Raw genomic sequence first — 102,481 nt, forward strand, 5'->3', positions numbered from 1 at the left:
AGTCTGTGTGCTGATGTAGGAAGTACACATAAAGCAGTTCTACCATGTGGAAAACAGGAGGGTTTTCTCAGGGAGAAGAACTTATGAGCTAAACTAGCCACTTTTTTCATGGCATGCCAGAAGATCTGACAGATAAACAGTGGCTATTTAGATCTAGATATTCTAAGACATTTTCTTTAAAATGAAAAATGTAAGCCCATCTATTTAAGTGAAAGAACTGATGGTATTTGTTGATGATGAAAATTTGAGCTTTAAGTGAAAATTATTTTTTTGAAAACTTGTTTCTGTTATTCTGCGTTTAACAGCCTCCCAATTTTCTGAGAACATCAATGGTGACATTATTATGACTTTTAATATTGTATAATTATGTGCATCAACATTGGGAAGACCTTTATAACTCAATTAAAATATTTCACTAATATTTTTGAAATGATAAATGCATGATGTCACAAACTCATGATTGAGTAAAAAATCCATTCAAGGACAATGTTGATGTGCATTTTAATGTAAAAGAGTTCCAAAAATTCATTGATAAAGTTTTAGTTCCATATTGCAGCCTTTAAGAAATTACAATTAGCTGAAAAGGCTGAATACTGAAAAAATACTATTCCCTTTCCAATTACATATCTGTGTGATGCTGGATTTTTTTCATATATTTCAACTCAAATAACATGTCACAGAAGATTGCATGCAGAAACAAATAGAAGAATCCAGCTTGATCCCACAAGCCAGACATTAAAAAGTTTTTCAAAAAATATAAACCAAAGCCACTATCACTAAACTCCTCTTACAAAATATTATTATAAAATATATTTATATTAGCATGTGTGATGAGTTTTGGAATTTTTAATCAATGAACTTTGAGTAAAGCAGATTACTCTTCATAATGTGGGTGGGCCTTATCTAATCAGCTGAAAGCTTGAACAAAAATCTAGCCTCCCCAAGCAAGATGTGATTCTCTTGCAGACTGCCTTCAGAATTCATCTGTACCATCAGTTCTCTTGGGTTTCCAGCCTGCTGGTTTTTGAACTGGAACATCAGCTTTCCTAGAACTCCAGCCTGCTAGCCCACATTGCAGATTTTGGACTTGATAGCCTCCATGAGTGTGTGAGCTAATTCCTTATTCTTAACTTTCTCTCTTCATATATGTACATCCTATTGGCCCTGTTTCTCTGGAAAAAGCTAATACAACATATAATGAGTTTATTATTTTTTACACACAGAGACACACAGAGTGAGTGAGAGAAAAGAGCACGAGCAGGATGAGGGGCAGATGGAGAAGCAGACTCCCCACTGAGCAGGGAGCCCAATGCAGGGCTGAATCCAGGGACTCTGGGATCATGACCTGAGCTGAGGGCAGATGCTTAACTGACTGAGTCACTCAGGCATCCCTTATTTTTATTTTTAAATGAGTAAATATTTTAAACATTCCTTAGTTTTAATTTCTAATATAGTAAATATCCATATGTAATCCATATAAACAAGAAGTTTTGGGGTTCTCAAAGTATAGAATATTTTTTTAAGAGTACAGAGTTTTTGAGAGTATAGAGTGGTCCTGAGACCAAAAAGTTTGAGAACCACTGGTAAAAACTATATTTGAAACAAAATAGCTCTTCCTTAAAAAAATTAAGTAATTTTGACTTTTGGCTCTCTGAAACAAGTCTTCCCTCAGTCTGAATTTATGAAGTTTTGTCATGTGTTTAAAAATAATCAGAGATCACAGCCTAGTTAATTGATTATCAGAGTTGGGTATTCATTTTATCCTATTCTAGCACTAAGGAAAATAAATTTTGGATAAAACACAATACTTTAATATTAAATTTTTTCGCAAAAGTTTTTAGGAACTGCTTAAATAAGGCAAACAGCACCTTTAAACTACACCCATACCTGTTCTACCCAGAGACCCAAGTACTATTGACAATTTAACATGCTGTTTAGAGAAAGCCCTCAGGAGCTGATTAAATGCAAGTTAGATCTGTACAGTAGTGATTCTCAAAGGGATGGGCATGAGGAGTGAGGGTGGGTTCACCTACCCTCTTTGAGGGGAGCATCAGAATCTCATGTGGGTGAAACTGGAGAAGTTTTTTTCCATCCCAGCAGAGCTATTCACTGCTCTTCTATTACAGACTCACTGTTTAAATGATTGCTACAAATTTCTCTGGCATATTGAAGCAAAGAAATAAGCAAAGAAATGATTGAAGATAATTACCCTGTGCTTTTACATTCTACTAGGGAGACAGTTTATAATAAAGTGCTTGGTAAGTATAACTCAAAAGACAAAAAAGCAAATAAACAGAAACAAAGCTTTTAGGAGTTTGTGCTTTTTTTTTTTTTTTTTTTGTGCTTATTTTGAATGTCACTCAGGGCTCCTCTGCTCTATCATTATTACAAAAGCAAAACCATTATACTTTATTACATATTTAGTGATTACGTCAATATTACTTGCTTTACTTAGAATTTCATTATTTTTCTTTTTTGTGAATATGGATTTTTCAGCTTTAAATACTACAAAATCTGATTTTGTTGTGAATCATTATAATTGTATGCAATGAATCACACTTTTCTTTCTCTCTACCCATTTGCAATGTGATATTGTTCTTCCCATCAAGATATGTAGTCTGTTCCATCACTCTCTTGAATCTGGGCTGGCCTTATGACTTGCTTTGACCAACACAATGTGACAGAAGTGATCTTGTACATTTTGGAGCCTAGAACATAGGCTTAGGCTTCCACTCTCATGCTCTTGAAATGTTAAGACCATCCCACGAAAAAGCACAACTGAGGATAAGAAGTCATGTAGAGAACTGAGGCTTCCCAGGCAACAGCCAGCAACCACCTGCCAGACATGTGATGGGGCCATATTGGATCCTCCAACTCCAGTTCAGCTGTCAGTTGTCTGTAGCTACATGAGTGATCTAGGGGAAACCATGAGAACACCAGATTACCAACCCACAGAATTGCAGTAATATTTTCATTTTTAGCCACTAAGCTTTTTAGCCACTAAGTTTTGAGGTGGTTTGTTTCATAACAAAGGCTAACTGAAACAAGTGTTTGTATATGGGGTTTAGGCTGGTAACTGTGAGTAACTGGGTGTTAACTTTGATGGATGCTATAATCAATTGAAGGGATATTATATATGCCACACTATGGTAGAATTTCAAAATCTGTTATATGTAAATGTAGGCTGAGGCAATGAACACACAAGGTGAATTTTTGGATGAAGCCATTCACTCATTCAACAGACTGCACACCTTCTATACACCAAGTACTATTTTAGGAATTGGGGCTACCATGGTCACTAAGACAAACTCTACACCTGTCATTGTATAGTTTACAGTTGGAGGAAGAAAGGCAATTAAGCCAAAAAGTTTGATAAGGAAGTACAGGTTGCTACCGAGTAAATGATTTTCGAGAGTTAGGGAATGCTTTCCAGAGGAAGTGATAATTATTATTTTTAAAATATTGTATTTATTTATTCCTGAGAGACACACACACACACACACACAGAGGCAGAGACACAGGCAGAGGGAGAAGCAGGCTTCATACAGGGAGCCCTATGTGGGACTTGATCCTGGGATTCCAGGATCTTGTCCTGAGCCAAAGGCAGACGATAAACTGCTAAGCCACCCAGGCTCCCAGAGGAAGAGATATTTAATCTGATAGATGAAAGAATAAGTAGATCAGAAAGGGGATAATGAAACTGTGGGGGTGGGGTAAGGAGAGTAAACATACATATTCCAGACAGAGGAAACATCTGTGAAGGCTCAGAGATGAGAGAAAGCATGGTGCATTAAAGTCATCAAAAAACTCTTTGTGTAGTACATGGAGAAACCTAACAGATGGTGCTTGGGAGTAGGATGGGTTTTAGACAAAGCAATCTGACAATGGAGCTTAATGGGGCTTGAAGGGGGTAAGAACTGAGCTATCACAATTCAGGGGAGAAAAAAAAACAATTCAGGGGAGAAATTAGGATCATGATAATGAAGATGAAGAAGCAATGGAGAATTTAACATCTTTAGGTGACATAATCTCTAGACTTGACATCTGATTGTACATAGTAAGGGAGGAGTTAAGGATTAATATCTAGATCTCTGGCTCAGGCAACTGAGTAGGTGGATGAAATCATTCATGGAAACTGGGAACACTGTAATAACTGTGGGTCATTTTTTTTTTTTAATTTTATTTATTTATGGTAGTCACACACACACACACACACACAGAGGCAGAGACAGACAGAGGGAGAAGCAGGCTCCATGCACCGGGAGCCCGACGTGGGATTCGATTCCGGGTCTCCAGGATCGCGCCCTGGGCCAAAGGCAGGCGCCAAACCGCTGCGCCACCCAGGGATCCCCCAACTGTGGGTACTTTAATTAACTAAGTGGGCTTATCTAGTAGGTAGCTACATGTACTGTTTGTTTTTTAAGATTTTATGTATTTATTTGACAGAGAGAGGGGAGTGCACAAGGGCGAGTTATAGAGGGAGAAGCAGGTTACCCGCTGATCTGATCGGGATCCTGGCGCAGGGCTCGATCTCAGGACCCTAGGGTCATGACCTCAGCCAAAGGCACTTGTTCAACTGATTGAGCCATCCAGGCGGCCCTAGATGTACTGGTTTGTAATGCAAAAGAAAAATCTTGGCTGGAAATACAGTTTTGGGAGTCATCAACCATAGTTGGCAATAGGTCCTGGGGTAGCTGTTGCACAGGGAGTCCGAGAAAAAGCCCTGGAAAGAAGCCTTCCTTCCAACTATCTAATGCTGGAACTACCTTTTCACGGTTTCTTCTTTAGTTCTTTCTACGTTATTGCCCACAATTTGAAGTAAGGGGAGAAGTACCTTGGCTTAAACATTTTTGACAAGCAGGATCAGACGGGTGCCACAGCTTTTACAGCGTATTGAGAAAGGTTTAGGGAGCGTGTTAGCAGAGTAAAGTGCTCGCTGTTGAGATGACTCGGGTCAATGCTGGAACAGCAAGGTCAGGAGCGGTTGCTTCCACGTGCACAAAAAACAATTCCTGGGCCGTGGCTGAGGCCGGCGGCAGGATTTGGGGGACAGATACGACCCGAACCTGTCGTCATGGAGACGAGGCAGCTAGAAAGCGGCCGAGGGAGTGTTCGGAAGGGATACACAAGACTGAAGAAAGAGATGCCGAAAAAGCTAGTTACGTAGAAAAAGGCAGATGCGAAGGTTAAAACCAGCCGTGATACCCGGACAGGGAGACAGCACCGCCCAGGGCTGGCCGAGTTTGTTTTCGTGTCGTTCACACACAAAAGGGAACAGAGCCCTCCTCACCGGAAGCAGAACCTCTGCCCTCTGGAGCCTTACACATTCCTCCGCGCCGGAAGAGCGCGGCCCCCGAGCCTCGGAGGCTTCGCCCTCAGCGTTAGCTTCCCTGAAAGAGAGCCCGTGGGCGCTGGGGGGCGGGCCGCCCGAAGCTGCGGAACAGCGCGGACCCTCGCAGAGCAGCGGGCCGGGAACCGTCCCCGGCTGCCGGCAAACCCAGGAAGAGGAAGGCCCTGCGCCGAGGCAGCGCGTCCGGCGGAGGGATTCTGTTTCTGTGGTGGCGGAGGGATTTGAAGTCCTTTAACTTCCGGAGAAGTCCTGACCCAGAGACGAAAAACCCCGAAGGAAACAATAACAAACGAGAAGAGGAAGCGGCTGTGGGGTTGGGTTCCTGTGTGGAGCGGTTCTTGTCCGAGAAGATGAGCTTCGGCCCCTGTCAGGAGACGTGAGAGGGTTCGGTGGCCTTCAACCAACCTTTCTCCACCTGTTCTCCCCCCCCCCGCCCGTCGGAGGGCCCCCCCGGGTGTTGCCATGGCCGGCGTGGGGCCGGGGGGCTACGCGGCCGAGTTTGTGCCGCCGCCGGAGTGCCCAGTCTTTGAGCCCAGCTGGGAGGAGTTCACGGACCCGCTCAGCTTCATCGGCCGCATCCGGCCTCTGGCAGAGAAAACCGGCATCTGCAAAATCCGACCGCCCAAGGTACCGGAGTCCGGGGAGACGGAAGGGGGAGTGCTTTAGGTTTACTTTCTTTTCTTTTTTAAAAAGATTTTATTTATTTATGAGAGAGATACACACACACACGCACACACAGAGGCAGAGGGAGAAGCAGAAGCAGGCTCCACGCAGGGAGCCCGATGCGGGGCTGGATCCTGGGACTCCGGGATCACGCCCTGAGCCAGAGGCAGATGCTCAACCGCTGAGCCACCCAGGCGTCCCTAGCTTTACTTTCCCGGTCCTTCTTCCGTTTCGTATTTACTCTCTCGTTTCTCAACAATTAGAAGCTAAGTTTCTGGGTGTTCTTGCCTTGGTTTCTTTAGCAGGCTTCTGTGGTAGGCCTGTCTGAGCGCCAGAGCGTGTCCCACGGGCCTTCCTGCCCAGAACTTGGGAGCTGGTACTTCTATTCCCCTTTGATTGTAGGCAAGGGTAACAAAAGACTTCGGGCCTCGCGCTGGCCGAGGAGGTGCTCGAAGTGTTAGGACGTGTCGTACCCTCGTGTACTGTGCTTTCTCCTTAGGATGCTAGAGTAAAAACTGCCTTTACACTGACTTTCTGTTTTTCTAATCCGAGTCCTACTAATGGTTGATTGAGTAAATATTTGCAGGCCTCATTTCAAAGGAAAGATTTCTTAAACGGTAATCTGAGATCTAGTCGTCCCCTAGAATGGGATTACCAAACAAGAACCCTAGACTGTGTTGCTGCAATGAGAAAGTCTTCCCAGGGGACGAGAAGGTGCAGCATTTATTTTAGAATTTGGTGGTTTAAGAGGAACTCTTTTGACATAAGGAACCAAGGTTCAAAGATTTATGAATTGCAATTATTGCAAGTAACTGTTTGCCTGTAGATTTTTTTATAATCCTCAATCTTTAAGGAAAGCAGATACTACTCCTTTGGGGGCATTAGTGCCCCAAGAGGTTGAGTGATTTGCTCAAGGTCAAAAGATTTTTTTCTTTACCCATGAGACCAACGTTTTTCAAATGCTGTTCCTGGTCCACCTGCACAAGGCTCAACCAGCTGCTTGTTAAAATGCAGATCTCTAGGCCCCTTTTTCAGACTAGAATAAATTTCTGGATGTGGAAGTTCTAGAATGTGCTTTTTTTTAGTGAGTACTCTCAGATGATGCTTAATGCACATTAAAGTGTGTGAACTATTGCCTTCGGTGCTTCTTAAAGGGACACCTTGCTTTATGTTTTGTCTATTAGTTATAAGAATAAAGGATGAAGTACTGTTTTCGTGTTGCATTTTAAAAAGCGTCTGCTCTCACCACAAACTACCACAGTGGTGTGCACCATAGAGAATAAAAAGAGCTGAAGCTAGGAGGGAGGAGGAGAAGCTAATTTAGCACCTACAGATTATTTCACTTAATATTCTTTAAAGCCCTAGTGGGTAAATAACATCTCATTTTACAGATAAGACAACTCTGAATAAGTTATATAACTTATCAAATGAATGATCTTGGGTGTGTGGCAAAGTAGATTTTGAACCTAGATCAATCTGTTTTATTCTAAAACCCAAGCATGCTACTACACCTGTTTATGCTTAATGAATTTGATTAAGATTTATAAATATTAATTACAGATGAAAGATTAAAAGCTGATTTCTATGACGAATGATGGCATATGCATTGCCAAAAGCATCATTTAACTTCTAACATTTAATTAAAAGCTTCATTTAACTGTTGAACTATCAAAATTACCTAATACTGGGAAAACTTTAAGCTCTGAAGTTTTTCCTAAACCATATTTTCATTTACTCTGTTGCCTTTATGAATTACAAATTGTGTTCAGGATTCCTTTAGGTACAAAAAAAATAGTTCATTATTAAAAAAAGATGGAAATAATATACCTTCTCTTTGTATGTCTTATTATTATTAAAAATAAATCTTGTTTACAAGCAGAATTTAATTTCAAAGTTGATGTTCTTTGGTTTCTAAGGTAAGAAAAATTTTTTTGACTACTTCTCACATTTTTAAGTAGATTTACTATTATTTAGGCCAAATCAAAATATGTTTTCTAGAATCCTACTTGAATTGTGCTAGCCCATTTCAGTTATACCATAACTCCAATCTGGAAATTGCCCTTATTCTGTGAATTTGCTTACTTTTAAAAAAAATATTTGGATGTTGAGAAACCAGGCTTTGAACAAAACATTTATGTAACACAGACTGTAAAGTGCTGTGTCACATTACCCATGAAAACAAAAAGATATTAACCAATTATATAAGTACTTTAAAAATCACCTTTTAATCTTCAGTTTTACCCTTTTTAGTTTCTTTCAAATTCTGTTTTATTTTTCATTTAGTAAACTTGGGATGTTTATTAGACCCTGTTGTGATACACAAGTTCACTGCATTCCATTTGAGTAATTGGGGAAAGCATAATTGTGGGTTATAAAGGATGGGACTCCTGAAATTTGAAGAGGATTTATAGATAAAATACTTTTAATAAGAGAATATGAGAGAGAAGTGATTGGAGAGAATATTAAAAACATCTCATCTAAAAAGTATTACTTTTCCTGTTTATACAATGAAAAAGACTTAAAGTTGACTTGTCATCATTTATGGCTATTCATCCCTTAAATTTAAGGGAATGAATAATGCATTCTTACACATCAATATGTTTAAAAATATATATGTATTTTTATTTAGGATTGGCAACCGCCATTTGCATGTGAAGTAAAAAGCTTTCGTTTCACTCCCAGAGTCCAGCGCCTGAATGAACTTGAGGTGAGTGTTATATCGTGACTTCTGCTTCCTGATTCATTCTTTGTCAGGGCTCCTGTAGAGAACTTTGAGCAACTCACGTACCAGGGCTTAGAATTAATGTTAGCTGAGGGACGCCTGAGTGCCTCTGTCACTTAAGCAGTTGCCTTCAGCCCAGGCCCCACCTCAGACTCCCTGCTCATCAGGGAGTCGCTTCTCTCTCTGACCCTCCCCCTCTTATGCTCACATGCACACATGCGGGGTCAGGGTCTCTCTCTTTGAAATAAATAAACAACATTTAACAAAAAAAGTTTTATTTTTATTTTTTATTTTTTTATTTTTTTATTTTTTTTTTCAAAAAAAGTTTAAAAAAAAAAGAATGTTTGTTGGGATTGAATGGAAGGATGTTTCCTTTCCTTTCCTTTTCTTTTTTCTCTCTTCTTTTTTTTTTAAAGTAGGCTCCACTCAGCGTGGACCCCTATGTGGGGCTTGAATCCTCAACCAGGAGACCAAGACCTAGACTGAATCAAGAGTAGGCTGCTTAACTGACTGAGCCACTCAGGCACGCCTGAATGGAAGAAGTTTCTGGTTAAAAAGAAAAAAAAAAATGTAAAAAGTTCTTAACAGTTTTTCAACTTAACTGGGACTATGGGAAAGTATCTCCAGCTATGTTTTTTTTTCTTAGTGGAAATATTCAGTGCTCACCTGCAGAAACCTGGAATTCTTTTTTCTTTTTTCTTTTTTTATTTTGAGACCTGAAATTCTAAGTTCTGCTTCCTTACCATTCTACTAAAATTTTTGCTGATGTTGGAAGATTCTGTCTCTTGGGGTCTTTGGAAAGTAGATTTTAATATTTTATCAGAGGTTTTCAAAGATTATTTTTAGTTCTAACAGAACTTTTCCAGGACTGTAATCTGATTTATTAATAACTGTTTAAATATTAGTAGTTTCTTTTAAGTTTTCTAAATTGAAGTCTTTTTTTTTTTTTTAAGCTTTTATTTATTTATTCATGAGAGACACACACAAAGAGAGAGAGGCAGAGACACAGACAGAGGGAGAAGCAGGTGGGGAGCCCAATGTAGGACTTGATCCCGTGACTCTAGGATCACGCCCCGGGCGGAAGGCAGGCACCAAACCACTGAGCCACCCAGGGATCCCCTGAAGTCTGTTTAAATATCTCTGTTTTTTCTGTCTGCTCGTTTATCAGAAAGGTACTTCAGTATGGTAGAAAACTGTTTCAGAGTACAAAAGAGAAATCTTAGCTAGCTGAGGCTTAATGTGTCGCAATGAAATATTTTTTTCCCTTGATGCTCCTGAAACATTTATTTTCCGAGATTTTAATCTTTTTCCCTTTAGTGTCTTGTCATTAGATACATGAAGGATCTTAATATCGGTGGGGTAGAGAATTGGTGTACCTGAAGTAGGCATATTTTCTACAGACGAAATGATAGAATGCTTAGAAACAGAATAATCCAATTTACTAAATTTTCTCGTTAGTGGAAAGACAAGCCAACTTTTATCAAAAAATTGCTTTGGTTGATAAAATGTAAGAACATTTCTCATAGGGGATCCCTGGGTGGCGCAGCGGTTTGGCGCCTGCCTTTGGCCCAGGGCGCGATCCTGGAGACCCGGGATCGAATCCCACATCGGGCTCCCGGTGTATGGAGCCTGCTTCTCCCTCTGCCTATGTCTCTGCCTCTCTCTCTCTCTCACTGTGTGCCTATCATAAATAAATAAAATTAAAAAAAAAAAAAAAAAAAAAGCAGCACGTTTTTTAAAAAAAAAAAAAAAAAAAGAACATTTCTCATATATGAAAGTGACTTTTTTTTGCCATAGTGAATAAAGCTTATTAGAAGTATTTTGTCTTGGGGCACCTGGGTGGCTCAGTGGTGGAGTGTCTGCCTTTGTCTCAGGTTGTGATCCTGGGATCAAGTCCTGCATTGAGTCCTGCAGGAAGCCTGCTTCTCCTTCTGCCTATATCTCTGCCTCTCTCCCTGTGTCTCTTGTGAATCAATAAATAGAATATTTTTAAAAAAGTATTTTCTCTATTATTGCCTTATTTTACAGGGTTGGACTAAGCAATAACGTAGACTTTGAATTTCTTTAGAGAAATGAGTATCTTTGTTAAGTAAAACTCATTTATTTTCAATCATAACTTAATTCCTATTTCTTTTTTTTTTTTTTAATTCCTATTTCTGATTTCTGTTTTTTAATAATCTTAGGCAATGACCAGAGTGAGACTAGACTTCTTGGATCAATTAGCAAAATTTTGGGAACTCCAAGGATCTACTTTAAAAATTCCAGTGGTGGAGAGAAAAATCCTGGATCTGTATGCTTTGAGCAAGGTGAGGCTGTACTTGGTTTAGAAATTGGAGCAGAGACTAGTGAATCTATGAAATTAGGAATTTCCAATAAACTTGATGGAAAACATTGTTTGCTATGGAGGGTTTGACGTGTAATGTAAGCATGAATAAGTGTAAATGACAGATTTTGAAATTTTCTTTAAAATTATTTTATAGGGATCCCTGGGTGGCGCAGCGGTTTAGCGCCTGCCTTTGCCCCAGGGCGCGATCCTGGAGACCCAGGATCGAATCCCACGTCGGGCTCCCGGTGCATGGAGCCTGCTTCTCCCTCTGCCTATGTCTCTACCTCTCTCTCTCTCTCTGTGTGACTATCATAAATAAATAAAAATTAAAAAATAAATAAATAAAATTATTTTATAATTTAAGATTTAACATTTAATGACATAGATTAGTAGGCTCTGTGATAAATAATACACACAAAAATGACACCAATCTGTTAATATTATCTTGTGTTGAGTTTAAATGTTTTATGTTGATCTTGTCATCTTTTTTATACTTTTTTAATTTAATTGAAAATTTGTTTTATTAAAAGAGATTCATGGTGCTCACCATTCTCATATGCTGCGTATCACTTATGTTAATATTTGTAAGCATGCTAACTGAAGCCAGCATTATCCAGAGCTTGATAACTCAAGGGTGAAGAGTTTAGACTAATTTTTGCCTACACTTCCATTAACTTTGTAAAGTTATATTTCTAATTTTTTAATAAATTTAATAAATTTTTAATAAAGTTATATTTCTAATTTTTGCCTACACTTCCATTAACTTTGTAAAGTTATATTTCTTAATGTGAAAGAACTAACTGACCTGCGGCAGTGTTTAAATTACCTTGAAAACATTAATACAATACATAATGCAATAATAAAAATTTATAATCCTTTTGACTTGAGGGAAGACAGCTTGATTATCTGAGGAATTTTACAAAATATCTTTCTGTGTGGTCTTTCATATCCTCTGACACTGTTTTGAAATAAAATTATTTAAATTGTAGAGTTAGTTTTAGAGATATCACTTTCAAGGAAAAATGAGACAAACGTAAAATATTTTAAATTTAGTGTCACGTCAGAATGTTTTAAAAATTTTATACTAAATCTTAAAACAGAAGATTTATATTTGGCTGACAGCTGGTGAGTGTCTCTGGAATTAGTGTCATCAATGACATGACTTTGAAACACTTTGCTTTCCACTACTTTATAATGGGAAGCAATTTTCAGTCATCAGTCTGAGTGTTTAAATTGTTAATTTGATGGTTTCCTATGTTGACTAAACCATTTTGTCTTATTATTTTTAGTAATAAAAAGTGTTACATGGAATATCTATAACTTAATGGAGTTTTTTCTTTTTTTTTTTTGTAAAAGATTTTATTTATTCATGAGAGACACACAGAGAGAGAGAGAGAGAGAGAACACAGGCAGAGGGAGAAGCAGGCTCCATGCAGGGAGCCCGACATGGGACTCGATCCCGGGTCTCCAGGATCATGTCTTGGGCTGAAGGCAGAGCTAAACCGCTGAGCCACCGGGGCTGCCCCTTAATGGAGTTTTGTGTTAATAATTACTGTTTAAAATTAGTGCAGCAAAGAACATTCGTTCTAGCCCTTAAACCTTTTTTTTTGGTCTGTGTAATATTTTATTTATTTTTTATTTTTTTATTTTTATTTTTATTTTTTTATTTTTTTTGGTCTGTGTAATATTTTAAAATATAAGGCTTAAATTCTTCCTTTCCACCTCTCCACTCCCATCCCCAGTCTTCAGAACTAATCATTTTCAGTTCTTTTGGTCGTTTCTTTTTTTTTTTTTTTAACATTTTTTTAAAAAATTTTTATTTATTTATGATAGTCACACAGAGAGAGAGAGAGAGAGAGGCAGAGACATAGGCAGAGGGAGAAGCAGGCTCCATGCACCGGGAGCCCAATGTCTCGGGCTCTCCCGGGTCTCCAGGATCGCGCCCTGGGCCAAAGGCAGGCGCTAAACCGCTGCGCCACCCAGGGATCCCCTTTTGGTTTCTGATTTAGATACTTTTATTTCCAAATACTATGCTCATGTTAGTTCTTCACTTCAGTTTTAAATATTATACCCTGATTTTCTACTATTAGTGATGGAGAATGGGTATAAGAAACCTAAATCCTTACATAGTTCCCCTGTTCTGTTCTAGTATACTTAGATCAAATTTTTTTAAAAAAGATTTTTTTCTTTAAATATTTTATTTATTTATTCATGAGAGACACACAGAGAGAGGCAGAGACATAGGCAGAGGGAGAAGCAGGCTTCCTGTGGGGAGCCTGACGTGGGTGGGACTCGATCCCGGGTCTCCAGGATCACGCCCTGGGCCAAAGGCAGCGCTAAAACGTTGAGCCACCCAGGCTGCCCCCAAAAGATTTTAAGTAATCTCTATATCCAACATGGGACTTGAGTTTACAATTCCAAAATCAAGAGTCACATGTTCCACTGACTGAGGCAGCCAAGCATCCCAGATAAACTTTTTTATTAATGAAAACTTATTACTGTGGGGCACCTTAGTGGCTCAGTTGGTTGAGTGTCTGCCTTGGCCTCTGGTCATGATCCCAGGGTCCTGGGATCAAGCCCCAGGTTGAGCTCCCTGCTCACTGAGGAGCCTGCATCTCCCTCTCCCACTCCCCCTGCTTGTGCTCATTCTCTCTCAACCAAATAAACTCTTTAATAAAAAAATTATTACTGTGACTCTAAATACAAATATTATTTGTACCTGAGCCTTATAGTGTGGTATGATTGTTTTCCTTATATCAGTTTTTATTTTTCTTGGAATTAATCCCCCTTCCTGTTTTCATTTTCTCAGCTTTCTTTGTTACCCATCAAAAACTGATTTTTCAGATTTTCTACCAGCAGTATAAATCCATATGCTTTACCTATCAGGTAGTCTATCAGTTCCATTTTCCTCTTGGAGCCATTCCTCTGGAATTCTTTTTTCTACTCCAATCCAGACTCCTTGTTTTTTAAGATCAACTGTCAGCTTGGAACCTCCTTTTGCCTTATTACTCTGGGAATTCCCTTTGCCTCTCTTCTTATTTCACATCTTCCTATTTACATGGCTTACTCCTATTTTGGTGAGGCATTCTGTTAGTTTTATGAACAAGAAGATAAATGGAATGTAAATTTTTTGCTTATCTAAAAATGTCCTATTCTTATACTTTAGTGGTAGTTTGGTAGTGTTTAAAGTCTCAATTGTAAATTGTTTTCCTTTAGTATTTTGAAAACTTTACTCCATTTTCTTTTAGTTTCCAGTGTTGCTGTTGAGAATGATGCAATAGTAATCCTTGTTCCTTCCTATGTGGCTTTATTTTTCTTGAAGATGTAGAACCTTCAGCACTAATTTTAAAGTCCAACAGAACATTTAATAGTGAACAAAGCTGTTTAAATTTACCTTTTATTTTATTGATTGATTGATTGATTGATTGATTTTTTACCTTTTATTTTTATGTAAGTCTTCATGAAGTTTGTTTTAAGTAGGGTCATCATAAGGGAATTTGTGAATCATTCCAGTCAATGATTCTAAGACTTTTGATCTTTTTGCTGTCTTTCTCAATGGCACTGTCTTTCTCAGTGGCAGTGCAGGAGACGTCTCTAAGCAAAAGCAAAATTTTGGCAGCCTTCGATCTCAGATTCAATTTTAGCTCCTTGTAATGTGCCATATTGTCTTCTTCCAAACTTCTTTCTTCTTAGCCTTCCTGATACCCTTCTCCATGAAACTGCTTCTGCGGAGAGAATGTCCACTTCATCATTTAATATTTTTATTGCACTTGATAAATTTTCTTATCTGAGCTCATGTTTTTGAGGTCTTACAACTTTTCTTGTAGTTTTTCCATTCTTTGATAATTTCTTCCACTTACCTTTTTTTTCCTCTGAACTTTTACTAGTTGGATGTTAGACTGATCTTTAGTTAGCTTACCTATTTCTCTTAGGTTAGGTTCCCTTCTTTTCAAACTCCACTGAGAGTAATTCTCTAATCTGCTTGGGGTAGACAGCAATAGTTGCCTGGCTGTACTGACTGGAGGAGGTCTAATTGCCTTTTTTTTTTTTTTTTTAAGATTTTATTTGTTTATGAGAGACACAGAGAGAGAGAGAGGCAGACATAGAGGGAGAAGCAGGCTCCATGCAGGGAGCCCGACGTGGGACTCGATCCTGGATCTCCAGGATCAGGCCCTGGGCTGACGGCGGCGCTAAACTGCTGAGCCACCTGGGCGGCCCTCTAATTACTTTTATAAAAGTTTCAACCAGTCCTATTCTTTGTTTATTGTCCTCTCTGATTTTTTTTTTTTTTAGATGTTATTTATTCATGAGAGAGAGAGAGAGAGAGAGGCAGAGACATAGGTAGAGAGAGAAGCAGGCTCCCTGTAGGAACCTGATGTGGGACTCCATCCAGGACCCTAGGATCGCGAACTGAGCCAAAGGCAGATGCTCATCCACTGAGCCACCTAGACATCCCGTTATATCTGATTTTAAAGGGACTGTTGCTTCCATTTCTTAAGCCCTTCCAGGCCCTGTTTTGGAAAGGCTTCTCCTTGGCTTTCTTCTTTTGAAGGTATTCAGTTGGTTTTTGTTTTTTGCCTGCTACATTATTACTTGTGTATCTGCTTTCTCATCTGTGTCCTATGTCTTTTTGTTCCTTTACTGTCATTTCAGTGAAGGCTTGAGAGGGAGCTTTTAAGTAGAAGATTACTACTACTTAATGTCTGTTAAGATTGTCTCCTACTAGCCACACTTAGTTTTACATTGGATGGAAATTCTGACCTTGATTGACATTATTCTTTGGTCAAGTTTTGATTAAGGGCTTGTCTCTATTTTGTTCAGTTTATCTTTGCATATCATGTATCTTTTAGAAGGCTTGGTATAAGTGATATTTTTCTAGTGACAGTGGTGTGGTATATTTCATGGCAAAATGTAGTAAATCGTTTCTATTTTGAAATTATACATGATAATTTTTGAATCTGTCGGTTGAAGAAAAACAAGTGACAAGTTTTGTGTGTTTTATAGTATTGGGCCCTGTTAGAGTGTTGTATGCACAAAGCCAAAGTCATAGTGTTAGTTTCTTTGTGAGATAGTTTTATCTTATTTCTTAGCCATACTCTGCTGGCTGTCATTTTCACAGCTGTGTGCCAGTAAGCATCTTAGCTGGGTGGGACAGCATGACTCAATCCATGCAGATATATTATTACTAATGGAAATTTAGCTTAAAATGATTTGCATATGAAGTAGAGTAGTAGTATGTAATGCTGATAATTATATTGTATAATGAAGATTACTAAGAGAGCTTCTCTTTCATTTCAGACTCTTCCTCACTTGCTTCAGCCACATTGGCTTCCTTATTGTTGCTCAAACATTTGAGATAATCTTTCTAATGTGGGGCCCTTGCCCTGACTATTTCCTGTATATCTGCTTGGATATCTGCTTCACCTTGAATTTTACCTTTATAATGAAGTTTTTTGTGCTTGTTTAATACTTAAGCTATACCCTTACTCTGCTTCTTGTGAGATCTTTTAACTGCTTTTCAAAGTTTCTTCTTCACTTTAAAATTTACATACTATGTTTATAGACTGTTTTTCCTTCTAGAATGTAAGCACCATGAAGGCAAAGATCTTTGTTTTATTCACGGATGTATCTCAAGCACCTAGAACAGTACCTGACAGTATAGAAGCACTGGAAAGATGTGAATAAGAGGCATCCTGATTCATCCACTTGCTTCCAGAAAACCCTCTAAGACGCCCTCATTGTGTCTTCTTTTACACTACAAAATTGGAAAAATGAGCCTTTTTTTCTTTTTATAATTTTCTCCTGGCTAACCTTTTTTTTTTTTAATTTTTAAAAAATTTTTATTTATTTATGATAGTCACAGAGAGAGAGAGAGAGAGAGAGAGAGAGAGAGAGGGAGAGACACAAGGAGGCTCCATGCACCGGGAACCCGACGTGGGATTCGATCCCGGGTCTCCAGGATCGCGCCCTGGGCCAAAGGCAGGCGCCAAACTGCTGCGCCACCCAGGGATCCCTGGCTAACCTTTTTTAACAGAGAGGGGCTTCTCTGAGGATGTGATAAAAGAAGCTAAAGAATAGAGATGTGTTCTTTTTTTTTTTTTTCTTTAAAGATTTTATTTATTTATTCATGAGAGACAGAGAGGGGCAGAGACATAGGCAGAGAGAGAAGCAGGCTCCATGCAGGGAGCCTGATGTGGGACTCGATCCCGGGACTCCAGGATCACTCCCTGGGCCAAAGGCAGAGGCTTAACCACTGAGTCACCCAGGGGATCCCATGAATTAGAGACGTGTTCAACTCTTGTGCATGTGAACTTACATGTTTCCACCAAGCTTTCACATATTTCAGAAGAGGGAAATTTTGCTTTGCTATATAGATCTGTCTTTGTCTGTAATAACATTGTAGAGTACAAGAGCTGAAAATGTTTTTATTTATAGCTTGCACACCTCCCACTTGCCCACACAGAGACATCATAATACTGCTAACATTGAGATCATGTTTATTTTGTCCTGGTGCTTTTTGTGTTTTTTCATCTGTCTTCACAACGACTGTGCCAGCCAGGCACCCCCCTCTCAACTTTTTTGATACAGAAGAATAACAGTAGTGTATACTCTAAGAGGAAAATTTTTTTTGATTTTAAATAACGATCACAGTCCTTTTTATTCTATCATTAATCAACTGAAGACTGCCTATATTTTAGAGTGTGAGAGATGTGCAATATTAATTTCTGGAAGATAGGGAACTTTTTGATATGTGTATATTCTGTATAGTGCCTGGTTTGATGTGAGCATTCATCCAAATTGTCCAGTTTATCTTCTTCCTATGTCAGTACATTCTGTACTATATTTTCTAGTAAGTCTACCACTATGATCTGATCTTTGCCCATCATTCCTTCATAATCTTCACAAAAAACTGAAAAATTACAGCCTTTTCCAAAATATCCTCTGAAACCATTGTTAACTTTATTTTTTTTTTTTAGATTCTATAGTCTACTTTTCCTACTTTTAGGATTTATGTTTGTTTCATACTATATAATTTACATTTATGGTTTTGTTTATTTTTGTTCTGTTTTTAATTATTTATATTTAGAGTTCCTTGTGGATATCAAGTACATAAATCTGTTTAGTTTTCTCAAGGTGTATAATGCACAGAGTGAGTGTATTTATTAAATGTCTTTGAATGCTTCATTAAAAAATAGGCACAATAACATTAGTTAAATAATAGAGTTTAAAACTTCTAAAGATCATTGTCTTTCATACTTTAAATGTTGACACAGGTTTCAATTTTGTCAGGTATTTATGGGACGGAAATCAGAAATCTAGGTCAGAATAATTTTTGTACTTAGCAGGCAAGATATAGAATCAATATATGAATCTCCTTTCTTTCTTTAAACAATTTTTACTTTCTTTTCAGGTTGTTGCCAGCAAAGGTGGTTTTGAAATGGTCACGAAAGAGAAGAAATGGTCTAAAGTGGGTAGTCGCTTGGGATATCTGCCAGGAAAAGGAACTGGCTCTCTTTTGAAGTCACATTATGAAAGAATTCTCTACCCATATGAACTTTTCCAATCTGGTGTCAGCCTTATGGTGAGATGCATCATTTTTTTTAGGAGTGGGTAAATCCAGTCTGCCACATATGATTGTTAGACTGTGTTCACATAACAAGTTAGCAGTTCACTAATAAGTATAGCAAGTTATGCTTTTCCAGGTACCAAAATTTGGGGTATCAAGGTATGAGTTTTTTTTTTTTTTTTAAATTTTTATTTATTTATGATAGTCATACAGGGAGAGAGAAACAGGCAGAGACACAGGCAGAGGGAGAAGCAGGCTCCAGGCACCGGGAGCCTGATGTGGGATTCGATCCTGGGTCTCCAGGATCGCGCCCTGGGCCAAAGGCAGGCGCCAAACCGCTGCGCCACCCAGGGATCCCCAAGGTATGAGTTTTAAGTGAGTAATTTTTGGTGGTTTAAAGTAAAGGCTAATGGTAATGAAGGATGTTTTCTTTATTTAAGGTAGGTTCTCTTGACTTAAGCTTTTTGAAAAATTCCTCCTGTTGGTTTCATGTATTTTTTAACACCTTTATTGAGGTTATACTTTGCATGTGATAGAATTCAGTCATTGTAGCTATATAGTCAGAGGCTTTTAATAAATTATACATTTATGCAGTAATCACCACAGTACAATTTTAGAATATTTCCATCAGCCCAGAAAAGTCCTTTGTGTTGGGTTGTGGTTGGTTTGTGTTCTTACCACTAAACTCAGATAAACATCTGATCTGCCTTCTGGCTCTGTAGTTTTTATGCCTTTGTAGAAATTTCATGTAGATGGAATCATACAATATGATTTTGTGTCTGTCTTCTTTCACTTAGCTTAATGTTTTCAAGGTTCATCTGTGTTTAGACTCTATTACTATTTCGTTCCTTTTTACGGCTGAATAATAACCCATTGTATGGTTATACCATATTTGTTAATCCATTTACCAGTTGGTGGACAGTTGGATTGTTTCCAGTTTATGGCTATTATGAATAAATGCTATGAATATTCATGTCTAAGTCTTTGTGTGGACATATGTTTTCATTTCTCTTGGGTAGATACCTAGGAGTGGAATTGCTGGGTTATATGGTAAGTTTATGTTTAACTTTTTAAGAAACTGCCAAACTGTTTTGCAAAGTGGCTGAACCATTTTACATTCCCACCAGTAATGTAGAGGTTTCCAGTTTCTTCACGTCTTTGCCAACACTTGATATTGTCAGTTTTTTTTGCTTATAGCCATGCTAGTGGGTGTGTAGTGGTATCTCATTGTGGTCTTAATTTTCATTTCCCTGATGACCAATGGTGTTGTGCATCTTTTCATGTGCGTATTAGTCATTTGTATATCTTCCTTGATGAAGTGTCTGTTCTGATCTTTTTTTTATTGGATTGCTTGTCATCTTAAGAGTTTGCTATATAATCAGGATTTTATCTAAGTATATGATTTTACAAATACCTTCTGCTAGTCTGGTTTATCTTTTCATTTTTATAATGGTGTGTATTTGAAGAGTAGTTTATTGATTTCCTTCCCCTGCTTCTATGGATTGTGCTTTTGTGGTCATATTTAAGAAATCTTTTCTTAATCCAAGGCCCCAAAGATCCTTTTTTTTGTTTTGTTTTCATCTAGAAGTATTTTAGTTTTTGCTTTTATATTTAGGTCTGAGATCCATTTTGAGAGTTTTTTTGTATGGGTATAAAGTCTAAGTTCATTTTTGGTGGGGGAGGGGAAATGCATATGAATATTCAGTTGTACCAGTATCATATGTTTAAAAGACTACTACCCTTTTCCTGTTGATTTACCTTGGCATCATTGTTGAAAATCAGTTGAGTATAAATGTGGGTTTATTTCTGGTCTCTTTTTTGTTGTTGTTCTTTTTTTTTTTTTTTTTTTTTTTGTTGTTGTTGTTCTTTGATCAGTATATACCCTAACACCAATACTAATCTTGAGTATTGTAGCTTGATAGTAAGTTTTGATATCCAGTACTGTTAGTCTTCCAACTTGGTTCTTCTCTTTTCAGAATTTCCAAAGAATTTGCATTTCCACTTAAATTTTAGGATTGACTTCTCAATTTCTACAACAAAAGCCTGCTAGAATTTTGATAGGGATTGTTTTACATCTATAGATCAATTTGGTGTATAGGGTTGTCATCTGGTTTCATGTAGTTTTGGGGATTTATTGGAAATTTGCTATTTTTCCCCTGATTCTCAAATCTGATTTCTTACCAGTGAACCTGCTCTCTTTCTGTGCTCTGATTCTTTAGGGTGTACAGATGCCTAATTTAGATCTTAAGGAAAAAGTAGAGCCTGAAGTTCTTGGCACTGATGTTCAAACTTCCCCAGAGCCTGGCACAAGAATGAACATTCTGCCGAAGAGAACAAGACGTGTCAAGTCTCAGGTATCAACTTATGTGGATCGTTTTTAACAGGAGTTTTTTTTTTTTTTTTTTTTAAAGATTTATTTATTTATTTATTCGTGATAGAGAGAGAGGCAGAGACACAGGAGGAGGGAGAAGCAGGCTCCATGCCGGGAGCCCGACGCGGGACTCGGTCCCGGGACTCCAGGATCGCGCCCTGGGCCAAAGGCAGGCGCCAAACCGCTGAGCCACCCAGGGATCCCCTTTAACAGGAGTTTTAAGTTCATTGACTGTGCAGAACAGTTATGTGATTATTAGAGACATTCACATACTATTGTTCTTTAGAACTTGAAGAGACCTCTCTTTCATTTACCTTTAAGGTGAACCGGGAAGAAATTGCAAATTCAGTCTGATTTGATTTGGAAAACTTTTTGTTAATTTTGACCAGTTTTTGATGGGGAAGACAAACCAGTGGGTGACTCTGGGAACTTGTAGGGCCCGTGTTACAGACATGCTGCTGAACTATAGTATATTTTATTTTTGTGGTTAGTAGAAATGAGAGTAGTAGGAAAGTGTGGTTTTATTTTTTACTTATTCCTTTAAAAGCTAGAGTATAAGTTTTAGTGTCTGAACTGCTCCGCTGTTAACTTCTATAGTGTTCTTGTAGCTTAAAATAATTTCATCAGAAGAAAAATGCCCTAATTTCTTCTTCTCTGCGCTTGTTCTCCTTTCCCCATTCTCATTTGTGGTTCTCAAAATGTGTATTTAAAGTTGTTGTAAAGACAGGTCGGTAGGTTGGGACAGTTAAGATGCTACTCTCCTTGCTCTGAATTTATGCTCCTTAAATAATCTCCTGAATGATAATTTAGCTTCTTAGGAACTTTGATAACAAAGGTAGGTGTCTTGGATGGCAAATATGAATTTAATGGGAATTCATTGGAAAGTGAATTATAAACTTATGTTCATTTGTTAGTAAATTACTGGTATATAATAAAAATCATTTAGTGGTTTATAATCAAATTAGTGTTTTACTGCATTATATTAATTCTATCTTACATTTATCATAAGAATTTTTAATTATAAACCATTATAAATTAGTAACTCTAGTTTAGTCATTAAGTAATTTGTGTTACTGTGGTCGATCTCAAAAATTTTGATCATCTTTGGGTATACAGTGATGATTCTATTTCAAGACCTAAAACAGTTGAAAACTAGTCTCTGACCTGGGGACTCAGTTTTGAAGAGTTGCCCCAGGTGGCCCTGCTCCTCTAATTAGTTGACAGCTTGTGATGAAATTTCTTTTGATGTTCCTTCTGAAACCTTCTGCTACTCATTGCCTGTATGTATTATAAGAAAAGGACAACATCGAATGTTTTTACCCATTGTAATAATTGCCACCGTAGTCAGATTGGTTGATATCAGGTAGAAACTAGAACCATTTGTAGGATTTTCAGTGAAGAATTTGTTCAGTGCACGATTTATCCTTAATTACTATATTGCCAAGTCGGCCTCATTCCTTGTCTTCAATTTCAGAAAGAAAAGAGACTTTCTGGTAGAAATCCTTTAACTTTTTGCCCCATATCCAGAATTATTGATATTCATTCTTAATTTCTCCTAATCTCTGTGGGCAAAGGGTACCTTTGTCTCTAAGAATAAACGTCCTACATCTGTCCTTTCTGGGTTCTTTTGGGATTTTAATCTATCAGTTGTGAAATCTTTTTCTCCTGCCTCCTCTGTCTGCTGGATCTCCTCCTACCCCCAATTTAATCATGTTGAAAGTCTCATCTTAAAAACTCTCTTCCTAGATGATGCCTTACTGCTTGCCTCTTTTCATGAAGTTCCTGGAAAAAGAGTTTATGTTGTCTCAATTTCTTCAGTATCTAGCTTCCTTACTCTGTAATCTGACGTTGAACTAGATCATTTTATTGAAACACCACCCAAGTTACCACTGAGTTAATTGTCAAAAGCTGAGGACCTTTTTTTATTTCTTAGCCTTCATCATTTCTGGTCATGTATACATATGATATGGTTGTTGATTACTCTCCTTGAAATTCAGTAAGCTTGATTTTTCTTTCTTTTTTTTTTTTTAAGATTTTATTTATTTATTCATGATAGACATAGAGAGAGGCAGAGACACAGGAGAAGCAGGCTCCACGCCAGGAGCCGGACGCAGGACTCGATCTTGAGACCCCAGGGTCGTGCCCCGGGCTAAAGGCAGGCGCCAAACCGCTGAGCCACCCAGGGATCCCCCAAGCTTGATTTTTCTTTGGCTTCTGTATTGCCTCTTTCCTGGTTATCCTCTTCACTCTTTGACCTCTCCTCAGTCATCTTTGTTCTCTTTTCTAATTGTCTTTTACATGGTATTTTTAGTCGTTTCCTCTCTTTACTCTCTCTAGCTATTTCATCTACCCTGTGATTTTAGTTAACTACCTGTACACTCAAGATTCCTAAATATGTCTCATAGATGCCCATGTTTCTTTTCTGTTTACCAGGCATGTGTGTGTGTGCATGTAGTATATGTATACATGTGTATGCATATTGGTGGCCATTGGTGGCCACAGCAGGTATGCTGAATTCAGTATATCTCAAACATTATCATCTTCTCTAAATCTGTTTTTCTTTTGTTATTTTCTAGCTTAGTGTCCATGACAAGCACAGCTATCCAATAGTCTCTTAAACAAGAAACAGAAGTTATGAAAGTTATCCTGCTCCCTTTTATTATCTCTATCATATCACATCACTTGCTTTACTCTGCTGTGATTGTTTTCTTCTTTTTTTTAAGATTTTATTTTAGAGAGAGAGTGCATGGAAGTGGCATGGGGAAGGGAAGAGGGAGAGGGAATCTCAAGCAGCAGAGTCTGATGCAGGTGTCGATCTCACAACCCTGAGATTATGACCTGACTGAAGTCAAGAGTTGGACACTTAACCTACTGAGCCACCCAGGCACCCTGCTATGATTGTTTTTTCATCTCTGACCTCACTAATTAGCTTTTTGACAGCTGGGATCAGTTTGTCTGTATGAAGGGTTATACATTGGAATGAAGCCCTTAATGCCAGTATGTTTCATTATTGGTAACACTAAGTTTGAGCCAGATTTTTCCAATATACTTATTCTCTTTTTAATAAAAGTAATCAGAGTAAACTATAAGACAGTGTGAATAACCTGTCTTTCAGTTATGTTTTACCCAGCGGTTTTCACATTCATTGCTGATCCTTACCTGAATTAGTTGTTATGTTGGTGGTTACAAACCAAGTGATTTTCTAGCTCTGTCATTTTCTACATTTGTTAGCATTTTTCTTTCTTTCTTTCTTTCTTTCTTTCTTTCTTTCTTTCTTTCTTTCTTTCTTTCTTTCCTTTCTTTTTTTAAGATTTTATTTATTTATTCATGAGAGACACACACAGAGGCAGAGACACACAGGCAGAGGGAGAAGCAGGCTCCATGCAGGGAGCCCAGAGTGAGACTCAATCCTGGGATCACACCCTGAGCCGAAGGGCGTCCCAGCATTTTTCTTAAAAGGAGAACTATTCTCCCACGCTTTCTTTTTTTAAAGATTTTTATTATTTATTTATTCATGAGAGACAGAGAGAGAGAGAGAGACAGAGACCCAGGCAGAGGGAGAAGCAGGCTCCATGCAGGAAGCCTGACAGGGGACTTGATCCTGGGTCTCCAGGATCATGCCCTGGGCCAAAGGCAGGCGCTAAACCGCTGAGCCACCCAGGGATCCCCTACCATCTCTTACTCCTTTTCGATAATCTTGGTGTTCCTAATATGGCTAATGGGAACTCTTTCAAGCTGAGCACTTACTTAGCACAAAAAGGCTCACTGTCTTCTTGCCTTGCTTTAGAGCTGGCATCAGCCATTTCTGGTTCATTTTAGTGTGAAGTAATATTTAGAAACCAAGATCTGAGCACAAGGTGTGCTTGTTTCTGATGGGATACCATTGCTTTTGTAGGCCCTTTTAGTGGTTAGGTCTGCGAAATAAAATTTAAAACATTATGAGTTTATATTTTCAGAACTGGACTGATAATTCCAGTTCTAATCTAGCATCTCATAGTTCTTGTCGTTCATGTTGTAGTCTTTTCCTAGCTTTTTGAGTTAGAAACTTAATTCATTTATTTCTGTTCTTTCTGTCCTGATACTTTTAAGACTATAACATTTCCCGTGATCACTGCTTTATCTTATTCCTGAGATTCTGACTTACAAAATTTTTTGTTATCATTTTTAATAGGAAGTTAAAGATTTCTAACAAGTCTTTATTTTTTACTTATTTTTTTAAAGATTTATTTATTTGACAGAGAGACAGAGAGTAGTATGCATGTGCAAGCACAAGCAGGGGGCAGTGGCAGAGGGAGAGGGAGAAGCAAGCTCCACAATGAGTGGGGAGCCTGCCAGGGGCTTGATCTCAGAACTCTGGAATCATGACCTGAGCTAAAGGCAACTGGTTAGCCACCTGAGCCACCCAGATGCCCTGATTTTTTTTATTTTGTTATTTCTGGTTTTTATTCCATTAAGATCAGATAATGTTGTTTTATTATTTCTATTTTTTGGAACTTTTTTTTTTTTTTTTTTTTTTTATTTTTTGGAACTTTATTGCCCGGCTGACAAGGTTGCTGTAAGATTGATAAATTGATTAAAATACTTTTATATAATACAAAGTATCTACTCAGTGTATGTGAGGTTTTCTTATTTGCTATGCACTGTGATGAAGAATGTATAGTGTCATGTTTATCATTGGATTAACTGTAGAGGTTAATTAGAATAATGAAATCAGTCTACTAAAGTTTAAGTATATACCTAAAAATGCCATTTTGGTTGTTTGGTTCTTCTTTTTTTAATTTTTTAATTTATTTTTTGATTTTTTTAGTTTGTTTGGTTCTTATATAGCCATAGGTTTATAAAGCTTATATTTTATCTTGGTTTCTTTTTATTCTTATTGAGTATATTTTTAATAAGTTTTGGTTATTTACTTAGTGTACATTCAGAGTGTATGATCCATCTGAATTCACGATGTAACACTTGCATCTATCAGGATGGTCCCATCTTTAAGTACTAGAGTGCCAAATGATATCAGCTTTAACATTAACAACACAATTTTCATGTAAGGACACATTTTCCATGTAAGATTTCCAGAAATAGGTAGTTCTAGGATTGATTCGGCAACTGCACATTGCCATGAAGGGCCCAGGAGCTTTCTTTCTTTCTGCCTTGCTTTCTTCAGTGTGTGGATAATGTATCTCTTCCTAATTGCAGTGTGGCTGCTACACAGTCTAGCACCAGGTTTTTACCAGGCTGAATCTCCTAACAGTAGGAAAGAAAGTTGAAGCAAAAGGCTTATTACTTTTTGAGAAGCTTTCTCTTTTATTAGAAGGTTGAAAATCCTTCCCAGAGGCCTTTAGTAGATGTTCTCCATGTCTCATTGGCTAAACCAGGATAACATTTCTACCCCTAGCTAGGTCATCCCCAGCAAAAAGAAGTGGCATGCTTGGCTTAGGATAATCATTATTTGTCTCATGAGATGGGCATATTGCCTTCTGATCAAAGTGGGTGTTCATTAGCAAGTTAGAAGTGAGGATTTCTATTACCAATATTATACTGATTATTACCAGTGGTATTTGTCTCTGGACAGAACCTAATTGACAACTGTGCTTTTAATAAAGATTTTCTTCTGTGGAAAGGAAGCTGGGTGTTGCATAGTGCTTGGATGACTGTTCAACTATTGTAATGAGACAGTGAGTGGATTTAGAGAGAAGAAATCAAATAATTTTTTCTTCATTTTGAAGAGGATCTTGAAACTTTTCTCGGGTAAGAAAATAAATACATGCATCAGAATGATTAGATAATGTGAGTCTTGTTTATTTATTTATTTATTTTTAGTCAGAATCTGGAGAAGTGAACAGGAACACGGAACTGAAGAAACTTCGAATTTTTGGGGCTGGGCCTAAGGTCGTGGGCCTAGCAATGGGAGCAAAAGATAAAGAAGGTAAAATCTGTTATTCAGTCATGAAAAGAAATAAGGTACAGCCAAATGGTTCTGATAAGATTCAAATAATATTTGAATTGCAGTCGGCCTTGGGATTTTCTTATGAGTGTAAACTTGCAATGTGGTTCCTAGGCAGATTACCTTTTATGGTAGATAATCTTAAATTTAAGGTTTGGGGAAGCATATTATTGAATTTTTGAATTATTGAATTTTTATAATATTTGGAAGAGAGAAATTTTCCTTTTCCATGTCTAACATGTGACACAGAAATTTATAGTTTTCTAAAGGCTAGTTTATGAGAGGATGGTGAAATGAACCATCCTCACTTGGTGATCCAAAGCTTAAACTATTTATTTATTTATTTATTTATTTATTTATTTATTAATTCATTCATTCATTCATTTATTTATTTATTTTCAAAGCTTAAACTTTTAAATTCACAGACAGGATTCTCCAACATTTAATACCAAAATGTACTGTGGAGAGCTTCTGACTTAAATTCTAATTCTGGTTTTGTTATTTTTCCATAATTGCTTAGGTATATTATGCCACTTCTAAATAAACTGCTTGAAGAAAGCCTTGTACTTTCAGTTTAATATGTTTGAAACTTTTCATGAGTAAAATTGCAAATGCAAAGATGAAGTTCCACGATTCTCTCTACATATGTGTCAGTTTTAAAACTTAGTTTAACAATGATTGTGTTGGATTTGTTTTTAATATATATGAATTTAATGAAATGCTGTAATCACAAGTTGTATTAATTATTACTCATTTTGTGATAAGAGAAATTAAGTCACAGTTCAGATTGTGGATGAGAACTCTGGAGGGTCAGATGATAGTGTCCCATCACTCTAAAAACATTCAGTGTGATAGGACCTACTAAATACATTATATTTCTTATCACCCTTTTAAGAATTAAGTGCTTTAATTATCTTTTTCATACTTGTACTTACTGCATTGGCTGGCAGTGATCTTAAAACTAGTCTCAAATTTGTCACTTATAAGTACTACATCCAAGCAGTATAGAATTAGTAGTGAAGCTCTCTGGAGCGTGATTGCCTGGATTAGATACCCAAATCTGCCACTGACTGGCTGTGTGATTTTGGGCAAGTTACCTAACTTCTCTCTATATTAGATTCTTTATCTTCAATGGGGATAATAGCATATCTACCTCATAGTGTTTTGAGATTTAATTTAAATTATTTTAAATAGTGTCTGGTCCATAGTAGGCTCTCAACATTAGTTTTTACTATTATTATATAACTATTTTTATTTCAAGATGAGGTCTCCCGAAGACGAAAAGTTACCAACAGGTCAGACGCATTTAACATGCAAATGAGACAACGGAAAGGAACTCTCTCTGTTAACTTTGTAAGTGTTCTGAGATGTGTCAGGAGGGAAAGGATTTTTTTTTTTAGTTTTGCACTTTTTATCTTGCTATATATTGGTATGCCGTTTAGTTCATTTGGTTAGAAGACTAGATGGTAAATCTAAAATTGCAGCTCTTGTTTATGTAATGTGAACCTTGCTCTGTTTACATTGATTCTTCCCCTAAGTCATACTCACATAATACCTTGTGAGTGAGAGAATGAATATGAATCTGTAAATTCTTGAGCTGTATTGTAGACCATGTTCAGTATTCATGCTCTTCCAAAGAGTGTTGTGTATAGGAAGGATGACATGGTAAATTTTATTTATATAAGTTGACTTTCAAGTAACCTGGATTTGTGGTCTTTATTCTGATAACTTGATACACTTTTATTAACTTGCCTGTAGAAGCATTGAGGAAATTGAGGAAGTTTTATGAAAAGGAGTTTAAATTCATTTAAAAAATATTCAGGATTTAAGTTATGTGTACTCTTCAGCATCCATTATTTTGTTTGCTTCAATTAAGGAGTTCCTGGTAAAAATTTAAGTTACTTATTATAGAAAATAGACTTTTATTTTATTTTGTTTGTTTTCTAACAGGTTGATCTCTATGTTTGTATGTTTTGTGGTCGGGGAAATAATGAAGATAAATTGCTTTTGTGCGATGGATGTGATGACAGCTATCATACATTTTGTTTAATTCCCCCACTACCTGATGTGCCCAAAGGAGATTGGAGATGTCCTAAGTGTGTTGCTGAGGTACAAGCCTAACTTTTACAAATCTTGTCTTTAATTAGCAGCAATGATGCACACTTACACACACAGATTACTCTGTGTATGTAATTACTCTGTGTGTGTGTATAAGATTACTCATTCTCAAAAGCCCTCACTTTGTTCTTCAGTGTTTAAAATCTCTAGGATTTCTTTAAGAGCAATATTGAATGAAAATATAATTGTATTGTGGCAGCTTACCTTTCAAAAATTTGTTTTCTGACTGTTGGTTAGATAATTCTGTTAATTGTTGTAGATGAATGATAATTTTGTTCAGAACATTCTTATTCCTGGAAAATAATAAAAATGAAGAGGACTGTAGGTTTTTTTTTTTTAATTATAAAAATGTAAAAATCAGACATGAAAGTCTGGAACTTAGGATTTATGCATCCGGTTTTCACATTACCAGGTAAACTAATGATATCTGTTCGCTTATTTAAATTTTTAGTTAATTATACTGAATTTAAAAAAAATTATTTATTTTTAAATATTTTATTTATTTATTCATGAGAGACACTGAGAGAGAGAGGCAGACACACAGGCAGAGGGAGAAGCAGGCTCCTCTCAGGGAGCCCGATAAGGGACTTGGATCACACCCTGAGCCAAAGGCTCAAGCCTTTGTGCTCAAGCACTGAGCCACCCAGGCATCCCAATTATACTGAATTATTCTTACTGAAAGATTAGTGTCCTGAAATATCTAATCTGTTTACTTTTTTTAACAAAATATTGTGATAGAATGTGGAAGGGAAGGAGTTGGCTGGACTGTGTCTAGGTGTATTCAAAGGTTTCAGTTATTATTCTCAAGGTTAGATGATTCAGAAGCAGTTCTACTCTGCTAGTTTGTGTTAAGATACTGGTCAGGGTGATTGATGGTGTGAAACATCCATTCCTATAATTAAATATTCTTGGAATACATTGGTGTCTCTCTATCCATTATCTTTCCTTCATCCATGAACATTTATTTTGTCCTTAGCTACATCCACTGAGAAACTCAGAATCGTAGGCATCCCTGGGCTTGATTGCATGTTGGTAGCTCTGCAGGTGTTTGTCTTGGTGTCAGAGCTTAAATGCCAGTCTTAGGTTCTGAAGCTGTCTTGTTACCACCCTCCTACTGGAAGGCTCTGAAAATGCAGCTGAGGTTCTAGCACATTATTTCCTGATTGTACATTGCAAGTGATTAACACTTGTTTTGCTGTGTAAGGTTGATTGGATTTGCTTCACTTAGAGAAATGGTCAAAGAAGGTAATGCCTGTGAGCCTTAATATTTTGTTCAGTTCATTTTCAGTGAGTTAATCTTGGGTATTTCTTGTTCTTAGGAATGTAATAAACCTCGAGAGGCCTTTGGATTTGAACAAGCTGTACGAGAGTATACACTTCAGAGCTTTGGAGAGATGGCAGATAATTTTAAGTCTGATTATTTCAATATGCCAGTTCATGTGAGTATCTGTGTTTTAGGTCCATTTGGGGAGGTATGAAGATTTATTTGAGTCTAAAGCTTTTGGTTCGCTTTCATCATTTTTTGGGAAACAGCATGAAAAAGATGATAGAATATTAAATCTAAAGGTAAGGGGCCTGGCATCTGTTTCTTTCACTCGCTAATGTGGCAGTGTACTCGTTTTTGAAAAATCTTCTTTGATCTTTGAATTGTTTATTAGGCTTCTGTGAGTAATCTTTTATAGAAAAGCATGAAGTATGTGACAGTTGCTTTCTGTTTAGTTATTTGTAATATGAAGTTTGCTTCTTTTCCTAGAGGATCTTGGGCTTTTTTAAAATCCTTATCCAAAAAGTTTACCAAAGCTATTAAAATTCAGCCTTGATTTTTGCATTTTCTTTTTCCTCCTTGATGTCCTGGGTCATCTTTATAGTTCTTAACTGGGAATTAGCTTACAGAAAAAGGCAGTGAAAGTTTATTATGTTTTTTCTGACCATCTCATTTGTCTTTAGCTTTTCCCTATCCTCGGTGAAAAAACCTAGGACCCTGGTCTTTTCAGTTCTGGAAAATAAGATTTTTTTCACTTTATCATGAGTTTATGTTCACTTTACCTGCATATTATGTTTTAGAAGGTTATGGTTATAGTGAGTTAGTAATCTGTAATCTTTGTTTTCCCTGTGTAGATGGTTCCTACAGAACTGGTAGAAAAGGAATTCTGGCGGCTGGTGAGCAGCATTGAAGAAGATGTTATTGTAGAGTATGGAGCTGATATCTCCTCAAAAGACTTTGGAAGTGGATTTCCCGTAAAGGATGGTCGGAGAAAGATGCTGCCAGAAGAAGAGGTGCAGAGCAGATAGTAGTAATTCACACTTACCCCAAGTTGATTTACCTTTTGCACAGTAGAAGCTACCTTTCTCTATAATCTTGAGGGTTTATATTCATTTAATATATTAAATATGTAGGATTTGGACGTTATAAATGATCTGCTGTTTTAAAAACAATACAAGGTACCTTTAAGAATTTAACTTTGCATTATAAAACCAATTTAATTAGTTTAAAACTTTGACTCCAGATAAAAGAATTTTACCTAGCTCTTTCTGTTTGAGAATCTAGAAGATGATTTAAGAATTTAAAAAAATTACATTTCATTGATAGGTCTCAAATTAAGTTTCCTTCAATATCTGAGCAGGTAGGTTTTCAGGTATGTTTAAACATGAAATCCTGTAACTTTGGGGATGACCCCTGTATACAGAGCTGACTTAAGATAATCATTCATAAAAAAAAAAAAAATAATCATTCATTTCTTTTTCTCATTATTTTGATCCTTTTCACTTTTTCTTTCCCTCTATAATTGGCAGTGATTCAGAGTTTTATTTCCTATTAAAAGAGTTACACATGGTTAAAAAAAAAAGAAAAAAAAGGCGGCTACATAGTGTTATAGGATGTACAGCTAAAAATATAGCCACTCCAATTCTCTTAAGGTTACTGTTTGTAAGGTATATCTTTTCCCATTCTTTTTACTATGAAGCTCTTTTTTTTAAAAATTAATTAATTAATTAATTTATTCATGAGAGACACAGAGAGATAGAGAGAGGCAGAGACACAGGCAGAGGGAGAAGCAGGCTCCATGCAGGGAGCCCGATGTGGGACTCAATCCCCGGGACTCCAGGATCACGCCCTGGGTTGAAGACGGCACTGAACTGCGGAGCCACCCAGGGATCCCCTATGAAGCTCTTTGTATCTTAGAATCTAAAGTGTGTCTTTTATAGGCAATATATAATTGCTTTATTAAAATCTAGTCTGAGGGATGCCTTTTGATTAGAGTATTTAGTCCATTTATGTAATATAATTATTGTTATGATTGATCTATGTCTGTCATTTTGTGATCTTACATGTCTTGTGTGTTTTGTTCCTCTCTTTTTTGTAGCCTTTTTTTGGGTGTTAAACAGATATTTTTCATAATACCATCTTACTTTCTCCAGATTTTTTTGTTTGGCTGTATACTTTTTAGTATTTAATGGTTCTAAGAATTATAATATGCATCTTTTTAAAAATGGTTTTATTGACAATGTACAGCCTACTTCATGTTGATTCTGGTGAATATAGCAATTTTGAAAGTGTCTCTTCATTTTCTACTGTCTTTTTGTGTATTGTTATACATTATATCTACATGTTGTATACATACAGCAGCACAGCAAAATAATTATTACTTTAAGCCACCTTTTAAAAAAATTAAAAGAAAAAAGTCATGTATGCTTACACATTTACTTACAAATTTTCATTTTTGATGTTCTTCTTTAATTCTTGGGGGATCCATGTTACCTTTTGGGTTCATTTTCTTTCAGCCTGGAGGACTGCTTTTGTTTGTAGTGTGGGTCTGCTAAGCAATGAATTCTTTCAGTCCTTGCCTATCTGGGAAAGGTTTTTATTCAGGCTTCTTTTAGTCTTTCAGCAGTAAATGCTTCTCAATTTTTGTTTTCCTTTAGTTGATTTCTACTGCCTTGAAATGGTGGTTTTGGTAATTTTGTCCAGATTTATCTTTGTTTCCTGTGGATGGGAATTGCCCAACATCTTCATATTACCACTGCTGGAAATTCTTTGCAATTAAAAGTCTCCCTCTTACCCAGACCTTCAGTGTGACAGAGGAAGACCCTATTTTATCTTCTTGTGCATCCTTCTAGATATGTCTATATAAGAATTTATATATTACACATCCAAAATTACATATTTCCTTTTATTGACTTGTTTTTTATTTAAGACTTATTTATTTTAGAGAGTGCATGGTGTAGGGAGGAGGAACAGAGGGAGAGGGAGAGAATCTCAGACACCCCACCAAGCATGGAGCCTAAAGGGGGCTCAACCTCACAACCTTGACATCATGACTGAGCTGAAATCAAGCGTCACTTAACTGAACCACCCAAGCTCTGTCCCTTTTACATACTCCTTTTTTTTAAAAAAATATTTATTTATTCATGAGAGACAGAGAGAGAGAGGCAGAGACACAGGCAGAGGGAGAAGCAGGCGCCCCTTAGGGACCCCAGTGTGGGACTCGATCCCTGATCTCCAGAGTCATGTCCTGAGCTGAAAGCAGAGCTTAACTGCTGAGCCATCCTGGTGTCCCTTACATACTCCTTTTTGAACAGAAATGGAGTCTACCACTTACATTGTCTGTACCTGATTTGCCTTTTGTTTTTTGTTTTTGAGTCCCTTCAGGCCCTATCCAGTCCATCCTAATTTCTTATAGAATTACCTACCCAGTTTATTCATGGTACCGTCTCATTGTGTATTATGCCAACCTATATCTGAGCAGTTAATATGTGTTGAGTGAAGTTTTCATTTTGTTTTTATGATCAAAAGGTGTATATTTTGACTTTTTTTTTAAATTATTTTAGCCTTGTTAATTGATTTTTTTTCCTCCGTGAAGGTAGAGTATAGGTTACAATAATCAGGTTAGGATAATATAGATTAGAGAATACACGTTGGGTTTTACCAAGGGATAAAAAGAATGATTACAATAGATGGAGAACAATAAATTATATATGGGTGGTTTGTATAAATATAAAGAGATGCATCAATCTGAGTTTCTTTATACCCTCCTGTTGCCAAATGGTAAGCAATTATTAAATTACTGAAAAGAGTAATATAATAATAAATTATAATATATAATAATATATATTGAATAATATAATAAATTACTTCATTATATATAGCTCTTGCCTTTTTCTGAATTTTGCTTGTTTTGAATTTTTTAAGTTGTTTTTAAATGTATATTTATATCTTCTAATCTTAGAGACGATCATAGAATTTTTGATTATTTTGACTGTTAAACCTAATGATTAGTAATATACATATTAATCCTTTTCCATGTTTGAGTTTTGAATGGATATTCATTTATCTATTTCTACTTTTTTTTTTTTTTTTAAGATTTTATTTGTTTATTAGAGACACAGGCAGAGGGAGAAGCAGGCTCCATGCAGGGAGCCTGATGTGGGACTCGAATCTGGGTCTCAAGGATCACACCCTGGGCTGAAGGCGGCACTAAACCGCTGAGCCACCGGGGCTGCCCTCTATTTCTACTTTTGCTGTATTCACCTTATGTAAGAATGTGGAGAAATGCTGGGCTTTAACCAAGTGTAGTAAGCAGAGACAGGTGGTACAACTTTTTTTTGTAGACTGGGTCTACAAAAGACTGGTACAAAGACTGGGTCATTGATTTACCATTTATTTTCTAAGCAGTAATGTTTTTCTCAGGATCCTGATTTTGTGTTGAAAGATGGAATGAGAGAACCTATTTATTATAAAAGGATTTTAAGGACTCATTAGACTGTGTGTATAAAACGTTTGGACTTTTTAGGGGCATATGGGTGGCTCATTCAGTTGAGCAGCTAGCTGACTCTTGGTTTCAGCTCAGGTCATGATCTCCAGGTAGTGAGATTGAGTCCTGAGTTGGGCTCTGTGCTCAGCGAGGCATGTGCTTCAGAATTTTCTCTCTCTGCCCGTCCCCCCAAGCGTGTTTTCTCTCTCTCTCTCTCTCTCTCAAATCTAAAAAAAAAAAACAAAAACAATTGGAGTTCTTAGATTTAATATTAGTTTATTACTCTCTGAAAGTTACTATATTAGAATAGCATATAACTACTAGTTTTTCACCAGGAGTTATATATTTACGTTGAACTTCTGTATGAGTTACTCTTGATAGATATCTGCTAGCATATTTCTTTGGTATCATAGTTTACTAGGAAAGTACTTCTGAAGCTAATACATCAGTCTTATAAAAAAAAATCTGTCTTGGGGATCCCTGGGTGGCTCAGCGGTTTCGCGCCTGCGTTTGGCTCAGGGTACGATCCTGGAGTCCCGGGATCGAGTCCCAAGTTGGGTTCCTGTCATGGAGCCTGCTTCTCCCTCTGCCTGTGTCTCTGCCTCTCTCTCTCTCTCTCTCTCTCTGTCTATCATAAATAAATAAAAAGAAATCTTTAAAAAAAAATCTGTCTTATAAATATAGTGTGCTCTACCAACAAGGCTTCTGAGGAATAAAAATAGGCATAGAACTTGAAGCCTTGGAAACATTTTTTTCTTCTTGTTGTTGCTCCCATAATAAATCCTTGACTAAATCCTTTAATTCATTTTTCATTTTCTGTAGGATTGCCCTCTTTTTCATACTCACTGCTACCATCCTTGTCTAGGTCCTATCACATCATGTTGGGATGCTTGTCATAGTCTTACTTAATGACTACTTGTGTTGGGAGTCCCTAAGACCATCTCCAGGTTCCATGATTTTTTGGGGAGGACTCATGGCTATGATTTATTATAGTGAAATAATGCAAAGAAAAATCAACAAAGGGAAAGATGTATGGTCCAAGTCCAGAGATAACCAGGTAGAACCTTCCAAGGGTCCTCTCCCAGTGGAGTTACACAGGATATCCTAATATCAAATTGACAACATGTATGAAGTGTTGCCTACTAGGGAAGCTCATGAGAGGCTTAGTGCTCAAGGTTTTTATTAGAGGCTGATGACATAGGCACTCTCTGCTTAACACATACTAAAATCCCAGACTCCTGGTGGGAATGCAAGTGTACATAAACCACGTTATACAGTCTAGGCATCATGAATCACTGTATTAGTGTAGGGAACTGTTTATCATATACATTTGCAGATACCAGCTGATAGAATGTTTGAAGGCTTTTTAAGAATAGCAGTCTTAAGCCTGTTAATGTTAACCATTTTCTGCTTACTGCTTCTCTCTTTGCTTTTATTTAAAATTTTAGGGTTGGAAGGTCTTTGGGAATTTATTATGCAATTCTATTTTTGTTTATGTTTGAAATTTTTCTTAATCAAAGGTTTAAAAATCCTAAAGATACTATGTTTATATTGTTTCATTTTTCAAATTCTGTTTTATTTCCCTTGCGAATACAGGATAAAATCCAAGCTTCTTAGTTTGAATCTTAAGATTAAAGGTCTAAGATTCTTCTTTTCTAATCTTATTTCCTATATTTCTGAGTGTGACTATTCCACTCTTCCTCTTCACCAGCCAGAACAGTATATTTTCTCTCTGTCATTTACTACCAAAGCTTATCTGTTTTTCCAAACTGTACTCAGGTTCTTCTTTTTCTATGAAGTTTTCTTAATGATGCAAACCTATGCTGATTACTGTTGTTCTCTGAAGAACTAAGAAATTACTCTTTTTTTTTTTTTAATTTTTATTTATTTATGATAGTCACACACAGAGAGAGGCAGAGACACAGGCAGAGGGAGAAGCAGGCTCCATGCACCGGGAGCCCGATGTGGGATTCGATCCCGGGTCTCCAGGATTGCGCCCTGGGCCAAAGGCAGGCGCCAAACCGCTGTGCCACCCAGGGATCCCAAGAAATTACTCTTATCTGTATGTGGAGTTTAATATATACAGTCTTGTCTTGAAACTTTTGTATGTAGGCCTTGTTTCTTCAACTAGATTCATTATGTTTTCAGACAACTGACCAACCAACTAAAATATATGTTGAGTAGTATTTCTTGAAAGCCTTTTGGTTGTGTCTGACTTCAGATCAGGTCACGATTTTAGGGTCCTAGGATCGAGCCCTGGATCAGGTTCTGTGCATTCAGTGGGGTGTCTGCTTTTCCCTTTGCCCCTTCTGCTTGTGTGCTCACTCGCTTTCTCTCAAATAAATAGATAAAATCTTTAAAAAAAAATAAAACAACTGAAAATCTTTTTAAAAAAGCCTTTTGAGGTATGGATCATATGTCTTTACTAATTCTTTTTTTTTTTTCTAAGATTTTATTTTTATTTTTTTTTAATTTATTCATAGAGACAGAGAGAGAGAGGCAGAGACACAGGCAGAGGGAGAAGCAGGCTCCATGCAGGGAGCCTGACGTGGGACTTGATCCCGGGTCTCCAGGATCACACCCCAGGCTGCAGGCGGTGCTAAACTGCTGCACCACAGGGGCTGCCCATGTCTTTTTTAATTCTTAATGGAATTCCTACTTAAGCCTGTGCTGGACTTTCTTATTCTATCCTTTGTGACTCTTAACTATTCATAGAGTTTTCATTCTTTTGTGCTACGTTATGGATACTAGATACCCTCAAATCTGAGTTCTCGTTGACACATTCTCTCTTCAGCTTGGTCATTGGCTGTTAAACCTCTTACTTTGCAGGTTTTATTTTTTCATCTCTGTATTATGCAAAGTTTTATTTTTTTAAAAAATAATTTTATTTATTTATTCATGAAGGACACAGAGGAGAGAGACAGAGGCAGAGATATAGGCAGAGGAAGAAGCAGGCTCTATGCAGGAAGCCTGATGTGGGACTTGATCCCGGGTCTCCAGGATCATGCCCTGGGCTGAAGGCAGGTGTTAAAGCACTGAGCCACCCAGGGATTCCCTAAGCAAGGTTTTAAATGTATAAAAGTACACATAATGATGAACTTTCCTCCTTCCCTTAGTACCTGGCTTCAGTATTTAACAACTTTCTAAAGAAGGCAGTTGGATTCTCTTATCTGTTTCTGCATTCACTCTGTTGTCAGTCTGTTCTGATGTCATATTATCATGTATCCTCTGGAAAACTCACACTATGTTCCTGCGAGAACAAGAGCGAAAAAAGCAAATAATATCTTTCAATTATTATGAAAAAGTTTGACTTTGCAGATTCCCTGAAATAGTCTTAGGTTCCCTTAGATCCCACATTGAGAACTGCTCTCCACAAGGATGATAAGCACTTGAGGGCTTTACTTATATGGTTTCAGGGATAGGTTTTTGAAACTTGGTGTCCAGTCTTTATAACCAGTCAGAAACCTCAATGAAAACTCAGAGAAGAGCTTTCCTTTTTGATTTTGGCTTCCCTTCCTTTCTTTGTTTCTGGAAACTTGAAATTCTTTTTTCTTTTGAATTCATCTTGGAAACAAATGTTTTTGTTATTGTTAGAATTTAATATTTCTGGATGTGTTTGTAGTGGGGGTGATAATGGTTGACTTTCTGCATCATCTAAGTCTTTGGTGTTGGTGTAAATGGAGGATTATGTGTCTTATTTTTTGGTTTCATAGTATCTGACACCATTCTATAAATATAGTGGCAAACATTTTGAGAAGTTAGGCTACTGAGGGTAAAATGAAATATAATCTTGAAATGAGTCTCACATTATTTTACTAATGAGCCAGGGAGGAGTGGTTTAAAAAATTGCTCATATGCTTCAGAATAAACCAGAGGTATCTGAAATAGTTACTTCAGGGAAAGGGAAATCTAAATACCACCTAGACAGGAGATAGGATTAAATAGATATAAAAGTTACATGTTGCAGGGAACAAAGAGCACAGATTCTGTGGACTAGATTATTGTAAATATTATATATAATTTTTACCTTTTTTTTTTTTTTTTTAGATTCCCTTGACATTTGTGTTGGATATTTGTCATTTCTGATCTTGTATTTATTTACATCTTTTTTTTTTTTCTTTATAGGAATATGCACTTTCTGGTTGGAATTTGAATAATATGCCTGTCCTAGAGCAGTCTGTTCTTGCACATATTAATGTAGACATCTCTGGTATGAAGGTGCCATGGCTCTATGTAGGAATGTGTTTCTCTTCTTTCTGCTGGCACATTGAAGATCACTGGAGTTATTCTATCAACTACTTACACTGGTACGTATGATCTTTGTTATATGCTAAGTAACCTTTTTATTTTTTTTTTTTTTTGTTTTTTTTTTTTTGTTTTTTTTTTTTGTTTTTTTTTTTCTAAGTAACCTTTTTAAAGGTGTAATAATGCTAGGTATATATTAGTAAGTACTGAATTTAAAAGTATTTTCTACCCAAAATAGGATAATATATTGAGAAATGTAGAGGTCCTAAATATATATACATCTCAGATACCCTTCCCTTTAAAGTATGTGCATGCAGCAGAGCCTGGAGTTTTAAACCAAATGATACTTATTTGGAAATCATTAAATGATTTTTTTTTTTAAATAACATTTTCCCTAAAAATGCCTGTTATATGTGTGTTCATTAAACTCTTTGGGTGAATTCGTGTCTCCCCACACACTTGCCCAGTTCCTTGTCCATTATTATAATGTCAATTAAATGATATTTTTCTCCATTTGGAAGATACTACTCAAATCACACTGCATAGTACTGGAAAACTAAAGTGATTTTGTTTCTCTGCTTTGTCACCGTGCTATGTAATATAACTCTTAGCTACATATGGCTATTTAAATTAGTTAAGATAAAGTAAAGTGTGTGTGTTTTTTTTTTTAAGATTTTATTTATTCATGAGAGACACATAGAGGCAGAGACATAGGTAGAGGGAGAAGCAGGCTCCCTGCAGAAAGCCCGATGTGGGACTCGATCCCCGGACCCGGGGATCATGCCAAGCCACTGCCTTAGGCAGATGCTAACCACTGAGCCACCCAGGTGTCCCAAGATTAAATAAAATTAAAAATGTACTTTGTAAGTCATAGGAAACATTCAAGTGCTGTATGGTCACAGGTGACTAGGGCCCCTGTATATTGTCCAGTACAGATCTAGAACATTCTCATTATTGCAGTATAAGTTCTGTTGGAGATAGCACTGAATTGTATTAGGATTAGGAGATTCAGCTTTTTATAAATAGCATGACTCACTAAATCCATTTCCTAGGAGTACAACTTAGTATTATAAATGAACTCTAGTCCACTAAAGTCTAGTGCATTAATGATGGCAAGTTTTTGGTCTTTAAAATTTGTAAATGAGACTGGGGTGCCTGGGTGGTTCAGTGGTTGAGCGTCTGCCTTCAGCTCAGGCTGTGATCCTGGAGTCCTGGGATCAAGTCCCACATCGGGTGCTCTGCATGGAGTCTGGTTCTCCCTCTGTGTCTCTGCCTCTCTCCCTGTGTCTCTCATGAATAAATACATAAAATCTAAAAAAAAAAAAAAGATTTGTAAATAGAACTCTTTTCAATATTTCAACAATTTCTAGCCTTGCTTTAGTTTGTTGGATAGTAAAATTCAACTTAATGAAGTTATGTGAAGGTCTTCTACAGAGTGTTGACTTCAACTTTGATCATTGTGGGGATAATTGGAATGTCTAGTGGACTTGGGAATCAGGGTAGTATGTCAGTATTTTTTGGAACAATGTTTATTTTTTGCATAGTGTCTTTCCTATTTGAAGATACTATTTATTGATTCACCTTAAAGAGTTTATGTGCTTTGAATTACTTTTCTAATAGTAGTGATAAGTATATATCTACCTATTTATATACCTTTGCCTTACCTCCTATTATGAACAGATTTAAGAGTTAGTTTGCCAGAATTCAGGGTGTATAATCTGTGACCATGGAACAAGACAATATTAATCATAGTTTAGTGGTTTTGAATGAGAGATCCTGGCCTCATTAATACCATGCTCACCTAGCTAAACAGTTATTTCTTTTGCTAGGGGGGAGCCAAAGACATGGTATGGTGTGCCATCTCATGCTGCAGAACAGCTGGAGGAGGTGATGAGGGAGCTGGCTCCTGAGTTATTTGAATCCCAGCCTGATCTCCTGCATCAGTTAGTCACCATCATGAACCCTAATATACTGATGGAGCATGGTGTGCCTGTGAGTCTTTTTGTGTCTCTACTTCTGATATTTTAACTTGAAAGTTATGTTAGCTTTTCATTAGACAGAAGCACAACATACCTTGTTTTGTAACTGGAAGCAAAAGAACATGTCGTATAGCCAAATTAAAATTTATATTTCTTTAGTTAAGAAAGAGGTGTTTTAAAGTATTAATCATACTTTATATGTGGCTGTCTAATAAAATAGCCTTCTGTTTTCAATAAACCATTATATCCTGGTTTCGACAGAAATCTTGTATTCTTTACTGTTTTTGTTTTAGCTAAAGTATATTTTAAGTAATACTTATCTTTGAAGATCATATTTCATATAAAGATTTCACAGCTTTTTAAATATGCAATAATGAAATATACTATAAAAACCTTTACTTTTTTCAAAAAATATTTTATTTATTCATGAAAGACACAGAGAGAGAGAGAAGCAGAGACACAGTCAGAGAAGCAAGCTCTATGCAGGGAGCCCGATGTGGGACTTGATTGCAGGATTCCAGGATCACACCCTGGGCCGAACCACTGAGCCACCCAGGTGTCCCCTTTTTTATTTTTTTTTTTAAAGATTTAATTTATTTTAGAGAGAGAGAGAGAGAAGGTGAAGGGGGGGCAGAAGGAGAGAGAGAATCTCAAGCAGACTTCCCACTGAACATGGAGCTTGACAAGGGGCTTGATCCCACTGAGATCATGACCAAAGCCGAAACCAAGAGTTGAATGCTTAACTGAGCTGCGCTGGAGCCCTACCTTTTTTACTTTTCAAATTAGTTATGACAATGATCATTAAATTTAAGCCACTACTACTAAAGTTTATAAATTTAGTACATTTGGTGTATACGGTCAAATATTCATCACAACCTTAACAAGAAAGTAGTTTGAGTAAAAGTACTGTTAATTTGTCTTTATGTTTTTAGAAGATTTTCAGATTATTTATTCAGTTATTTATTTTTTAGAGGGGAGGGGAAGGGCAGAGAGAGAGAATCTTAGGCTACATGCCCAACGTGGAGCCTGACGTAGGGCTGGATCACATGACCCTGAGATCATGACCTGAGCCAAAATCAGGAGTCGGACACTTAACTACTTGAGCTACCCAGATGCCTAGTGTCAGATTGTCTTTAAAGATATTATTTAGGGATCCCTGGGTGGCGCAGCGGTTTGGCTCCTGCCTTTGGCCCAGGGCGCGATCCTGGAGACCCGGGATTGAATCCCACGTCGGGCTCTCGGTGCATGGAGCCTGCTTCTCCCTCTGCTTGTGTCTCTGCCTCTCTCTCTCTCTCTCTGTGTGACTATCATAAAAAAAAAAAAAAGATATTATTTATTAGAGAGTGGGCGGGTGTACAAGTGGGGTGGGGGGTGGTGAGGACAAAGTGAGAAGCAGACTCCCCATTGAGCAGAGACGTCGATGCGGGACTTAATGGGATCATGACCTGAGCCAAAAGTGGGGTGAATTTATACTAGCATCTGGGACTTTTCTAAAGACATATAGTTTTGGAGTGGCTGGGTGGCATGCATAAACACTCTAAATAAATAAAGACACAAAATATTACCATAAAAATAAGTGGGATTCAGGAAAACTGATTTTGGGGATATCTCCATAAAATGTGATCTAATTAATTAGTTAATTTCCAAAAAAAAATAATTATCCAAGAATAGGAGGAAATTCCATCTTTTTGTTATTGACAACAGGAGGATAAAAGGAATAAAAGAAAAATTCTCTTAATTGTAAAAATTGTATTAAGTTTCAGAAACTAGTAGCCCAGTGAGAGTAATGTTTTATCTTTGAGAATTTGTCTGCTACTTCTTGTTATGGATTATTATAATTTGTTATCAGTGACTATTTTAAGAAGGTAGAGTTTGGGCTGCTTCTTGAACCCTGGTACTGTTTTCTGAAATGTGTAGGTGAATGCTTTACTGTTTTAATTTTAGAGAATGCGTCTGAAAGTGACTGATAAAAATCTCTTCCTCTTTTTTGTTGTTTTATTTTGTTTTGTATCCCTGTTCCCACTTTGCGTTTAGGTGTACAGGACCAATCAGTGTGCTGGCGAGTTTGTTGTGACGTTTCCTCGTGCCTATCATTCTGGATTTAACCAGGGCTACAACTTTGCTGAAGCTGTGAACTTCTGTACTGCTGACTGGGTCTGTTCTATAGCAAGTAGCTGTTGTACGTCTACTAACACCCCTGGAAAATGCAACTTAGTTGCCTTATTTGTTTAGCTGGGGAGGGGAGGATTCATGAATATTTCAGTAGAGAGTGAAGTGACTGTTGTAATTTAGAAAGTTCAGTTTGAGTTTCCATTACAGTTTTTATTTGGAAGATTTTATAGTTCTTTACTTCCCATCCATTCATTATTTTCCCCATTCTGTTTGAATTTTAAGTGAGCAGTTGATAGGTTTTTGTTTTGTTTTGTTTTTGTTTTTTTTTTAAACAAACTCTATACTTTTTTTAAATTTTTTTTTTAATTTTTATTTATTTATGATAGTCACAGAGAGAGAGAGAGAGAGAGAGGCAGAGACACAGACAGAGGGAGAAGCAGGCTCCATGCACCGGGAGCCTGATGTGGGATTCGATCCCGGGTCTCCAGGATCGCGCCCTAGGCCAAAGGCAGGCGCCAAACAGCTGCGCCACCCAGGGATCCCAGTTGATAGGTTTTGAATCTTTCTTTTCTCAGAGACAGTGGTTCCTCTAGTCTTTGCTTCCTCTTAGCAACTTGAGATTTTTTTTTTTTTTTAAGATTTTATTTATCATGAGAAACACACACAGAGAGAGAGAGAGAGAGAGAGAGGCAGAGACACAAGCAGAGGGAGAAGCAGGTTCCATGCAGGGAGCCCGATGTGGGACTCAATCCCAGGTCTACAGGATCATGCCCCGGGCTGAAGGTGGCGCTAAACCGCTGAGCCACCTGGGCTGCCCGCAACTTGAGAATTTTATAATGAAACTAGATTTTTTTTCCTGACCAGATCTTTTTAAGAATTAATTTTACCCATATTTTCAAATATCTCAGATTATTATTTTAAAAAGTTAAAAGTTTTTTTAAAGATTTTTATTTTAAAGTTTTTATTTCTTTAATACTTTCCTTCCTATAAACAGGTTATTTTTCTCTTCCTACAATTTTGTGGCTTTTCAATTTCTTTTTAAAAACTTGTTTTAAAGATAACTATAATACTGAGATCTCTATATTTTTGTTTAAATGATAATGCCAATGCTATTTTGCTTTTTTGTATGAGGTGGTTATCAAAAATTAATTAGTTGTGATTATGTCATATTGGTTGGGAAAAGACTGCAAATTTATGATTCACTCTTTGACTTTATTTTTCCTTTAGTAATTTTTTTTTTTTTTATCTCCTCTCAACATTTGGGGAGTTGTTTTGTTTTGTTTTGTTTTGTTTTGTTTTTAAGAGAGAGAGTATGCAGAGGGAGAGAGAGAATCTTACTTAGCAGGCTCTGCCCTGAGTGCAGAGCCTGATTCGGGGCTCCATCTCATGACCCTGATGTTAGGACCTTGAGATCGCAACCTGAGCAAAATCAAGAATCAGACACACAACTGACTGAGCTTCCCAGGTGCCCCAAGGAGAAATATTTTTTAGTAATTGGGTCTTATGTTTTCTGTAGGTACATAAATTTATTAAATTTCATGATTTTTGTTTCCTTGGTTAACGAATGATATGATGAGTAATCTGATCTAGTAATTTAACACTTATTATTAGGCTTAGGAAGTAACAGAAGCAAGACTGAGCTTAGGACTTTCCCTTGGGTTTGAGCTCTGATTTTTAAAATTCAACTAACATTTATTAAAATGTTTATGATTTACTTGCTTCTTGGCTTGATGTAGGTAGGAAATAGAGATAATTCAGAAATGGATTAGAGATGGTTTCTGCCTTTAATGTGTTTACTGTTATTGATGTGTGGCTGTAGGCAGCTCTTTTAATTTCACTGGGCCTAAGTTTTTTACCTGGTAAATAAGTAAAGATACTTTAGAGATTCTCTTAATAACCTCAGACAAGTTAGATGATATATGTAGGAATCTTTGAAACTCTTTAGAAGAACAGTGTGGTAGAAATGAGTTATTGCAGCCTTAGATTGGAATAAAATGATATTACTAGGTTTTATAGGTCATAGTGGGCAATCAGTTCTATTTTATGTGGCTTCTTTAGATTATAATAGTTAAGATCTGCATATCTTCTTGCCATTATTAATAAGCCATATGAGAAATGTTTAACAAGTAGATATTTATGAATTAGGAAATGAAAGAGTTGTATATTGTTAATAAACAAGATAATTGCTAATCATAAGTATAATTATTTGTTTGGGAAAGATTGTTCCTTTAAAAGAATATGCAGGGGCACCTGGGTAGCTCAGTCAGTTAAGCATCTGACTCTCAATCTCAGCTCAGGTCTTGATCTCATGGTCATGAGGTCAAGCCCAGCATTGGGCTCCCCACTGGGTTTGGAGCCTACTTAAAAAAAAAAGAGCATGGAAACACTGCTTGATTCAGAGATAGTCTTATATTCTCAAAATGTGATTCTTGTGATTATCTTCTGCCTTTCTCAAAATGGAGGTGAATTCTAAAAATTTCTTAAAGATCCGTTTTCTTATTTTTTCTTTCATATTGTAGTTTTCTTTTCTTTTCTTTTTTTTCATATCGTAGTTTTCAAATATAAACTAAAACTCTGATTTAAACCACCCAGTTCGGGATCCCTGGGTGACACAGCAGTTTGGCGCCTGCCTTTGGCCCAGGGCGCGATCCTGGAGACCCGGGATCGAATCCCACGTCGGGCTCTCGGTGCATGGAGCCTGCTTCTCCCTCTGCCTGTGTCTCTGCCTCTCTCTCTCTCTCTGTATGACTATCATAAATAAATTAAAAAAATTAAAAAAAAATAAACCACCCAGTTCTTTCACTGGACATGAGGATATAAGTTGGGGAAAAGTGGAGAGAAACATTGAGGTGGGAGGGGGAGGAGGAGCAATGGAGGGAGTGTGTGTGTGTGTATATACAGGCACACCTTGTTTTGTTGCACTTTATTGTGCTCTACATATATTGCATCTTTTTTTTTTTTTTTTTACAGTTGAGGGCTTGTGGCAACCGTGTGTCAAGACAGCAGATCTGTTAGCACCATTTTATTTATAAAATGGCACCACCATAGCATTTATTCACTTCATGTTTCTGTGTCACATTTTGGCAATTCTGGCAATATTTCAAACCTTTTTGTTATTATTTGTTGTGGTGATCTGTGATTAGTAATTATAATTTGCTGAAAGCTCTGGTGATGGTTAGCATTTTTTAGCAAGAAAGTATTTTTGAATTAAGGTGTGTACATTTTTTTTTAGACATAATGCTATTGCATACAAAATAGACTACAATATAGTGTTGTTTTATATGCACTGGGAAACTAGAACATTCATTTGACTCACTTTATTGTAATAATTTATGGTGGTCTGGATCTGAACCCATAGGATCTTCAAGGTATGCCTATATAGTATAATGAGTGTCATGATTTGGTTAAAGAAATTTTTAGAATTTATCTTAATGAGCGTGTCTAATGATTTATGAAAAGTGATTATTTAGTGATTTATTTCACTTAAGGGAGAATAAAGTACATAATCTCGTGATTTCACTTTGAATTCTCTTTAGGCCAGACAGGTTTTTTTTTTAAGATTTATTTATTTATTCAGAGAGAGAGAGGCAGAGACATAGGCAGAGGGAGAAGTGGGCTCTTCACAAGAGCCTGATGTGGGACTTGATCCTGGATCCCTGGATCACAACCTCAGCTGAAGGCAGCAACCCAACCACTGAGCTACCCAGGTGTCCCCAGACAGATGTTTTTAAAAGAATTTCTAGATGCTAAAATGTAAACTGTCTTTTGCTTTTGGTTCTTAGAATAAATTAAGAGTGAGTTAATGTGAATTGCTGAAATAGTACTTTTTTTCTCCCCTTTTCTGTTTTCTTTTTTTAACTTTTAATAACATCTCTGCTTTTTGGTCTGTGGAAACTTTTGTGCTGAATATGTCCACTTAACCCTTTATTACCTGAATGTTTTTCTTTTTACTCTTTTTTTTTTTTTTTTTTAAGATTTTATTTATTTATTCAGAGAGAGAGAGGCAGAGACACAGGCAGAGGGAGAAGCAGGCTCCATGCAGGGAGCCCGATGTGGGACTTGATCAGCCTGATGTGGGACTTGATCCCGGGTCTCCAGATCACACCCCAGGCTGCAGGCAGCGCTAAACCGCTGCGCCACCAGAGCTGCCCCTTTTTCTTTTACTCTTAAGGCAGCTTATGTTAGATGGTTCTAAAGGAGTTTGCTTCCTCATTTAAATATCAAGGAACTTGTATTTCTTGTTCTCCATAATGAGTAGAAAACCTATATAGTAGCATAGGCTAGAAGCTTAGCATCTCAAATTGTGAAAATTTTCTGTGGGAAGGCCTTTGAAATTCCTGCTAGGCCATAAAAATTTAATACTTACAGTTACCTCTTATATTTAAATAGAATTTGTTATTCTCTGATAAAAGAGAAGATCTGTTTGTTATTCTGCCTCTTTTTATGATAAAAGGATAGTGGTTTTGTTCTGGAATATATTATAAGCAAGCGATTTAATTTGAAATTCTTGTTTATAGTTGCCCATTGGACGTCAGTGTGTCAATCATTACCGGCGGCTAAGGCGTCATTGTGTCTTTTCACATGAAGAACTCATTTTCAAGATGGCAGCAGATCCAGAATGTTTAGATGTGGGGCCTGGCTGCCATGGTGTGCAAAGAATTGACTCTCATGACTGAAGAAGAGACAAGATTAAGGGAGTCTGTTGTACAAATGGTGAGTTTGCAGGTCATATATTCTGTATTTGATACTGCTCAGAGAATATACTAAAAATTAAACTTGTAAAAAGAACCCATTTTCATCTTTCATCTTTGATTACTTTAGAAAGTGAACACAAAAATCACAGGTTTGGAGAAGGTATATGTGTGTATACATATGTTTACACACATACGTTTTTAAAGATTTATTTATCTCTCTAAAGAGAAAGAGCATAATAGGAAGGGGCAGAAGGAGAGAGAATCTCAAGCAGACTCTGCTGCTGAGCATGGAGCCTCACGTTCAGGCTTGATCTCACAAGATCAAGACCTGAGTTGAAACCAAGAGTTGGGGATCCCTGGGTGGCGCAGCGGTTTGGCGCCTGCCTTTGGCCCAGGGCGCGATCCTGGAGACCCGGGATCGAATCCCACATCAGGCTCCCGGTGCATGGAGCCTGCTTCTCCCTCCGCCTGTGTCTCTGCCTCTCTCTCTCTCTCTGTGTGACTATCATAAATAAATAAAGAAAAAAAAAATTTAAAAAAAAAAAAGAAACCAAGAGTTGGGTGCTTAACCAGTTGCCTGACCTAGGCATCTTGGAGGAGGTATATTTTTATACTTGTTATTTTGGGTTCTATAAATCGAAAAGTTTTAGGAATCTTCATGTCATCTCTAGATTTTAAAAAATGGAATCCTGTCACATTGAATTTCTTAGGTATATATTTATTTTTAAAAATCTTTACCTACAGTATTATTTCTTTTTTTTTTTTTTTTTTTTTTAAATTTTTATTTATTTATGATAGTCACACAGAGAGAGAGAGAAAGGCAGAGACACAGGCAGAGGGAGAAGCAGGCTCCATGCACCGGGAGCCCGACGTGGGACTCGATCCCGGGTCTCCAGGATCGTGCCCTGGGCCAAAGGCAGGCGCCAAACGGCTGCGCCACCCAGGGATCCCTACAGTATTATTTCTTTAAGAAAATTCAAATCCTTTCCTTTTCTCTGAGCTTTGAAATAGAATAAAAGTTGTGTTTCTGGTGATTTCAGCTTCCTCTTAGCAACTTGAGATTTTTTTTTTTTTTTAAGATTTTATTTATCATGAGAAACACACACACAGAGAGAGAGAGAGAGAGAGAGGCAGAGACACAAGCAGAGGGAGAAGCAGGTTCCATGCAGGGAGCCCGATGTGGGACTCAATCCCAGGTCTACAGGATCATGCCCCGGGCTGAAGGTGGCGCTAAACCGCTGAGCCACCTGGGCTGCCCGCAACTTGAGAATTTTATAATGAAACTAGATTTTTTTTCCTGACCAGATCTTTTTAAGAATTAATTTTACCCATATTTTCAAATATCTCAGATTATTATTTTAAAAAGTTAAAAGTTTTTTTAAAGATTTTTATTTTAAAGTTTTTATTTCTTTAATACTTTCCTTCCTATAAACAGGTTATTTTTCTCTTCCTACAATTTTGTGGCTTTTCAATTTCTTTTTAAAAACTTGTTTTAAAGATAACTATAATACTGAGATCTCTATATTTTTGTTTAAATGATAATGCCAATGCTATTTTGCTTTTTTGTATGAGGTGGTTATCAAAAATTAATTAGTTGTGATTATGTCATATTGGTTGGGAAAAGACTGCAAATTTATGATTCACTCTTTGACTTTATTTTTCCTTTAGTAATTTTTTTTTTTTTTTATCTCCTCTCAACATTTGGGGAGTTGTTTTGTTTTGTTTTGTTTTGTTTTGTTTTTAAGAGAGAGAGTATGCAGAGGGAGAGAGAGAATCTTACTTAGCAGGCTCTGCCCTGAGTGCAGAGCCTGATTCGGGGCTCCATCTCATGACCCTGATGTTAGGACCTTGAGATCGCAACCTGAGCAAAATCAAGAATCAGACACACAACTGACTGAGCTTCCCAGGTGCCCCAAGGAGAAATATTTTTTAGTAATTGGGTCTTATGTTTTCTGTAGGTACATAAATTTATTAAATTTCATGATTTTTGTTTCCTTGGTTAACGAATGATATGATGAGTAATCTGATCTAGTAATTTAACACTTATTATTAGGCTTAGGAAGTAACAGAAGCAAGACTGAGCTTAGGACTTTCCCTTGGGTTTGAGCTCTGATTTTTAAAATTCAACTAACATTTATTAAAATGTTTATGATTTACTTGCTTCTTGGCTTGATGTAGGTAGGAAATAGAGATAATTCAGAAATGGATTAGAGATGGTTTCTGCCTTTAATGTGTTTACTGTTATTGATGTGTGGCTGTAGGCAGCTCTTTTAATTTCACTGGGCCTAAGTTTTTTACCTGGTAAATAAGTAAAGATACTTTAGAGATTCTCTTAATAACCTCAGACAAGTTAGATGATATATGTAGGAATCTTTGAAACTCTTTAGAAGAACAGTGTGGTAGAAATGAGTTATTGCAGCCTTAGATTGGAATAAAATGATATTACTAGGTTTTATAGGTCATAGTGGGCAATCAGTTCTATTTTATGTGGCTTCTTTAGATTATAATAGTTAAGATCTGCATATCTTCTTGCCATTATTAATAAGCCATATGAGAAATGTTTAACAAGTAGATATTTATGAATTAGGAAATGAAAGAGTTGTATATTGTTAATAAACAAGATAATTGCTAATCATAAGTATAATTATTTGTTTGGGAAAGATTGTTCCTTTAAAAGAATATGCAGGGGCACCTGGGTAGCTCAGTCAGTTAAGCATCTGACTCTCAATCTCAGCTCAGGTCTTGATCTCATGGTCATGAGGTCAAGCCCAGCATTGGGCTCCCCACTGGGTTTGGAGCCTACTTAAAAAAAAAAGAGCATGGAAACACTGCTTGATTCAGAGATAGTCTTATATTCTCAAAATGTGATTCTTGTGATTATCTTCTGCCTTTCTCAAAATGGAGGTGAATTCTAAAAATTTCTTAAAGATCCGTTTTCTTATTTTTTCTTTCATATTGTAGTTTTCTTTTCTTTTCTTTTTTTTCATATCGTAGTTTTCAAATATAAACTAAAACTCTGATTTAAACCACCCAGTTCGGGATCCCTGGGTGACACAGCAGTTTGGCGCCTGCCTTTGGCCCAGGGCGCGATCCTGGAGACCCGGGATCGAATCCCACGTCGGGCTCTCGGTGCATGGAGCCTGCTTCTCCCTCTGCCTGTGTCTCTGCCTCTCTCTCTCTCTCTGTATGACTATCATAAATAAATAAAAAAAATTAAAAAAAAATAAACCACCCAGTTCTTTCACTGGACATGAGGATATAAGTTGGGGAAAAGTGGAGAGAAACATTGAGGTGGGAGGGGGAGGAGGAGCAATGGAGGGAGTGTGTGTGTGTGTATATACAGGCACACCTTGTTTTGTTGCACTTTATTGTGCTCTACATATATTGCATCTTTTTTTTTTTTTTTTTACAGTTGAGGGCTTGTGGCAACCGTGTGTCAAGACAGCAGATCTGTTAGCACCATTTTATTTATAAAATGGCACCACCATAGCATTTATTCACTTCATGTTTCTGTGTCACATTTTGGCAATTCTGGCAATATTTCAAACCTTTTTGTTATTATTTGTTGTGGTGATCTGTGATTAGTAATTATAATTTGCTGAAAGCTCTGGTGATGGTTAGCATTTTTTAGCAAGAAAGTATTTTTGAATTAAGGTGTGTACATTTTTTTTTTAGACATAATGCTATTGCATACAAAATAGACTACAATATAGTGTTGTTTTATATGCACTGGGAAACTAGAACATTCATTTGACTCACTTTATTGTAATAATTTATGGTGGTCTGGATCTGAACCCATAGGATCTTCAAGGTATGCCTATATAGTATAATGAGTGTCATGATTTGGTTAAAGAAATTTTTAGAATTTATCTTAATGAGCGTGTCTAATGATTTATGAAAAGTGATTATTTAGTGATTTATTTCACTTAAGGGAGAATAAAGTACATAATCTCGTGATTTCACTTTGAATTCTCTTTAGGCCAGACAGGTTTTTTTTTTAAGATTTATTTATTTATTCAGAGAGAGAGAGGCAGAGACATAGGCAGAGGGAGAAGTGGGCTCTTCACAAGAGCCTGATGTGGGACTTGATCCTGGATCCCTGGATCACAACCTGAGCTGAAGGCAGCAACCCAACCACTGAGCTACCCAGGTGTCCCCAGACAGATGTTTTTAAAAGAATTTCTAGATGCTAAAATGTAAACTGTCTTTTGCTTTTGGTTCTTAGAATAAATTAAGAGTGAGTTAATGTGAATTGCTGAAATAGTACTTTTTTTCTCCCCTTTTCTGTTTTCTTTTTTTAACTTTTAATAACATCTCTGCTTTTTGGTCTGTGGAAACTTTTGTGCTGAATATGTCCACTTAACCCTTTATTACCTGAATGTTTTTCTTTTTACTCTTTTTTTTTTTTTTTTTAAGATTTTATTTATTTATTCAGAGAGAGAGAGGCAGAGACACAGGCAGAGGGAGAAGCAGGCTCCATGCAGGGAGCCCGATGTGGGACTTGATCAGCCTGATGTGGGACTTGATCCCGGGTCTCCAGATCACACCCCAGGCTGCAGGCAGCGCTAAACCGCTGCGCCACCAGAGCTGCCCCTTTTTCTTTTACTCTTAAGGCAGCTTATGTTAGATGGTTCTAAAGGAGTTTGCTTCCTCATTTAAATATCAAGGAACTTGTATTTCTTGTTCTCCATAATGAGTAGAAAACCTATATAGTAGCATAGGCTAGAAGCTTAGCATCTCAAATTGTGAAAATTTTCTGTGGGAAGGCCTTTGAAATTCCTGCTAGGCCATAAAAATTTAATACTTACAGTTACCTCTTATATTTAAATAGAATTTGTTATTCTCTGATAAAAGAGAAGATCTGTTTGTTATTCTGCCTCTTTTTTATGATAAAAGGATAGTGGTTTTGTTCTGGAATATATTATAAGCAAGCGATTTAATTTGAAATTCTTGTTTATAGTTGCCCATTGGACGTCAGTGTGTCAATCATTACCGGCGGCTAAGGCGTCATTGTGTCTTTTCACATGAAGAACTCATTTTCAAGATGGCAGCAGATCCAGAATGCTTAGATGTGGGCCTGGCTGCCATGGTGTGCAAAGAATTGACTCTCATGACTGAAGAAGAGACAAGATTAAGGGAGTCTGTTGTACAAATGGTGAGTTTGCAGGTCATATATTCTGTATTTGATACTGCTCAGAGAATATACTAAAAATTAAACTTGTAAAAAGAACCCATTTTCATCTTTCATCTTTGATTACTTTAGAAAGTGAACACAAAAATCACAGGTTTGGAGAAGGTATATGTGTGTATACATATGTTTACACACATACGTTTTTAAAGATTTATTTATCTCTCTAAAGAGAAAGAGCATAATAGGAAGGGGCAGAAGGAGAGAGAATCTCAAGCAGACTCTGCTGCTGAGCATGGAGCCTCACGTTCAGGCTTGATCTCACAAGATCAAGACCTGAGTTGAAACCAAGAGTTGGGGATCCCTGGGTGGCGCAGCGGTTTGGCGCCTGCCTTTGGCCCAGGGCGCGATCCTGGAGACCCGGGATCGAATCCCACATCAGGCTCCCGGTGCATGGAGCCTGCTTCTCCCTCCGCCTGTGTCTCTGCCTCTCTCTCTCTCTCTGTGTGACTATCATAAATAAATAAAGAAAAAAAAAATTTAAAAAAAAAAAGAAACCAAGAGTTGGGTGCTTAACCAGTTGCCTGACCTAGGCATCTTGGAGGAGGTATATTTTTATACTTGTTATTTTGGGTTCTATAAATCGAAAAGTTTTAGGAATCTTCATGTCATCTCTAGATTTTAAAAAATGGAATCCTGTCACATTGAATTTCTTAGGTATATATTTATTTTTAAAAATCTTTACCTACAGTATTATTTCTTTTTTTTTTTTTTTTTTTTTTTAAATTTTTATTTATTTATGATAGTCACACAGAGAGAGAGAGAAAGGCAGAGACACAGGCAGAGGGAGAAGCAGGCTCCATGCACCGGGAGCCCGACGTGGGACTCGATCCCGGGTCTCCAGGATCGTGCCCTGGGCCAAAGGCAGGCGCCAAACGGCTGCGCCACCCAGGGATCCCTACAGTATTATTTCTTTAAGAAAATTCAAATCCTTTCCTTTTCTCTGAGCTTTGAAATAGAATAAAAGTTGTGTTTCTGGTGATTTCAGTTGTCACATTGTATTGATCTGTTTTTTTTTTTTTTTTTTTTTCCTCCTTCTAAATAATTTAATGATGTAGTGAGTAGGAAGTACTGAATAACCAAGTGTCGGGATTTCTTCTTTTTCTTTTTTAACTTCCTGTTTGGAAGCTAGTTCAATTTCTGATGGAGTTCCTTATAGTGGTGGTAGCTGGGCAGGGGATGGCCATACCCTTCCCACAAGTGCTGGGATTTTGAATGCTTAGAATAAACTAAATCTTTGTCACAATCAAGATAATGAACATATCACCTTCAAAAGTTTTCTTATGCCCCTTTGTGATCCTTCCTCCTTATCCCATTCCCCGTCTTCGCTGATCCCAATTGCACCCCTACCAGGAAAACACCAGTCTACTTTCTTTAGTGTGCCCTTTTAAAAAGTGTCTTATTTAAATTTTAATTTAAAAGTATAAACTTTATACCTTTTTTTTACTTTCTTTCACTTAACAGAATTACTTTGAGATTCATTTATGTTTTTCCATGTGTTAGTTGTTTATTCCTTTTAATTGCCAAGTATTATATCTTCACTTATGGACATTTTAATTGTTTTTAACTTGCTTTTTATGATTAAGCTGCTGTGAACATTTCTGAACAAATTTCTATGTTGACATATGCTTTCATTTCTCTTGGATAAATACTAGAATGGAACGGCTGGGTCATATGACATGTGTATGTTTAATTTTTTCTAAAAACTGCCAAATTGTATTCCAAAGCAGTTTTTACAGTTCTGCCAGGAATAGGAGAGTTCCACTTGTCCTGCAGTCTCACTGACACTTGGAATTTTAACTTTAGATGTTCTAATAGGTTTGTCATGGTCGTTCATCATGGTTTTAATTTTAGTGACTAATGATTTTGAATACCTTCTATGTGCTTAGTTACTGTCTACGTATCTTTGAGGGAAGATTCTGTTCAAATCTTTTGCCCAACTTTTAAAACTTGGGTTGTTATTGAATTTTGAGAGTTCTTTGTATATTTTAGATATAAATTCTTTATTAAATAGGTGATATGACAATATTTTCTTCCAGTATGGCTTGTCTTTTTTTTGAAGAACAGAAGTTTCTTTGGTTTATCAATTTTTTCTTTTGTGGCTTGTGCTTTTGGTAATATCTAAGAAATCTTTGCTTAACTCAAGATCATAAAAATTTTCTCGTATGTTTTCCAGAAATTTTACAGTTTTAGCTTATACATTTACATGTAGGGTCATTTCAAGTTAATTTTTGTATATGGAGTGAGGTATAGATCAAAATTTGTTTTCCTGCATATGTCACTTATGATTTTAAGCCCTTTTCTGAGAATACTAATTTGAGATCTCCTGTTCTGGCTTAATTGGTTTTATTTTTATTTTTATTTTATTTATTTATTCATAAGAGACACAGAAAGAGAGAGGCAGAGACACAGGCAAAGGGAGAAGCAGGCTCCATGGAGAGAGCCTGATGAGGGACTCGATCCTGGGACTCTGGGATCATGCCCTGAGGCAAAGGCAGACACTTCAGCTGCTGAGCCATCCAGGCATCTCAGAATCTTAAAAAATAAATAAAATAAGCAATTTCAAAATACTATGTTAAATTTGAAGCTAGCAGAAGTTGGTTCATGAGGATTAAGAAAGAAATCATCTCTGTATCACAAAATGCAAGGTGAAGCCGCTAGTTATCCAGGAGATCTAACTATGTTCATCAATGAAGGTGGCTACACTAAGTGCAGATTTTCAATATAGATGAAACCACCTTCTTTTGGAAGAAAATGCCATCTAGGACTTCCATAGCTTGAGAGAAGTTAATGCCTGGCTTTGAAGTTTCAAAGGAGAGGATGACTCTTGTTAGAGACTAATATAGCTGATAACTTTAAGTTGAAGCCAGTGCTCATTTGCCATTCTGAAAATCTCAGAGTCCTAGGAATTGTGCTAAATCTAACTCTGTGTTCTATAACTGGAACAACAAACCCTGGATGACAGTATATCTGTTTGCAGATGGTTTGGACCTAGTGTTCAGAGAAAAAGGTCCTGCTCATTGACAATGCATCTAGTCACCTAAGAGCTGTGATGGTGTTCAACAAGATTAATGTTTTCATGCCTGCTAACAGAACATCTGTTATTAAGCCTGTGGATTAAGGAGTAATTCGACTTTCAGGTCTTATTATTTAAGAAATACATTTTGTTTTGTTTTGTTTTGTTTTTTTGTTTTTTTTTAATTTTTTAAATTTTTATTTATTTATGATAGTCACAGAGAGAGAGAGAGAGGCAGAGACACAGGCGGAGGGAGAAGCAGGCTCTATGCACCGGGAGCCCGACGTGGGACTCGATCCCGGGTCTCCAGGATCGCGCCCCGGGCCAAAGGCAGGCGCCAAACCGCTGCGCCACCCAGGGATCCCAAGAAATACATTTTGTAAGGCTTTAGCTGCCGTGAATAGTGATTCTTCTGATGGATCTAGGCAGAGTACATTGAAAATCTTCTGGAAAAGATTCACTGTTCTAGATGTCATTAAGAACATCTGTGATAGGGGATCCCTGGGTGGCTCAGCGGTTTAGCGCCTGCCTTTGGCCTAGGGCCCAATCCTGGAGTCCCGGGATCGAGTTCCGCGTCGGGCTCCCGGCGTGGAAACTGCTTCTCCCTCCTCCTGTGTCTCTGCCTCTCTCTCTCTCTATATGTATATCATAAATAAATGAGTAAATCTTAAAAAAAAAAAAAAAAGAACATCTGTGATAGATGAAACAAGGTCCAAATAACATGAACAGGAGTTTGGAAGAAGTTTCCAGTCTTGGCATGGATGACTTTGAGGTGTTCAAGACTTCATTGGTGGAAGTAACTGCAGATTGGGTGGAAATAGCAAGAGAACTAGACTTAGAAGTAGAGCCTGAAGATATGACTGAATTGCTACAATCTCATGATAAAACTTTAGGAAATGAGGTGCTGCTTCTTATGGATGAGCAAAGAAAGTGGTTTCTTGAGATGGAATCTACTGCTGGTGAAGATGCTATAAAGATTATTGAAACGATGACAAGGGATTTTAGAATATTACATAAAATTAGTGGATAAAGCAGTGGCAGAGTTTGAGGATTGACTACAATTTTGAAAGAAGTTCTAATTGTGGGTAAAATGCTGTCAAACAGCATTGCATGCTACAGAGAAGTCGCATGGGAAAGAAAGCGATGATATAGCAGACTCCATTGTTGTCTTTTTTTTTTTTTTTTAAGATTTTATTTATTTATTCGTGAGAGGCACAGAGAGAGAGAGAAGAGAGAGGCAGAGACACAGGCAGAGGGAAAAGCAGGCTCCATGCAGGGAGCCTGATGTGGGACTTGATCCCAGGACTCTAGGATCACACTCTGGGCTGAAGGCAGGGGCGAAACTGCTGAGCCACCGAGGGATCCCCTGTTGTTGTCTTTTTTTTTTTTTTTAATTCAGAATTTTAATTATGTACCTAAATAGCAACATGAGAACTAGGAGTTCTAATGCTGGACATTATCTCTAGGTGAAAGGATTTCTGATTAGTCCACTGGTAGTATGGTATCACCCAAGATAACAAAGAAGCCTCGTATAGTTTTTCCTGAAGAAGAAAGCCAATTTACTACATTCAGTACTGACTTCTCTGCCATTTTTCTGTAGAAAATGTATGGAGTTTCCAATGTTTACCTATAACTGACTAAAATGGGCAGAGCATGGAGCATTCTACTTATTTCCAGGTGAATTCTTCACATTTCCTGGCTTTTGAAAGTTCTCCTTCCACAAATCTTCTACAACTATGTATCCACAAATCTTATACAACCCCAGTCATATAATTTTTCCCCACTGACCTGGACAAATACGATGGCTTGTTGTGGATAATAAAGAGAGGCAGCTAGTCCCATGAACCCAGGTGGATACACCAGCTTCTTTATTTTTGACCCTCTAGCCAAAAGAAGTCCAACAATGCCAGCAAAACCAATAACACCAAGTCTTGGAAAAAATCCAGGAGGTGCATTTTGGAGATATTCATAGCTGTCTAACCCCCATTGAACCAAACTCTGCATCTTGGGCTTTGTTTGTGAGTACATTTCCTGACACCAACTTGTATATGGCTCGCAATAATGTCGGAAATGTGAAATGCTTTCTTCAAGTTGGGTCCTTGGCTCCTCCACATATTTAGATTGACCCTCAGGAACCGAGTAGAGTGAAAGCTCATTAACTTTCACAGAAGTTTTGTGAGGTGAGTCCCTTTTAGGTGACGCATAGACTTTAAAGGTGAGCAGACTCAGGCTGGCTGGCCCCACAGACCTCTGAATTACCTTGAACATCTTGCTGGCAGAGGTGGCTCCGGTGGGGTCCTGTTGTTGTCTTAAGTAGGCTGCACGCCCACTGTGGGGCTTGGACTCAGGACCCTGAGATTGAGAGTTGTGTGCTCTACCAGCTGAACCAGCCAGGTGGCCCAGACTCCATTGTTTTATTATAAGAAATTGCCACAGCAGCCCCATACCTTCAGCTACCACCATCCTGATCAGCAGCAGGTTGATCAACATGGAGGCAAGATCCTCCATCAGCAAAAAGACCAACTTGCTTAAAGGCTCAGATGATGTTGAGCATTTTTTAGCAATAAAGTATTTTTTAATTAAGGTGTGTACATTGCTTTTTTAGACATAATACTATTGTATACTTGATAGGCTACGGTATAGGATAAATAAAACTTTCATATGTGCTGAGAAAACAGAAAGTTCATTTAACACACAGAGAGGCAGAGACATAGGTGGAGGGAGAAGCAGGCTCCCTGTGGGGAGCCTGATGCGGGACTTTATCCCAGGGCCCTGGAATCACGCCCCAAGCCAAAGGTAGACACAACCGCTGAGCCACCCAGGTGACCCTGATCAAATTTCTTTCTAAGGACTCTTTTTTCTATAAACTTAGCTTCTTCCTGCGCCCTTGAGACACTGATCTCCATTCTTTCTTTGCATATTGTGTACTTGTCTCTCCTATCTTGAAAAAAGTCATTTTATTTCCTCCCAAAAAACTTCTGGAGTGGTTTTCTGTGGTCAGTACCCTCATATCCTTTTTGTCCCTTTATCATCACTGTCATTCTGACTTTCAGAGTTTGCTAGTGACTTTATCACCAAGTCTCATTATTCTTTGTCATCTATCCCTGTGACCTCTTTTTGCACTATATATTGCTGCTTTGTTCCTTTCCCTCACACTTGCTTTACTGCTTCTTCAGCCTCTGATGACACTTGCCAGTCACCTTTTTAAAAAAAGACTTATTTATTAGAGCAAACTGGGGGAGGGACAAAGAGAAGGAGAGAGAGAATCCACAAGCAGGCTCCCTGCTGAGTGAGGACCCTGAGATCATGGGCTGAGTTGAAACCAAGAGTCGGCCTCTCAGCCAACTGAGTCACCCTGGTGCCCCTTGCCAGTCACTTTTAATTATTTTCCTTATCCTCCTCAACTACCAGTGTTTGCAGGGTGCAGCCTTTGACCTTTTATTGTTTTCCTTTTGTGTTCCTTTTCAAGGAGTTCTTAGCCTTTCTTAGGATTTTACCTTGTGGCTTTATTTTTCAGATCTTAATGTTTCCTCCTACTATGTGCAAACACAGGAATTATTGTCACTTTGAGAGGGGTGTCATTTCCAGTCACCCATTTGTAATCCAAGCCTCTCTGGGATTACATTTATTTTTCTTTAGCTTTTTGTCATCTCACTTTCAGCACCTGAGATAGAATATCATCATCTCCTCTCCATCTCTACCTTTTCAGGAATTACTAATTGCCAGTAAGTGTTAGGATCATTATGTAAAAACTTAATGTGATCCTTAACTCATCTGTCTCTTTCATAGTCATCTGCTGTCTGGTTTGAAGTTTTTGTTTATTTTGGCAATGACTCTTTCACTTCCAGTCCCCCCCCCCCCTTTTTTTCTTTATTGGTACCATTTGGTTCCATTCCTTAATTTTCTCACCTTCAGGACAGCCCCGGTGGCGCAGTGGTTTAGCGCCACCTGCAGCCTGGGGCATGGTCCTGGAGACCCGGGATCGAGTCCCACATCAGGCTCCCTGCATGGAGCCTGCTTCTCCCTCTGCCTGTGTCTCTGTCTCTGTCTCTGTCTCTCTCTCTCCCTCCCTCTCCGTGTGTGTCTCTCATTAATAAATAAATAAAATCTAAAAAAAATTTTTTTTAAATAAAAATTTTCTCACCTTCATTATTTCAGATAGCCTTTTAATTTTTTCTCCATTCCCTCCTAATAATTTATGATTTTCTAAGCTATATAATTTCCAGCACTACAAGGAAAAATTGTTCTGTGATAGAAAAACTTGGGAAATGGTAGATTAAGAAAAAAGTAAATGGGGAAAAATAATAAATGGGATTCTTTACTGTAAAACTTCCATGATATGCTGGTGTTCATTGTTAATCTCTTAAGTTGGGTGGGATATGGGATATAGTAATACATAGCATCTCCCCATAGACAACTTATTTATTTTTTTTGTAGAATATCTTCCAGGACTAGTAGTTCCTGGAGCATACTTTAGAATTTGGTATAAAATTTCTTGATGTATTTTTTTTTTAAGATTTATTTATTTAGGGGTGCCTGGATGGCTTAGTCTGTTAAGTGTCTGCCTCTGGCTCAGGTCATGATTTCAGGATCCTGGGATCAAGCCCCATATTAGGTTCCCTGCTTAGTGAGGAGTCTGCTTCTCCTTCTCCCCCCGCCCCCCCTCCCAAGCTTGTGTTCTCTCTTTGTGTCTCAAATAAATAAAATCTGCAGAGAGAGAGAAAGGGCAAGTGAGCAAATGAGTAGAGGGGAAAAGGGTCAGAGGGAGAGGGAGAATCCCAAGCAGACTCCCTACTGAGTGTGGAGCCTGATGTAGGCTCGATCCCACAACCCCTAAGATCATGACCTGAGCTGAAATCAAGAGTTGCTCGCGTAACTAACTGAACTACCCAGGTGCCCCAAATGTCTTGATGTATTAATGAATATCCTGTTTGCCAGCTGTTCTGAAGCTGTGTAAATTCTTGTAAGCTAAGAAATACCTGCAGTTGGGGATCCCTGGGTGGCGCAGCGGTTTGGCGCCTGCCTTTGGCCCAGGGCGCGATCCTGGAGACCCGGGATCGAATCCCACGTCGGGCTCCCGGTGCATGGAGCCTGCTTCTCCCTCTGCCTGTGTCTCTGGCTCTGTCTCTGCTTGTGTCTCTGGCTCTGTCTCTCCTTCTATCTCTCAAGAATAAATAAATAAAATATTTAAAAAAAAAAAAAAAGAAATACCTGCAGTTTATTTTGGAACCATTTTTACATGAAATAATTTTTTCCCCCACCCCCCCCCTACATGAAATAATTTTAAAAGCAAATATTAAATGCTAATATGAGATGGAAAGATATGAGAGGATAGTTAAGAGACATGTAGATTAAGCCAATAATCAAAAACAAAATCTGTGTTGCAAGAACTGAATTGTGTCTGCCAGTGAATAAATTACTGGGTTTTTCCCTTGTGTAAGTGAAAAAAGTTTGCTCTCATAGTGGAATTAGGTTTTATAAGTACCTTTCTCAAATAAGTAGTAACTTTAAAGAGAACCTTTATGTATTAAATGGGAGTCTTTATAAAATGCACTTTAAAAGCTCTTATTTCTTAAGCTGGAAGACTGAATTTAACTTTGTTTTTGACGTCTTGCTGAAGTAGATTATATTTTGATTTGCATAGTTTAAGTAATTTTTATTACTTTATCTTTGCATATGTTTGTATTTATCAGTGTTATTTTCAGATCATTGATACTAATATATATCTGTATTTAGGATTCAAGGGTATATTGTCCCTGGGACAAAAGAAGTTTTTTAAAATTTTTTTCTTATTATAAGGAGAAGACAAAATCCTGTGAAAAGAAATATATAGCTTCATGAATTGTAACATAGTAAACTTTGTTGTCATTACAATTCTGGTCAAGAAATTGAACTTTGAAAAAAAAAAAAAAAAGAAATTGAACTTTGTTAGCCACCCCAAAGTACCCCCCAATTATAATTTCCTTCCTTCCCCTCAAAAATGGTTATTTTGTCCTTTGTAGTAGTAAATTCCCTGCATTTAAAAGAATAATTGTTATCAGTCAAATGTATTCTTACACACCAAGGTTTAGTCTTTCCCATTTTTAAAGAATCAAGAATGATTAATTTTAGAAAATATTTTGATGTGGCATCGTACCTCCCATGTTTATAGCTTAAGTCAGATTTACCTGTAGAAAAAAATTTAATAATTTGAAGTTATTTGATGCTTGAGAGTCTAGGACCTGGTGTAGTGACATGAACTATATTTCAGGGTGTCCTAATGTCTGAAGAAGAAGTGTTTGAACTTGTTCCTGATGATGAGCGACAGTGTTCGGCATGCAGAACCACATGTTTTCTCTCTGCTCTCACGTGCTCCTGTAATCCCGAGCGGCTTGTGTGTCTCTACCATCCAAATGATCTGTGCCCCTGCCCCATGCAGAAGAAATGTCTTAGGTAGCCGTAAGTTTCTTGAAAAACTTGTTACTTCTTTTAAAACCAAGTGCGCTGTTCTTTGTAATTCCTCTTTCCCGTGTATGCACTGGTAACTTTTCCTTGTCTCTCTGTGTCCCTGCTGAGGACTAGTCCTTTAAAGTTGGCCTTAAATTTGGCATCTAATGTTAGTTTTTTTTATCAGTTGATTTCACATGTTCCCTGTCTCTTCCTGTGTTAAAACTCTGTGGATGGCTTGGATTTAAGACCCTGTTACCTTGGTAATTGTATTAAGCTGATTGTACTTAAAATTTATTTTCAAATTGTTGGTTTTTGCAAAGTTCTTGATTTTTCTGGCTTTTTGTTTATTTTGTCTTGTTTTTCTTTGGTTTTAGATACCGCTACCCATTAGAGGACCTCCCTTCTCTTCTATATGGTGTGAAGGTCAGGGCACAGTCCTATGACACTTGGGTCAGCCGTGTTACAGAAGCTTTATCTGCCAACTTCAACCACAAAAAAGGTTAAGTTTCCTCCTTTTGTATGCATACACTGAAATTACTGTCACATTGAAAGAGGCCTTGTTTTGTGTGCTTTTTCTCCATTAAGGAACAGCCTAGGCCTCAGGTGAGATTGGTGACTAATGGGTTGGTTGACTAACTACAGATTTACTTTTCTTTTTGAGAATCTTCTTTTACTTAAAAAGTTAATACAAAATGGGATAGATAGCTAACTTGCAGTAGATACGTGTCTTGGGGAGCCACTGATAACAATGGACTAACACTAAAGGTTAATTAAGAATGAGGAATTTCCTTCCTGGAGAGAAATTGTTTTTAAGGTTTAGGAATGAGCTCCTGCTCTTAAGCTTCTATTGCACTGATGAGATTTTCACAGCTGCGATGTTTCCACTAATAGAGCGATGACTAACTTGAGAGAGGTTGGTGAGTATTTTTAAATGGTTTTTGATGTCTGTGGTCATAGTATATAGCTTTATTTTTACAGATTTGATTGAATTGCGGGTAATGCTGGAAGATGCTGAGGATAGGAAATATCCAGAGAATGATCTCTTTAGAAAACTCAGGGATGCTGTAAAAGAAGCTGAGACTTGCGCTTCTGTGGCTCAGCTGCTTCTGAGCAAAAAGCAGAAGCACAGGTAAGATGAAGAAGAGCTCTCCAGTAGTTTCCTGTGGGTTTCCTGGTTTTGTCTGTCTTTCTTTCAGGGTAAAAGCCAAAAACTTAACTGGCCTCTTGTGGTGGCCATTTCCGTCCCTCCTCCAGTCATGTCCCAATCTTATCTCCTCCTTCTCTTCCTTTCTTGCTCTACTTTGCATTCTTCTTACCTTTTGTGCTTTTCATACCCACCACATACATTTCTGTTTAGGGCCTTTGCACTTTTTCTTCGTGCTCTGAGTGCTCTTCCCTGATACCTAGGTGACTAGGTATCACTCACTTCTTTCAGGCCTTTTTCAGATATCTGACACATTCTTGAAGAGGTCTTCCCTGAGAACCCTGTATAAAATTTCATTGCAACCTTTTTATTCTTTCCTGCTCTCTTTTTCTCCTAGCCCTGTCACTTCCTGATACACTATTTATTGTCTCCTCCTTTCTTTTCCCAATCCCACTAGAACACATACTAGACTAGAATGTTGGAGATTTTTTTATCCTCTTTTCATTATTGTTTCTTGTGCTTAGAACAATGTCTGGCTTATACTGGATGTGCAATCAATATGTGTAAGTAAATGATACTACATGCTGAAGGCAGGTGGCAGTAAAGAGTAATAACCTTGATGGATGCAGGAGAGGCTGTGTTAGAAAGGGGTGTAGAAGTATGCACCCTTGATTTAATGTAGTTATATGTGTTAAATTTTCTGTGGTATTGTTTCGTATACAAATTACTGTGTACATTTTTTAACTTACCATTTGATTAGAGAACCTTTCTTTGAGACATCGGTCAGCAAATCTTTACCTGTCATTGGGTCATTAACCCCTTTGGAGAACCTGGCAAAAGCTTAGGGACCCTTTTCTTGGAAAAATGCACATATACATATAATTATGAATCCATTTCAAGGAGATTGATCGTCCCCTAACCAAGATAAAGGTCCTTGTTCCACATTTTAAGCTTTTTGAGGTAAAAGATTTAGGTTTTTTTTTTTTTTTTTTTTTTTTTTTAAGATTTTATTTATTTATTCATGAGAGACATACAGAGAGGCAGAGATATAGGCAGAGAGAGAAGCAGACTCCATGCAGGGAGCCCAGTGTGGGACTCTTTTTTTTTTTTTTTTTTTAAGATTTTGTTTATTTATTCATGAGACACAGAGAGAGAGAGAGAGAGAGAGATCGGCAGAGACACAGGGCAGAGGGAGAAGCAGGCCCCATGCAGGGAGCCCAACGTGGGACTCGATCCCGGGTCTCCAGGATCAGGCCCTGGGCTAATGGCGGCGCTAAACCGCTGAGCCACCCGGGCTGCCCCCAATGTGGGACTTGATCCTGGGACTCCAGGATCACGCCTTGGGCCGAAGGCAGACACTCAACCGCGAGCCACCCAGGTGCCCCAAAGATTTAGTTTTATTAATGAACATAGTATTTTACTCTGAGGAATTCACTGACTGTTTCAAATGCTCAGTACTTGTATGATTGGAGGAACTATAACTTGGAGTTGAATCTTTGAATAGTTAACTAATGATTCAATTAAATCAGTTAATTGAATAACTAATTTGGAAGTGATCACCATTATAGTACAACCTCTCAAACACTCATATTCTGGGATTGCTTGGGTTATAATTCTAGAGAGACTAGCAGCCCCTTTGATATCAGATGGCTATGAATTTTTCTTACTTATGTCTCATTATTTCATATTAGGCAGAGCCCAGATAGTGGGAGGACTCGGACCAAGCTGACAGTGGAAGAATTAAAGGCCTTTGTCCAACAACTTTTTAGTCTTCCATGTGTCATCAGCCAAGCTCGACAAGTAAAGGTGGAGTATTACATTTTTTTCTTGGATAATATCCTTTGTAGTATGTGTTTCTGTTTTGGGCAAACAAAATATTGTGTCTAGACTAGTTTGTTGTTTGCTTGTTTGTTACATAAGTGCTGCTGTTTGAAGTTTTTCAGTAGGCAGTAAGAATCCCCTGGCTTTGGTCTTAGCCTTTAATTCTCCTTTTAAAATTCTGGAAACAAGAGTAGGTAGTTTAGAATTTTTTCTACATTAATTTTTGATCAGAATTCCCATATAGCATAGATGTAACTGAAATGCAAGAAAATAGTTAAAAGAATTGGAATGTATCAGTAAGTTATTAGTTCATGAGCTTTTAAAAATGTAAGCTCTGAACTTCTTAGGACCCTGGTGGTTTCTTGAATATTTCTATTCTCAGAAAGCATATATCAAATATATTAATGAGCATAGGTAGTAATTCTCTGATAGTTTGTGGTGTGTTTTGTGATTTGGCCATGGGCAGGTTATCTAAAATGATTTTTATCAAGGCTATCTTGTGAATTCTAGTATCAGTTCTGTTTCTGCTGTTATTCCATGTTGTAGGAGCATTTTGGTAGTTTACCATGCTTTCCTTCCCGAGAGGCTTTCCTCTCTGAGCGTCTGACACCACACACTCTGGTTTTCTTTGCTCATTTGCATTTCCTTCTCTCTTTTTTTTTTTAAGATTTTTAAAATTTATTCATGAGAGACACAGAGAGAGAGAGAGGTAGAGATACAGGCAGAGGGAGAAGCAGGCTCCATGCAGAGAGCCCGATGTGGGACTCGATCCCAGGTCTCCAGGATCACACCCTGGGCTGAAGGCAGCGCTAAACCACTGAGGCACCTGGGCTGCCCCCTTCTGCTTATTTTTAAACTGTATTTCTCACTTTATCTCCCATCATCTACTTTAGAGCAAGACATTTCCCTGTAAAAGCTTTTGCAGTTATCTGTCCTGCCTGAACTGCTCTTCCTCCGGATCTTCATATAGTTCCCATCTCTGGCTCCTCATTTTAATTTCAGTTCATCTCTTTTCTGTGACCACCATTGCAAAGTAATATGCCTGCCTCCTCTGGTCCTTCTCTGTTGTGTTGCCCTGTTTTATTTTCATAGCATTTAAAACTGACACATTTTATTCAGGTATTCGGTGTCTGACTGACTGTTCATATTAAAATATGTTCCATGAAGACAAGGACTTTGAATGTTTTAGTGTTGTGTGCTTAGAGCAGTTAGCTGCGTGTGAGTCTGGTGTTATTAAATATTGTTTGAATGAATTAATCATATTTTTTTTATTTTATTTTATTTTTATTTTTTAAAGATTTTATTTATTTATTCATGAGAGAGAGAGAAAGAGGCAGAGACACAGGCAGAGGGAGAAGCAGGCTCCATGCAGGGAGCCCGATGTGGGTCTCGACCCCAGGTCCCCAGGATCAAGCCCTGGGCCGAAGGCGGCGCTAAACCGCTGAGCCACCCGGGCTGCCCCAATTAATCATATTTTAAAAGTAATTCTGTGTAAGTACAGGGAAACATATTTATGTTTTTAACTATCTGGTGCTATAATGGTGAGATTATCAGACGGTTTAGAATTTGATAGTTTACCTGAACTATGTCTATTCCATACTCATTTTGTATCTCTTAAATTTGTTTTTTATTTTTATTCTTTTGACTTTTTCAGAATCTCCTGGATGATGTGGAAGAGTTTCATGAACGTGCTCAAGGGGCCATGATGGACGAAACCCCAGATTCTTCCAAACTCCAGATGTTGATAGACATGGGCTCTAGTCTGTATGTGGAGCTACCCGAATTAGCCCGACTAAAGCAAGAGCTACAGCAGGCTCGATGGTTGGATGAAGTAAGACTGACCCTGTCAGATCCACAACAGGTCACTTTGGATGTCATGAAGAAACTGATTGACTCTGGGGTGGGGTTGGCACCGCACCATGCTGTGGAGAAGGCAATGGCTGAACTACAGGAGCTCCTTACAGTCTCTGAGAGATGGGAAGAAAAGGCTAAGGTCTGCCTACAGGCAAGGTGAACACATACATTGGTGACTGTTGCCTCTTTAATAACTAAGGGTAGAACCGAAGGAGGAACACAGGGATCTGTTTCATTAAATATTTTATTAGATGTTTTACACCTTCCCTCACCAATCACAAAATTATCAAATAGGCCTGCATATAAACAGTTTCAAATATTGTGGGCATGCTAATGGAGAGTACTTTGCTAGGTACTTTAAGTAATATAAAGTAGTCTTTTGTTTAGAACCTTTCATTATTTATGCTATAGTTCAGAGCTAAGAAATGTAAAGTTCACTGCAATATTTTATTGTTAACTGAGAGGTACAAAAAAATGTTTGTTTTTTTTCTCCTCCTCAGGAGTTCAGAGGAGGAAAGGTCATTGTTATCTTTGGTGGTCAGAAGACAAACTTGAGAGAAAAGAAAGTTTAGGTAGAACTTTGAAGCGTGAGTGGGACTAAAGTGGAAGAGGAGTAAGAGAAATATTATAAGCTGAGTTTTAGGAATATATAGGGTGTGTTTAGGTGACAAAAGTTAAATGGGCTTTACTGGAGTGGAGGGTTTATGTAGGAAAGTAGTGGGAAAGAAGAAGCAAAAAAGGAGAATATTATACAGTTGCATTAGCTTTGGCATCCCATTGGATTTGTGAGATTTTAGTAAAGCATTCATTCTTGAGTGTATATCAACAAGACTGTAATGTTCTGTATGAAAGTATTTCTTCAGCTAAAATTAAGATATATGATTTCTCTTGTGAGGATGAGGAACTTGGCATACTTAGATCACATAATTACTAAATAATGCAGCTCAAATTTAAAGCCTTTTCCACTTCATTCCAAAGTCTTCATGTACTTAAATACTCTGTCAGCCATTTGTTTTGGTTGCAATTGATGGAAAAAGCCTTAGATGATTCAGTGAACATAGTGCTGTTTAGCCAAGAAAAGGCTGCATATATTTTTGCTGGATAATTTGCTCTCTAGTTGCCATGGAGGATACATATTAAAATGTATCCATAGCTTTTTCTCTTTGAAACCTTTAAATTACTCTGTGTCTTTAGATTCACAACTATTCTAGGAAGAAGCTAAATAACTTTGGGATGCAAAACTATGATTTGATATACCTGATGTAACTTACTGTAATCTACAGAATGAAATTTTATTGGTTGTGTTATTTTAAAACTTTCTCTCTCTCATTTTTCCACATTTAGTCAGTCACCAAGTTCTAATGATTTTGCCTCTGAAATGTCTTTCATCTCTGTCTTCTTCAGCTCCATTGTCACTGACTTAGTTATGGTACTTTTGTATTTTCCCTTAATCTTTGCAACTCAGTAATATTTATGGAATACCTACTACATACCAGACACTATTTCTAAGTGCTGTAGAGACAGACAGGTTAAAAGACACAAAGTCCCTCCTCTGTAATAGAGTCAACATTCTATTGGGGAGAAATAGATGAATAAGTGAGTGAATGAATGGACGAATTAATTTCAGATAATTAGTGTTCTGAAGAAAATAAAATTAATAAGGAAATAGAGGGAGAGGGGGTTTGATGAGGATAGTGGAAAATGGAATCTTTTGTTTTCTAACTCCTGTTGAAGTTAGCTTTCTGAAACATATCTACAGTATTCTTAGCCTCTTAGTATCGGTTAACTCCTGCCCACTATTTTCTCAATATCCTCCTCCTTTCCTTTTGGCCTTTTTTCCCTGCCTCTTAAATAATGTCTTTCCTCAAGATTCTGGCCCAGACCACTTCTTTTTTTCATTCTGTACATCTCCCTGGAAATTTCATCTAATTTCATGGCTACTTTGGCCATCTTTCTATCAACTCCAAATTCTCATCTATAGCAGATATTTTTCATAGATATCTTCTGCGTATTAGGTAATTCCATTGACTGTCCTGTTGATACCTCAAATTCCTCGTATCCAAAATTGGATTCATTAATTCCTTCCCATCATCTCTTCCTTTGCTTCTTTTTTCTTTGAATTATATAGCATTTTTTTCCTCCTTTAAACGGGCTTCGGAAATTAACTTTGACCTTTCCATTTCCATACCCTCAACTTTTCCCCTACAGTTAACTACCAAGCCATGTTGATTAAAGTTTCCTCAATGTTTCTCACTTTCATTCTTCTTTGGGATAGCTGGCCTAAATCATAGCCATAGGCTCTGAGACCTCACCCTGCTCTCACCCATTCTCTGCACTGCACTGGTATTTTCCTAAAATACATATGTGGCTTTTTCACTCCCCTGCTTAAAGCCCTTTACCATTTCCCATTCCCCAGGAATGGAATCAGTCATCTGATTCATAAGGCCATCTGTAATCTAGCCCCTTGCTTAAGGATCTAGCCTCATCCCTTGCCATTCTTTGCATTCTATGTTCTAAGTGGGATCACATGATCCCTCTGCTTTCCTCAGACATGCCATGTTTTCTTATCTCTGGACCTTTGAACATGCTCATTTTATTCTCCTCTTCCCTTCTGCCCATCCTCTATGTTGTACTCCTCCTCTGCCTCTGGTCCCAGCTTTCCTGACTCAGTCCTAATTAGAAATGATAAGAAAGCTTAGAAGTCATTTCTGGAAATCCTTCTTTCTTTCATCTGCCAAGTCAGTTTAGGTCCTCCTGCTGTATATTCTGATAGCATCTTACAGTGCTATTAATAATCCCCTTCCACTACGACAAGATTAAAATATCTCATGAGGCAAGGGGTCTAGCATAGTGCCTAGCATATAGTAGAATGATGAAACTGTTGCCATCCACAGTAACTTCCTATTGCTTCCATGGCAAAATTCATGTTTTTCAGGACCTCATATCTGTTTGCATCTCTCTTTCCTGTCAGATTCCTCTACTTCTTGCTCTTACTCATAGCTATCCCACCCCATCTTAAACTACCTACTTTTTAATTTTAAGATCTTATTTTTTCAATTAAAAAAAAAAAAACTCTACCCCCAACGTGGGGCTTGAACTTATGACCCTGAGATCAAGAGTTGCATGCTCTACCCACTGAGCCAGCCAGGCACCCCTGGACCTCTGACTTACTTTTCAATATTTCTTCATGTCTTTGTTCATTATATTCCTAGGGGTTTTTTCTTTAACGTTTCACTTGAAAAAATCATACTTCTTTTTTAAGCCTCAACTCAGAGCTTGTCTCAGCTCCCCTAAGCAGAATTAGTCACAACTTCTCATAGTAGTGAGCCTATAGTAATTTGTTCTTTGTCCCCAGTACAAGTTTAATTCTTGTCTTATATTCTAATTCGTTGAGGATAGGGTCTATTTTATTCATCTTTTAACTACTACGTAGTATTGAATGTAATTGGATTAAATGTACATGATCAGCATTACTGGACTTCTGGACTATTGCTTTCCATGCTGCTGTATGATATGCATCTCTGACAATTTTAGATATTGTGAAGAACTAAGACGGATGCAGTTTGGTGTAGTGAAAAGAGCATGGGATCTGAGACTCATTCTGAATCAGAATTTCAGCTGTGCAAAAAAAAAAAAAAAAGAATTTCAGCTGTGCCATTCACTATATTAAATGACTTTGGGGAAAATAATTGAGATTTTTGAGTTAAGGTTATCTTATTTGTAAATTGGAAATAAAGGCAATAGCTGCTTTGCTTCTCTTTAGGATTATGGTAAAAACTAAAAATCATGCATATGAAAGTACTCTGTACATTCTAAAATGTTACTTAAATGTTGGTAGCAGTTTGACTTTTCCTCATGCATCTACCCTATTTTTGTGGTTTTTTTTTTAGACCACGGCACAGTGTGGCAAGTTTAGAAAGCATAGTGAATGAAGCCAAGAACATTCCAGCTTTTTTACCCAATGTATTGTCCCTGAAAGAAGCCTTACAAAAGGCTCGAGAATGGACAGCTAAAGTGGAAGCTATTCAGGTAAGGAGCCTCTTGAATTATCCTACCATTTGGATAATGCTGTCTCACAGATGAATTCTTTAAGCTTTTAATTCTTTAGAATAGAATAACAATAAAATAATAACACTTAAAATTCAGTAGTTCTTCCATCTGATTCTCTCATTCAAAATAAATATTACCTGGGCAGCCCTGGTGGCACAGCGGTTTAGCGCCACCTGCAGCCCAGGGCATGATCCTGGAGACCCTGGATCGAGTCCCACATCAGGCTCTCTGCGTGGAGCCTGCTTCTCCCTCTGCCTGTGTCTCTGCCTCTCATTCTCACTCTGTGTCTCTATAAATAAATAAATAAAATCTTTAAATAAATAAATAAATAAATAAATAAATAAATAAATAAATAAATAAATAAATATTACCTATTTAAATGTTACTTGTTTCTGTTGACTCCCTGCTAGGAAAGATGATGGAATTAGCTATTTGTTTAACTAGCAATAGGGAGTTTATTTCCTGCTGTATTCTTTGAATCTTTGCCATGTGCACAAATTACTTTTAAAATAAGAGGCAGAAAAAAGAAAATGAAATTAATATTTGCTGAACACCATAACACTCATGACTGGTACTATTCTAGTTGTTTGGGAGTAGAAATGTGAGGGAAGGGTGTAAAGATAGTACATACCCTGGCCCTCAAAATAGCATATTTTCTAGTTAGAAAGACATGTATTAAATATTAATTTAAAACAATATATAATATTCCCTCTGAATTATAAAAATCCTTGTAGCATTTTCAGTATTAAGGCTATACATACTCTTTATTGTAGAGCTATATCCAAAGAAAAGAAAACCAACTCTCTTGTACTAAACTGCTGTCCCAAGAAAGAACGTATTTTTGGTGTGAAGTTCTAATGACTTTTGTTTTGTATTCAGTTGACTTTTTAGAGCTTCTTAGCTTTGCTTTTTCAATGCTATTTTTAAAAGTATCTCTATTTTCCAAACCAAGTATTTCTTGGAGGGGGGGTTGTCAGTGGGGCAATGGGCTAAATGGATGATGGGCATTTAGGAGGACACATGTTGTGATGAGCACTGGGTGTTCTATGTAAATGATGAATCACTAAATTCTATTTCTGAAACCAATTTGTTAAGTAACTTGAATTTATTTATTTATTTATTTATTTTTTAAAAATTTTTATTTATTTATGATAGTCACAGAGAGATAGAGAGAGGCAGAAACACAGGCAGAGGGAGAAGCAGGCTCCACGCACCGGGAGCCCGACGTGGGACTCGATCCCGGGTCTCCAGGATCGCGCCCTGGGCCAAAGGCAGGCGCCAAACCGCTGCGCCACCCAGGGATCCCTAGTAACTTGAATTTAAATAAAATCTTGGAAGAAAAAAAAATTACCTCTGTTTTCATCATCCTCTCTTTCTTTAACCTATTTCAGGAGGTTGATTGTTCTCAAATGTTTGATAACTCTCAGTTGAATGTTTATTTATGACCACAGGACCAAGTCTACAAGTATAGGTGGCTGTCTTGTGTTTCCTCTGTAATTTCGAAGGACGTGTCTGCCACCAAGCCCTCCCTTCAGTGGGGAGACTGACAACTTCTATTGATAGGCAGACTCTTCTTTAAGATACATAGCTTGGGAGCAGGCTAAGTCAAGCCTTAGCCAGAAGGTCTTTTGTAGTCAAACAACTATAGTTGGATACAAGAAGGAGTAGCAGTAAACACAATACTTCTCAACTGTATCTGTATTTGGGCTTTCTTTTCTCTTCCATTTTGCTGTCTATTCTTTAATCCTAGTACCACAGTGATTTAATTATACCATTAGAATATTTCTTAGGGCTAGAACCTTCCCATTGTTTTGAAAAAATTCACTTACATTGGGGCCTCTAGTTGGCGTAGTCAGTGGAGCGTGTGACTCTTAATCTCCGGGTTGTGAGTTCAAGCCCCACATTGGGTGTGGAGACTACTTAAAAAAAAATTCAGTTAAGTTTTTTGCCTATTTATTTTTCCACATGTTTCAGTGTAACTTTCAAAATGAATTCATAGGCAAATGAGTCAGCTAATATAGGAAATAACCTTTTATTGGAATGTCTATTTATAGCATGTAACTATGCCTTTCCTTGATTCAGAGCTTCTGGATAACAATGAATATTAAGGGCATATATACAGTTTCTTATAGGACTGGTTATGTGTTGTCTGCCTGGAGATTTGTCCAGTCTAAGGTATCACTCTGAATTACTATCTGTTGCCTGCCAACCCACTTCAGTTGTTTTTGCCAAATCCCTGGAATAGATTACTAACCCTCTCACATCTTATGATTCATTTAGTTACAGCAGTAATAGTTCTACAAAGAATAATGACATCATTACACGGAAATACTGAACCATTGTGATTAGGCAGATATCTGTTCTCATTTGTATTTATACAACATAAATGGAGGTGGTTATCAGAACTAAAATACTATTTTGTAGTTGTTGGAAAAGTTGGAAGACTTTGAAATAGGCAAAAGAAATTACTGGGTATTCTCTTAAGTGGAGTCCTGGATGTTGTCTGGTGAATCCTCCAGGATGGTCTTATTCTAGGAGTATGTGCCCTAGATTTTCTTTGACCAGGCTATTTTACAACTCTGTCAAATGTTAGAGAGTGATAGTAATACAAATGAATTATGTTCATAGAAAAGCAATTAAATTTATCTGTGATGAAACAGTTGATTTCCCCATGATAGAAAAGTGATTGCCTTGTCCCGCATGATATTAAACATCTGTTTCCATCTATTAGCAAATTTCTTACCTCATTCCTGATTGTATTTATATATATATATATATATTTTTTAAAGATTTATTTATTTATTTTAGAGAGAGTGTGTGAGAGAGTTGCGGGAGAGGCAGAGGAAGAAGGGAAGCAGACTCCCCTCTGAGCAGGGAGCTGGCTCTGGGGCTTGATCTCCTGACTAGGAGATCATGACCTGAGCTGAAACCAAGAGTCAGATGCTCAACCAACTGAGCCAACCAGGTGCCCCATATGTCTGTTCTTTAACTTGTGTTTTGAACTAATTTTTACATCTTAACTGGTTGCCTCACTAATAAAAATCCTTGACAGCATGAATTACAGACTTTTTAAAAAGGGCACTTGAGGTTCTGTTTATCCATTCAAGAGGTACAATTAGGTATAAAGAATAATACTTAATAAAATACTTAACACTAAACTCTGTAAGATCTTCTGGCCAGTATTACTAGACTCTATAAGAAAGTGCAAGTTGTGTGAGAATGCACTTTTGTTTTTCAGAGTGGCAGCAACTATGCTTACTTGGAGCAGCTGGAGAGCTTATCTGCTAAAGGGCGCCCTATCCCTGTGCGTCTGGATGCTTTGCCCCAGGTAGAATCACAAGTAGCAGCAGCAAGGGCTTGGAGAGAACGGACTGGGCGGACCTTTCTTAAGAAGAATTCTAGCCATACCTTATTGCAGGTAAAGAACAGTTGGTAATTTAATACCTGTAGGTAGGAGTTTCATTGATGAGGGTTGTTTTCAGTTCATCTGGTTAGGGTTATAGAAGTGATTCCTATTAAGTGATATCAAATGTTGACTAGAAATCTCAGCCTTAGGCAGGCTTATCTCCAGTTCATCTTGTGCTATGTCCAGAAAAAGTAATCAGCCTAGATCTTATCTCTGTTACTAATGGATTCTGTCCTTGAAATAACTTATTTCTCAGAAGTACAAATTTAAATACCCATTACCCTTGAGTAGTTGAACATCCCAGTAGTTAAAAAGCATAGACTTTGAAGTAAGATACTTTCCTGTTTGAGGACTGGCTCCCTAATTGCTAACCCTTTGTCCTTGGGCAAGTTGTTTCCTTTCCAAGCATTAGTTTGCCTGGTTTGTAAAATACAGATGATACTACCTACTACAGAGGGTCATTGTGACGATTGAGTTAGATGATGTATAGAAAGTACATTAAGAAAGTGCCTAGGACAGGATGAGTGGTTGGTAAATGGTTCCTTTGTATTATTTTCAGTTTTAGGACGTAAAACTAGAGATCAGTGTTTGGTTTTATTTTTGTAGGTGCTGAGTCCCCGGACTGACATTGGTATATATGGGAGTGGTAAAAACAGAAGGAAAAAAGTAAAAGAACTAATAGAAAAAGAAAAAGAAAAGGATTTGGACCTTGAGCCTCTGAGTGATCTGGAGGAAGGATTAGAGGAAACCAGAGATACAGCTATGGTGGTAAGAAATTATGTAATACATCTTGAGTCTGCTTTGTGGTTACAAAATTCCATATATTAGCAGATCCACTGGTTTTATGTTCTTAACTATTTTTATTTTTCTATATTTTTGGCTGTATAGTAAAACAAATATTTTTAAAAATTTATAATCAAAATTTATTAGTCTGCTCTCTCCCCTGAAATTATCTTTTCCATATCCCTCTTCTTTTTTTTTTTTTTTTTTTATTTATGATAGTCACAGAGAGAGAGAGAGAGAGAGAGAGAGAGGCAGAGACACAGGCAGAGGGAGAAGCAGGCTCCATGCACTGGGAGCCCGATGTGGGATTCGATCCCGGGTCTCCAGGATCGCGCCCTGGGCCAAAGACAGGCGCCAAACCGCTGCGCCACCCAGGGATCCCATATCCCTCTTCTTTATTATTGTTTTAGTACATATCTAATATTCCATCAAATTGTCCATAACTTGTTGAGCGCTTTTCTGATACATCGAATATTTTTTTTTTTTAATTTTTATTTATTTATGATAGTCACAGAGAGAGAGAGAGAGAGAGAGGCAGAGACACAGGCAGAGGGAGAAGCAGGCTCCATGCACCAGGAGCCTGACGTGGGATTCGATCCCGGGTCTCCAGGATCGTGCCTTGGGCCAAAGGCAGGCGCTAAACCGCTGCGCCACCCAGGGATCCCTACATCGAATATTTTGATTGTTACTAAGTGTTTGCTATTATTATAAAGTGAACTTCTTTATAAAGCCTTTTCCTTTTTTCAAATTATTTTCCTATATTTGACTCTTAGGAATGTGATTACTGTTAGAATTTAATAGTATTCTTAATACTTAACACTTAATACTGTGTTTTTAAAAGGAATTATATCCATTTAATGATATCAGCTGCTATTTAAAATATCTCCCTTCTCTTAATCTCATTCACAGTATGATGAGTACTCCATAAAATATTTGTAGCTAATTAGAATGTTGGGTGTGTTTGGAGAGGAGGAGGAATATGTGATGATAACCTGGGGATGTAAAGAAAAATAAAAAATGTGTTTGGGCAGTATGTAACAGTAAGGAAATACATACATTAAATCACTTGATATGAATGTTTCTGCCTACAAATGATCCTGGGTTTTTTTTTTTTTTTTTTTTTTTTAAGATTTATTTATTTGAGCGAGAGAGCGTGTGCACGTGCACACATACATGAGCCGGGGGAAGGACAGAGGGAGAGGGGGTAAGCTGACTCCTCACTGAGTGGGGAGCCTGATACAGGGTTCATTCCCATGATCCCAAGACCTCAACCCAAGCTAAAACTAAGAGCCAAATGCTAAACTGACTTAGCCACCCAGGCACCCCTAAATGATCCTGTTTTGATGCTAGTGGAAATGATTTATTAGTGAGCCTGCCTAACAAGTCAGTCCTGCCAGATGAATACAACTGGAAAGTATTTTAAAATTGTTGCAAAGCTACCACAGTTTGTTTACTTAAAGATTTTATTTATTTATTCATGAGGGACACAGAAAGAGAGTCAGAGACATAGGCAGAGGGAGAAGCAGACTCTATGCAGGGAGCCTGATGTGGGACTTGATCCAGGTACTTTAGGATCACGCCCTGAGCTGAAGGCAGATGCTTAACTGCTGATCCACCCAGGCGTCCCACTACCAGAAGTTTAAAAAAGAAAATGGCACTGACAGTGTTCATGTTCATGATAATGAAATTTTGTTTACTTTTATTTCTTTTTTTTGAAATGAGTTACCTAAACCTTGTTATAACTGATCATCAGACTTCATTATTCTACTTATACATGAGTTGGAGAGGCCATTTAGAAAGAAATAAAAATTGATTTGTATAGAAGTCACTCTCAGGGAAGAAATTACAAGGGGAGAGGGAAGTAATATATAGTGGATATTTACTTTGTGCGCGGCACCAAGTTAGACATTTACATGTATTATCTTAATTCTCAAAACAACAAAATGAGGTTGGTTGGTATACTGTTTTTCAGAAAACTGAGATTCAGAAAACTTGTGCCCCAGATCAGCTGTCTATAAGTACAAAAGCCAGGCTTCATGCTCAGGTTGCTTGACTCTCAAGGCATATTATCTTTCTGTTGCAATCTGCAGAGGAGTTCCAACATACTCTACTGATCAACATTGTCAAACATGGTAGCACTTTGCCCATTTCACAGATGAGGAATGTTTGCTCCCAAATTATAGGAAATGATTGACAAATGTTGGGTGGTTGCTTTTTTTTTAGGATAATACTTTGTCACAATGAGGGCACAATGGGGAGATGATCCCTCAGGTCTGAGGATTTGGCATTTTGGAATATTTTGCAGTGACTCCTTTTAATCATTTGTTTTACACAGGTGGCGGTTTTCAAAGAACGGGAACAAAAAGAGATTGAAGCCATGCATTCCCTGAGAGCAGCCAACCTAGCCAAGATGACAATGGTGGACCGCATAGAAGAAGTAAAATTTTGCATTTGCCGCAAGACAGCCAGTGGGTTTATGCTACAGTGTGAGCTCTGCAAAGACTGGTTCCATAACAGCTGTGTTCCCCTTCCTAAATCAGGTTCCCAAAAAAAAGGGTCTAGCTGGCAGGCTAAAGAAGTGAAATTCCTTTGCCCTCTGTGTATGCGGTCTCGAAGGCCAAGATTAGAGACTATTCTGTCGCTCTTGGTATCCCTTCAGAAGTTGCCAGTACGTTTGCCTGAAGGAGAGGCCCTACAGTGTTTGACAGAACGCGCTATGAGTTGGCAGGATAGAGCACGGCAGGCCCTAGCCACAGATGAACTGTCCTCTGCCTTAGCCAAACTATCTGTATTGAGCCAGCGTATGGTGGAGCAGGCAGCTCGAGAGAAAACTGAAAAGATAATCAGTGCAGAACTCCAGAAAGCAGCTGCTAATCCTGACTTACAGGTAAATTTAGGGTTTCTTTCTTTTTTTATTTCATGGGATTATGTGTATAAATAGTAAATTAAATATATCTTAACAGCTGATGAGGAAAACAGCAGTAAGTTGTTAGCAGCTATGTTATTTATAACATCTTTTTATATACACCTGTAGGATTTTCTTCAGGTATATGCCTATATCATTTTAGTGAACTATGAACTGGAAATATTATTGAGGAGGGACCTTGGCATTAAAACCACAAATTTGATCTGTGTTAACCATGGAATTCTGTTGGCCACTTTGAAAGTTCATTACATTTCGGTGGTCTTAAATGCATATTAATCCCATGTTGGAATTGTTTGTTGTTTAGGGACACTTACCTAGTTTCCAGCAGTCTGCTTTTAACCGGGTGGTGAGCAGTGTATCTTCTTCTCCTCGACAAACAATGGACTATGATGATGAAGAAACAGATTCTGATGAAGATATCCGGGAGACATATGGCTATGACATGAAGGTAATTAATGGACAGGCATACCTGATCACTGGCCTTGTTAAAAATAGTGAACACTGGTATTGGAAGCCTGAAAGTAGAAGAGAATACTAGTCCATTTATCTTGGGTTTATGGTAATAGCATTTTTCCAAAACCCCCCAAAATATAGATGAAACATTTTTTTTTAAAGGATGGAATTTTTTTAAAAATCCATATTTTCTTCACCTCGTAACTCCTTATGTCCTAGAGGGCCTAAAAAAATTATGCCTTTAGATTATTGAAAGCTTTCATGGCTTATTTCAGTATTTTGTTTCCTTTGGGCTCTTCAGGTCTGTATAGTTGTATTTTAAGAATCCCATTCTAGCTGTGCTTTGAGTCTTTTGCTCTGATCTCTCTGGATGATGCTGGATATAATGTCCTATTCAGAGATGAGTTATATTTGGGTCCATGGTTCAAATTTGCAGAGTTACAGTTGCAGCTAGAAAAAATTATTTGTCCTCAATGTTATTCCTTTGATAATAACAGTACCCTGGTTTTGGCAAGTTTGTTTTGTATTGGATCCTATTCGCCTTTTATTATTTTGTGTCAGGCCCAAGCCCTTTGTCTTTTTAGCTAGTAATAACATCACGATCTAGGTAGGAGCTCTGCCAGGTTACAGTTAATCCGTTCATCTGTTTTATAATAGTCTTTGAACTGTTTAGAATTTGTGTCTGTAACCAGGGAGTTCATACTCTGATGTGTGGAAAAACGAGAGTGCATTTTTTTCTCCTACTGGTGGTTAACTATCCTTTCTTTGTCATTTTAGTGTGCAAATCAGATAGGTAAGCTCATTCTTAGAGCATGAACGACATCAACATTAAAACTTGCAGGATAGATTAAACCATCTATGATAGATGCTTATAAATTATCTATAGGAAAATATTTTTTCTCAAGATAAAAATGGATCTTGGGAAAGTTTTAATGAGAGAATTTTTAGTTTTATGAATTAAAGACTTGAGCAAAGTTGAAACTTGAATTAGCCAGTTAAGGTAAAGTTCTAAAGGAGCAGCTGAATGGGAATGCAGCCCATGCTACATATAAGTTAACTAATACTAGAATTACTGGTTTACTATAGCTTAGAGACCTTTGATAACTGGGTTCTCTTTCTAGCATACTAACTATCAACCAGTACCCTAGAATTGTTAAACGGGATGGACTTGGTTTGGGAGTGTTTTGAAAACCAATGAAAACAAAACATCACAAGTATTATGGGACTTCAGGGCTAGGGATCAAAACTGTGGTTTGATGTGGTTGTAGAGGGTAGTATTTTTTTAATAAAATTTATATAACAGTGTTAGCTAATGGGCTTTCCTTTGGTAGGGGGGCACTTTATAGTATGAATTAGGAATTCATACTTTTAGCAATGTATTTGACAGCTTGGAAGAGTGGTAGGTGGCAAGACTTAGAGTGATTCAAGGTCACATTCACCTTGATGTAGGTTACAAAAAATTAAATTCCTGCATATTTTTCCATAGAGCAAGCACTTCATAATTAAAATTTTATTTGCTAGTTTAGTTACAGTTTGGTGATTTTTCCCTTTGTATAATGTCCGCTGATTGTGACCATGAATTCATCTTTAAAATTCATCTTTGAGGGCAGCCCCGGTGGCATAGCGGTTTAGTGCTGCCTGCAGCTCAGGGCATGATCCTGGAGACTGGGATCAAGTCCCGCGTCGGGCTCCCTGCATGGAGCCTGCTTCTCCCTCTGCCTGTCTGCCTCTCTCTCTCTCTCTGTCTCTCATGAATAAATAAAATCTTAAAAAAAAAATTAAAAAAAATAAAATTCATCTTTGAATTTAGTATCTTGGCCTGAGGGAAAGACCCCTTACTGGCTTAGGGAGAAGAGTAGGTAATTACATAGAAAAATAAAATCAGTCATTTGATCTTAATTATCATAGCATTTAATTTGTGCTCTGCATTGTTGGATTACTTCATTTGCATGTAATATCTTATAATCACCGCTGAATCACTGAGCAGCAATTCAGGAAAATCATTACTTAGAAAAGTATATGTTTAATGAAGCAAAGTCTATCATGGATCTTTTCTGTGTGTGCCTGGCATAACCTTTCATATACTCATATGATCATTTCCTTAAAAGGAAGATTGTCTTCCCTTTACTGAAACTGTCCATTCGTATCACAGTTTATATTTTGCATATGCACGTATGTGCAGAATTGCACATCAGAAAGGAGGATATATAACAGAAGTAGCTGTTGTCTCCTGGGAAGTTCTTTTTTTTGTAGCCCAGTAATTGCTAATTTAAAAAATGAGAAAAGCGGGATCCCTGGGTGGCACAGCGGTTTGGCGCCTGCCTTTGGCCCAGGGCGCGATCCTGGGACCGGAGATCGAATCCCACGTCGGGCTCCTGGTGCATGGAGCCTGCTTCTCCCTCTGCCTATGTCTCTGCCTCTCTCTCTCTCTCTGTGTGTGACTATCATAAATAAATAAAAATAAAAAAAATAAAAATAAAAATAAAGGCAAGTAAAACCCTTAGATTCTTTTAGGTTTTCTTCTCCACCCTTTTTAATGCATGCGTGGCTTGAACTTTGGTGGAAATAGAGTCAATTTTGTCTTGAGAGTTTAGTCCAGCCTAATACCAGGTAAGATAGAGTGACAGATCTGCATATAAAACACATTTCTCACTGAGAGGACATTCTACCTTTCCTATGTATTTGCTGTTAATGGGACTGAATTATAATTTTCCTCCTTAGGGAGAGTAATTTGTTTAAGCTTTTTGTTGATCAGTTCTTTTACATTCAGCTTATTTCTTTATATTTAAAATGTGTCTCTTGAGGACAGCATATATAATAGGGTCCCTCTGGACTGTAATTCTTCATATATATCTATTTGTAGAATGCTGTTGAATCTTGGTTTTTTGTTTGGTTTTTAAGTAATATTACAATCTCTGTCTTTTAGTTGGGGGTGTTTAGTCCATTTTCACTTAATATATGGTTCTCTTTAAGTTGATCATCTTACTATTTATCTTTTATTAATCCCCTGCTTTTTGTTCCTTTGTTCTTTTTCCTGCTGCCTTTGTGTTAATTCAGAAAAATTTTTAATCTTTCCTTTATTGATTTCTTGCCTTATACCTCTTTTTTGTTTGTGTGTGTGTTTTCAGGAATTGCTCTAGGGTTAACAGTGTGTCTTTAACATACACAAAATCAGTATTGTACATGTTCACTTTGCATACTTCACCTTGGGGAAGTAATTGTTTTACAAATCTTTTTAGCTGGGGCAGCCCTGGTGGCACAGCAGTTTGGCGCCGCCTGCAGCCTGGGTGTGATCCTGGAGACCCAGGATCGAGTCCCACATCGGGCTCCCTGCATGGAGCCTGTTTCTCCCTCTGCCTGTGTCTCTGCCTCTCTCTCTCTCTGTGTCTATGAATAAATAAATAAAATCTTAAAAAACAAACAAACAAACAAATCTTTTTAGCTACCACTACTTTTCATCATTATTTTCTGATCACTGTTCTTTCCGTTTTGGAAGCTTAACAGGAAGTTCCCTGTATATGTAACAATGAAATGAATAGAATCAAAGTCAGAAAAGACAATTCTAGTCCCTGAGAAAAAGTATGTCTGAACTAAAGTGGGAGAGAACTCAAGTACACTCCCATCTCTTGCTTTTTTAGGACTTAAATTCTTGAATAGGGAAGAAGACTATGAACTGCTATTTCTAAATTCTTAGTAAGTGGTACTGTCTTCCATAGTATTCCCTATTTAATTAAGGTTGTCTCATGGTAATAGATCTTCCATCAAGAGGTTGTGTTAGTCATGAAACTCTTGGCTCCTCTCCTAACTCACGCTTCTGTACTCTGCTTAGTGATGCTGGGACTTGGGCTCTACACCAGGGGTAGTAAACCATTTCTGCAAAGTAATGCATATATGTCAATATACATTAATATGTGATAATATATATTAATGATGTATATACATGTGTATATACACACACATATAAAGCTTAGTAAATATTTTAGGCTTTGTAAGCGACATATGGTCTCTATTGCATTTTCTTTTTCTCCCCCACAACTCTTTAAAAATATAGACTATTCTTAGCTCATACTCCGTACAAATAATGAGCTGCCAGCTGGGTTGCAGTATGCCAACCAACTCCTGGTCTACACAGTTGTTTTCTGCCTACTGCCTTCCTTCTGCTAATAGAGGACATTAGAGAATATTAAAAGGCCTGAGTAGTGAGAAAGGACATGAGCTTTCCCGTTTTATTCTCTACTCATCTCATCATCTGAACTGCATGCTTTTTTTTCCCTTTTTCTTTTTTTTTACTCTGGCATTGGGAACTGGGTCCAATTTTTAGTTGTTTTTTCACATCCCTGAAACCAACCATATCACAATCCGCGAGAGAGCAGAACTAACTGGCTAGCACTTCCTTCTCAGAGGTCTGGCTCGCATCTCTGCAGAGCCCTTTTCTGGGCTTGTACATTCTAAAGCCTCACTTCTTCCCAGTTCTTTCTTGGTTTTGGCTCAATGTTTCCATTTTGCCCTTTCAAACCTTTAATATATATCTCACCAGTTCACTTTATTAAATTAGCCTTATTGAAATACCTGTGATTTGTTTTCCTGATTGCACTCTACCATTAAAGTTGTACATGTGAGCTTCTGGAAACTAACGACAGGGGAGAATCATCTGAGAACTAATTAGAGTTGTCAGAAATATATAGTTTGAATATTGTCAGGCTCTTCATTGTAAGAGCAGTTAGTAAACTTCTAGGTTTGAAAACTTTTGGAGAGGATTAAATGATTTGTGTCCTTACAATGTCACATCTAAACTTTTCCCTTCCTAAATCCATTTTTTTAAAAAAGATTTTATTTATTCATGAGAGACACAGAGACACAGAAACATAGGCAGAGGGAGAAGCAGGCTTCCTTTGGGGAGCCTGATACAAGACTCAATCCTAGGACCCCGGGATCAAGCCCTGAGCCAAAGGCATACGCTCAACCACTGAGCCACTTAGTCCCTCCTAAATCCATTTTAAGTGTTAAGGTTCTCTAACTTGTAGGTATAGGAGTTTTTTATGAGTTGTAGACTGTAGAAGGTAGATTATTTAATAGTAATTTTCTTGTAGGTTTATTATCTCTGTGGATTATTTTTAAGGTTTACTCTTTCCCTTTTGGCTTAAAACTGTAGTCATTACTCTCTCTCTCTCTCTTCCCCCCAGTGGGCATTTTATGTCTTACTTAATACTATGCATTTAATTTTAAGGTCATACTTTTAATATATTACAAGCTTTAATCTGAAAGCCTGCATTTAGATCCTTGTCACAGGATAAATGAAGTGGTTCTAATTTTTAATACCCTTCTTTGTTTTTTCTTCAGGACACAGCCAGTGTGAAGTCTTCCAGTAGTTTGGAACCCAATCTTTTTTGTGATGAAGAAATTCCCATCAAGTCTGAAGAGGTGGTCACTCACATGTGGACAGCGCCTTCATTCTGTGCAGAACATGCTTATTCTTCTGCTTCTAAGAGTTGTTCTCAAGGTATTACCCTTTAAAACAGTGTGGAGAAGATAGACCTGAAACCAGTGAGGAAAAAAATGGTATTTATTAAGACTATGAATCCTTTAAAATTTATTTTTATTTTTTAAAAGATTATTTATTTTAAAGAGAGGGAGGGGTAGAGGGAGAGAATCTCAAGCAGACCTTATGCCGAGGGCAGAGCCTGACATGGGGCTTGATATCATGACCTGAGCCAAAATCCAGAGTTGGTTGCTTAACTGACTCAGCCATCCAGGCACCCCAGACTATGAGTCCCTCTTAAATGAACATCCTGGCTATGAAATGCTAGGAAAACCTGAAAATGCAATTTTGATTAGGAATAGCTAAGTCCCTATGTGCATTTCATGTTACTAGGTGGTAACCTGAAAAAACTTAGGTGGAATTATTGCATCCTAATAAGAAGAACTTCAGAGGCCCTCTAGTCCCATCTCTTCATTTTTATAAAATCTCTACGTGTTCATTACCAGTTGTTGAGAAACTACTGCTTTTTAAGAATATTCATTCTGTTCAGGAAAGCTTTGAGTGTTAGAGACTTCTTCCTTTCCTTGGTAGGAAATTGTTCCTGTATGTCCACTTTCCTTTTCCCTAGTGAAAATACATCACACTGCTTTAGGTCACACCTCTGGGAATTAAAGGGTATTTCTCTTTTCATAGGAAAATTCAACATCTTAGGGAATAGCATATTACCATTGGTTTATTAGGAGGGTAGTGACCTCCCATGTGCTTAATCTCTGGTGCCCTCTAAAATGGAGAGAAGAGGGATTAAGAGATTATTTTTCTTTCTCCTACAGCATAAAGAACTAGTAAGGAACCAGTTTTTTACTCTAACCGATTTTTTAGAGTGGGCATTAGAGTTCTAGATCTTTTTGTTTTGTACTTTTTGAAGATTTCATTCTCACTTTCACATGGATGCAGTGAGTTCAAATATCTAAAGTAAGTATTGGGGGCGGGAATTAAGTATTGGAAGAGGAGGGACCATTTCCCTAAATACTTACTCTGGAAACATTACATTTTTTCCATAGTTTTCATTTTTTGTTTTGTCTTATATTTTATTGGAAAGGTTCTAGCACCCCCAGGAAACAACCCCGAAAGAGTCCTTTGGTGCCCCGAAGTTTGGAACCTCCAGTGTTGGAGTTGTCACCTGGAGCTAAAACCCAGCTGGAAGAACTTATGATGGTTGGAGATCTCCTAGAAGTATCTCTGGATGAGACTCAACACATATGGCGGATTTTGCAGGCCACACACCCACCCTCTGAAGACAGATTCCTGCATATCATGGAGGCAAGGATTTAAAGCTTACTAAAACAGTGCTTTTAACATTTTTTAGAAGGCCATGGTTCTTTGGGGTACCACAAGTCCCAGGATGGGGAAGGCTGAGTGGGTGGTACTGTGGCTGTCCTCCTTTTCCATTAAGCCAAATGTAGTTCTGCTTTATGGCCTTCTTTATTGCGATTTTATGTAATAGTTAGGGGGGAAAAACCCAAATGCCATTTCCACTAAAAAGAAAGACGGGGAGGTGCCTGGGTGACTCAGTTAAGTATCTGCCTTTGGTTCAGGTCATGATCTCTCAGGGTCCTGGGATGGAGCCCTTGTGTCAGACTCCCTGCTCAGCTAGGAGTCTGCTTCTCCCTTTCCCTTTGCCACTCCCCCCTGCTCATGCTCGTTCTCTCTCTCTCTCTCTTTTTTTAAGATTTTATTTATTCATGATAGTCACACATAGAGAGAGAGAGAGGCAGAGACATAGGCAGAGGGAGAAGCAGGCTCCATGATGCAGGGAGCCCGAAGTGGGATTTGATCCTGGTTCTCCAGGATCGCACCCTGGGCCAAAGGCAGGTGCTAAACCGCTACGCCACCCAGGGATCCCTCTCTCTCTTTCTTAAATAAATCTATGTGTCTATCTTAATAAAATAAAAATAAAAAGAAATGAGGATACCGAAAACTACCAGTTCTTCTCCTAAGGAAGGACAGACTTCTTAGCCCAGACTCCCACTGTTGAAAACCCAGAAAGAGAAGGCAGAAGAAAATACAGTGGTTTAAAAAAAAAAAACCTTCTCTTCCTCTTCCCAGAAGAAGCAAGGGAAGGATTAAACAGAAGAAGGTTGTGGGGAGAGAGACTCTACATTCATATATTAATACTTACATAGCTGTTTGTAGTTTGGCTTTTTTTTTTGTTTGTGGTTTGTTTTTGTTTTTTTTTTAAGATTTTATTTGTGTGTGAGAGAGACAGAGACATGAGCAGGGGGAGGAGGCAGAGGGAGAGGAGAAGCAGGCTCCCCGCTTAGCAGGGAGCACTATGCAATGCTGGGCTCCATCTCAGGACCCCAGGATCAAGACCTGAGTGGAAGGCAGACACTTAACCGACTGAGCCACCCAGGTGCCCCTAGCATTTTGCAGTTTGTACAATGTTTTCATATCCATGATCTCACTCAATCCTTACCATAATCATGAAGAGGAGACAGGAAAGGATAGACATATTTCTACATATGAAGAAAATTAAGGGGCAGAGAGCTGGAAACTTGCCTAGGTCACATATTTGGTAAAAACAGACCTGGATTCCAACTCTGGCATTTGAGTCCTAGCATTCATTTCTCTCTTACTCTTCCATTATTTATTTCCATACAATAGAATGGTACAATGTCACCAGCACTTGACACAGATACACTTGGCAGATGATAGTTTTTGGTTTGGAATTCAGATCAAAGGTAGCCTGATTTAGATAGTGTTTTTCAAAATATAAAGTGTTTTCTTCACATCCATTGTCTCATCTGATCCTCTTTATTTTACGTGGAAGCAAACACAAAGTATTGAAAGGATAAATACAGAGTTCAGAATGTGATAGACTTAAAACATTTATAATACAGTGTTCTGCTGCGTTCTGCACTTTCATAGGTTCTTGTCAAAGATTTTCCAGTCTCAAATATGACACAAAATTCTCAAGTGGTATTTCTTAAATATTTATGTTTTTCAGTATTTCTTTCTCTATTCCTCATTCTTCCTGTTGTTAGACAAACTATTAAAATTTTTAAATGCTGAGTCATGGGTGACTCAGTTGGTTAAGTGTCTGATTTTCGGTTTTGGCTCAGCTCGTGATCCTCAGGGTTGTGGGATCGAGCCTTGTGTTGGGCTCCACACTTAATGGGAATCTGCTTGAGAGTCTCTTCTCCCTCTGCCACTCCCCCCACTCGTGTCCACACGCATGCTGTCTCTCTGTCAATTTCAATTTAAAATTTCAAATAACGCTGGTGGCATAGCGGTTTAGCGCCTCCTGCAGCGTGGGTGTGATCCTGGAGACCCGGGATTGAGTCCCACATCAGGCTTCCTGCATGGAGCCTGTTTCTCTCTCTGTCTGTGTCTCTGCCTCTCTGTCTGTGTGTCTCTATGAATAAATAAACAAAATCTTAAAAAATAAATAAAATAGAATTTCAAATAAATTTAAAAAAAATCTTTTTTAAAGATTTTATTTTTTATTTATTCATGAGATATCCAGAGAGAGAGACACAGAGACACAGGCAGAGGAGAACCAGGCTCCATGCATGAAGCCCGATGCCCACATTGATCCCAGGACCCCGGGATCATGCCCTAAGCCAAAGGCAGATGCTCAACCGTTGAGCCACCCTGACATTCTCCCCAAAAATAAATTTTTAAAATGTTTATTACATTGGCATATAAAAGAAGTTAGAACAATACTAGAAAATTGAAAAGAAAAATAAGAGATTTTTGTTTTGTTTTGTTTGCTTTGTCATATCAACTGTTTTCTAGCCCTTGCCAAAATCATTGAATGTCTTTTGTAATCAGATCATGGATACAGTTTTGTTTTGCCAACAATTTTAATAACTTCTTAGCCATCAGGAATTTATTGTGAGTTAATAAAGAATTGTAGTAGAGGTAAATGAAGACCAATAAAGTTATTAGATAGTTCAGCGTACATTTATTACTTTTAGCTTTGTGTGTATGTTTTATCTTAGTTAAACATAGGTGCTACCCACTATACTAATATATGCTGACAGTGGTCTTTTTTCTCTAGTAAGTGAAAGTCACATGTTTTATACAGGCTTTATTTTCTACCATTGAGTTGATTTCATTTAATATTATATTTGCTTTCTTACAATGTTTTTAAAATATCTTTAGAACATTTATTGTGGTATAATGTACCCAATATAAAATTTACCATTTTAAGTATACAATTCAGTTGTGTTAATTGCATTTACAGTGTTACACAGCTATTGCTGCTCTCCATTTCCAGAACTTTTAAATCATCCCAAACAGAACCTCTGTACCCAATAAACAATAAGCCCTATTTCCTCCTCCTGTCAGCCCCCAGTAACTTCTACTCTACTTTCTGTCCGTATGAGGTTTGTCTATTCAGTATACTTCCTATAAGAGAATAAAGCTGTTTTTAAATGTCTTGCTTTAAATTTATTTCTATTTTTATCTTATTGAAGGATGACAGCATGGAAGAGAAACCATTAAAAATAAAAGGAAAAGACTCTTCAGAGAAGAAACGGAAACGGAAGCTAGAAAAAGTAGAACAGCTTTTTGGAGAAGGAAAACAGAAGTCCAAGGAGTTAAAGAAAATGGATAAACCTAAAAAGAAGAAATTAAAACTAAGTGCAGAAAAATCAAAGGAGCTGAATAAACTGGCCAAGAAACTGGCAAAAGAAGAAGAGAGAAAGAAAAAGAAGGAGAAGGCTGCTGCAGCCAAAGTTGACCTTGTGAAAGAGACTACTGAGAAGAAGAGAGAGAAGAAGGTGCTGGACATCCCCTCAAAGTACGACTGGTCTGGAGCAGAGGAGTCCGATGACGAAAATGCTGTGTGTGCAGCACAGAACTGCCAGCGGCCCTGCAAGGACAAGGTGAGCTCTAACTGTATACACCCCCATGTGAGAGAGGACAAGGAGCAGCAGTCACGAGACAGAAGCTTGATATAATGAGAATTTGGTTTTGATTCCAGGATTTGGGCTTTCAGCAGAATATGTTTCCTACAGTTTCTATAAACTGTTGTGAATTATAAGGCTCTTAGGTCAGTGTGCTTAATGGAATAAATGTGCTTTAAAAATCATGTACTTTGTGAACATAATGAGAGCAGAGCAGAGAGAAGCTGTGTGAAACCCTGGGTAGCCGTGCATTTCATGTATGGTTGGTGTAGCAGGTTTCAGTGTAGTCTCTTAGTCCTTTTGTCTTCCCTGTAGGGTGACTCAGGGAACTAAGTACCTTGTCCGTTAGTCACAGTGGCCTAGAAACGTTCTGGGCCAGTATTTTAAGAGCTCTGGCAAATCATGTTAAGATTTTTGTCATAAAGACCTAAAACCAAAGGGCTCTATCTTCCCCTTTGGTCTGTGTCTTACTGTGCTGAGGCCTATGTTCACTCTTCTGTGCGGAATAGATTTTTTCAAATACCTTGCAAAAAATAAGATTTTTAAAAAAATCTTTAAAGATACATTTAAAGATACATTTTAAAAAAAATTTCAGCCCTAAATTTTAAGTGTAATAATTACATGATGCCATTCCTTAGGTAACACTGACACTAATGAACTTCTGAGAAAGATGGATGGACTTTATGAAAAATCCCAGTTCATTCAGTGATTGGGGACATTTGTTATGGTTCCCATCAAGATTATTAGTAAATTCATAGTTTTAATTTTATTATGCTCATTGTACCACTTGATATTTAAAACTTTAATACCTCCCCAATTTGATTTTATGAACAGAATAAATATAACTGCATCATTATTCCCTTACTTCCCTCCTCAGTCAAATACTTGTTAGAGCTTGAAGAGGTCACCTTGTCCAGGCTCTTCATTTTACAAATGATGAAACCAGGACTCAGTGAAGATAAATGATGTGACCAAAGTCACAGAGCTAAGTAGTGCAAAGCCAAAAGTAGAACTGTGGTTTCCTGGCTCCCAGACCAGGTTTTCTCCACTAATAACCCCACCCCACCGATAATTAAGATGTAAGTACAAAAATACATTCCAAAACTAAATGACACTTACATTAAAATAATACTTATTAAATATTTCCCACTCATTTTTGGAAAATGAATATATTTTGGTAAGACACAATATCCCGTAGCCTAACCTTCCAAGGACAATACCTACATATTTTAGTGTGTCTCCTTCTGGTCCTTTTTCCAGATAGTTTATTTTATATCATGTCGTACCATCTCTACTTACTTTTGTATCTTTACTGATTACATAAATATGTTTCTATTTTTAAACATTTTAAAGCATTTTAGTAGCTACATTATATATGTGTATTTTTCTTTCATTTGGAATTCTCATCTGAATTTGTTCATTAAAGAGGTTGATGAAAGGTTAACTATTTCTCTTTGGGTACTGAAGTATTGGCAGAAACTTCTCCCTTTGTTTCTCATTTAACTGATTTTATGGCAGTTTCAGGACTGGCAGTAAGAAGTGGTGTTTCTTTTTCAAGCTTTCCTATCATCTTTTCTACAGTGTTTATATCCATCATGAACCTTTTGCTTTCTTTTTTTTAACCTTTTCACTTAATAATCTTTCTCTTCTCTACTCAGTATTTTAAATACGTCTGAGCTCATCTATTATCTTCCTGTAGCATATAAATACTACAGCAGGTTTTTTCTCATCTGCTGTAAAATTGTTAAATTAACACATGCCCTACTTACTCCTAGGGTTATGAGAATAGGAGAAGATAATTTGTTTTTTTTTTAAATTTTTTTCAATTTTTATTTATTTATGATAGTCACAGAGAGAGAGAGAGAGGGGGGCAGAGACATAGGCAGAGGGGGAAGCAGGCTCCATGCACCGGGAGCCCGACGTGGGATTCGATCCTGGGTCTCCAGGATCGCGCCCTGGGCCAAAGGCAGGCGCTAAACCGCTGCGCCACCCAGGGATACCAGGAGAAGATAATTTGTATGAAAGCACTTGCTAAATAAAATGCAGAGTAAATGTTAATATATGATGGTAATTTTTAAGTCAGCCCTAAGATTTGCTCCTAACATTAAAGTTTGTTTTTTTTTTTTTAAATCTGGAAAGTTACCTTAATAGAACAAAGGGAAAGTTAGCTGAACATTCAGAAAGAATGTCTGTTTCAAACTGTTAAAACACACACAAGAAGTGAGGAAGGTGTGCCTTAACCTGTCATCAACTTATAAAAGAAACAGTAAATGATGTATTTTGATAATGTGTTTAATTTTAAACAGAAATTATATTGTAAACACTTTGCCCATCGTTACTGTTCTGCAATATTTCTGGTTCTCCAAGTTTGTTCTCAAGCACTAAAAAAAGGTATATATCTTTAGCTGCTTTGTAAAGAATCTTACAACTTTCTCAATTTGGAGTGTAGTATTTAAGACACATCTTCAGAACAAAATGATAAGAAAAGAATTTTTTAGAGGAGTCTGTATGTTCTTTTTTTTTTTTTTCTGTATGTTCTTTATGCAGCAAAAAATACCTTCTAGGGTTCAATCATATTTAAGTGTTGTTTTTCTAAGTGTTGTTTTCTAAAAGTAATTTACTATTACTTTTCTCCCAAAATGTACAGATTGAGAAAACTTTTTTTTTTTTTTTTAAGATTTTATTTATTTATTCATGAGAGACAGAGGCAGAGACACAGGCAGAGGGAGAAGCAGGCTCCATGCAGGGAGCCTGACTTGGGGACTTGATCCCAGGTCTCCAGGATCACACCTCGGGCTGCAGGGGGCGCTAAACCGCTGCCCCCCCCCCCCCCGGGCTGCCCAGATTGAGAAACTTTGAAGAGTTACTTAAACATACCTAGACTCAATTTCAGGATGTTTTAGAAAGAGAAAAATATTATCCAGAATAATGTTGTAGAAGGTTTCCAATAAAACTGTCTCTTCCATCGTTATCAAATTAACTTCAAGGTGAAATTAATTTAAAAAGCAATAATGAAGAAAAAATAAAATAATAATTGTTTTCAGAAAATTACTTTTAAGGTTCAGAATCTTTTTCTCCCTGAGATCTGCCCCTTTCATTAAATCTTACTGGTACCAAGAGTAAAACAAGTTAACCTGAAGGAGCAAATTCTTTTTTTTTTTTTTAAAGATTTTATTTATTTATTCATGAGAGACACAGAGAAAGGCAGAGACATAGGCAGAGGGAGAAGCAGGCTCCTCCTCATAGGGAGTCTGATGCAGGACTCGATCCCCAGACCCAGGATCACACCCTGAGCCAAAGGGAGATGTTCAACCGCTGAGCCACTCAGGCGTCCCAAAGGAGCAAATTCTTTCTTTAAAACTTTTTTTTTTTTTTTTAAGATTTTGTTTATTTATTCTTGAGAGAGAGAGGCAGAGACACAGGAGGAGGGAGAAGCAGGCTCCATGCCGGGAGCCCGACGTGGGACTCGATCCCGGACCTCCAGGATCACGCCCTGGGCCGAAGGCGGCACTAAACTGCCGAGCCACCCGGGCTGCCCCAGCAAATTCTTGCAATCTAACATTTAAGTAACATTTGCTTTCTGTAGTAGAATATAATCATCTTATTTATGAAAATAAGACTTTTTTTTCCTTTACTCTTTTACCTAACTTTTCCTTTGGGCCTTTTCCTTACCCATTACTGTTTCCATAAGAAGTTTGGGATGGTAAATAGAGATTAAGTTTATAAACCTTTGTCTCTTACTATTTGTTAGTCATTCTGATTTTAAAAGATTTTCATGGGGTGTTGTCTTAGTCACAGTATTTGCATTATTGGTTCATATCTCTTTCTAAAAGCATAGATAATCAAAAGTTGTATTACCCTGAATGTGTGTGTAAATTATTGTGATGTGGAGATAGGGTAACCAACTGTTGTAATTTGCCTGGACTTTGCTAATTTTAGCACTGAAATTCCTGTGTCTTGGGGAAACTTCAATATTGGGCTGGCTAGGAGGGTTGGTCACTTAAATGTCGAGAGCACCAAAAAAATACAAGGATTTTGAACATTGTTATATTGTACTCCATTGAGTAAATTGTTTTAATTTTTCAAATCTGGTTTTTGCAAGGAACCTTGGTAGAGATTGAATGCCAAAATCACAAAAGCTCAGTGCGGGGACTAAGCTAAGAATATCACGAAATCTCCAGGCTTTGTTTTTTTCCCAGTGCAGTAATATGCTCTGGGAAGTAAACAAGATGAAATATGCAAAATATTTTTTAGGGTAAATATGAAACCATATTGAAAAACATAAATATCAAACTAACACTATTTCTTGTATTTAATATATTTCTCTTTTAAAATTTCCCCAAATCCAACTATTAACCTATTTGTACTATACTTTTGAATCTCTTATCTGCTAACATTTGAACAGCTCATAGCTATCAAGTTTTTCAGTAATTATTTTTGTGATAAGTAGATCTCTTGAAAATGATGAAAGGGGAAGGGTCTATTAGAACTTAATATGCAATTAACCAAATGGTATGTTCCTGAGTCTTCAGAGTACTACATAGTCTATTGCCCCTGTGTCAAAATCATCAGTGGATTCAGTTGACATTCCAAACTTTAGTTTACTTAATGATCCATTGGGCCTTTTCAAACAAGTAGCACTGGGTTTGGATTGTAAGTACATGAATGTGATAAAAAGATTGTAGTAAGGGAAAGACTGTTTTTTCTCTACTAGATTGTTGGGATAAATTGTTAAATAATCTGTAGGCTGGGATAGAATCTGTGTACTGCTGAATACCTCAAGAAAAGTTTTTTTGGAATGGTGGGAGAGTTAGGCTTAGGAATGGATCTCTAGCCAAAATCACAAAAGAGAACATATCTTCCTTACTTGAGAGATACTGGTAGATTTAATTTGGGGAAACCTGGAAGCCAGAGAGTATAGTGCAGAGTTTGATTTTAAGAAACATGGTATCACTTTTCTTGGAGCAAATACTAGTGAATTGGGAACTTTCTTATCCTGTGGATTAGTATGAAGATGAGATGAGATTAAGAGGGTTGGAGGTAGGAATAGAGTTGTCTGTTGGTTCAGGGTGGCATCATAAACAGCGTAATATCTCAAATTCGGGCAGCTAGAAGAAACAGATCATCTTCCACATTGTCCCTACTAGCTCCAAATAGCTAAAGCACTTACTGTCAGATTAGCACTTTGTAAATCTTCATGGCTGCAGTATGTGTATTTTTAGTCTGTTGCTCAGAAGTCATTTTATCTCCCCTTTCTGTTTTTTCATGTACTAGTTTGCTGCAATAGGAACATTTTGATCAATTTTCTATATTACACAGCTTCAGAAGCTAAATAGAAACAATTACAGAAACAAAACCACAATTTGTTTTAGGAAGGAATTGTTAAATTGCTCTGAATTTCCTAGCAAGTAGCATCACAGAGTGCCAGGGATGATTAAATTCAGAATATCTGACTGAAAAAGTAGGCTTCTGGTTTGTACACCCAAGATACTCTGAATCTGTATACAGATTTGGGATGGATCTCAGCTACACTTTTAACAAATGCAACAAGTAATTCTATCTTAGGGTCTACACATTTTGAGAAGCAGTGCTGCAGACAGTTACTTCAAGGTGCATAATGGTTTTTGTGTAAGGTAGAATAATGAGTAGAGCCATGAAACTGTGATCTTAAAAAATGCCTCCAGTATCCTAGGCAGAGAATTAGCTGCCTTTCATTTGTTCCTCTAAATAATCCTGTAAACAAGATGTTATCTCCATTTTACAGATGAGGAAATTAAGCCTTAATGAGATTAAATTATTGGCCTCAAATTAGGAACAATGGAAGCAGAAAGATTATTTTGACAAATTATTTTTCCCACACTGTATCACAACCCTAAAACCACTAACATGAGTATCATTGTTTTGATAATTCTTACAGTACTTGGAAACTAATTTTGGAAAGTACTCACTTTCCCTGAAACTCATTTACCTAGCCAAAACCTCCTTCCTCTGTTCTTTCTCATAAGCTGTACTGAGGTACCTATTTGATCCTTTCATACCTCTTTCTTGGCTCTAAAAACTGGCATTTTCAGTAAGTTGCCAGTGAGATGATCCACTTTGTACTGGGGAGAGGAAGAATAGCTTTTAATCCTAAAGGTTCTCATCTGCCATGACATCAGCTATAAAAACTACCACTGTCACCCTCCAAATACAAAAGGCCCAGATCGCCTTATTGTTAACTTTAGGCCCAAGGCTTAAAGTCACCAAATTACAGTCATTTTCTAGCCTCCTATAATCACAATATTCTCTGGAGGGTCAAAGTTTGCCTGGCATCTGCCACTGACCTATCAAGTTATACAGACTTTAATTTGAAACCCCAGAGTGATCTATTGACCTGTGACTTTGACTGTTTTTAATTGGTTAATTTGTAAGATTTGACCTCTGATATTTGCTAACTTTTTATAGGGAGTTGTATTTGTAACGGAAGAAGAGAAGAATAAAAAATATTAGTTTTAAAAGTGGCCTATGTGACTGCTTTTCTAAAAAGGTATTTAATGCTCTTAGTACTTTGGCTTATCTCTTTGAAATAAAGCTAATACACAGGATTGCCTTCACATTGTTGTATTCTTCCTTTCTTGATTGATAATTGCATTGTCTTAGAGCCTAGAAATTGTTAATATTAGCTAAAACTACTTGGCTGCTCTATTAGAAGTTCCTTTTTGTCAAGTTTTTCTCAAACATGTTTCTGCCTCAAAAGGAGCCCCGGGTAATTATGAGGTAATGGAGTACCTAAGAGGCCCAATTTTGTGGACATATTATGGTAAAATAGAATTTGGGGATTTTAACTTCCCAGTTTCTGTCTTTAAAAAGTAGTCCCATAAGAAGTCATTGTCTGTCTCTGGACATCCCAATTATCTGCTATCATTTAAGCCAAGAAAGCTTTTTGGTTTGCTTTTTTTCTAGGCTTAATGTTTATGTAACCTAAACATTCCCCAATCTTGTCTCCTACAGGTAGACTGGGTACAATGTGATGGTGGCTGTGATGAGTGGTTTCATCAAGTTTGTGTGGGTGTATCTCCAGAAATGGCTGAAAATGAAGATTACATCTGTATAAACTGTGCAAAGAAGCAAGGGCCAGATAGCCCAGGTCAAGCACCACCTCCTTCCTTCATAATGAGCTACAAACTACCAATGGAGGATCTTAAGGAGACCAGTTAGCAGTTGCTGGGTTAGTTTGGGACATGGGGGGAAATGGACCACATTGAGATCTTAGTCATCGAGTGGTTTAGATCCACTCAGAATGTTGCTTCCAAAGACGAATGGCCTTCAGAGAAAGTCCTTTTAGCTGACTTCCTCTTTGCATGGACTGTGTAACCTACATTCTCTTCAACACATCTATGCAGAGGGTGTCTTTGGTACAGCAGCCAATATTTCAATTTATGTCTCCTCTGAGTATGGTTTGTTACTTTACGGCCAGACATTTGATTGAGCTCTAGAGTGGCTGTTGGCATTAATACATTGGTATGCTAGCAGGGCATGTAGGATGTGGCTTGTGGCCAGTTGATATTAGTTAGAGGTTTACAACCTAGGGGTGGTACCATCTGGAGGTGCTGACTACTTGGCTCTCCTTAGGACAGTTGGAGAGGAGTGAGAGTAAACTCTCCTTCCACTGGTACCTGGCATATAATGCCCTACAGATACTCCTGTTAGTCATGGGACAGGAGCAGAGTCTAGATCACAGCTACTTGTGTGTGTTTGTACCAAGAAGAAAACCCCAAGTGAGAGGCAGATCACCTTATCTTCCTAAGGAGGAGTATGTCATCTAGTTCAGAAATCTGACTAGATTGGATTCTGGAAAGAAGAGCTTTTCTTATTTCAAGGCAAGGAGCCTTTTTTTTTTTTTTTTTTTTTGGCTTTGAGAAGTCTTGCTGTCTTGGGTCAGCATTTTAGAGACAAGCAGGTACATGGATCCAGGCTCCTGCAAAAGAAGAGAAGACAAGTCAGAATGTTTTACTGAGACACAGTGATGCATGCTTTTCGGGGGAACCTTCATTCACAAGTATACCAGATACCACCAGGCTTCAGGCATGGCCATGAGCAAGACCAGCAAATAACAGCTTTTTGCCTTGCAGCCCTGACCCCAATGTCTGCTGTTTCCAACTCTGGCAATTTCTGATTGTGGCCCACAGCTCATGCTGTTGAATAACACCATGGCTTCATCAGAGAATGTGGGGTTGTAGCACCTCTGGGTGATAAAGTTGTTTTAGTAAATCCATTTTTAAAAAAAAGAAAAAAGGACTTGTTTTTACTTTTTTCTAAATGTCTCTGACTACTGACTGTTCTATAAATAGATTATTTTTCCTTTTTTAATATACACATATGGATATATAAATATATATATTTACTGTTACCAGCAGCATATGACAGAGTTTCAGCATCAAAAATCTATTTGGGGGCTTGCTTTCTCTTTTTTGCTTTTTAATAAAGAAACCCCATTCCTTCCTTGTAGTATACAAGGAGTTAGCCTTCATTCTCAATCCTAGCCTGACCAGATTTTCCATGTTGTTTTGTTCAAATAGATAATTATATGTCCTTTGTGTGTTGGAACTTGTCCCTGTCTTTTGGGAAACTTGGTCTTACTATTTCTGTGGTGGCTGTTTTGTTTTGTTTTTGTATGTGAATGTTTGAAACTATGGTGCTGTGTCCACTTTCCTCCTATTGTGTTCTTTATTCTTGTTAAGGTGTTAGGTAAGCTGTATGGAAATGTTTATTAGAAGGGGACTAATTATTTTTAAAGGACAAAAAAAAACCTAAAAGTAGTGTTTGGTCTTCACTATTCTGTGTCCCTTATTTTGGTTAAAAATCTGTGGTTTGACTTAATTCATCAGTTTTCTTTTTCAAAGGGAGGAGCGAGGTGGGCCTAGAGAACAGTTTATAATCTCCTTTTCCCTTTATGCCCCAATCTCTTTTGAAGAAATGTCTTCTAGTAACTAGAAGTGAAATGTACTGTCCAGTTACAGTTTGAGTGGGTATGAGATTTAACTCAAAAGGCATCTTACTTAAAAAAAAAAAAAAAAAAAAAAAAAAAAAAGGCAAAAGCTTTCCTATAAAACCCAGTTTCCATAAATGCTTTCTGTATGGTTCAGACTACCTAATTTTTAGTCATTCTTCCCTTAATATTATAAAACATTTTTAGTGTTTTGACCTGTTAAGAGGTTCATAAGCATCGCTGTGCATGATCTCATCTTAAGTGTGTATATGATTTAAGATTTCAGCGGATATTGCAAGGTAACTATCAACCAATTTCATAAGTTTTCATTTTGCCAATCTATATAAAGAAACTCATATTTAGTTAAGAATTTCATCTGGTTGATGTTATAAAAGGAGGCACAATATTTTTTGTCTTTTCATCTTCTCTGTAAAGATCTTCAGATACTTGTGGGTTAAAAATTGAATGCAGTTTTAAGTGATGGCTGCCTGGGTGGAATACATTTTTTAAATATTTTATTATTTCTTCCTAGTCACCCATTAACTTTATTCAGCCATCAGTGGAAGGGCATGAAGATGCTGAGAAAGATGGCTAAGGTACTCTGCTTCCTAGAGTATGGTGGATGAATATAGGTGACTGTTTAGGGAATCACTCATGTCCTTAATATGGTATTTTACCTGCTGGAGATGTGAGAGAGAGAGAGACGCAAGGCACTCTCCAGCCATGAGTAGCTCCCTGTTTACCTTCTGGTATTTTGAAACTTATATTGTTTAATTGATACTATGGGCTTTTCTGTATTTATTTGAAAGTCACAGAGGATTTGGTCTGACTTGACCATAGATTTAGACCAAGGCTGAGAAGAACAGATTAAGAGAAATTAGTTTAAAAAAAAAAAAGAGAAAGAAAAATGAACATAAACAAGGTTATAATTTTGGAATTAATGAACTAAGATTCATCTATTTAAAGATATGCTGGTGTTCTGATATAATATAAAACATTGTTTTCAGTTAGAGGGAATTACTTCCAACTTACTCCATTTTTCAATGTTGTAATATTTCATATTAAAACTTGATTTAAAATGTTCCTTTACCCTTCTCTCCACAGTTGTACATTTCCACCATTGGTATTTTAACTTCTGTGTTCACTCTGTCAAAAGTATTTCTTACTACCTTCATCGTAACTGTGTTGGGGAAAGTTATAGAAAGAAAAATGAAAAAATGCTATCTATGTAGGTCTTTAATATTCTCAAAGGGTAGGTCATTGGAACTATGCAAATTCCCAAGTTTACAACTATAGCATTAGAGTTCACTTTCTTGTTGGCAGAAGAGGGGACATTTTCTTCCCACAAATGTTTATTTTACTTCCTGATAGTTATTGCAACAAAGCCATGTTGAGATTTAGATGCTAAAGCTCCCTTCCTGAGTTACTGCAAACAACCTTTGCACTGCATGATTAAAATTTGTGCCTCAATAAAATTACAAATTACTGTATGTCATGCTTTGAATAATTGAAAAGATAAGCATTAAATCTGTGATCACCTACCATGTACTTATTTAAGAATCCCAAGTCCTAGCAAAGGCTAACACACCTGTAAGATTAGATTAATTTTACCTGTGCTTCACTTCTGTTCTTCTCTGCTTTTGTCTTTGGTGTCCGAGAAATGTCAATTTGTTCTTAATTTTAAGATTCTGGATGCAGTTCAATGCACGTAAAAGAAACTCCCTGCTTGTCAATATTTGAATTCTGTAGTACATTTGTGTGACTATCAGCCAGTACTTAAAACAGGAGGATGGAAGGAGAAATTGAGAAAGCCCTTCTTTCAAAGGATGGGACTATCTACTTTTTAAAGGAGAAAATGACCATTTTGAGTAGGATTTAAAAACTGTAAATTGTGGAAGAATTAAGCTGTTAAAGTCCCACATATAATTAGGTTCAATAAAGGTTTACATATGGAACTAGCTTCATATGTGTGTAAAAAAGTTGCTTTTGCAGTAGGTCTGTTAAGTATAAGTTTTTAAAAGCAAACAACTGATTTGTCTTTTACTTTTTGAACCCTTCCCCCTTTTACAATTAAAGCATATCATTACTTCTTTGGATATGGATGTGCCAAGTGATAGTCACAACACAAGAAAGAAAGAAAGAATGGGATGTGACTATATTTTGGAATTGCAGTCTTCTCTTGGCCTGGATCATATCCAGTCACCACTATGCAATGAATGATGTGCACTGGGAAAGGAGATGCCGGGTTCAGATGTAGTCTGCTTATTCTTACTTTTGCAATACTCCAAGATGTCTGAACAGGAATGCCTTTTGTAAACCTCAAGACCCTCTATTGATTATTCTCTTACATATTTATTTACTTGTCAGTGAAACACTTAAATATAATATGGACTCTAATTTACCAGGGTTTTTGGTGGTGCCTTATGAAAAGTATAACTTGATTTCGTGTTTTTTGAGCATGTTTTCCATTTCTTTTGTTTTCTGAAAGAATATTAGATATGGTTATTTGCATTACATCTAAAAAAATAAAGTTGTGTATGTGTGCTCAGGTTCCCCCCTACTCCGTCATTTACATTGGTGGCAACTCTACATGGTAACCAAGTAAAGGTAAATTTTGGTAATGAGTATTGATGATCCTGAGGAAAACTGGCAAGTATACAAGAGCCACTTTTAACTTGTGCCAAAGCAGTTTCTAATATTGCAATTTCTCTCTATAAAATAAAATACTGGCCTCAAATAATTTGATCAGTGGTGTGTTTAGCCTGTTACTGGGAAGAATGTTTTCAGAAAATGTGAAGTGGAAGATTCTCGAAGATCTTACCTGTCCTATTTTCAGCAAGAGTCCAGTGATGACCAACAGACATTGCCCCACCTTTGATTCTTGAGCAATTTGTTCCTTGCAGCAAACTAGCAATAGCAGGGAAAATGAGGAAATACTTTATTTTGGTCTCCTGATGCTTAAATCTAGTTCAAACTGCAACTTCAGAGAAATAAATAGCGTTTTTTTTCCTTCATTGTCAACGTTACCAGGTCATGCAGTGTTGCTGAAAATGTTAAGGTTCTGCTTTTAGTGAAATTGGCCTCAAATATGAAGTATGTGATTGTGTGTGTGTGTGTGTGTGTGTGTGTGTGTGTGTGTGTGTGTGTGTGTGAGAGAGAGAGAGAGAGAGAGAGAGAGAGAGGAAAATTGGTGGGAAGAAGGAGGGGAAAAAATCTCTAAACTTGGAAAATGTTTTTCTTGCCAACCAAAAGACTCCTGAAATTCCATACAGTGACAAGGTCTGTTTAAAAATTGTATGGAATCCTCCCAGTTTAGCAAGTATTTCATGAGGCTTGGCATTGTGATTGATAGGAATAAATTGAAGATCCAGAATCTTAGACATTGCCATTAATTGGGAAGTCACACATGATGCAAGGAGAGAAAATAGAAGACAGAAAAATACTGTATTATAGGAATATACTTAGAATGATTTTGGAATTTCTTGATTCTTTTCACCTACTTGTTCTTTAAAACTCTGTTTCTACACTACTTTAGTGGGAAGGAAGATTTTCTTTTTTTAAGATTTTATTTATTCATGAGAGACATAGAGGGAAAAGTAGGCTCCCTGCGGGGACTCTGTCCCAGGACCCCTAGATCACAACCTGAGCCAAAGGCAGACACTCAACCTCTGAGCCACCCAGGTGCCCTCAAAGAAAGATTTAATTAATATTTCCATATGGTAAAGTTCTGTGAAATTTCTTTACCAAAAATTTTCCCTAAGTTTGTCTTTGGAGCTAGGTTGTATCTCTTGCTAATGGGAAAAAAAGCACCACATAAAGTCTCGAAAATGACTTGGTGGATCCAGCTTATAACCAGCTAAACCTTATATCAGAATCCTGATGAGTTTCCAGGAATATTGGGATGAAGTCAGAATTGTCTGCAGTTGGGCAGCCCGGGTGGCTCAGCGGTTTGGCGCCTGCCTTTGGCCCAGGGCGTGATCCTGGAGTCCCAGGATCAAGTCCCACATCGGGCTTCCTGCATGGAGCCTGCCTCTCTCTGCGTCTCTCATGAATAAATAAATAAAATCTTTTAAAAAAAATGTTTAAAAAAAATTGTAGTTTACAAAAACAAACAAATGGACAAAATTTTTAAAAACCCAGATGAGGATTTTAGGATTACATAAGGTAAAGAATATAGAAATCAAATAAATAATTGGTTTTAGCTCTGTATATG

General features: G+C 37.4%; 2 protein-coding genes across 2 annotated transcripts; one reads left to right on the forward strand and one right to left on the reverse strand.

The window, feature by feature from the left end:
* Nucleotides 1–5,643: 5,643 nt before the first annotated feature.
* Nucleotides 5,644–102,110, forward strand: KDM5A (lysine demethylase 5A). The gene is made up of 28 exons (XM_041735559.1): nucleotides 5,644–5,977; nucleotides 8,643–8,720; nucleotides 10,919–11,041; nucleotides 18,473–18,643; nucleotides 20,848–20,982; nucleotides 26,817–26,922; nucleotides 28,202–28,293; nucleotides 28,891–29,049; nucleotides 30,378–30,497; nucleotides 31,177–31,335; nucleotides 38,934–39,115; nucleotides 40,883–41,045; nucleotides 43,067–43,186; nucleotides 52,799–52,993; nucleotides 62,293–62,474; nucleotides 62,846–62,970; nucleotides 63,450–63,600; nucleotides 65,307–65,421; nucleotides 67,091–67,446; nucleotides 71,181–71,319; nucleotides 74,579–74,758; nucleotides 75,353–75,514; nucleotides 77,865–78,416; nucleotides 78,760–78,903; nucleotides 84,249–84,408; nucleotides 85,487–85,707; nucleotides 88,869–89,279; nucleotides 96,291–102,110. The coding sequence occupies exons 1-28, from the start codon at nucleotides 5,813–5,815 to the stop codon at nucleotides 96,495–96,497; spliced, it is 5,073 nt and encodes a 1,690-aa protein (XP_041591493.1). The 5' UTR covers nucleotides 5,644–5,812; the 3' UTR covers nucleotides 96,498–102,110.
* Nucleotides 57,777–58,332, reverse strand: LOC121479757 (MICOS complex subunit MIC26-like). The gene has a single exon (XM_041735558.1). It carries the CDS (start codon nucleotides 58,308–58,310, stop codon nucleotides 57,777–57,779), a length of 534 nt encoding a protein of 177 aa, XP_041591492.1. The 5' UTR covers nucleotides 58,311–58,332.
* Nucleotides 102,111–102,481: the final 371 nt, after the last annotated feature.

The sequence above is a fragment of the Vulpes lagopus genome, chromosome 21 (genome assembly GCF_018345385.1).
Source record: "Vulpes lagopus strain Blue_001 chromosome 21, ASM1834538v1, whole genome shotgun sequence".
NCBI lineage: Eukaryota > Metazoa > Chordata > Mammalia > Carnivora > Canidae > Vulpes > Vulpes lagopus.

What these genes read in the sequence shown, in the direction of transcription:
- KDM5A (XM_041735559.1), top strand. Translation starts at nt 5,813, where the DNA reads ATGGCCGGCGTGGGGCCGGGGGGCTACGCGGCCGAGTTTGTGCCGCCG. An exon ending in ACTTCTGTACTGCTGACTGG is followed by an intron (nt 43,187 to 52,798) that starts GTCTGTTCTATA and finishes TCTTGTTTATAG; the next exon opens with TTGCCCATTGGACGTCAGTG. An exon ending in GCCAAGCTCGACAAGTAAAG is followed by an intron (nt 65,422 to 67,090) that starts GTGGAGTATTAC and finishes TGACTTTTTCAG; the next exon opens with AATCTCCTGGATGATGTGGA.
- LOC121479757 (XM_041735558.1), bottom strand. Translation starts at nt 58,310, where the DNA reads ATGTTCAAGGTAATTCAGAGGTCTGTGGGGCCAGCCAGCCTGAGTCTG.